This window comes from Rhipicephalus microplus, chromosome 7 (assembly GCF_043290135.1).
Source record: "Rhipicephalus microplus isolate Deutch F79 chromosome 7, USDA_Rmic, whole genome shotgun sequence".
Lineage (NCBI taxonomy): Eukaryota > Metazoa > Arthropoda > Arachnida > Ixodida > Ixodidae > Rhipicephalus > Rhipicephalus microplus.
Genome location: NC_134706.1, coordinates 126,868,490 through 127,012,668, shown reverse-complemented (window position 1 = coordinate 127,012,668; position 144,179 = coordinate 126,868,490). Strand labels below are relative to the sequence as shown.

The 144,179-nt window shown below is 45.3% G+C and overlaps 3 protein-coding genes across 30 annotated transcripts; all 3 read right to left on the bottom strand.

The window, feature by feature from the left end:
* Window positions 1-14,232: 14,232 nt before the first annotated feature.
* Window positions 14,233-21,173, bottom strand: LOC142767071 (uncharacterized). Its single transcript, XM_075868287.1, has 3 exons — window positions 20,854-21,173; window positions 18,593-18,826; window positions 14,233-14,554 (listed from the first exon to the last, which is right to left on the bottom strand). The coding sequence occupies exons 1-3, from the start codon at window positions 21,091-21,093 to the stop codon at window positions 14,546-14,548; spliced, it is 483 nt and encodes a 160-aa protein (XP_075724402.1). The 5' UTR covers window positions 21,094-21,173; the 3' UTR covers window positions 14,233-14,545.
* A 12,381-nt stretch (window positions 21,174-33,554) lies between these two features.
* Window positions 33,555-57,195, bottom strand: LOC142767859 (uncharacterized). The gene is made up of 4 exons (XM_075870106.1): window positions 56,995-57,195; window positions 45,819-45,958; window positions 41,552-41,712; window positions 33,555-33,866 (listed from the first exon to the last, which is right to left on the bottom strand). The coding sequence occupies exons 1-4, from the start codon at window positions 57,193-57,195 to the stop codon at window positions 33,727-33,729; spliced, it is 642 nt and encodes a 213-aa protein (XP_075726221.1). The 3' UTR covers window positions 33,555-33,726.
* Window positions 57,196-62,625: 5,430 nt separating this feature from the next.
* On the bottom strand, window positions 62,626-108,046 carry LOC119184754 (myosin heavy chain, muscle). Of its 28 annotated transcripts, none has more exons than XM_075869684.1 (32): window positions 107,941-108,046; window positions 104,665-104,921; window positions 101,767-101,907; window positions 97,917-98,073; window positions 96,189-96,216; window positions 95,503-95,602; window positions 92,814-92,906; window positions 92,662-92,725; window positions 91,845-91,943; window positions 88,997-89,100; window positions 88,055-88,312; window positions 87,137-87,286; window positions 86,242-86,412; window positions 84,015-84,194; window positions 83,430-83,583; window positions 83,093-83,142; window positions 81,540-81,627; window positions 78,129-78,246; window positions 75,340-75,460; window positions 74,461-74,597; window positions 74,107-74,188; window positions 73,096-73,926; window positions 70,798-70,854; window positions 69,889-70,142; window positions 68,699-68,777; window positions 67,427-67,672; window positions 66,736-66,932; window positions 66,093-66,276; window positions 65,684-66,001; window positions 64,465-65,007; window positions 63,674-64,018; window positions 62,626-63,037 (listed from the first exon to the last, which is right to left on the bottom strand). In XM_075869684.1, exons 2-32 carry the CDS (start codon window positions 104,848-104,850, stop codon window positions 62,756-62,758), a joined length of 5,817 nt encoding a protein of 1,938 aa, XP_075725799.1. In that variant the 5' UTR covers window positions 104,851-104,921; window positions 107,941-108,046; the 3' UTR covers window positions 62,626-62,755. The 28 variants fall into 28 exon arrangements, with proteins under 28 accessions (XP_075725799.1, XP_075725796.1, XP_075725797.1 ...); XM_075869681.1 differs by lacking the exons at window positions 75,340-75,460; window positions 81,540-81,627; window positions 86,242-86,412 and adding exons at window positions 77,062-77,182; window positions 78,921-79,008; window positions 85,590-85,760; XM_075869682.1 differs by lacking the exons at window positions 75,340-75,460; window positions 86,242-86,412; window positions 95,503-95,602 and adding exons at window positions 77,062-77,182; window positions 85,590-85,760; window positions 94,559-94,670.
* Window positions 108,047-144,179: the final 36,133 nt, after the last annotated feature.

The window sequence follows — 144,179 nt, the reverse complement described above, 5'->3', positions numbered from 1 at the left end:
AACTGGTATGGCATTACATGGTTGCGTGGCAAACACAAGCGACAGACCCTAACATGAAAATCATGACATGCGTGTCATGTAACAACATTACTACATGCCAAGCTCATGATGCGCTCGCGAGCGTTTCGCTAGCATGACATATACTAAATTTGGTATTACGGTTCGGGAATGGTGGATGAAGGTATGTGACTTGTGCAAACATGATAAGGCTGAGAAGCGTGTCACATAACAACAGGACTACATGCTACGCTACATGATTCGCTGGCAGCCGTTTCGCTAGCTTCACTTTTACCGAATTTGTTATTACGGGACGTGAATGGATGACGAAGGTATGATACTGGTGCAAACATGATAAAGATGAGATGCGTGTCATGTAACATGAATATATATTACCCCCATGATGCACTCGCAGCCGTTTCGATAGCTTCACATGCAACCAACTTGGTATTACGCGACGCGAACAGACGACATAGGTAAATGACACATACAAACATGGTAATCACGACATGCGTGTCATTTAACAACATTACTACATGCCACTCTCATTATAGATTTGTGACCGTTTCGCTAGATTTACATATGGCAAATTTGGTATTACGTATTGTCAATGGATGACAAAGGTATGTGACTGGTGCAAACTTGATAATCCTGACATGCGTGTCATGTGAGAAAATGACTACATGCCACAGTCAAGGTGCCAATAAACTTAACGTGACGCGGTGCACGTGCTCAACGGCGTTCATTTGGTCTGGTCACGTCGGCGTTGCCACACAAGGCACCGGTCCTGCCCTATACGCGCACGCGTGCGCCGCGCTGCGTTGCTTTGACGCATGCGCGTTTAAGCGCGTCCGGCGTTCCTCTGTCACGATAAGAGGGAGACGCAGTGTTGTCAAGGTAACGCATCGGCGCGAAATGCGACATGTCGCATTTCGCGCCGGTTGCCATCGGTCTGCGCTGACGGACGCTGATTGCACTGGTCGCGCCTGGGGTTAGACTAAGTGCTCCCGTTTTGCTGACGTAGTGTGGCTGTTCCCAGCGTGCGCGCGCGTCTACGCTACATTGGAGTATATGGGGCCCTTCATGATGCGTTCGCGGCCGTTTTGCTAGCTCCACATATACCAAATTTGGTGTTACGTGACGTCAATGCATGACGAAAGTAAATGACTGGTGAAAACATGATAATCCTTACACGTGTGTCATGTAAGAACATGTCAACATACCACGCTCATAGCGTGCACGCGGTCGTTTCGCTAGCTCCATATATACTAAAGTTCTTATCACGCGACGTCAATAGATGACTAAGGTAAACGACACATTCAAACAAGATAATCATGATGCGGAAGTCATGTACGGCATCATTTACATCCACCTCGTAACGTTGTGCTGATTTTGAGGTGACATATCAACCTTTCTTATTCGTGCTTCGCATATCGTCGATACCCACTGTACGTGGGATCTGCCAATTTTTTTCTAATACCTGTTTGGCTATTTGTATTTCGTTTTTGATTGATTTTTCCTCTTTCTAGATCTTTCTTTCTTTTTCATATATTTCTCGTCTCTATGCCTGTAGCTTTATCTTTATTTCTATTTCTTCCTCTCTCTGTTTCTCTTTTCCCCTTTTCTCTCTATATTCTTTGTTTCTCACTTTGTACGATAGCAGTTCGTGAACGGGACAGACTATTCGGCATACTCTCATTTCGCAGTAGAAAGAATATCTTTCGAATACTTTTCAAGCCTGCTGCCACCGGATCTGCCATAGGAAGGTGTGATCAGCCAGTGCTGCTGCTCTACACGTGGCAGCGCGACCTACATCACCTATTTAAGCCACTGTAACATTGACCGTCGACTTTGTTCGGCTGCAGTGCGTGAACAGTGCACAGACTAATCGGCATAATCTGATTTCACAGGTAAGCACAATTTATCAAGAACAAGAAGAACCCCAGCAACTACGGCAGTTACGTTAATAAGCCCGACGATGGACTAAAATGACATCGCAAGCTAATTTGCGGCTTAAGGATGATCGTAAAAAAAGACACCAACTAAAGGAAAGTCAAGTTCTGAGCCGTCTTCGAAGAAAAAAAAACGTCAAGAATGTCTTCTGCACACGATATCAAGGCATCGCATACAATCCTACCAACTTAAACACCACAGAAAACTAAAAAAAAAACAGACTGAACACTACCATTTGTTCAACGCAGGAATACCGACGTCGTATCATCAACTTCGGTTCTCGCTCGCAAAGGCTGGAAGCACTGCTTCTGTCTCAGCCACGACACAGAATACAGGACCTACGACAAAGAATTCGGCACCTACGACGTCCGACCTTCAAACGCTACAAGCCCCGCCGCGGTGGTCTAGTGGCTAAGGTACTCGGCTGCGGACCCGCAGGTCGCGGGTTCGAATCCCGGCTGCAGCGCCTGCAATTCCGATGGAGGCGAAAATGTTGCAGGCCCGTGTACTTAGATTTGGGTGCACGTTAAAGAACCCCAGGCGGTTGAAATTTCCGGAGCCCTCCACTAAGGCGTCTCTCATAATCATATGGTGGTTTTGGGATGTTAAACCCCACAAATCATTAAAATGCTACAAGGACTTCCAAGCTTGTTCGTTCCTCGCAGCTGCTCAAGTGGTGTCACGGTCAGTGTATTTGTGCAGGACGCAGTTATCATCTCCAGAACGCCACAGTCACCCTCGCCCAGAAGAGATCCCCAAAATATGACCGGACTGCTTCTCTCTGGTGTAATTTTTTTTATGCAAGTTAAGGAACTTTCATCTGAAGTGGAACTAGAGTGCACATTTGGACATTTTTCGTCTTAACTCTCCGCTTTTTGTTGTTTTGTTGATTGTAGCTAGCGGATTTTTTCGAGGAAGGGGGAATCCTGTGACGTAAGAAGGTATTGATGGTTGGTAGTGGCCGTTGAGGAAGAAGTGAATAAACGTGAAGTATGGGCCAAGCCACGTCTCTCCCAGTCATCGTAGCGTCTCTCTCTTTCACACACACATACACACACCTAAATATATATATATATATATATATATGTGTGTGTGTGTGTGTGTGTGTGTGTGTGTGTAGTTTTCGAGCAAATTTAATAAAAGCAATGGCGTGGCTTTGTTGTAAAACAACTGCTTGATACGTGGATAGCATGGGCAAGATTATTTTTCAGACTGAAAATCTTGATTCTTGTTGTTTTGAATCCTTCTTGAATTTTTGTTCGGGACCAGTCCTTGATTATGAGCCGAGAAGAAAAGACGCCACCACCAATGCTGGCGCCAGAATTCTGCAAAACCAGTAATGCTGTTGCCATAATATTCGACGGGTTGGCCAACCTTTTCAATTCATGCTCGATAGTAGTCATCTTGATTTGATTTGATTTGTAGGGTTTAACGTCCCAAAACCACCATATGATTATGAGAGACGCCGTAGTGGAGGGCTCCAGAAATTTTTACCACCGGGGGTTCTTTAACGTGCACTCAAATCTGAGCACACGGGCCTACAACATTTCCGCCTCCATCGGAAATGCAGCCGCCGCAGCCGGGATTCGAACCCGCGACCTGCGGGTCAGCAGCCGAGTACCTTAGCCACTAGACCACCGCGGCGGGGCGATAGTAGTCATCTTAATCTGAATAATCTCACCGATATTTGTCCCTGCATTGAATTTTGAGCCACGATTTTCTTCTATGAGGTAATTAAAAACTGGTGGTAATTAAGAAAAAAGTATACTGGCACGCATAAATTTCACTTCACTGCTCTTTTAAAATTTAGTGCACTAGTTTTTTCTTAAACCTTATGAGTACCGCGAAACTTCACTAAGAAGAACTTGAAGGAACCCAGAAAAGTGCTTGTTAAAACGAAGGTTTGATGAAATGCTGCAATTTATATGATGAGCTAATTAAATTGTGTTGTCAAAATGAAATAAAAAATTATTTGCGATGCTGCTTGTATGGATATAAATTTCCGCTCATTGAGCACGTTTCGAAGAATGTAGTCCCTTTTGTTGCACTTGTGTACCTAAAGTGGCCATGACACCCAACTTTAGACTATAATCTGTGTTACGTGGGTTAAACCTTGTGCATTCACAAACAAGCTGGCGAAATGTGAGCGCACTTGGTCTAACACCTAATTTAAAATTGAACATCTTTAAAAACATGTGGGCTGCCTGAGAGTCGGACTTTACGGTGCACTCGTGAACAGTGACGTAACGAGCGACTAGCATTGCGCGTGTCTTTATTTCAGCAAACGATTTTGGTCCGTAGTCAGCCATGCGTCGAATCGAGATGACTTGGCTTTGTCCAGCTTGGTAGCAAAATTGGACCGTTTGCAGCGGCTGAAATTTGTTAGAAGACTGCAGCTGCGATCATTCTAGCTGATGACGACACACGCGCCAATGCAAAATGGTGGTCACCGGTGGTCAGCGGAGTTTACGGCCAGTGACGACTTATTTTGCACAAAAATGTTCTTTTACGGCGCACTTTTCATAATTCTACAGGCATAATAAACCCCCTACTTCTAGTGTCTGCTTTAAACCCCGAATAGTTGCGTGACCTTGTCTTGGCCCCTTCAAGGCCGCAGGGATCATAAATTCAGTCACTGTGTCTGAGATTTCATAAATCACGTCCGGCACAGCATTTTGCTGGGCAACCAAACATTTCACTTTCTCCAAAAACATCAGTGCTTCTAAGCTGCAATTTACAGTGATCTTTTGAAAAATCTTTCATCCTAATCCTCCTTTACTTCCTGTAGCCGGAAGCACGCTACGATTGCTTCTGTAGACAAAGTGCCGTATGCATAAACACGGCAGTCACAGGTGACGTAGTGCTCGGAAAGCCAATTGCTGCGTATATTCAGCCTTTTAATGTTTCTTTCGTATGACGTTAGAGGCATTGAACATCACGAGAACTTTTGGTAGAACTGAAATGCGCCCTGCACTAGGTTTATTAAACCGAAATGTGTTGGCGCTGGGTCCAATAGCACTTCAATGAGTGAAAATTACTCCGTCTAAATAGTACATATTTGTCTCAACAGGTTTCGAACATTGCAATGTTTAGGCTGCTTTGAAAATATTTACATACCTGCTCCTAAACTTTCCGAGCAGTATTCGCTTGGTCGTTACAACCACTGGAATAGCTATTCGCTTCCCTACTAATAACACACCTCCGGGTGAAAATACGTGATAAACATGAACTAAGCCACTCACCAAGAGTGTTATTCATACATTGCCGCAGCTAAGGATGACTTACTGATCGCAATGAGAGTACTTTGTACTACCAGTTTTGTGCTACAACACGATTAGGAAAAAATTCACATTTCAGTTTTGTGAAACTAAATTTCATGAATACTGTGCGTCGGACGCGACGCACGAAAAACGCAGGGCACGGTGCTCAAGCGCTGGCCGAGAAGAAGTACACAGCAGCCGGTATATAGCGAAGCAGGAACTCCCTTTATATAAAACAAGCCTCGCTATATGGATGGATGGATGGATGGATGGATGGATGGATATGGCTCTACCCTTTAGATCGGGCGGTGGCTAGCGCCACCAAGTCGCAATACCAAATGAACCAAAAACTAGATTTATTTTTTTCCCTTAAATAGTGAGGTTGAGGATTCGTACTTTGCAGCGAAGGGTTCAGTTTTCACTCGTGCCTTGACTTTAGCCACCAATCAGTTATCCTCCTTCTAGTTAATTCTACCCGCCTAAAGTCTATTTTGCCCTGACTATCCCTAAACCCAAGTGCTTTGAAAAACTCTGCGCCATTAACCTGAACTACGGGGTGAAGCCCTTTACAGAACATTATCAAGTGTTCGGCAGTTTCTTCTTCCTCTCCACACGCACTGCATACCGTGTCTACCCTTTCGTATTTGGCCCAATATGTCTTTGTTCGCAATACTCTCGTCCGGGCCTGAAACCGTAGAGAACTACCGCGAGTATTATCGTAGATCCTTTCCTTGGCTATTTCCTGCTTAAAAGTTTGATAGATCTCTAGTGCGGACTTCTTAATCATGCCGATTCTCCACACGTCGGTCTCAGCTTCCTTCACCTTCTTCTTAACCGATAATTCTTTTTGGTTTGGCCCCCTGCTGCTTTCTAAGTATTTACCAGTCAATTTTCTGGTTCGCTTCCTCCATTTTGTATCGACATTCATGTACTAGTAGCTGAATACCTTCCTAGCTTAACGATCCTCCCCCATTTCTCTCAATCGCTTCTCAAATTTTATCTTGCTGCTAGCTTCCCTGTCCTCAAATGATGTCCATCCCATATCACCTTGTACTCCTTGATTTGGTGCATTCCCGTGAGCTGCTAAGGCAAGCCTACCTATTCGACGTTGCTTTATTTCTAATCTTGCTTGAACTTCTGATCTCATGCACAAGACCGCATTGCCGAACGTCAGACCAGGAACCATGACCCCTTTCCATATTCCTCTCACAACATCATGCCTAGTGTAATTCCACAGTGCCCTGTATTTCATTACCGCTGCATTCCTGTTACCTTTAGTCGACACGTATATTTCGTGTTCCCTTAGGTACTCGGCCCCATCGTTTATCCATACGCCCAAATATTTGTATTTATCTGTTATCTCTAGCGTGACTTCCTGTATTCTAAGCTCACTACCTTCATTGTCATTAAAAATAATGACTGCTGATTTTTCCTTACTGAATATAAAATCTAACCTATCTCCCTCATTACCGCTGATGTCTACCAATCTCTGCAAATCTTCCTTGTTGTCGGCCATTAGCACTATATCATCTGCGTACATCAATGCTGGTAGTGCCTGTTCAATGAGTTTTCCTTGTTTGACGAAAGAGATGTTGAAGCCCAGTCCACTTCCCTTTATTTTGGCCTCTAATCCTTGTAGGTACATCATGAATAATAAGGGTGACAGGAGACACCCCTGCCTAAGCCCCCGTTTTACCTCTGCAGGCTTGGATACCTGTTTTTCCCACTTTATAACTACCTTGTTACTTTTATCGGTATTCTTTAAAAAATTAGTGACTACATCTTCCACGCCTAGTGTGTCCAGTATTCCCCACAATTCCTCTTGGACAACAATATCGTACGCTCTCTTGATATCCGAAAATGCTAGCCATAGGGGCCTGTGTTCCTTTTCTGCTATTTCGATGCACTGCATCAGTGAGAAAAGATTGTCTTCCAACCTCCTGTGTTTCCGAAACCCATTCTGCAGTTCCCCCAGCACCCCCTCATCCTCTATCCATGCCTGCAGTCTTTCCTTTATAATCTGCATCGCCAGTCTGTAGACCACTGATTTCACTGTTATAGGACGATAGTTGTTCATGTCAGCTTTGTCCCCCTTTCCTTTATAGATCGTGCTCATCCTGCTAAGTTTCCATTCATCGGGAACTTCTCCATCAATTATTATTTTGCTCACTGCCTCTCTCAAAGCCTGCTTAGACTTCGGACCTATTGTCTTTATCAGCATAATTGGAATGCCATCTGGGCCTGTTGATGTACTACTAGGAACCCTTTTCTCAGCCCTTTCCCACTCTTGTTGTGAAAATGGAGCCATTGCACCACTTGATTCATCCTTGTCTATTGTGGTGCATGAAGCACTTCTGTGTTGAAATTTTTCTGTCACCCTTGTTCTTATATATTAAATAGCTTCTTCCTCTTCTAGCCTAGCACCTTGAGCTGTAGTTATAATCTCTGCTCCAGGCTCGTCTCATTTCTTAGGGAGTTTGGATGGTTCCAAAATATCGTAGCTGCTTTTCTATCTTTTGTATGTACTTCTGCCAGCCACTGGGCTCCCTTTCTCCTAATCTTTTCATTGATAAGAAGGGATGCATCGCTTCTACAACTTAGAAAGGTTTCCCATTTTCTTTCAACATCATCTGTTGGTTCAGCCCGCTGCTTAGCATGTCTGTGTTCCCTTGAGGCTTCCTGACGTTTTGCTATGGCTCTCTTAACTTCATCATCCCACCAACTTTTGTGTTTGTGTCTTCTTTTCCGGGGTGACTTGTCACGTGCCTTAGTAAGCTCTCGCTCAAACAGTCTAACTAGATTCGTGTATGTCCACACTGTTTTATTGTCCTCAGTCATTACTTTCTCAATTTGTTTAGTGGCTATTTCAATTTGCCTTTCCAAATAAAAATTTACCTGTAGTCTCATCTTGTCTCCTTCCCACTTTCACTGCTCTTCCGAAACTTAGCTTGATACGTTTGTGATCACTTCCCAGCCTTTTGGAGCCACCTTCATCTATGTGCATTCCTCTGAGCTTATCATACATCCTATGTGACATCAGTGCGTAATCTATCGTCGACTGCAGCCTTCCTACCTCACACGTTATTTGCCCTTCACACTTCTCGCTACTGTTGCAAATGATCAAATCCAGCCTTTCACACATATCCATGATCATTTTGCCTGTCGGGTCGGTATATCCATCCATATCTTCTATGTGTGCATTCATATCTCCTAGCATAATTATCTCGCACTCTCCTCCTAACTCCTGCCCCGCCGTGGTGGTCTAGTGGCTAAGGTACTCGGCTGCTGACCCGCAGGTCGCGGGTTCGAATCCCGGCTGCGGCGGCTGCATTTCCGATGGAGGCGGAAATGTTGTAGGCCCGTGTGCTCAGATTTGGGTTCACGTTAAAGAACCCCAGGTGGTCGAAATTTCCGGAGCCCTCCACTACGGCGTCTCTCATAATCATATGGTGGTTTTGGGACGTTAAACCCCACAAATTAATTATTCCCCCTAACTCCTGAATATTCTTTGATATACACTCTACCATTGCCTGGTTTTCCTCTCTGGCCTTTGCTGCCATCTACAAGTACACGAAACCAAGGAATGTCATTTGCCCTGCCACTTTCCTTTTTAGCCATAAACGTTCCTTGCACTCCTGCTTGCCCCTTTCCAGTCTGTACTTTTATGAATGAATTCCCCAATACCACCCCCTTTTCTGCTGCCTTCTGTTCTATTACAATATTCCCACGCGTAGTCCACATTGTTAGGAGGTTGTTCCATGTTCCTGAGATGTGTTTCTACAAACCCGTATACCATCGGCCTTTCCTCCCTTAGCTGTTCTTCTATAGCTTCCCACTTCAGCCTGTTCCTACCGCCATGTATGTTAATATACCCTATGTCTAAAATGGCTCGGCGCTCGTGGCTACGTTTATTTTTGCCCCGGACTCTACCTATCTTAGATACTGGTGCCACTCTGGAATCGTATTTGTCCATACCACCTGTCAAAGAGTCTTTCTGGTTGTTTTCCTCGGTACTAGCTATCCTGCACACCAAAGGGCCTGCTTTCGCCCCAATTAAGCTACTGCGCGTCCTGCAAGTCGCCAACCCACCTCATGACCTAGCCGCCCATCGAAGTAAATTCTGTCTCGTTGAAAACCACCCCACCTATGCACCTCTCTGTTTATTTCTACCACCTCAAAGCCTTTCTCTCGACTCATCCGCCATATTTCTTGGTTTGCGTTGACAACCGCTCTTTGCAGGTTGCTATCACTTACCGGTACTTCCGGTATTGTGCATATCACTACCTGTACCTGAGGAGAAGTGGCATGCATGTCATCGACGCCTTTCGCCAGTGTGGTTGCTAAACCTGCTGTATCTTCATTTAAGACTTCGTTTAAACCACCTGAAATCATTACGAGGTTTTGTCTATCAGCTGTAGTTTTGAGTTTCGCGCTCGCTTGCCTCATGACTACTTCCAGCTTGCGTCCTGGGAACGCCCCTACTGCAACCCTCTTGTCACCTATGACCCTCTCTTTGATGGCTTCTGTGCATCGATTTAAACTCGAGTCCCCGGCGATGATCACATGCTGTGACTTTTCAGCTGGAGCGTCCTGCACCTGGGGGTTTCTTGCACCTGTGACGCCGGCTGCTTTGTCCCCTCCCAGCCCCACCACTACTTCGCTGAAGCTGGGCCTTGCGACAAATGAACCGGCTGAACCTGTTTTTTCCAAACTTGCTTGCTCTTTCTTCTCCGCATTTCTGGTTTGCGGTTCCCTACTTTTCTCTCCGTAGGCCGCTCCTCTGTTTACCTTGGCTAGTGCTTTCTCAGCGGACTTCAGCTTTTCTCCCATAGCCCTCGTTTTCTCTGGCTCTGTCGCCAACGAAGTCTCGAGCTCGGCGATTCTCATCAGCTTGTCACTCTGGGTAACCATCATTTTCTCCATTTTTTCCTCGACCTCGCATTGCCTACACTTCGCGTCAGCCTCTTCTCCTTCCGCTTCTACACTTGGGTCCACTTGAAGACCAATCCCACATTCTGAACAGTTCAGTCTTTTTAACCATGTCTTTCCGACACCAATTGTTCTATGACTTGTCTCACTCGATAATTACAAAACTGGAGCCCTGCCCTACGAAAGAAAGTCCAAGCTCTACTACAAAAAATTGCGTGTTCAACGTACGTGCACCTCCCACACGGGGTGGCAAATACATAGGATGGATGGATGGATGGATGGATGGATGGATGGATGGATGGATGGATGGATGGATGGATGGATATGGCTGTATTCTTTAGATCAGGCGGTGGCTAGCGCCACCAAGCCGTAATACCTAATGAACCAAAAACTAGATTTATTTTTTTTTCTTTAAAAAGTGAGTTTGAGGATTCGTACTTTGCAGTGAAGAGTTTAATTTTCACTCGTGCCTTGACTTTAGCCACCAATCAGATAACCTCCTTCTAGTTAAGTCTACCCGCCTAAAGTCTAATTTGCCCTCCCGGTCCCTAAACCCCAGTGCTTTGAAAAACTCTGCGCCATCATCCTGAACTATAGGGTGAAGCCCTTTACAGACTATTTTCAAGTGTTCGGCAGTTTCTTCTTCCTCTCCACACGCACTGCATACTGTGTCTACCCCTTCGTATTTGGCCCGATATGTCTTGGTTCGCAGTACTACCATCCTGGCCTCAAACAGTAGAGAACTACCCCGAGTATTATCATAAATCCTTTCCTTGGCAATTTCCTGCTTAAATGTTCGATAGATCTCTAGTGCGAACTTCTTAATATATATATATATATATATATATATATATATATATATATATATATATATATATATATATAGCCCTCTAGTGGGCAAAACAACACGTTCCTAAACCGGAACCAAAACCCCGATACCGCATCTCCCCCTCTGAAAATGAAGATGATGTGGGGTTCTCCATGCAACCAATGCACAATACAATTAAAATGTACATAATATGCAGAAACATATTTAATGAACAACATAACAGCGTGAACAATAACACTGCAAACAAACAAATACAAAGGCAATGCACACTTGAGAAAGAATAACACATAAGACAAACACACACTGCACGTAGCACAACTAATGATGAAGTATTGAAATTGTATAGAATGCAGAGCAACAATACAACAACAAGTCACATTGCCAAATCACCACCCTATTATCGCATCACCCGAGAGAGGATGTCCACATAATCACTGTCCTGTTTGTGTCTACCGTGACTACGCCGGTGCCGGTGCCATTTCTACAGGTGGCGGCTGGACTGTCGCCGCCCGCAGCAATCCGGTGGAGCGAGAGAATAGGCCCATGAACTCTCTTTCCAGTGCACTTCCAGCACAGTAGGGGCCGAAACAAGCGGGTAATGGATGGAGCCTGACTCGGCGCCACCGATGCAGAAGCCACGCAGAGAGCAGGAACGGGCACGGTCAGCGTAGACGCGACCAGCGGAAGCGTTCGACAGCACACAGACTAGGGGCTGGCTCTGGAATCCCGGCTGTTACGCTCAGCAAACAGAAACAGTATCCCAGAAATTATCACCAATCAGTAGAAGCACAGCCGGAGTGGACGCAGCAGCAGTCAAATTGGGAGCAGTAGACACCGCCGAAGTATGGAAAGCTGAGACGGAAGAACCTAACGTATGGTCAGCAGCAGTAGACTCGACCGGAACTGCTGTCCTCGCAGTAGAAGTACTCCCGGTCGAAGTAAGTAGAGTCCGCGTTTGCTAAACCGTAGGAAACAAGACAGGAGCAGGCACATCAGGAGTACGGGGAGCTGAGACGCCGACAGGTCCAGCACATGTCGACATGCTCTCAGTCTGGGCCGAAATCGTCGTAGTACGGGAAGTTGAAGTATGGCTCGATCTATTAGTAGGTACATACATATCTTGTGGATCGGCCGACGCTTCCGTAGTGTCATCTCCTTCCGCAACGCACACAGGTGGGGGTCCTTGTGGGGCAAGCGGCAGCGTCGGCCCTGTGCTGCAACGAACCGCAGCGGAAGCACGCTCCCACGCGAGTTGACGGCGTCGCCGGAGAACCAGTGTCAAACGCGCCGGTAGCCCAGGGAGCAGTCGCAGTCGGTGAGAAGACGGCGCTGGCTTGCGAAGCAGCTGGAGAAGGAGGAACACTCTGAAGGGTCGAAGGGAGGTCATCAAGTAGCGTCTGACACGACGAAATAGCGTCGCTTGAAAGGGCATCGAGCTGTTGTAACGCGTGGTCGACGCACTTTTTTTTATGGCAAGATCTCGGACTTTCAGAATGGGGAATTCCGCTTCCATCTTCAGAATTTTTCTCCGCAGATTTGGGGACGCGATTCCTGCTACAATTTGGTCGATTGCCAGTGTGTCGGTACTCGCACGAAGAGAACACAGTCGAACAAGCCATTTAACCAGCCACTGCGGTCTCGGCTGGTTGTTGCCGTAGGGTCTTTATAGTGAGGCACGAAGGTACATCGGATCGACTTGCTCCTTGAAAATCGCGTCCAGCTGCTGGAGTGTTGCAGCATACGCGTCTTGCACAGCATTCGCCGGGCTTGCGTGGTCTACTGTGAATATAGGTTCATCCTCAACAGCAAGCAGGTAGGAGTTCAAACCCTCAACGACCACCGCGTTCAGTAGCAACGCCCTCTTGTGCTCCGGCGTGGCGTCCCTGGTGGCGGCATTGATGTAAACTTTAAGAACGGGACGCCATTGTCGCCATGAAATAGGAGGCCTACCGGGGCACTGCAGGAACACAGGCGGCGGTATCGCAGCGCACATCCCTGTGGAGGAAGGTAGCCGAACCGGAGGACCGAGTCAGATGCGTAGCCCAGTATGTATGGTCTCGGTGTTCACGAACTGGTGATCCACAGAAGTGGAGTATCACTGGGCTGTGTTCAGGGTGCTGAACATGGTAGCACTAGTAGCAAATAGTCATATGCCCACCTTGGCGGGATGCACGCTGACCTCCTCCTCGTCGCCAACCTGTAGTATCGTGCATCGGACGTGACGCACGGAGAACACAAGGCACGGCGCTGAAGCGATGGCTGACAAGAGCATGCCGCAGCCGGTAGCCAAGCAGGAACTGTTTTATTATATAAAACGCCGTGCATATATACACAGGGTAACGCCCCCTTAAGGATCAAAACACTTTACATGAAATTGAAACTAGCGTTGCATAAAACCGAAACCGAAACACACCACAAATACATTCTAACTATATATCATAGATCTATTTTTAAACTAGAAACCTCAAGTGGGCACTCAGAAGTTTGTTTTAGCAATGCCTTATGAAAATATGGAAGGTAAGGACGTGATAGGTTTCATTACAGAAATATGTACCAGCGTGCCAAAGCAGCAATTATGGCTACACTGCATGTTGTTATTCCCTGCGGTTTGCTATAACACCTATATTTGATGTCCACCTTGCTTCATAAAACAAGAATAAAACTAGATTACCTATATCCACAAATTTTTGCATGACAAAGAAACATTGCAGTGAACATGAATAAAACAAAAAACTGAGATGTGGACGACAAATCACTTTTATTGTGCCCTAAAAGGCTCTAATAAATCTAAGTGCTTTGAAAGCTTGGACCACACCATACCACCCCAAAGTGTAAATGTTTGCTTGATCACTAAAGGCTGAGAACATAAGGCACACAAAGTGCAAGCTGCAGCTCGAACGTGACAAATATATCGTATGTCTCATTATAAATTATGCGCTGCTGAAATCGTTCACCAGTAACTATTTTATATTATCATGCGATGAGCAAGTCGCTGCAAGAGAATTAAGTGAATGTTGCGAGGCATCAAAATGAAAAAATATTGTTGTATTTCGTATTTTATAAATAAAGTAAGACTACATTTTTCACCGTCCAATGAAATCCAGCGTTAGCCTCGCATAGATCGTTACATAAAAGTGAACATATGCCAGAAATACACTCACAAGAGGAATGTTGAAAAATCCATGCTTCTGCTCGCATACATGCACTGAAACAACAAAACGCGTCACAATGATTGGGTAACGTGGAAATAATAAAAAGAAAATTGAATTGACGCTGAATTGTTTTATACGAGCCTATCGGCGCAGGAACACGATGATTCCTCGATTCGGCTCGTATGAGCACAGGTGCCTGGATTGCTCTGCCTGTCGAATTTCGACTTGGCGCAAACTCTTGGCAGCTTACATCTCGGACACATCCGTTCGCCTGAGGACGGCATGGGGCTGTCTTTTGTCTGTAATTGTGTGAATCACTAAATTTGGAAAATCGGTACCATCCATGAAGTGGTTCACCTTATGCGAACGTGGTTGCGGAAATTTGAAAATGCGGCGAAGGCGGCGGCGAGTCTGGCTTGTCCCGTTCACGGAACCTGCATGAAACGCCGAAAGAGCTGCGTCTGTTATACGTTGTAACAAGCGCTTTCAACTTGAAGTCACAGAAACTTATCAACCGCGATATGGCGAAGTAGTTTGAAGGGAACAGAATCGAAAGTTGGGCTAGCTCCATATGCATGGTATACTGTCAGTTCAAGCGCACGAATAAACAGAAAGGAAGACAGGACCAGCGCTTTCTCGCAACTAAACTATCTATTAGAAAGGGAAGAATATATATCTTCCTTTCTGTTTATTCGTGCGCTTAAACTGACAGTTTAAAGAGACCCAGTAACACATTTTCGAGTTGTAGTGAAGTAAGCTTGCAATGTTTGCGCATGACAGCTCGTGGATCACATGAGGCAAACATATTTAGAATCCGTCAAGTAGGAGTGCAGTTACAAGAATGCGACGCTTACTTCAACTGCTTTCTCTCTTTTCTCGTACTACAGAGCATGCTGAAAACTACGCAGGAAGGGGCAAGAAAATGCACCCCTTCGTCAGTGCGTGTAAGGACCTGCAGTGCTTTCCTTTTTGTTCGGTCGAGCACGCGGCTTACTATCAGTGCAGCCGCGAGCGTGCGAACACGTGGCAGAATTCAGCGGCGGCCCCCGTAACTGTTCATCTCACGATGCTCCACCAGTTCACGAATCAAGCCAAGCTGATTTTATGAAGAAAGCCCAACGTACCCTTCCTCAGCTGCAGCAAGATATGTAGGGGACTACCCTCAGGACATTCGAAAATCCACTCATCGGAACCAGGCTGAATACGTGGTGCGGTGCCTTGCGCGCGATGGCTATTCCCTGCCCAGCCCTACCAAGCTCACTAGTTTGAGATCATCTGTCTTTTTTAAATGCGAAGCCTTTCTTAGCGAACTTTGGTGACTTTGAGCGTATCTATCTATCTATCTATCTATCTATCTATCTATCTATCTATCTATCTATCTATCTATCTATCTATCTATCTATCTATCTATCTTATCTATCTATCTATCTATCTATCTATCTATCTATCTATCTATCTATCTATCTATCTATCTATCTATCTATCTATCTATCTATCTATCTATCTATCTATCTATCTATCTATCTATCTATCTATCTGCCTATGAGTTTTAGCTCTCCTGGCCGTTTTAATTATTGTATCGATACCAAAATTAGAATAGCATATTATGACTGTATTACGAGCATAATTGGCTGGACATAACATGAAAATAAAGATATGTCTGTCATAAATGTAATGATTTACATTTCATGGTCCTGCAGATCTTGTGGTGGTTTCATTCACATCGCATGTTGCAAAATTGGTATGGTTTGACATGATTGCATGCCGAACACAAGCGGCAGACCCTAACATGAAAATCATGACATGCGTGTGATGTAACAACATAACTACATGACAGGCTCATGATGCGCTCGCGGCCGTTTCGCTTGCTTCACATATACCAAACTTGGTATTGTGGTACGTGAATGGACGATGAAGGTATATGAGTGGTGCAAACTTGATAATCATAAGATGCGTGCCATGTAAGAACATGAGAACATACCACGCTCATAGCGTGCTCGTGGCCGTTTCGGTAGCTTCACATATACTAAATTTGTATCATGTGACGTGAATAGATGACGAAGGTAAGCGAAACATTCAAACATGATTATCATGACACGGAAGTCATGTACCGCTTCATTTACCTCCACCTCGTCATGTTGTGCTGATTTTAATGTTGCATAACAACCTTCCTCCTCCGTGCTTGGCATATCTTGATTCCCACTGTGCGTGGGATCCGCCAATTTTTCTTCTCCTTACAGCACCGAGGTACTGAAGCCAATAAGCGAGAACACATTGTACATAGTCCAATAAAGTATTCATTCAATCAATCAATCGATCAATCAATCAATAAATCAATCAATTGATTGTATAATCAATCAATCAACCAATCCACCCTTGACTGAAGCAAGGCGTCTGAAGTAATATTTTCCTTCGCTCTTCAAATCAGCCAAAGCCGTTGCCATTTGGCACATGCATCAATATTTGGGGTGTATGGCATCACTTGTAGAGATATGAAGGAGCGTTTTCCAGCTGACTTTAAATATTGATGGCGAATCCCAGATACCGTACTGCGCTGTAATGTTTGCTGGCATGTTGACGTAGTCCTCCAATACCGATTGGCAGCGTTTTCTGGGCATGCTTAGAAAGTGTTGTGGGGCCCCACTTTAGACACGGAGTTTTTTTAGTCGACGATGTGCTCTTCGCCTACGTAAATTTCTATAGCGAGTAATCATCGCAGAGGGGGATATCAGCCAATCGTTACGACGTATGGATTCATAGCGAAGGCGAAGGAGGCTGTGATAACCTAATTTCGAAATAATGACTGTGAATATGGAAGAAAGTGAATAGCTTGAAATATCTACGCTTGTATGCTCATGCTTGCTACAACCATTTCATTTCTACGCAGCATTTTTTAAAATTGCGCGTGTCTAGATACTGCCCACCCCCGAAAACAAAGAAGCCATGTCGCTAAGTACATCAGTCAATACTTCGTTCCTCTACAGAGTTTGCCAGCTGGGGCCTAACATCTTGATGAAGCAACAGTTTTTTTTTGTTCCAATAACTTGAGTGACATGCCCGGAAACCCTATGCTGTTGTGACAATTCATATTCTCACCTCCCCTGAACACGTTACGCCTCGAAACATCCTAGATAGCTTCAGTTTGAAGTATTGAAAGCTGCATTTGCAAAACTTGTAGTGTGCTGTGTAGTTCATCGTTTGAGATGTCTCTCACAATGTCATTTCATTGTATACTCAAAGTTTTCAAAGTACATTGCGTTTAGGTACATGTTTCTTCCCGTTTTTTAGTCACAAAACATTGGTATATCGCAGTAGGAATGGATTAACACAAGCCAAGGTCTTTAAGATGTGACAAAAAGCATTTATATATCAAAAATTCTGCGTTACGCCACCAAAAGAGAACCTTAACGTAGCACTTCAATGGTGAATGAATACTTCGCAAACAGGTGGGAGGTGGAGCTGGCGTCTCTACAAGCAGACCTATCTCCTTCAGGGCCTCAGCGCGACTGTGTATATAGGAATAAAAGGCACAAGCAAAAATAATTGTTGGAGCAGAAGGAGGAGCCGGCCAGCTTGGTTGAGTAAGTCAAAAGAGAAGAGGAACAGTCCCACAGGAAGAAGGAAAGCGGGGGCTGGGTAGCAGTATACGTTTTGCTTAATTGTGGTTCTCAAGGGAGAAAAATATTGACGACCGCGAAGGGGCGTGGCGAAAGGTAATATCTACCCCTCCCCCCCCCCTAGTGCCACAGACAAAACCCTGACATTCACCGAATAGAGATACTTACAGAATGCCACACTAAACTGTGCAACTGAAATTGCCCGGCCATGTGACGTCATCAGTGACGTTTCTGCCCACGTCCTGTCTCTCTTGAGCTGCTTGTGAGCATATAGACTGTCCGGTAATGTTAAAGTGTTCATCAACTTGATTTTTTGCTTCGTTAGTTATTGCCCAGCTACTAGAAAAGCTAGCTGGTACGCGGTGTCATCGGAAGAAATGATGCGGCATTACGCATAGAACAGCCGCACACCATGGCCAGAAACCTTGTGCAAGTATCTATAGCTTGAGCAACCACACGCAACGTCCATTACTCAAGCGCATGCAGTCTCACTAGCGCAGGTGCTTTGTCCACTTAGGGTGGTTGCGTGTAATTGTATAAAAGAGTTAAATAGAAAAGAGAAGGTATTAAGCTTTTCAAGGCTTCACGGAGCGAGTTGCAAGAAATTTAATCTCGCCCTATAGCTTCATAGTTTCGCTCTGGTTCAAGATACTGGTTTTGGCAGCTTGTGACAAACCAGTTTGAAATATTACTGTCACATAATGACCGTTGTTTGGCACGCAACAACTTCCAGCGTCTAAATACAAGTCACTGTATGACTAGGTGATGGGTCCTATAAAGCTATCCAATATGAGCGATAGTACAAGCCATGCTTAAGACAGCCAACGCCTAGCATTCGCTATTGCGTGCACCCGCCTGATAGTAAACTCGAGGCTGGTGCACCCTAGGCGTGTGAAGACCCTCGAACTTGGGCATCCGTATCGCCTCCTCGTACGTGGGCGGGCGCTCTGCCCACCACGGAGTCTGGGTGGACGGGAAGGACGCCATCAGGCCTCCTTCTTCGGCCAACTCCGGGCTGGACGGCGGGCTCGGCTCACGCTGCATGGGCGGCGGCCGACGCCGGCGAGCCGCTGGCCGGAGCGTCGCATCCTGCAGACCCAATCCCAGCTTTACTTTCAGCTAAAACTGCTGCTTTGGTGAATTGGCTCAGTTTTAAATAATTTACTGAAGCGAAAAAAAAACAATTAGTCCTGAGGAGTCCTGCGGAAAACACATAAATAGTCCTGAGGAGTCCTGCGGAAATCTGCAATGAGGTGGAAGGATTAAGAAAGGGAAAGAAGACAACCACCCGTTTGTAGCACGTAGCCACAAATAAGTGCTTATTGCTGCCGTGTTTTTTTCGTGATATCGCTCTGTTTCAACAATGACAAATGACACTTAAAAAGTGGCCATGTTATTGAACCACTTGCTTTTGATTGAGTACTCACATACATTTTCAGCATTGACAATCTTTTGAACAGTTTTCCAAGCCTCCATGCTGTCATATCATTCATCTGAGGGCACTCTGAAGAGCGAGTTGTCTTTACATTGCAGTGCTGGCCTTTGCAAACATATCTCTAGTACCAACTCACCAGCGTATTCTTTGTTATAGTGATGACCAGTCTACAAAAGCACACACTAAAAGAGGACTCTGCAGTGTACTAAAATATGTAGAACTGAAATCCTTCTTCGTGCCAGCAGTGTTGTATGCGATCGAATTTTTTTCACCATGGAATTTCTTCAAGCCGGGACCCACCAAGAGCTCACTAACGTACTTAATTACGGATATCGTGTAAAATATACGCTAACTGATGACAAACACAAAAATACATTAAAAGTTCCATCACCGGGAACCAATCTCTTGACCCGTCACTGGGAGTCGCAGGTCAGTTAACTCGGCCACAGAGTGTACGTTCTTAACAGTATTCTACCGGCCAGATATTTTTAGTCGAAATTTACTGCAGGTGGGTGCACCTCGAACGAGCTGCAGCTTGTTCTCGTCAACTTCCATGCAATGGCACGAAGGGTGCATATGGTGCGCCTTAAAGGTCGTGACCACGCTGTTTGCGATGCGCGTACGCTTCCTACCTCTACCACCAGCGCTTTGTCCTACAGGCTACAAGGCTCGAACGTGTGTTTGTCTCGTGGCAGTGGTTTGCACGCCTTGTACTTTCACCGGAAAGTTCGCGTTGAAGTTATAGAGCGCACGAAACTCACTTTACTCACTTCAGCGGCCACGTTCTTGAAAGAAGCGCGCTGCTCAAACACAAAAAAAAAAGTAGCAACTGTGACCATTGTTCACTCTCGTCCTGAATATACTTGAGCGTTCGTTTCACACGTCATTCTTCGTGTGTGTGCAGCACGCTTAAAAGGTCGAGCTGTGAGATTTTTTTAGTCCATGCTCGTCGTCTCTGTGTTTTTTTAGTGTTTGCTTTGCGGGTGGGCAGAGCATTGCAGGTATAGCGCTTCTCGCCATTCTTTGGTTGACATTGCTAATCGTTGCTATTGCATTCAATACTTCACCCCAGGGTCGAAACAGTCGTTTGTATGTGCTTCGTCATGTCATCATGACGCGGAGTCTATGACGTGATGTGTCCAGTTATATGTTAATTTCAGCTATTACAGTCGTTAAGTCTTCACCATAAGGGTTAGTCGTCTGTATTGAGTTGTAACACCACAAACGTCAGAGCTTTGTGCCTCCATGTCAAATCGTGCTACAGTTGCCAAGCACCCACACACATTTAGAACTGCCGATACAATAACGCAGAATAAATGCTGAACAAGCAATACTAGATATGTGAAGACACGATAAATTTGATAAATTTTTGCTTTTTACCAATTTCTATGACAGAGGCGTCATCCATGTTTTCCCAGTAATTGCCTATCATGAAAGACATACAAGCAGCATGCGTGAGCACTTTTCTAAAAAGAAGCCTCGCCATTGAGAACTGTGGTGGCTTGCGAAAAGATATACTGACCTATAACGCTAACTATTGGGACTTGAATGATAATGACACGTCGCCTGACAACAAAGCTTCACGTTGTCGACACGTTGCGCACAGACAGGTACACAACCATTGCCTTATAGATGCACATAAAATGGCCATATTTCATGGAACTGCGGCGTAATCACTGACCTGCGACGTCCTGGGCGCCCTCCGGCAGATGGCATCCATGAGGAAGAGCATCGGGGCCGGCAGGACGAAGAGGAGGCCGACCAGGAGTCCACCAGCGTGCTCAGCGGCGCTCGTCTTCTGACTGCCCGCGCTGAGCAGCGACGCCACCGTGAGCAGGAGCAGCCAGATGATGCCGGCGAGGAAGAGCACTTCCGCCATGAACGACAACCACCGGCGCAGCTGGAGGTGTGGGAGCGCCATGACCGCCGCCGCCCTGACGCTACGCCGCTGGCCGTACACCTCGTCTTCTACTGCTTGCTGCCTTGCTTGTTCCTCTGTTCTGGCTGTTACCCGCTAAGGGGCATTGGCTGCCAACGCGGCAAGGCCTGATTTCAACCGTTGTGAGGGCGTTGCCTGAGGTAATCATACTTGCGATATAGAGATATGCATCGTGATTTCTTCTCTTTACGACCTAAAACACTGCTAAGTATAAGAAAACTATGCTATGCTTGTTAATATTATACGCAAACAACCTGCATTTAAAAATACCACTGTTGTTTTCTTGATGCCTCACTTGTGGTAGGTAAAGCAGCTATTTAGAGACAACGTGCGCTGGGAAGCTACCGCTTTTTCCAGTTTATTTTAGACATTGTCGCATACCGAATTTCTCGAGGCATACTGAAGTGTAATTCAGTCAGTTACATACTCCTTTTTTAAGTTAGCACCATCAGAAATAGAATATCATCGTTGTTATTAACAGTCCACTCCTTGTTCCATAACAACCAACGCAAAACCTACTAGAAATTTTGATCAGCTGGAAAGTAACACTGTTCGCGAACTTCAAAGAGTCTCTTTTAAAGATGGAATTATACGTTAAGTATTAAGCGATAATAATGATAGAACTGTTTCATATAAGTGACTCGTAGTGAAGGAATATGAAGGAAGAAAAAAACTAAATCTGGTTGAAGTAGTAAATTTTAATCTTAAAACGGCCTTACCATCAGATATATTTATCGAAGAAGAAGCACTGGGTTGAAATAAACAGATATCACTAATATGTGTGCTTGATTAATTTTCATAACGGCATGTCAGGATTAGCTGTTGGGCCATTTGGTTCACATCAGACAAAAATTGGCAGCCATGTGCGGAAAGCGTAGCATAGTCACAGCGAAAGCTGGAAGAGTGGCATTTGTATAGATCCCGTTGCAAACGTTCACCAAATAGTACAAGCACTCTTGAAGGAAACCAACTACGCTATAAATAATAATTTTGGTTCAGTTGGGAAGCCCCCACTGGGCCATTATTTGCCATTCTGCGGAGAAGCGATGTACCCGCTACTCGTTTGCAAGGCATTCTGTGCACTATTGATGCGGTGGCTCATTGTCCATTTACCTCGAACCATAAGCGTCCAATGAGTTAGCACCGAAAAGCTGTTTCGCACCTTTATTACCAAATTTGAACGAACCCCTGAAATATATTGCAGTCACTTCGCCGTAACATGTGCTGAAGCGCTCCTTCATTCCTCTTGAAAGAACACCCTTCGTGCTGAAGAGGACAGGACAAGAGTGGTGGTTATCCCCTTACTACTTGCTGTGTCGCACAAGGTCAAGAAGACAGCTCCACGTGCCAGTGTAAGAGGTGGTGTTTACGGCAACGGTAAAGCTCGGTTCCTTGTGAAATAATGTGAATGCTCCGTGCTAAAGTCCCTCCACTTGCAAATATCATCTTGCAGCACAATTTGTGCCCTTGAAGACAGAAGTGGTATACGTGGTACCTACGTCCTGCAGAGGGCTTTACATTGCGCAGAGAGGTCGCCGTATCAATGACCGCCTGCGAGAGCGCAGCAACAGTCTCAAGCCCTGTATTAGAACCAGTTTCGCTATTCATTGTGGCGACTGGCGCCCAGTCTTCATTTTGATCTGGCGTGCTTCTTTCGCAGATATCGGGATAGCCGTGCCCGAGAAATCTTCGAGGAACTCGCAGTTCATTCCGTTGGGCCACCATGTGTAAGGGCGCCATCGACGTACTATCGGACAAGAAAAATGTCCGCGCATGATAATGACAGAATCATGGACTAGTTGGGACGCATTCATTGAGCTTTCTGTCGACCCCACCTCCCTATTTCTGTTCCTTCCGTTCCCAAAAAGTGTATATATATGTGCATCTACGAAATAAAAACTCGTGTTGTTAGCCAGTGCCAAGTACTCACAGTGTTTCTAGTCCAGTGTACCTGCACTGCTCCTTTCTATGAACCATAAACAATCACATCCTGAAAATACTTACTTCTTTGAGTAGATGAGGCCGGTCACATAGTGCATGCGAAGTATCAAAATGTCGTAGGCGCACATGTCACGACTATATTTCGTACGTCAACTGTGACAAGCTCCGTAGAAATGGCTTCCATTGTAAATTATTAAAAAACGTTGCTAAGCATGACGATAACTAAAATATTTTATGTCATCCGAATTCAATGAAACAACGCTGTTCATTACGATTCAACATGTGACGTTATATCTCCCTAACAGTTATATAAAGTGAGTGCATGTAGGAAATAGACTCGCGCAGAGAATATAAAAGGATTTGTTAATTCGAAGAAAAATGTACGCTGGAACTTGCAAAAGAGCATCACATTGGTTCAGTGACATAAACAGGATGATTCCTTGAGCCATCTTACAGACGATTTTACGGATTGGTTTCAGGGTCACCAGGTTGGGCTGTTAACCTTTGTGCTTTGTACCTTCTGCAACCAAACCGACAGTGTTACGGTAGACGCATGGGCACGAATACCATTGGGTAGTTTCATACGATGTTTCATGCCGTCATAATTCGCGTCGCGATGTACCAAACCAGAACTTTATTGGCTTAACAGCCCAAGATGGGGGCGCTCAGGTGTCTTACGGAAAATGGTTTATATGACCCCAGACGCCTGTCTGGTCGTAGGCGCCAATGTTCTGTTTTCCGGGGAACCACATAGAGGCCCCTATGTTTTCAACTGTATGAATGAGTGAATGTCGACAAACTGTACCCTCCCTGAACTGATTTACCTTATTCAGAGGTGGTCGAAGAAAATTCTAAAATGCGGCTGAGGCGGCGGCTAGTCCGGCTCGTTGCGTTCACGGAACCCGTACACTTTAAAAAAATGTACACCATAAGAGGTGAAAAACAGGTGTACGCATAAAAGCACCCATATGAACACCCTTTTACGCCCCATTTTTAATATTTGAGGTGTTCGTAATTGAAATACCCTCAGAACACCCCATTTACACCCTTATATTTGGGGTGTAATGAACAAGGCTACAAATAATTGATTGTTATGTAGGGTTTAACCCCCCAAAACCACCATACGATTATGAGAGACGCTGTAGTCGAGGGCGCCGGAAATTTCGACCACCTGGGGTTCTTTAACGTGCACCCAAATCTGAGTACACGTGCCTAGAAGGCTACAAAGGCACATTTTCGGGCCGTTTTGCTTATACTGTTGATATACGTTAACCATCTTGATGCCAGCAAGGCTCCCACTACTAGCTGCTTGCGAGTCTAGTAATGAATCGAAGTAGGAAGTAATGTGACCGAAACACAGTTTTCATCGATAAAGCACGCAAACTACTATAAGATGGAACATACAATAGGAGCGACGTTTCTTCAATAGAGTAAGGGCCAATGATCCTGTACCTGTTTCGTTCACCTGTGTCATTTGCGTGATTAGTCAACACTCACAAAATACACTGATTTGCCTGAACAAGGTAATGTTGTGCACATTGGTGTAGCCATGCATCGAACACTACCCCCCTCCCCCCCCGTTCTCATAAGATCGAAGCTTTCAAAGCTGGAGATAAAACCTCCACCACCTGCAAAAAAAAAAAACAACAGCACAGTTGTTTAGCCATAACCACCACGTCAGCAGGCCATCAGGTCTCTTAAAAACGAACATTGACGTCATGGATTTTTAGCAGGCACGTTTGATTGAATTACTAGAGCGAATGTTCCTCTGCATGTGTCCTTAAGGGTGCGTCATGGAAATTAAGAAAAGGACACTGACCGTAAAAAAAAAATGCAGAATAAAGACATTTCGGTGACCTTGACGCAGCCTTGCTCATAATGACGGGAGTCTTGTGGACTAAATTGCGAACAAAGCTCTCCTCAGGGGAGCCGAAACGCATTCTCAAGTTCTCTCTCTCTCTCTCCGTTTTTTTTTTTTTTTGTGAATCCCATTCTTTTAATCTATGTAACTTCCGCAGCAGACGTGCTTCGGTCAAAGCCTTGACTTTGTAGGTGGTGAGAAAACAGCATTGATGAAATATTCTCAGCCGTGGTCTTGTTCTAAGGACTGCAAGCTAAGTACAAATGTATTGCCGCAACGTGAAGACAGAAGTAGTAATTAACAGGTTGAGAAAGTAGCAGCAGGTCAGTATTTTTATTTACTGCATGCCAGGGCGTTCCTCTTCTTTCTTGTTATTGCTTGCTGTATAACAGCGTGCAGATGTGCGTATGCGCTGTCGTCTTCGTCTTCCTAGCAGTACGCACGTGGCAATATGTTCTCATCGAATAGTGTGGCGGCCGATGCATGCAATGTTGCAATGTCTTTACCGAAATGAAAGTGCTGATAGAATATCGCCTGCGTGACCTTGAATGTGCAGTCCCTAAAGACCCATAGAGCTAAGCAAAAAGCATCACCTTAGCTTTCTTACCAAAATTCACTACATTAGGTCGGTGAAGGTGCGCCAAACATTGCTCCTGAATATTACAAATGCGCGTTCTGACCAGTAGCTTGTGCTGGCCGCACTGCACCGTCACAAAGTTTTCTGCGATTCAGATGCACTGTTAAAGAACGAGTATAACGCAACAGATCGCTGCCGAAAAAAAAAAAAAAAAAGAAGCAGCGCCCGCACTATGAGTAGAGGGCCGAAGCTGGCGTTAAACCGCATCTAGCCGGTCTGAGAGCGCCACAAGGCGCCATCAGGTCTCGTCGCCTAGACAACCTTGGCTGCCCGGTATTGCTGCGCGCCGGGCGCACAGCGCGAGGAAGAGGTCGACATCGTCTTACATGTCACTGCGTGCGCTGGCGAAAAACCCTCTCGTGTGTGTGCGTGTGGTGCGCGTGGCTTCTAGATCGGTAGAGTTTATTAGTCGGTGTTTAGTTTGAAATGTGCCTGCGCTCTGTGCTCCACCAGTGTGTTCTGTCAGTGCTGATTATTGCGAAGGTGCACCATCCTGAAGACTGGACATGTGGATTCATATTGTGGAGCACTCGAATTGAAATAGTGAGTACCGCTCTCACGTCGTTACGTTCAGCGCTTTCTTAACTGCGTGATCACGAGAATAACGCCTTCAAATAATTTTCTTTTCAACTAGTTTATGACAAATCAGCATTTGTTTACTTAGCGAGAATATTTTTCCGAACTGTTTCACGGGGTTGATGGCGAAGTGTGATTGTGGGCAAGTTTTTTTGTTTGTTTGTTTAGATCGTTTGGAGTACAAAGCAGAGTGAGCGTGCGCCGCTGAGGTTCAGCGAAGAAATTGGACAGATTTTTGCGGTGCCCTTTGTTGGAAGCCGTTTTTAATGGGCCCGCTCGTGCTGCACATCAAGTTTAGTTTACTAATTAATACATGTGTGGGGACGGCACCTGTTAGCTCTAAGCATCAACCGTATGTAAGACGCATATGCTTGGCCATGTCGGTAGTTCATTTACTTTTTTTTTTCTTATTGCACAAAAAGCCCGAGAACGGAAAACAAGGGCGTGGTGTCCATGTCGTTCTTTTCGTTTCTTTTTTTCGTTTTGTGCGGTAACACTACCGTGACAACTCGAATTGATGCATCGGGTGACAACACAGCATATTGTTTCGCGTTAAGTGCGCCTCGCGAAGTTTGCCTACTTGCGAATACATTCAATTTCGTTAAATTTGTCTTCACCGGTATTTTCGTTCACCCGCAAAGTAGCATGACACTGCCGACAGCCGTGCCTGTGTAGCGGATCGAGCACTGAAGCTAGACTTTTGTTTGAACAGACCTTTAGTCTGTGTGTGTGGTCGAATTGCCTACTTGAACAGCGCAAACGCTTGTTTGAACATAACTGCTAACGTTCGAGCACATTTTATTCAGATTGTTTCTATCATGTGTAACTTTCAAAATATTATTGTTATTCAGAGTTTTATTGCCATCGCCTCGCTTTGGCGTTTAACTTCGCTAAGTGCTTCAAATGTTAAAGGTATTTTCGCTATGTGAAGCGTATTATTAGTTTTTTTGTTGTACAAGAACACTTTATTGTTATACGTACTGCACGGTATCTAAGCATGAGTTGCAGCCAAAATGTAAGACTGGGCAGCTTATCTATCTGGGAACACAGCACGCACAGCCACTGAACAGCCTACGCTGCATCGGGAAGGAGTTATGCTTTCTCACCCTGACAGCATGATTGAAACAAATGGCCCTAATTTAGCAGTATGCAATGGTCATTGAGTGAAGGTAACAGGGTCACTTTATTCGACATTTCCCAGCCAATTGTGTGGCTATGGCATATGTGTTTGAAAAGAAAAAAAATTTGCTGATTTAATGCACTGAAAACAGTGAGCTGCTTGAATATTTCGCAGAGAAAAAAGTTTTTGGTCACGTGGTTGCCTTTCAAACTTTCCAGACTGTTGTTTGAGTGTTGTTTGAGAAAAAAATATTTTACAGGTACCACACCTTTTTTCATACCAATTTTGGTACATGTTAAGTAAAGGAGCTTATGTAAGGTGTTTGAAACTCAGCAATATTAATACAAATTTTCGGCCACATACGTCTGCAAAAATTTAGCCAAAGTGTGTTATGTTTGCATTTTCTCATTGCTCTACTGCACTTTGTATGAATATCTGAGCTGTGACTACTTACTTCACAGAAAAGATATTTTGATGACAAATTATTTTTAGACATCTTAAGCTGTTAACCTCTGCGAGAAAAGATCACTCATTTCACAGAATTGCCATTTTTGTTCATATTGAGACGCCATTTGCACCATGTGGTGGTCCAATTAAAAATCACTTTTTACCTAAATTGAAAGCAAATAAACAGTTCTTTGTATGTGACAAGTTTCATTACACTTTCTATTTCAAGTAATAGAATATTTTTTTGAATTTTACCATCAACGGCAATGGGGAACTTCGAGGCGTCGGCTGCAGTATGACCAAATGGCGAATGGGGAACTTGGAACTTCAAAAATCATTTAGGGGCAAAGCTCTTGAGGCCTAGTCGTACTAGTATTATGTAGCCACTTGATGAGTTGCACAATAAATAGCGTTAGTGGTTTTCACAGCATATACACGGACAAAATGAGGATTCGTGGGGCGAATCGTTCGTCTGTACATTTGTGCTTTCGTCCGTTCGTCTGTGCATCCATCCGTCCGGGCTTCCGTGTGTCGGTCTTTCCGTGAGTCCGACTGTCTTTCTGTTCGTCCATACTGGCGTCAGACTATCTGTCCATCCGTATGTGCGTCCGGACGGACGAACGCTACGCCCCACTCATCATCATTCATTCCGTGGATATGCTGTGATTTTTTTCTCAAAACATAAATTCCTACGACAAAATTTGGCTCATGGAAAGAACTGTTTATTTGCTTCGATTTAGGTGCAACGTCTATTTTAATTCAACCACCACATAGTGCAAGTTGCGTTTCATTATAGAAAAAACAATTATTTTGTGAAATTTGCGATTTTTTTCTCGTAAAGTTTGGCAGCTTGAGAGGTCTAAAATATTTTTTCCTCCAACCATACCTTATGTGGATTAAGCATTCACTCCTCAGATAGACATTCAAAGTGCAGTATTGATACAGAAAAATTCAGATATAACACATTTCGGCTAAATTATTTGAGGCGTATGTGGTTGAAAAATGGTAATAATATTACTGAGCTTCAAACACTTTACGCAAGCCCTTGACTTAACTTGTAGACCAAATTTGGTACGGAAGAAGAGATACTTATAAAATAATTTTTTTCACAAACATCCAGACGAGATTCTGGGAAGTTCAGGAGGCAGCCACGTGATCAATAAATTATTTGTCTGGGAAATATTCTAGCAGTTACCTTTTTTAATGCAGTAAAATCAGTGCGATTTTTTTTCGAATACATTTGCGGTGGTCACCAAAATGGCTGGGACGTCTGATGTGGAATGACCCAAAGCCAATTCTTCCATTATATAATAGTGTAAATGTGAGCCAGTTCAAGAACACTAGTATCATTCGCATTTTAATACGTAACTGTACAGTACCTAATTTTACAAGTTACCTGCACTGAATACCTTCTCAATGCACATACCGTCATGTATGCTCTGTGGTATTGTGCTTTTGTGCAATACAGATTAAATATGTATATGTTGTTTCGGGTCGTACTGTATTCCGTTTAATAAACTAATCGAATGAGCACCATAGTAGATCTGCAGAAATACGCATGCACTCTGTTGATGCATACTTAGGCATAGAACTTGACATTCACTTAGATTGGTCGTTCCATGCAGCTAATTGAACATTATCAACTTGGAGCAGCACCTTTTTATTTGCCTGCACAAGCAAGCTGAAAGGGTAAAGTAAGGTTCATATCTACGGCACGAAAGGCATAATGATTCTGCCACAGCTCGCTTTTTATGGCGTTTATTGCTCAGCATACCTTTTGTAGCATTTCTCACAGCAGTGGAGCCCGATGCCACTGAATACGCTTGCTATGCACTCAATTTATACTTACACATAAGAAAGCAGTTAGTTATGCAAGGTGCACACTGTATGTTGCACTCTTTGTGAAATTTCAGTCATTGTTCCTTGTGTATTTATTTTAGGTTTCCGGGATTGAATTTCCTGTACAGAAAGAACAGCTTCGCCCCGCTTCTCTCGAAGGCGCCAGTCATCTCGATTGTGTAAGCAGCAGTGACGAGTGGTATTGCAGTTAGAATTATACCAACAGTGACATTAGATTAATACAGTCCCAGTTACACTGCCCTGTTGAATGTTCTCTTTTTTAATGTCGAAATTTATACTGCGAGATGTAATAGGTTGTAAATGCGACTCCAGAAACTTGCTTACTCTTTCTACGTGTTTTTTTTTTCTATTGTATAGGTGTCAATCAAACGACATACGTCTCAGTTGTTTGCCCGACTAGCGCAAATGTTTTGAAAGTTGTGGAGATTTATTGTATTGAAAACAATACATTTTTAGTATAGAGGGAAATAAACTTGGTCACGTGACCTATTTCGAAATTTTGCAGAATGCCACCAGAGTCCTGTTTGCCAGATTGCAGTTTTTCTATAATAAAGGCAGATGTTAAAATATAGGCTTAATTGTTTTTTCTTCAGCGTTATGTTCGGTTGGACCTTATGCTACAGGTTACTGCTTGCACTACTGTGGTGTAGTGTGTGTGTGTGTGTGTGTGTGTGTGTGTGTGTGTGTGTGTGTGTGTGTGTGTGTGTGTGTGTGTGTGTGCGCGCCTTCCACGTCTTTGTCGTTTACGGCCCAGTCTACGTACACCTGTATACACTGGTCTCATGTAGCTCATTCAAGACCATGGCACCTTATTTTATCAGCTGCATGCATACAGGTATAAGTGCAGTGGGTGACACCAGTATCTTTCTTCTTCCCTGTCAGCCGCAGAGAAGGTTCACATATGCTTCTCCCTGAGAACAATTGAGGCTTGGGCCAGTTGGTGATGCATATTCGATGGAATGAAGTGCTGTGAACGGCTCTCCTCAACACACAAGTCTAAGCGTGACCTCCTGTGTCTCTGCTTTTGTCGCTCGTTAATTGCGCTGCATTTGATCAAGTATGCTAATCCATATAACTGCCATCATTTCAAGGGGGTTTTCAGTGTACACCCCACTCGCATTGGTGTAGCTTCATCCAACACCCATAGTTTAAAGGTGTTTATAAACACCTATTAAAGTAGGGTGTAACGTTTCTTTACACCGTACGGTTTCAGGGTGTTTCTAAACATCTTATTGTTTAGAGTGTTTCTATACACCCTAAAAGGGAGTTGCCCATGGGACAAAACAAATGCACCCTCATGGGTGTAAAATTTTTTTAGAGTGTATGAGAAGCAGAAAAAGTGTGCCGGTTTAATAAGGGCAGGAAGAGCTTCTGACTCGGAGTCGGAGAGCCTTACGAAAAGTGTTAAACCAAAGTACCTCTGAAACACCTTTTTCAGTTATATAGAAATAACCTCATTATTTACGCATGTCACTAGAGAATCACTAGACGCAAAAATGTCGAGGCTCCGTCAATTACGAGTGCATTTGAAGGAATTTGTGGCATGCTTGAAGCGCTTTCGCTTTGCTATCGTGCAACCATATATGTACAGGTTTAGAATATATTTTGTTCACTTCCAATGTGCACTTGAACGCTCATTCTACCCCTCTAGACCCATCGCGCGCGCGTCCAATACTGACATAGCTCTATGGAAAGGATAGCGAAAGAGACAGGGACGTCACACCAGATCTGTAGTGACGCGAATGGCCTCCGTATTCCCGACACCTCCACAACGAACGTACCGGCAAAGCATCGGTTGCTACATCACTCGCTGCTTCTGCAGGTACCCATGGCAACTGTCGGTGGGTTTGTTTTGCTGGCGCTTTTGCGGCACGTCTGTGCAGAACAGACGATACTCAGCATGACATACGTAACAGTTTTGTATTGTCACGTGACCATCTCCCTTATACTGCTATGTTCCTGCCCAACTGGGTTCCCAGAAACCGAACCCAAATGTCCCCATAGATGGGGTAAGGTTAAACTATTTAGCGAAAATATATAAATATTGTTGTGTGTATTATGCTTCTTAGAGCTATAAAAATGCTTGCAGCAAAGAAAGCGTGAGCTACAATAAACGAGGCACCACTCATTGACAGTAAAATAAAGCTTCTAGTTTTACTTGAATACTAATGAGGTGTTTCCCCTGGATGTGCTCGACCCTGTATACTGTCATGACCGTTAGCCCTAAGGGGTGCTAAACAATCTCGGTTAGCATAAATGGGCGCTAAACAATCTGGAAAGACACTGGAAGTTGTAAAAGAATATGCCTACTTAGGACAGATAGTAGCCGCAGAGCTGAACCATGAGGGTGAAATAACTAGACGAATAAAGATGAAATGGATCACATTCAGCAAGCATTCTCAAATCAAGAATGGTAATCTGCCACTAACCCTCAAGAGGAAAATACATAACAGCTACATCTTGCCAGTACTTACCTATGTAGCAGATACCTGGAGGCTTAAAAATAGGGTTTAGCTTAAACTTTGAAGGACGTAGAGAGTGATGTAAAAGAAAATGATTGGTGTAACCTTAAAAGACAACAAGAAGACAGAATGGGTCAAGAAAGAAACCGGGGTAAAGGATATCATAATTGAAATCAAGAAGAAATTGAAATATACATGGGCCGGGCACGTAAAATGTGAGTATGATAACCTCTGGTCATTAAGGGTAACTGACTGGATTCCCAGAGAAGGTAAACACACGAAGGGGAGACAGAAAGTTAGGTGGGTCGATGAGATTAAAAAGTTTGCAGGTATGATGGGGCAACGTTAAGCGCAAGACCGGATTGATTGTTGGGTCATGGGAGACGCCTTTGCCTTCCAGTGGACGTAGTCAGGATAATTGCGATGATGATGAAACAATCTCGCGTTTGAAGATATAGGACGGAGAGACGACTGCGCACCTGTATGATGTGACCATGATATTGCAAGCACATCGCGAATAAGTGATGCAATAAGAAAGTTACACGATGTAGAACAATCCACTTCAACTTGGTTTCTGTTTCTCATTATAGGCGTTTACACTCTTCTCGGCCTCCAAAAGGATAGGCATAGCCCATTGTAAATAATGCTGATTGATTAATTGATATTGATTGATATGTGGCGTTTAACGTCCCAAAATCACCATATGATTATGAGAGATGCCGTAGTGAAGGGCTCCGGAAATTTCGACCACCTGGGGTTCTTTAATGTGCACCCAAATCTGAGCACACGGGCCTACAATTCAGCTTCCATCGGAAATGCAGCCGCCGCAGCCGGAATTCGATCCCGCGACCTGCGGGTGAGCAGCCGAGCACCTTAGCCACTAGACCACCGCGGCGGGGCTGTAAATAATGCATGCAAGATATGACCAGATATGGAACAGATGAATCACGGCGTTGTCTAGCAATGCCAATCAGTGTCTGGTAGAGTTATCTGAACGTTACTGCCTGCCATACGTGTGCATAAATAGTGTAGCTTACTGAGACCCCCTCATGGCATATAATTTGCGCTAAGGGATCACTCAAACTCACAATAACAAATATATTTCTGAGACCTGCGCAGAATCACGAAAATGTTCTTCAACTGGACTCACTTGGACTTACCTGACCAGAACGTTACTCACCTGGACTGATTTAAACTAGGATTCTTGGCTGACTATGAGTCAGAGTAATCCCAAATGAGTTGACCCATGAGTTGGCCGGCCTATGATGCCGGCTTTGATATCGTGATTCATGCCGCACACTCACAAGTGTATGCATTGATTTCAGAATATAAACAAGGTCTCATGTATGAATTCACGTCCACGCACAAATTTGCGGGCCAGAAGGTGGGTGATTCCAGCGTGAGCGAGCACTTTTGTTCTTCTTCGTCTCATAGTTGTTGCTCACTAAGTGAAAACAAACGCCTAACGTGCCCCGTACTCAACACGAATTGGTGTGGTTGCTTGTGCCCTTGATGAAATATAATTTATGCTGACTCGAGTTTCATACGTCTGAGTGCATTATTCTTTAAACCTACATGTTACGCTAGGGTCCTGTAAACAGCAGCAGTAGCGACAACAGATTAGAATGCACCCCTACTGATGTTTTGTGACAAACATGAGAAAGGCATCATGTTTGTTTCATGGCACTTGACTTTGTTGGAAATTCTTGGTTCAGGGTTTGGGCATAGGTTTTCGCGCCACGGCCCTCTGCAGTGCAGCACGGAACTCGGTGTTCAGGAAGGTCTCGGTGGATGCCCGCACAGTACCACGTCCGGACTCCATGAGCTGGCGGAGTTCCTCTTCGTCCACCGCTGCAATGAGCAACAATACAGACATACAAGTTGTGCCACTCGGCATTGTGGCTTTGTGTCCATGGTGTTCTGCAGTTGGATTTGGTCTATTAGAGGTGAACATGCGCTTGAGCGAGACAAGTAAAATATCTGCAATGTGAACGCTTAAAATTACTGGTGGTACGTTTCTGATAGTGTGGACTTGGGAGGAAAAAGAAGAAAAAAATTGGCGGATTCCACGCACAGTGAAAATCGATGATATGCGAAGCATGAATGCGAAAGGTTCATGTGTAACTTTAAAATCTGCACAACGTTACGAGGTGAAGGGAAATGATGGCGTACATGACTTCCGTGTCATAATTATCATGTTGGGATGTGTCGTTTACCTTGGTGTTCTATTCACGTCACGTTACACCAAATTTAGTTTATGTGAAGCTACCGAAATGGTCGCGACCATGCTATGAGCGTGGTATGTTGTCATGTTTTTACATGACACGCATGTCAGGAGTATCATGTTTGCACCAGTCATATAATTCGTCATCCATTGACGTCACGTAACACCAAATTTGGTATATGCCGAGCCAGCAAAACGGGCGCAAGCACATCATGAAAGGTCCAATATACTTCAACGTGGCGTTGACTCGTGCGCACGAAGAAAGAAAAGTGGGTGAAAAGATAACTTGCCGTGGGCAGGTTCCGAACCTGCGGCCTTCGAATGACGCCTTCAATCTTTTCACCCACTTTTCTTTCATTTACATTACAATTGGCCTAATAACTTCCTTTATACTTTCCTTGGCATTATTGCTTTATTGTCTGTTAGATCTCATTATATATATATATATATATATATATATATATATATATATATATATATCACAGTGAGAATCAATATACTACAGTTATAAAAGAACACTTCATCGAACTAAACTAATTGATTGTTTCAGTGTAGTCTCCTTTGACAAGATTCACTCAAAACTACCTACCAAAAATGCCTGAGACAATACTGAGATCCACGAGCCGTGGGTATTGATTGATATGTGAGGGTTAACGTCCCAAAGCCACCATATGATTATGAGAGACGCCTAGTGGAGGGCTCCGGAAACTTTGACCACCTGGAGGTCTTTAATGTGCACCCAAATCTGAGCACATGGGTGCACAGCATTTCTGCGACCATCGGAAATGCAGCCACCGCAGCCGGTATTCGATCTCATGATCTGCGGGTCCGCAGCCGAGTACCTTTGCCCATAGACCACCACGGCAGGGCTCGCGACGAAGGTAAGGGTGCGAATCAAGAAAACGCAATTCTGACCTTTAGTATCTCTGTCAATACTAACGCAAGACCTTGCACTGACCAACAACGAATTTACGATGAAATAAAGTGTAAGAGAATGCGGTTTCATGCGTCCCTCAATTTTGTGACTATATGTCAAGGCAAAAACCTCAGCTTTTTCATCGAACGGCAGATTTGACCGTTGGCGGCGACCATCCCACCGCGTATGGGACGAGTGTTGCAAAAAAGATCACGTGATGACGTGACGATTTGACGTCGTTATGGTCTTACAAATCGCAAAAGTTAGACCCGTTATGACGTCACAAACTCTGCTAAGACGTCGTGTGACGTAATGCCACGCTTGAGGCCGTTACACCGCCCTCCTCTGCAAAACGAACAAAACCAGAGATGGGCGTGACCTCGAGAGAAGAAAACAAAGACGGCGGCAGGCAGTGATACTTCAAGCCATGGTGCGTGTTCCTGCTTCCTTATACATCGACGATTGAGAATAAGAGTAAGATGGCTTTCGAATTTCAGTCATCTGAGGTGAATACACATCGCACCTTGTGTGTTCGTCATTTCGGCGGAAAGCAGCTTTCGAATTCACCCGAGAACCGTCAACCGCCAAGTGGCGATGCACTAGCCATACCAGGATGCATTCTGGACCCACCGCGGGGTGCATTACATTATGGTGCTCGAATGAAGGCCCGAGGGCTGCGGGGAGGAATACCGCGGCGGCTTCTATTCGACGAAGGCAATAGGTACCGCCAAATTTTCCGGAGCCCTTCCGCTGCAGAATTCCTCACGACCGTGTCGTAGTTTCGGGCGTAAAAACATAAAAGTCATTATTATTGGACAGATGCTTTGCTGCACTATGTGAACGGCTTCGGTTTTTATTTTCCATTTATAGAGACTGCGCGCTGAAGCACTGTCTTCGCCCTTCGCTTTTTCCCGCTGACCATGAAATACCATACACATAACAGAAGAAAAAAAAACTTACCCCTGCGGTGGTGGTGGTAGTGACTAAGGTATACTGGGCTTCTGACCCACAGGTCGCGGGATCGAATCCCGGCTGTGGTGGCTGCATTTTCGATGGAGGCGAAAATGCTCTCGGCCCACGTGCTCAAATTTGGGTGCACGTTAAAGAACCCCTGGTGGTCAAAATTTCCGGAGCCCTTTACTACGGCATCTCTCATAATCATACGGTGGTTTTGGGACGTTAAACCCCCCATATCAAACTTACCGTGCTCCTAGTAGAACGAAGGTGCACCAGATCTCACCACAAGCGCTGTTTCATCTGTGCCGTTTCGCTATACCTTTGTAATACTGTGCACCACTAAGTCCTGTGCGTTCTGGCTGAAGCCTGCCGTTTAAAAATAACGCCGCCGTCAGTAGCGACAGAGAAAGTCTTGCTATATGAAAGAACATCAAAAAGAAGCTTTCAACCTCCATCTGAAGTAGGATCTTTTATGCCCCGGTGATGTGCACGTAGCGAAATAACGGTTATTTTAGGTCTCGGCTTCATCTCCATGCCAAAGCCCTTGACACGCGGCGCCTAATGACGAAAATGCAGCCCAGTAGACCAGCTAAAATTTGCTTCTCCACTTCGCGTAGGAAGTCACCGGTACTTGAAAACCGTTGCTCTTCTCAAAACGACATCCGCGTCATCTTTATAACCGGCTCGGCACTAATGAATGTTTACGTTTGTCTCTGCGCGATCGCTTTTTTTTTCTTTAATGATGTCGGCGTAAGATAAAATATCCAGGGGAACCTCGAAAATATATGCTATATCTTAGTAGCGCACATGTTGGTTGGAACTCCGCCAAACTGCACCCGCAAGTCGCATCGGTACCCCAATGCAGCAGCAACTAAAGACACGGCTGCGAGTAGCCGTCTCCGGTGTAACGCCCATGAAAGTCTCCCATTTTATTGCTCAAGTGAATCATGAAAGAAAGCAAAACTTCGCCAGCAAAGTACGCTATTCATGCAAGTCCCATGATTAGTTTCTTGTGCCTCAGCGTGCTTTGACACGAAAGGAAGAAATACTTTGATTAAGCCTGACCCTTTCTGACGTCATCATTGAAGAACCATGTGCAAGTGCTTTATGTTGAGGCGTCATTTAAAGGCGATATTGTTTGAGACCAATAAATCTTAATACTTTAATTAGGCAAACTTTTTCTTGGGCTAGCTTGTTCATAACTTCTTGAAGTCATAATCAACTGCGTTGCTGTAAATATTCTGGGTTAAATTTTAATGAAATATTTATTATTTTCAAGTTAGTCGTGCTGTGTTATTGCGAAAATAGAATCACATGTCAGACTAAAAACTTGGTGTATATTTGTTGGCGGTTATGCTCATCTTCACCAATGAAAAATTATGCCAGTGGCTTGCCGGAAGCAGCTCGTTGACTTGTCTAAAAGGCAGATGAATGAATGGAAGAGTTTATGGCAGCTGACATTGTCTATTTTATAATATTGAACAGTATAAGCGTAACCTGTAGAATTAAGGTAAATGAACGCGCATTTGTTATTCATTCAAAAGTATTTGCGTTTTGTTAGCCCCTAGTTGACACAAATAGCAAGAACATGTGGTGTGCAGAATGGCGTTGAAGGTGTTTCGAAGGATTTACTTCGTCGTGAAGGAGGGAGAACGCGGTGCCATTATCGAAGTGTGGCTGGTTGGGCTAGTTGGTACGGCATGGCGATAGTTATATCACGAGAAGAGAACGATGACAAAGAGATAAACGTGAAGGACACGAGCGTTTCCTTCGTGCCCTTCTTGTCTCTTTGTCGTCATTCCATTCTCGCGCTATACCTATCGCCATTATCGAGCCCTGTTCGCATTACTTTCCAGTTCCCTTGGCATACTTCTACTCTCAATAAACGCTTAATTACTGCCACGCAGATAGGCAAATGCCACTGTGCGTGTGACATTTGCTATTGCGAAGCTTCGCAGGGCACCTTCTGCAATTACAACTACGATGTGCCCATTAGGCCATGGTTTACTATTTTCGAAATAAACTACCTGTTAAGCATATCTAAGGTAATGAAATTTTCAACAGAATCCTCGAACGGCCACGCCGACTGGCGTTCGGCATTTTGCTGATTAGTGTAATTGAGGCAGCATGTGAAAGTTGAGGGCCAGAAAGCTGGACTAGAGCGACAAAGCACACTTCTCTGGGTAGTCAAGTTTTTTTGGTCCTTAACTTTGAAGCGCAGACTTTACCTATAGGTACGCAGCAAAGACTTTAGCAAGAACTCTCTTTCAGCTGAGACCAATGTGAAATAGTCTGCTTGAGTTCAGATTATAGTCGTGCTCACGAGGGGAAAGCGAGGAGGGTGTGGGAGCACTGTTATCATCTGATGGAGGCGCCATGTCTATCCATACTTTTATTCAGTCGGATCTTTCCCCTAATTATTTAAAGTGCAAGTTCATAAATTGTGTGATTCTACACGCATTGGTAAGACATTTTCAATATTTTATTAACGGTGAAACCAGCGCGCACGTGCGCGCGCTCGTATTACCCACCATTTTGAGGAAGGTAGCCCAACTCACCATTTTGAGGGAGATGTACATTACCCACCATGTTGAGGAAAAAGCTCCCGCGAGTTCACGAACCACTTTTATGTTTGCGCTTCAGCATGAGGAGTGTGTCATTAAAAAGTTTGGTTACACCCACATGACCAACAATGAGCTGGAAGTTCCTGCCGCAGAACCGCTCAATAGAGCTCAGCTGGGGAGACCACGTGTTCGTCGTCCGAAGGAGATGCTTGTGGAGAACGAGTGGCTTGTCTGCGTCATTGTGTGAGATCATAATGACATCACAAGTACAGAAAAATGTGACGTCATCATGATGTGATGAATTGATGTCACTGCCTAGGCGTTATTTCGAGACGTCATCACACGACATGGTCACTCGGTCAACGAGGGACCGATCGCGGTGTTAGCGGAACAGCACGTGAGAGACCGGAGTCTCATGAAGGCAGACTATAACAAGGACGTGCCGTGTACGTGAAAACGAACTGTGACAATTTCAGTATGCGCATACGTGTCATCATCGCCATTCATGAATTCCCATGAATACAACCTCTTAACGGTGGCAGAGTTCAGAGCACAATTTTTATTGCGCAACTAATATTTTATCATATTTTAAAGCTGTGCTATAAATAGGAAAGCGGTGTCGCAAATGTCCGACGCGACTTGCAAAGGTCCTGTCACGGTAAGACACTCTGATTTTAATGTACTTTATGATCAGACTGAAGTCGCCCCGCCTAGTGGATAAGGTACTCAGCTGCTGACCCGCAGGTCGCAGGATCAAATCCTAGCTGCGGCGGCTGCATTTTCGATGGAGGTGAAAAAGATGTTGGCCCGTGTGCTCATGTTTTGGATGAAAGCTTAAGAACACCAGGTGATCGAAATTTGTGGATCCCTCTTATACGCCATTTCTCATAATCATATGGTGGTTTCGGGACGTTAAACCCCTTATATCTATCTATCTATCTATCTATCTATCTATCTATCTATCTATCTATCTATCTATCTATCTATCTATCTATCTATCTATCTATCTATCTATCTATCTATCTATCTATCTATCTATCTATCTATCTATCTATCTGTCTGTCTGTCTGTCTGTCTATCTATCTATCTATCTATCTATCTATCTATCTATCTATCTATCTATCTATCTATCTATCTATCTATCTATCTATCTATCTATCTATCTATCTATCTATCTATCTATCTATCTATCTATCTATCGAAGGAGTGGGAATACATAACACGATATGCCTTCTACAATAAATATCAATACGGTGTGAAATAATAGTTAAAAATGTTCATTTCTCTATTAAGTGGATGCCTGAGATGACTTGAAGACAAAAGCTGCCCCTTGTCGTTTGTTTCTCAATCGATTGTATTTACCTTTATACCCCGCCCTTTCGTGCACATTGGTTGTTCATGGATTATTTGTCTTGATCTCTTATGCAAGGAACTGAGCTGATTGACTTCGATAATGCGCCTGTCTTGAGCTCATAAAGAAAACAGCAAGGTCTTGAAAAAATGCTTCGTAGACAGCATATACAGACATTGTATTTCCTTTCTTCTTTATTGCCGATCAGTTGTTTAACAAGAGCGTGAAGAATAGGCAGAACACTGAGTATCAAAATGATTTAAACTTTGAGTAACACAAAGGAGTGTTGCCATGGGAGGAACGGGAGAAAATTTAGTATCTCGGGTTTTCCGTGCGAGAACCACTATGTGGTTATCAGGTACAGCGTGCTTACTGGAGGGCCCCGGAAATTCCATCATGTGGCCTTGTTTAATCCGGACTCACATAACCCAGTACACGGACCTCTCGCGCTTCACCTACACTGAAATTCAAACGCCGTTGCTGGGACAAAACCCACGGCCTTCGGGCCAAAAGATGAGCACCGCAAGCACTTCACGACCGCGAGGGACAGACCTGTAGAGTATATATCAATGCGATATCGTTAAATAGCTCGTCTCGCAGAACTGCCAAACTGGGCGTGGTTGTCTGTGAGCGAATAATCATCTTTGCGTGACTGAAAAATGGGGAGATGCAAATAAAATAAACAATAAAGAACATCTGGCTCTGAATGGGCATCGAAACCGGGTTGTTTGCGTGGCAAGCAGGTGTTCTACATCACAGCCACGGCAATGCCGGTGAATGCAGTCGAAATAAGTTTCCTTGCTTGGAAATTTAGTCGAGGTAACTTCCATGCTTTACAACTACACGCGTACTACATGCTTCACAATACAACTTAAAACTTGAAATATTGCCATTATTGTGCGTGCTTCAAGTGTATATTGCCATCGGGTGTCACTACATGGGTGATGATGATGATGATGATGATGATGATGATGATTCCCGGAAAAAAGACACTACCCGCCATGGGGTATCAGCCCAAGCCGTGTGGTAGTAGAATTTGTGAAAAAATAAGAAAAATACATAAAAATACTAAAAAAAAGAAGGAGGGAGAAAAAGAGAAAGAAAGTATGCAAAAAGATCATCTAAACAGGGATAAAATATTTGTTATATCTTTGATGTCTTTCAATTGAATGCTACTTAACGTTAAAGATATGAACTAAAAATGGTATAATTAAGGTGACAGGATAGATAAAACACATTGTTTTAGACGTACTGATAAATTTAGGTTGGCATTAGCTTTGATTCTTTCGAATAATGAAATGTAGCCTCGTAAATGACCCAGTCGCAGTGCCCTAGTGCCGATGACCCCAGGGAGAGCAAGGATTATCATAATGACTTCATAATTTAAAGCCAGTCACCCGCTACAAAAGGCACACACGCTACTGCACTCTTAAGACAATGTAGAGGGTGCATAACCTTCATTATACGCGTGTGCCAGTCCAACAATTTTATGACACAATATCAATAGAGAGTTTGCATACGCACCAAGTGGTCTGTCGGGGCTGACAGCGGTCAGATTTACGCCGCCTGACGCGAACTGGAAGGTGAGCAAATTGGGCCTGTCCCCAGGGAAACCCATCACTTCGACTAACGCCACGGTGAACTTGAGAAGCAGTTGCAAGTCCACGAACTGAGCCTGGAAAGCGCTGCGCATACAGGGAAGCACGGTTACCGGTCGCATTGCAAAGCAGCTTCGATGTGCCGTGAGCAATGTTTCAAAATGACTTATGCAAAGAAAAAAGGAAGTTTATCATGCGTTTCCACGTGTCATCGCTTTCACAGTAGGAGTGCAAAGCCGTCATGAAGGCTGATTGCTACAAAATTAAACTATCACTAAAGTTGGTATGAGTGAGCACTATAAAGTGTGTTTCTAGTTATATGTCTCAAAATGCTCAATAATGAAGGAAAAGAGCTATTTGCCTTCATACATTACTTTTAATGCAGCAGCCGACATTTTGAGATGGCTAAAAGACGAAAATTGCGATATCTAAGAAAGCCATTCAAATAATTAGCTTTTGAATTATTAGACATGGCGATGGCAGCTATAGCCAAATAGTGATATTGTGACTTTGAGGAGTCAGATTTTGCAAGTACCTCCTCCTCCTCCCTTCCTTCTATCTTTCACTCTTTCACCAATTCTTAAACTGGCCTGTGTCTTACTCCAGCAAAGCACGGTAGCATACCATGTTTTGTAAACTGGTAATCTTCGCTTTTTTCTATATCTCCTGTTCATTCCTCTCTCCCACAAAAATTTCGCTACTAATTTGAGCAGAACGATCAAGTTGTTGCTGTTATGTGGCGTTTAACGTCTCAAAACCAACATATGATTATGAAAGACGCGGTAGTGGAGGGCTCCAGAAATTTTGACCACCTGGGGTTCTTTAACGTGCCCCCAAGAACGATGAAGTCTGAACAATAATGTTGAGGAAATTAAAATGAAGGCGCAAAAAATAGCCACACTTCATATTTTGTCCGAACAATGAAACTGCAGCATTATTCGCCCGAACACTTATATCTAGATATTGTTTGAAGAGAAATGTCCAAAGTACTAAAAAAATTCAGGAAATGACAACATTTACTTGCTCCTTCGCAAGTGCTTTAACTGTAGCGGCAGGCGTTTTTGTATGGTGTTGGACCATAATTTCGGTCCATAATTAGCAATGTTGACTTCATGAACATGCTAACTAGTTTAGTCCGGCCATTATGCCTAATGGGAGAATTATGTCAAGTGTGAAAACGGTATCGCTGCATTGAGATATCGAAAAATTCGTCTCTAGTAAATATTGCAGCGTAATGAAATTCAACCGAATTCAGCGGTAAAACCAGAACCGAGGCACCAACCAGAGCGAAAATTTGGTCACCAGATTGATGTCACTGTAGGCAATAATCGTGCAGGTGCAGTTCTCCCACGTTGCCTAACGGAGGATAGCCGTTGGTACACTTGAAAAGGAAACAAAACTCAAGCTAAATGTAACCAAAGTAGTCACGCTATTTATTTCACCGCCAGATTTAGGCCAAAATAAAAAAACGGATTGTATGTATAGAGCTATTTGTATATTAAAAGTAAATAATATGATTTTATAGGCAACAGTGCTGTAAAATCAGCCTAATACTTTTATTTCTTGCTTTTTCTCCTTATTTTTTGGACAAACTGTGTGTGCCCGCGCACAGTTTGTCTGCAAAAGCTTGTAATTTAAAAAAAATAATTTCGGGTGAGCAACTCAGCAGGACCATAAAACGTCGTAGGAAGGAAGGAAAATTATTTGTTCCCAACGCATGTGAAGCAGATTTTTTCTTGAAGCCGTTTTCCGAGATGTAGTTAAGGTACACTATTATCAGACCAGCTTCAAGGAGCGATATCTGATCGAAGATAAACAGTTCGTACTTAAGGTATAGTATTATCAGACCAGCTTTAGGTAGCAATATCTGATCGAACATGAACAGTTTAGCTCCATTTTCTAGCGAATATCTCTTAGACGTACTGTGTTTTAGCATGTAGAGAATCTGGCGGGATTACTGTACTAAGTAGCCATGCGCTTCCTTACGTGAGCGCGTCCCTCGGTCTGAGAAGACGAAGGAAGGCTGCTTGGGTGCTTCTATATGTGCATGGGTCTGCTGGGCGGGGGGGGGGGGGGGAGAGGCAAGGATGTGAGCGCACGTAGGCCAACATGAAAGAAAAATTCCTGCGAATAATGTTTATTGTTTAGACTTGTCGGTATTTGTATTGTCAAATAGCGAGAGAAACGGCCAGTAAAAGCGCGAAAATATAAACCCGATTTCGCTTGCAAGTATACCATGGCACGTACCTCAAACATTTTTCTTCGGACAGAGTCGGAAAGTTGCCAATTGCGTGCAAATTTGCTACCAACAGAAGTCCTACATTAACGTACGAACGCGAGCGCTATATATATAATCGTAAAAGCAACCCGAACACCCAATCAGTGACGTTGATTGATGGTAGATATAACGAAGCCCACTCATTGTGAACGTCCCAGAAGAATATGACGGTAGCGCTGTGGCGCGTTTCGGCTGCGCCGATGAATTCGGCTGAAATTCATTGCTTCGTAATTATCACAGCAGACCGCTTTTCCGGCATCTCAATGCTGGAATGGTTTCTTCGCATCAATCTTCCATTCTGCAGTCTGACATAAGCGCTTGACTCCACTAATGAAAATTTTAATATTTAAGATTTTTAATTGGTGTACCAAGAGCCGTCTGAAGATGCCTGTGCACGTTACAGAAGTGATTCTGATGACACCGAACATATACCGTATTTCCTGTGTATTAAAGATATTGGACACATTTTTAGAGGCCCAATATATAATCTTGCTGAGATTTACGCCTCTTTAGAAAGATATGGGCAGCTTGATGAACTGTTGCTGCACTTTAATATACTTATTTTGTCAACAATTAAGGGGTGTCATAAACACTTCGACATTTGTATGTAGTCATAACAGCGCATCACGCGGTGTGATGCTGGCCTTTTGGAGCATCTGTTTAATGAAGGGCACCACCTTGACTTCAGTAACGTTAACAATGTTGTTATAGGTAAATTAGTACTCACTGCTTAATGCTCTTGTATTGCGTCATTGTGAATGACATGGTACTGATGTCTTTCTAAATATGTGAAAACTGAATGTATAGCTCTGCGTGCAGTAAATATCTGTGTTTTATTGTCTTAGACTGCATCCTTTATTCGAAATCACGCTTACCAAATTCACGGCACCTTGAAGCCCCCTGTGTTTCACAAGAAAAAAAAAAGAATAGTTGGTAAGGTTGCCAAGCGTAAGGTCGCTATGCAATTAAACTACTCGCTCTTTCTCAGTCCGTGAAGTTGGATGAACAGCGAAGCTGTGTAGCACAGAATATATTTATTTAATATTTATTTACACAGTTTTTACCTTGATTTGTTATTTACTTTTTCATTTACGTATCTATTACTTTTTCGCAGTCTGTTTAATTTTTGTGGTTCAGTGAGGAGTCGTAATGAGAGCACAGAAACAATGATCCATCGTTGTCTGTTACTTACAAATAGCATTCTGTCAAACACACACAAAAAAACAAAGCCTTGAATTTTTAACTTCCTTCAGTGGTGAATATTGCGGTGTGAAATTCATGCGACCGATTTTCGCGACGTGTTTTCTCTTGACAACGTAATTGTTGACTTGTTAACACTTCGCGAAGCTATATTATGCCATGTCTGTCGATTCACTCAGTTTGCCGGCGCCCCTTTGAGCTCACTCTGGGTGGCCAGCATCCCTTTGTTTTATTATAAAGGCAAAGACCCTGAATGAGGATCACAAAGCCCTCTAGAATAGGTATAACTGTTCGCAGGATTGTGAATGGTCTGGTTGTATAAACGCCAGAACGGCATTCACTGGAGCTAGTTCGTTCGTAGATAACAGTGGTTTGAGCAGTGAATCTTAAAACGAGAGTTCAACGGAAGATAGAGAAGGGCAGCTACGTTCTTGTCTCCCTTACTTTCGTTCTTCATTTTAAGTTAGGCTGCTCAAACTGGTTTTGGCGTAGTTATTTACAGCTTTTGAGTAGAACCCCTTTGCGTTTTTGTTGGTCTGCGTGATTCGATAAAGAAGTCATGCGAAGCGTACACAAGTGTAATGCTTTGCATAGACGAGCGGCGAGTAAGCGTTCTGTGTACCTGTAAGAACCAAGAGAGAGCGGGCGTTTAAATCCCTGTGATGTCTTGAGATATCGTAACTGTGTCGCATGACAACGACTCAAGACAGCTCACCTGTGTATGCGCACGTGTCCAGCGCACTGCACGGACGCATCCTCGAAGCGCACGTATGAGCCCGTAGTCAAGTTGCCGCGGAGGTATCCCGGTGGGCTCGCATCACCGTACCGCTTGACGCCACCCGACAGCCCTGTTACCTGTGATGCACTCGCACTTCTGAAGAAGAACATTCGCACGAACGCGTGTGTCTTTTGTCTGTACTACTATAAAGTTTGAAGCCTTATATAGCGGTTGGTTCGACATATTGACCATTTCTGTAATAGTGTTTCTGTTTTTATTGTTATTTTTAACTTCTTTATAAACGTGTTTGCTGTTGTACCATTTTTATTGCCCTCACTGTTTGAGCCTTGTGCTTTTTGTATTTTATATAAAAATAAATAAACAAACAACAAATAAATGAGTAAGTAAATAAATAAATAATTAAAGAAGAATAATTACATGAAGCATACCGGAATAGCAAAGGCGTAGTCGGTGTACGAAAGTAACAGCTAAGAGAACATCGGCAACTTCGTCGTGTAGCACGTTGTTCAAATCCGTATTCATTAAAGGTGTCTTAGCGCTCCTTGGATAGCAAATATCATAAAAAGACAGAGACAGCGTTAGAAAGGTAAATTGAGATTATGCTGTCCGTGCATATGCAAGCCGTCTATCAGGCACAGTGCAGGGTATACCAACAGGAAAGAAAAAGATAACACGCATATTTAGTTGAATAACTGCATACATAATATTGTCGAGAAGGCAATGTCTTGTGGAAAGCTTTTTTTTATTGTTTTTCAGCTACAGCTGGAGTTCTTTCTTTGCCAGATGCTCTTGTTAAAGCCACTATTTAACAACTTTTCTCGAGGAGGGAGCCTCGAGAAAGAATGAGAGTCTGAGGAGAAAAAGCTGCATCCGGTCGGTCACTGTGCGCCCCGCGCCCCAAACCAGGCACTGCGCCGTGCGCCTGATCAAGGCTGCAGAAATTAGGTTCCGTTTTCTTCTTCTCACCACTACCACCACCCACCACTAGCACCCGTGGATGCTGGAAGACCCTATTTAAGCAACGGCTAGGGCCCTTTTTGGAAGGGGGACTCGCTCGCTGGATTCTGTGCTGGCCGGTTGTGCCCTCGCGATCTCCGACGTCAGCATAGCTCTGGCCGACTGGGCTTGCCCTACGTCATCTCCTGACGCCGATTTCTGACGATAGCGTAGCTCTGACCGACTGGCCTTGCCCTACGCTATCTCCTGACGCCGACAAGAGCTCTCGCAAGTGGTGCCCCGTCCTCGGACTCCAGTGATCGTGTTTCCATCTTTCCTATCTCTCCTATCCCCTCGATAGGTCGTCGCTCTCACGCTTACCTCATCTCTTTTTCTCTCTCTCTACACCTCTATCCCTATCCCTCTTAATCTCTCCTCACCCCCATCCCTTGTGAGGTACTGTTGAGGTGTCGCTTCCTGAAGCAGACAGTTACAGGGCTCACTTTTCTTTTTTTATAACATAACCACTCCCCCCCCCCCCCCCCCTTTTTTTTTTTGGAGAGAGCGGACTCGGGGTAAACAGTGCATCTCACCACTGGAGACCAGCCATGCAAGCGGAGTGGTATGCCATCATTTTCGTGTTTTGTAGTTGCGACTTAATGCATTGTGTAAGTTTAAGTTGTACTAGATAAATAAACCCCCAATGATTGCTCCCCGAAAACATCGTGTCGACTTGTGATCTCTCGCCTGTGCGGAATTGCTTCCACACCTCTTCGTCTCGACGGTCTTCAGATGTGTCTAGCATAAAAACAACCCGGAAGTTTCGCTACAATATATACAGAAATTTTGGGACGAGTTTAAAGAGCGAAATATATTAAATGATAACATCTGGCGTTTTACGTCCCAAAACCACTACACGATTATGAGAGACTCCGAGGAGAAGGGCTCCGGAAATGTCGACCACCTGGTGCTCTTTACCGTGCATTGACATCGCCCAGTACACGGGTGTCTACCGTAGCGCCTCCATCGACAAGCGACCGCCGCGGCCGAGATCAAAACCATCCCTTTGTGTTCAGCCGCCGAGCCTCCTACCCACTAATCCTGCGCGTGGGTTACCGAGATATTTTCAAAACTATATTTTTGTTAATTTAGTATTTGTGGGTCTGTATGAAAGTACATAATCACAGTTGCGTATTTCGTCTTCAAACCGCAACGTTGTGACTGCGGCATGACGTCAAACTACAAAGCGGTCTTTTTTTCTCGCTTTAATCGCATTCTTGTCAGCTCGATCGGGGCACGCTTCCGTATAGAGGATGTGTCGAAGCGGTGCAGGAGTGCTACCTTGTTTGATCACTTGACCATAACCGAGTTTTTTTCAGCCAGTTTTTCCCGCCATAGGGCAGGTGAAGCGGCCGTGGGCGTAAGCGCCAGTAGCAAGGCCATAGCAAGGCTTATAAAAGCGAACAAGACAGCGCACATGTAGACACGACGGTCCGCTTCGATCCGAGCTCGCGCTTGCTGCCGATCCATTGTCTTCACAGCCATAAATAAAAGGTGAAATCAGCTGTCGCTTCCAGTCATCTCACGCTGGGGACAAAGCATCCGGTATGTTTTGTATTCATTGCTCAGATTAGTGGTGTTTGTTTAGCCATACCTACTAAGCCTTATCTATGACGATTTGAGAAGGAATCTTGAAAACGCGGCAAAATACCGACGAGTAGATTGCTTCCGAAGCTTCAGGATGTAAATATAAGACAAATAAACGCGTGCGTACTGTGGGCCGCACAGTGCAGGAATACATAGAAGTAAAATAGAAGTAAAATAGAAGTAAAATAGAAGTAAAACAGCATCTGCAAGTGACCCCATGTTGGCTTTTCCGGCGCTTCCCCTTGCGTGCTTTTTTTTTCTTTATTCAAGAATTACCTCGCATGCCCCTTAGGCATTACAGCAGGGGGATGTACAATAGAGATACACATATATCTTCATTTATACAACAGACTTGTACTTCAGAGAGCTTGTTCCATTCGGCTCCACACATCAAAAAAAAAAAAAAAAGAATTCGCAAACATGCACGTTCAGGGCCGGTATATCAACGGATTTTGTGTTTGTGATTATTACGCACAGCAACATAAAAAGGTGTATTTAAATAATTATCTTTGTTTATGCCCGCCTTGTTTATATATGTCTGAAACAAAAAACAGTTTTAGCCTTAACTTTCATCTTTGTGCAGACAACAATTCCCAATTCAATTCTTTTTTCATCATTGTGACACTGTCCATTATACGGTACCTGCCCAGTACGTACCTGGCTGATCTGCTTTGACTACCATATATTTGAGAGATGAGACTGGCTTCCGATAGATCCCATAGTTGGCAGGCGTGCTCTAATATGGCTCTAACACATGTAGCAAATGCACTCCGCTTTAATTCAAATTCGTGACATCTTAGGTTTCTGTGAACAAAGTTCAGCGCCCATCCAGCCTTACCAACTCTCTCGCTGATGTGCTCATTCTATGAGCAGTCAGCAGGAAACATGACGCGTAGCCACTTAGAGACATTACCTGGGGTAAGAACTTCCTTATTTATTAAATAGTTATTTATCAGTGGTTTTTCCTTTCTAGTAAAATACATATGGATGCGTTTTTTCGCGTTTGAACACATGTTCCACTGTTTACACCAATCATATAATCCGTTCAAGTTTCCCTGTAACGCTGTCGCATCTTCGGCGTAAGATATACTTCGGTACACAACGCAGCCGTCTGCGAACAGTCGCTAGGAGGACGTGATACCCAAATTTATATCGTTTATGTATATAAAAAATCATATAGGTCCCAATACAGAGCCCTGAGGGAATCCTGAGGTGACGTTCACGTAACTCGAGTTTTTGCCATTAAAAACAACACACTGCCGGCGCTCCGATAAGAAATTTTCTATCCATTTGACAACATCTCTATGGATACCTATTTGCCGTAGTTTGTAAGCAAGAAGCGAATGCGTAACCTCTCATGTACAGACGATGTGGTATATGAGACCCCCGTGTTGCGATGATGCTATCTATAATTTGTATTAAACAGACCCGCGAAGGAAAATCGTCGATACGTTTGCCGATTAACAGTTTACGAGACGCTATAGGCAAAACGAGCCCTAAAATATATTTACGTTATGGTAGAGATGAAGCAATCTCCACCACAGGAGTAGCTACAGGTAGCCATGAGTTGGTCTTAACCCTTTCCTAGCTATGTCTTTTATCGCGGTAAATGTGGTGTTTTCAGCACTGTAGCAAGGTATATAGTTTGCCGGCAGATGTAAAATGTGATTTCATGATTTGGCTCCTAAGTTTAAGTGGAAGTCCAAAAATGCAGCTTTAGTAGTGTTGAACGTTTACTCTTTGGGCCTTCCAGAGTATGGCATAACTTCAACACCAAATTACGTATGTGTAGTAAAATTCGTCCATTCTCACACAGTGAAGTATTTGCTTGCCCAGTAATTTCTTTCCAACTTTTATGAGTGCCCATAAAGTATGAATTTTTCTGCCCTCAGTGACGAGTATTGCAGCCTCGCCTTAGTTGGGTATTTCAAGGCCCAATATCGGTAATGGAATGCGTCATATTCCGCTGGCTCGGAGTTCTTAGAGCAGAGCAGGAAAAAGTGCTACTCGAAACGTCAACTTCCTTGAATACGTGCAATTGTTACCCGTAATGAGTGGTGCGGGAAAAAAAGTAACTATATCTTGGTGCTTTGTGCTAGTGCATATGCCCGCAAATGATAAAGTTGCATACCACCGCACGTGTTACAGCTAATCCATTGCCGGCAAAATGGAATCAAGTAAGCCGTCAGCTGCTAAGTGCATTGTCAAGTTCTTTAGCCTATAATGTGGTGTTGCAAATTATTCACTCGTGTCATTATGCATTCGCTTCCGAAAACCATCATCATCTGTTTTTTCCCAGTCTATTGTAATGATCCCGCATCTGCTCTCTTACACCCATGTAGGAAGAAAATAAATGAGATAGAATGACGTCATGGTGACAGCCTTTGCAAGCCGATCCAGTTTGAAGCCAGCAGTATCGGCTCAGTACGTTAACATATTAATCAACATCGCGAGAGCAACGAGACTTTTCGAGACATCACAGTGTGACCCCTGGTAGGTGTTAATTGGAACGCGCCTGTTCGGCGAGACAGGCCGGCTGACGCAGGAGGTTTAAAAGAAAACAGAACGCCACCGAGAATATTGACAGCTACTGCACGCTCTGACGTTTTAGGCCGACACGGTGGGCTTCACTTGGCTTCACTCGTGTGACGTTATGCACCCTCCTTTCTTTTTCCTCCCTCCATCGCCGCATCCATGGAAATCTCGATTCAGCCTACGTGGTTTTGTGTTGCCTTCAAGATTTGGCTACCTTTCATCAATCGATGACGCTTTGAGATGACGCCTTCAGGTGGCATCAATTATCAGTAGAGGCATACAAAAGCCTCGGTGATTTCACAGATTTTGAATATCTGCGACGTCATGTTCAACACGTTATATTGATCAATAGGTGACGTGATCACGTGATGATGACCTACAGCAGCATACCTGCTAACGCTTCGCGTCACGGTCACTTTTTACGTTAGATGCGATATCGAAGGCTTTCGTCTTGATAAAGCATCGCAATGTCAAGCTTTGTTCCACAGAAAACCCATTGGAATACACTTATATGTACTCACAAACAAGCAAACAGCCAAACAATACATGTAACTAAAATCCACCCGATTGATGACTGTAAATAGAGATCACATGCGTACAGAAAACAATGCCACATGCCAATCGCAAACGTTTTATATACAAGCAAAGAGCAATAGTCGTTATTTCTAATTATTAATTGATCTGTGGGGCTTAACATCTCCAAACCACCATACGATTATAAGAGGCGCTTTAGTGGAGGGGTCCAAAAATTTTGATCACCTCGGGTTCTTTGACATGCATTCAAATCTGAGCATATGGGCCTACAGCATTTTCGTCTCCATCGAAAATGCAGCCGCCACTGCTGGGATCCAATCCCGCAACCTGCTGTTTCATAGCCGAGAACCTTGGCCACTAGACCACCATGGTGGGGCGCTATCTCTAATTATCTACGCCAATGTGCAGTCCCTTTCACCAAGCATTCCCTCGTAGTGAAACACCTTGCATTCGCGAAATAGTTCACAAGCGCATCATGAAGACGAGCAGAGAATTGGCAACAGTGCTCGAGCGTGAGCTGAAACCGCTTGCATACCGGGTGAACCCACCAGCCCAGCGCACTCTCTCGTTTCCCTAAATAAACGCCCCGTAGAAATATATAGGCATGGGAGGTAAGGAGTCGAGTGAAAGCCGACGTCGTGAGAGTACAGAGAACCGGAGCAACGCTGTCCGCGGGACGGCAAACTACGTGGCCGGCTTGGCGCTGCAAGACGAGTTCTTCTGAAACAAATTGTTTCAAGATTACGTTTCGGCTCTAACCTAAATAGTAACTACTGTCAAAGCAACACAAGCGAACGTTGCGGAGGAAGTGGCCAGGTTTAGCCGAACCGAACATTAAAACCGTTCTGTGTGGCTCTAAAACTACCATTACTGGGCAAGAACATGATAGGCATCTCTCGAAATATCACCAAACTACCCCGAAAAGCGGGAATTTGCAGAAATAATCTGGGTACCACGTCATTTTAAAAACACTGGAAACGAGGCTGTTAACGATTTCATATGAGAATATGACAGGCCCGAGACACACAACGCACTATAGAAGGTGTCATTAGTTTGGAGGAAATGACCCATCACTTTAAAATAACTACACAGACGCTACCGCCCACTCGCATAAGCCGTACCAAGCCTGAGGAGGTCAGACGCGCACCACTCCAAAACAGACTCTCAGGAATGCAGTCAGAATTAACTGCATCTGATTGCTCAAGTTTTGGACAGATAGTCACAATGAAATACATGTGTTGCAATTATAGTATACATGGCAGATGCACCGTCAAGTGGTGTGAGAGTGGGAAGGGGTGTAACATTAACCTTTCCCACCTGATCAAACTTAGCCACACACAAATATGCATAACGTTTGGTTGAGCCCAGTCCCCCCTCCAACAAGGAATATTCCTGACTACGTGGCTCCAGAAGCTTCAGAATGCGGAGTCATGTAGGTTCGTATTCGTAGATGGGCAACATGTAGACCCTGTTGCCCATCTCTGCTCCCGATCTACAAATGCGGGTCACAGCAAGAGCCCAAGAGATCGCCATCATCCCTGACTGAGGGTACCGATGTTAAAGCTTTCTAATTAACTTCATGACAACACCAACTTCCAAGTTGACGCAAATTTGTGAAAGCATATGACGGGTCATAGGATATCGCACTTAGCAGCAAGTGTGGCCTGCATTTCCGAAAACGGGTTCTAAAGAAGGCGAGCACCAGAAACTTATTCAATTGATATTTTTTTTCTTTCAGATAAAGTAAAAAAAAACCTAATGCATTGCGCTTCTGTCAATTAACTTGGTAATGTCTCATGGATGAAACTGTTACACGGGAGTGGGCATACCGGGAATAGCTGTCACCAGAGAATGGTATACCGGCTAATTGTTGTGTTACTCTAATTACAGCTCGATTGTATGAAATCTATGTGAAAATTTTTTGACGCAAGTTTTTTCGCGACGCTGAGAGACTTCCGCATGGCCACAATCATTAGACAAATTTAGTGGCGCGTTTGCAGCAGCCGTACGGACGCAGCCTCCGATTGCGAATAGAGGAGGAGGAGAAAAACTTTATTTATCCCAAGAGGGAAAGGTGCGGTCAACGATGGCGGCCTGCGTCCATGCGGCTGCTGCATAAGCGGAAGTAAATCTGTCTAATAAGGAACACCAGTAACTTCACTTTACATACGAGTTGCCCTTAAAGTACGCTCCACGCTCATAAATCCTTATCCAGCACTTCAGCGAAACAACGAAATAACAACGAGCACCGTGAAAAACGACGGTTAAAGCCCTTGTTGTAACTTTTCCTCTACGTGCCTGGATGTATTTTTTTTTCTGCTTTTGTTTCTCGTGCTCCCTAATTAGAGGACCACTGCTAATCATAGGAGCAAGTATAACGCATTCACTGTGCGCTTCATTCAATTATGTGATAGGCAGTACGCAATGCGAACTGAAAAAGTCTCTGAATGCTCGAGAAAGAAACAATGAGTTATTACTTCTAGGGACTGCGCAACTTGATGTGCCGGAGCATTTCAGGTCATGTGGTGGTCCTCCCATTGTTAACAAAATCACCGTCATTTTTAAACCCACGAACGAACTGGCAAGGTAAACTGCTGATGCCTGAAATATATTTAAATAGGCACGAGACTTGCATCAGTGAATCATCAGTCGCTTTTCATGAGAAGAAATTTGGTTACGTGCGCCAATACTAGCTACGTATACGTCAATAAAATATCAGTTAAGATTGAGCGCTGCGTTTGTTTCCGTCTTATTTTTACATGCTTGTCTAGTGTTACGCTGTAATACAGCTCAAGATCATTTCGTCTCTACCTGTTCAGCGCGCATTCGAATAATCGCCTTTGCCCGCCCCTTCCACCCCCCTCCCCCAGACACACAGACGCACGCCAGTACGTACACGCGTTCACGCACCTTTCATCAGTGAACCCGCTCTACGTTACACGGCCAAACATGTGCTCGCGCCTCGTGGCTCGTGGCATGCTAACTGCAGCCTCCCTTCGTCTGTGCGTCATCCAGATGCTTATAGCCGCATACGAAAAGTCTGCAGCATCTTTTGCTCAAAGGCTGATGCCCACAAGCTTGCACGAACCGCCGGGTGCGCACTCCGGAGTGACGTCATGAGCCGGAAGGCTTGTCACCACGCCTTTGGAGAACGTTGGCGAGGATATGAGCGGGACTATTTCTTCAGTCGCGGATGCGATCGGTTGAAGTGTTTCGCTCGTCTGGGCATGCCCTCTGCGGGCTATTTCTAGTTGGGCTAATTAGGCTATCTCTAAATACGCAAAATTACGAAATAGCGGCATTCTGGTGTTAATAAATGCATCGTCAAATAGCCACGTAGGAAGGCTATGTCCTTTCAAGCATCTTAAGCGAATGAATAAAGGACCCTGGAAGTTTTTATTTATTTATTAAAGCGATAGCGTTTAGGTGCTCGTTTTGTAGAAATGCAGGTTCCGCATCAGGGTTGTTAGATGTGAACGAAAAGTAAGTGTTGTCCGCGATAGATTGTCGTAGGGCCGCCCCTCTACTTGAGTGACCGGGAGGAGGGGGCGGGGAAGCACTCTGGCTCCGCCCTCCCCCTTCCAAGCGTACGTCTACCCTAGCGGCTATGGTGCTAGACTGCTGGCTCGCTGATTGCGGGATGAAATTCTGGTCACGACGGCCGTATTTTCGATGGAGGCGGAAGTGCTTCAAGACCATGTAGCTAATTTTACTGCACGTCAAAGAACAACATGCAGTGGAAATTTCCGTAGCTTTCCTCTAAGTCACCTCTCATAATCAAACCATGGTTACGGGACACTAAATCCAAAAATTATTATTATATTATTATTCTTATTATTCTTATTAATATTATTATTATTATGTTGAAACGTGCCACTCTTACATGCGCAAACGTTTGTTTCCTTGCGGTATGCCATTGAGGCATTCAGAGAGAGCCTGAGGCACTCTAGTAATTGACAATGCGACAAGCAAGAGGCCCGATTTACACTTTCGCGTTCGGTCATGAAGGCGAAGGTCATGTGTATTCCAAGTTATACCTGCATTGGCTTTTTTCAGTAATAAAATTACCCTATTTATTCATTTATATTTGTCGCGATAACTGACCGTTCTATCACCCCCTTAATGGAGCACACGTTGGCCTCATACAACCAAGGTGGCGGGAGTTTCACACTTTGAAGGTGAGGGAGTGGTTTTTTCATCGCCTCCGCTATTCTTCTCACAGGCGCTATCTTCTCACAGCCACCAATTTCTCAAGAGCACGTGTACGAAGTCCGCACTAAACGTTGAGCCGATCAAAAATTCGCCTTTTTCGGCTACACGTCATGGTCGCCGCCTGCGCAGTCGCACAAAATTAGGTGGAATCCGTTCATCGCGCACGATAATCTTGAGAGACGAGAAAAAAAAAGGATGGCGGCTGCGTGTCGAAGCAGTGCAGGAGGCTTGTCATATCTGGTATTGTAAATGAACAAGTTGAGAGTATGTACCCTTTAGACATCCCAGAGTGCATACTGTTCCATGCTTCGCGAAGTGCGCCAGAAAGACAAGAAATGGCAGGAGCATATATTGCGCTCATTGTGCGTATTGGTTGCGAAGCATTTCTTAGCGAACTTTGGCCACTTTGACCACTTTGGCCACTTCTATCTATCTATCTATCTATCTATCTATCTATCTATCTATATATCTATCTATCTATCTATCTATCTATCTATCTATCTATCTATCTATCTATCTATCTATCTATCTATCTATCTATCTATCTATCTATCTATCTATCTATCTATCTATCTATCTATCTATCTATCTATCTATCTATCTATCTATCTATCTATCTATCTATCTATCTATCTATCTATCTATCTATCTATCTATCTATCTATCTATCTATCTATCTATCTATCTATCTATCTATCTATCTATCTATCTATCTATCTATCTATCTATCTATCTATCTATCTATCTATCTATCTATCTATCTATCTATCTATCTAGCCGCTTACGTTTGGGTGCCCTTGTGGTCACCCCCTTAACTTGGCGTGAACCAAAATTAGCATGGGAGGGTACGATGGCTTGGCGAATATGACGCGCTGGTCAAGACATGAATAATGTCACAATCCCGCCGCGTACATCGTCGAACACTTCCCGTCAGACACTGGAACATACTGACGGGCGGGTATGTGCCACTGGTAAGCATATCAGCATATTAGCTTCTGGTGTTGCTAAAACCCATTTCCAGCTGACATCGTTGTGCAAGTGGAAAACTGGTTCTATAAACATCTGCAACTCTTCAACATATGTCTCTGCGTGCAACATTTGTACATATACTTAGCGTCATTTCATGACGCCATGACGCGTCGCTCAAAAAAAAAAAAAAAAAACGCGACACGGCCAACTTCCCTCCGCGTGATTCGCATAAAGTTGATTCCCGGGCACGTGGGATCTGCCGAATTTTTTTTTAGAGGAAGGTGAGGGGCCCCCTTTAGGCAGGAACAATAGTCTATACCTTGATGCGCGTGAAGTTGGCCACGTGATTTTGCAATCGTCCAAAGGTGAAAGCGAACGCAGGAAGCGGTCGTGTGTCCAAGCCTGCCGTCTCTTCCTTCAGCGCTACGGCCATCAGCTCGTCGAAGTACAGGTTGGCGCGCTTCACAGGATCGTCGTAAGCACTCAATCCAGTCACTGGATCCGCACCGGCTTGAGACATTGGCAGTCCTGCGTTTGAATGCGGTTGTCACCATAACCGAGGCTATGCGCGCTGTGATGTCGTGTGTGGCATCACAGCATGCATATATCCCTGCCGCGGTAGTGGAATTTAGATGGAGTCAGGGTGATAGAGGTCCATGTGCTGTGCGACTTTAGTGCATGGTAATGAACACGAGGTTATCACGATTTCCGGAGTGCTCCACTACGCCGTGTCTCATAATCATCATCTGGTTTTGGGACATAGAACCCCACATAATAATAATAATAATAATAATAATAATAATAATAATAATAATAATAATAATAATAATAATAATAATAATAATAATAATAATAATAATAATAATAATAATAATAATAATAATAATAATAATATTAATAATAATAATAATAATAATAATAATAAAAACTGTGTCTATAGCCACTGTGATGGTGTGATTGCGTGTAGCTGTTTGATGGGTTGCCAACACGGATCATCTCAAATTACGATTCTTAATAGTGTAACCTGAGAATTTCAACGCAGATGCGGCTTGTAGTCAGAGAGCCATCCATGATTTTCTTTTACTTCACTTTGTAGTATTAACCTTGTCTACCTCATGCACACAAGCACAATGACGCGTTGCGGGTGTTGCGCCTACTGTGCCACTTAAAAATGACGCCATACTGCATAAAAATTTATGACAAAGTACACCGTGAGTGGCAAACCATAATTTACTCACCAGAACAGCAGATTTGTAGGAGAAGCTGAAGCTGTAGAAGCACCATGATTTGTTGATCATGCTACAGTTTCGCCTCATAGATAAACATCAGTGCGGCAATAGGCTCGATTCAAAGGCAGCTTTCAGTCAAACGGCTACCACGAATGCACAACTTTTAGCGAAGCTATCACTGAGCAGGGCAGTAACGAAGTATTGCCGCCCTGTCGCAATAATGAAGCGTGCATCTGCATTGCGACGCCCGAAGGATTTGCTCTCGCTGTGTCGAAACACAAAAAAAAAACAAAAACAATCACTACGCGTTCAAAAGTGGACGGGAGCCAGCCAGTCTGAGCGCAGTCTGATCGACGCCGCAGCCTGAATGCTCCTGCCTATACACCAACTCTGCCCCTCAGCTGAAGAAACAAGAGCAACGGCCAAGGGGGCGTAGTGCGTGGAAATCACCGTGCAAGGTTGATTTCCTCTGCTACGACAAAAGCAGAGACAAGTGCGCTTGCGAAAATTCGTACTAACTGCGTTGCGTGTGGTTCAAACGTGCACGTGCGTGCACTATAGCCACACGGAGCGGAGCACATTGCCCCAATGTGGCGCTAGCCTCCGTCTTGATCACTGCTTGCTCGGTGTTTTCTCATGAGCCAGGTGTCACAGCTGCCGCTTCCTTCCTTTTTGTTTCACGTTTTCCTTTCTTTCTTTCTTTCTTTCTTTCTTTCTTTCTTTCTTTCTTTCTTTCTTTCTTTCTTTCTTTCCTCCCTTCCTTCCTTCCTTCTTTCTTTCTTTCTTTTTTCCTTTACTTATTTCTTCTTTTCTCTCTCTCTCTCTTTCTTTATTTTTTTGTCGCTATTTCCTTTTACTTTCCCCCTTCCTTCTTTCCTTCTTTCCCTCTTGCTTTCTTATTCGTATCGTTAGAAGGAGAACGTATTCATAAAAATTCTGCTCGAAAAACCACAAACTTTTTTTCGGCACCGTCGTGGTTTCATTCAGAATTCAGTTGTTGCGCAAAGGAAGTGATAAAAGCTATTTAGCGAGTAAAAAAAAAACCGCCACGCGAGCGCAAATGATCAGCTTTTCACAACATTTCTCGCATAGTTTATATATCCGCTTGCAACAGTATTTTCGCTGAGGGAGCGGTCATATGCGTATTCCCATGCCTTTACTCGTTCCCAAAAATTATCATCTCCATTAGCAGCCCCTATGTCTTCTCTTCTTAGTGCGAGCTAAACGTAATTATTCAGCAGGTACGTGTTCTGGGCGGCCTTTTCTTCATTATCTACTTTTTTCTTCATTTTGAGCCATGTTTTTCAGAGTAGCATGCAATAACTATGGTCGGCGAGAAGACGAGTACTGAGAGAGAGAAAGAGAGAGAGAGATCAACACAGAGATAGCAAGAAATGGACAGAGAGAAAAACAATGACAATAATAGAGTGAAAGGACAAAGAAGAGAAAGAGATAGGAAGAAAGAAAAATGAAGCAAAACGAAAAGGCAAGCAGGAAGCAACCCCAGCTATGACTGAACAGCTTATAAGCTGTTCAGTCATTGCAGTAGCGAAAAATGTTTTCTGGGGAGGGTGGCTGCTGAACGATACTTTAGGTACCTTCGGGTGTGCGTTTGTATGTGTGCATCAATATATATATATATATATATATATATATATATATATATATATATATATATATATATATATATATATATATATATATATATATATATATATATATATATATATATATATATATATATATATATATATATATATATATATATATATATATATACATACATACACATATATATATATATGATTGATTCACTCCGACGAAGGCAGGGCCACCTACCGAAACGTTTGTAAAACTAGTGTTTTTTCGCACGTTTGTCGACCTCTTTTTCTACCGTATATATATATATATATATATATATATATATATATATATATATATATATATATATATATATATATAATGTCCAGCGTAGAAATTTGAGTGAATCAGTTTCATGCAGTGAAAGTGTTCGTTATATTTGTGCGCCAACGTGTCCTTACGTTAGTTAAATTAAAATTTAAAAAGAAAGGCTTCCCGATACCGGTTTCGGCAAATTTCTTGTAAGGTAACTACATCCTGAAATCCAATAGATTCAAATGAGGTGTGAAACCGTAGCGCTTACACCTAGAATTGTTTTTTTTAGTTAGTGAATTAGGATAAAGAGACACACTAAAATGCAATACGGCTTCGGTGAAATCTTTACAAATTTATTTTCTGAGCCATTGGGTTGAGGAAAAGGGCGCAAACTGATGGTATTTCAGTTGTGTAACGCTCATGTTAAGCTGGGTGTGGTGTATGCCGCAAGGTTTGAGTGGGTACTTTTATCCATTTTAAAACACATATAAGTGTTTATTTGCTCAATTATGATCGGTCGTAAACAGCTGGTGTTAAACATTTTCGATTTCCGCAAAGAAATATGCTAGGTAAATCATTTATGTTACGTTAAGGGGGTTGCATTTTCTTCGTAATGCCTGGACTATGCTTAATCCGTGCCGATAAGCTTAGAACCTTCGTGGAAGACCTTAATAAATTCTTGAAAATACTGTCTATGCTGTCTTTTCATGGTAGATTTCTCCAATATAAGAAAATACACCAAACTGCAGAAATGGGGCTAGTGCGTGAGATGGCGCAAGCTTCTTTTTTTTTTCATTCTTAAAACGGATGATAAGTGCGTCGTTAAGCTGTCGTTAACCTTTTTAAAATACAGCTGTATTGTCTTGTTGCTCGCGTAAAATGACCACGTTGTGGAGGCATTAGGACCTTGCCACCCGTCGTCAGAACCGTTTTTTTTTTCTGAGTGGGGAGGGGGGTGTTTTTCCTTCTCACTCAGAATGGGTGAATTGTCAGTTAGCGCTCGTGTAGTCAGTTTTCTGTGCGCACATTTTCTACAAACGCTGCTTGCTTTCGTTTGAAATCAAAGGTGTAATATTGACTACGTGCAGGCAGAGTAGAAATATGGCTACTGACGCATGTCACAGTCGCCATTGGTGAATGACGGCTTTCGCAATAAAATAGGTACAGAAGCGCCACGGAGTGTTAATTAGGTGTGTGATTACAACACAGCGACCCGAAAGTTACCATCTTTTACTGGAATATCCACAAATCCCAGCTTCATTAAAAGTATGAATCATTGAGGCAAAGTCTGAATGTAAAGTTCAAGGTCTTAATTGAGAGCCACTGCATTTCCCGATTAATGCTTAAATTTCGAATTTCTTAGCCACAGTGGTGTTCTATAGATACGCACTCTAAAAAAAATCTACATTTGCGAAGGTTGGAGAATGGCCGCTAAGAAAATCAAACTGTGGCTGCGCCTTAAGGCATGCGAACCACCATGCGTAGCTACTTGTGGTGGACTTGAAAAAGGTTGTAAAAAAAAAAACAGGCAGAAGAAACGAGCACACAGAGAAGCCGAGAACACTCACGTTAGCTAAGCATATTAAAGTTTATGCAAAATCAATCGAGGCATGTATTGGAATGTTACGTGACGGCCTGTAACAAACAAGTATATAGGCGCAATGACGTATGCATCTAAGGCATGGCCGCTAGATTTATATCAACTTATTGCGTTGGTACCACTATAGCTGCGCGTATACAATTGTCCCCCGTCTTGTGCATGAGGAATGCTTCAGAGACGTCACGAGAAGTCCCATCTCTATAGCGCACCAGCATCCTATAGCACCAGCTACACGGTGAATGCACGAACACGTGTCCCAATGCAGCTCTCAATTTCACAATGGCTGTCTTTCGACGACGTCCCGTGGTCCATGAGATAAATAACGTTTACCTGCAAGTCAGTGCTCAGCGTATCGTCTTCCGCCTTGTGACATCCTTCTTTAATGCGTTGTTTTCATTATAACTTACTCGCTTCTCCCATAATATAGCTAGGCTTATGAACGCTGCTGTTCTACTGCAACTTCTAATAGGAATTCACGTGTGTCTATAGATTATGACAGTCAGCACGAATAGCGTAGTGACCTATCGGATACACTTTGTTCATTTTGAGATAACGTGCCAAGAATATTTATGCGCTGGCCCACGAAAACCATTACTGTCTCGCTAAACCCAGTAAGCCCCTAAATTGTAGCTAGCTCAGTCGCAGGGCATTGCTTAAGCAGGTCTATTGCGCTATATGAGGCAAGCGTATTTGGACTAGTGGTAGAGCACTAGGCTTTGGTGTTAAGGTATGCCGCGCATACAATTTTTAATTTTCACTTATCTTTTCTTGTCATTTCTACCAGAGTGCTCTGCTGACGTCTGTAACACGCGTTCTTTTGTTTATGTGTGAAAGGCGTGACCGGCCAGATGTGCTTTGAGGCGTTACGAGCATAGGTGTCGTGTTAGCTGTAGAAACGCTCATCGCTTTTCTGTGTTTCATTTACAGAACAGTACTTATTTACTGCCAGGTGGGTTGATGGGTTGGCTAGTTGGTGTAGACTGGTATACAGACGCGTCTTCCTTGTTGTATTTTACCCTATTTTTTGTGGCAAGAACTTTTGAGGCGAATAAATTGAAGTTCTAGTCCGCGCTTATTTGTTTGTGTCCTCCCCCTTCCCTGCTTCGTTGTGATGACGCGGCAAAGCTTTAATAGCGAGCATTCATTGTCTATTGGAACGCTTCAGCGTCTGCATGCACGGAGATCAGCAGATAGCTGAAAGCCAATGCACGAGGGCGATACAAAATCTTGGAAAGTGTCGTTTATTGTTCCGTCGTTTGCTCGCCTTCTGCGAGCGGCCTTATATAGTAATAGTGGTAGTGATATCGTTGTGGCAGGGATCAGAAGAAAGACAGGTAGAGAACGCGTCGTCGTGCTTAGGTCCTGAGGGGCGGGGCAGAGGTCAGACCGGGAGACATGGCGCGGCCGGCGGATGCGGAGCTGCGGTTCTTTGCACGGAGCTTGGCCAGCGTGTTCTCGGCCATGTCGGCGCGCTCCTCGGCGTCCTCGAGCTCTTGCTGCACCTTGCGGAACTTGGCCAGGTTGAGGGCGGCGATCTCCTCGGCCTCCTCGATCTGGCGCTTGTACGTCTTGATCTTCTGCTGGAGCTTGTCGACAAGGTCTTGCATCCGCTCGTGGTTCTTGCGGTCCTCCTCGGCCTGTGGAGAAGCGAGCATAAATCGGCTCAGTCAGGCATGCCAGTCAAGATATAAGGTATTCAATATAACACGCAGCCTCAGAGCTCTCTTGGATAATTTTCTTGGTGACTTCAACACTATAACTTTTCAAATTGGTAGAGGAAAGGGGGGGAAATGTTAGGCTGCCTACTTAAACCAGTATATGAATCTGAAGCAGGTCATCAACGTGTGACTCCAGGGTAATACTAACCACCTGACACAACTATATTTGCAGATACCGCTAATTAAACACGTGCTTTGCGTTTATACTCTATCATTTACGGTCACTGTGAGCCATATTGTTCCTACGAACTACGTTTATCTGTCTGCGTTGCGTTGGTAAGATCGCGATTGCAACTTTCGATGACTGTGAGATGCGCTGATGCTCGAGTCGGAATGTATCGAAATACAAGATTCATCGTTTGGGCTTTCGTGCTGCAATATATGGATACAATCTTTTGCGTTGCCATGTTATGCTGAACTAAGTAACATAGGGCCCGTGCAACTCACTAGTATTGAAACAATAAGACATGGCCTCACGCGAGAGGCGGCAGTCGACCCCTTGTGAAGAGCCTCTGTGTTGCGAAACAATGTTCGCTTTTGTGCTAGTTCACGTACCTGGAATTGGAGCTCCTTGATGCGGCGTTCGCTCTTGCGGAAGTTTTTGGCGGCGTCTCCGTGCCTGCGCTGCTCGTTCTCCAGTTCGTTCTCGAGCTCGCGCACCTTCTGTTCCAGCTTCTGGATGATCTTCTTGCCGCCCTTGAGCGCAGCGGCCTCGGCTTCATCCAGGCGCACCTGGAGTTCCTTCATCTGCTGCTCAAGCGCCTTGCGCAGCTTCTCCTGCTGCAGGGCATGGTCCTGCTCGGCACGGAGTTCGTCGGCGAGACGGGCGGCGTCCACCATCGCCTTCTTGGCCTTCTCCTCCGACTGCTTGGCTTCGTTTAGCACTTCGTCCAGATCGGCCTGAGGGAAACAATTGCGTAAGTACAATTTTATCGACATTATTGGTAATGTCAAACTGGCTTTATATTAACGTACTATAAAACCGATTTCTGTACTCAACCAAAATATTTTCTTTGATCTGTTTGATGCCTAATCATTATATCTTTAGGATAACAGTGACAAATTTTTATTTTAAATTTTTTTAATCTGAGACCCTTAGTGCACTATGAAATAACATGTTAAGTAAGGATAAACACTGATGAATTGCATAAACTGTATTCACTTTCATTTTTAACAAATTTTGGGTAGTGAATTAATTGGTGAACGTGGACACGCTATGGAAACACGCTACTTTCACTCCACCAGATTATATAGGGAGTAAGACGAGAATCAATCGGTATGTAAAGTTGAAGACCAGCACGAGAAAGATTCCTATATTTAATTCAATTGCTAAGCAGAATATTTACCTGAAGTGCCTGCATCTCTCCTTCGAGCTTCCTCTTGGCCACAGACAGGGAGGCGGTCTGCGCGGACAGTTCGTTGACTTGTTCGTGCATCTCGCTGAGTTCGGCTTCGCCGGCGCGGCGGGCGCGGTCTGACTGTTCCAGCAGCTGGCGGCTCTCCTCCAGTTCGCCATGAAGAGCGTTGCAGCGGCGTTCAGCCGAGGCGTACTGTTCACGGGCTTCGTCGCGGGCGCGCTGTTCCTCCTCGAGGGCGGTCTGCAAGTCCTTGACGTTCTGCTGGTACTTCTTGAGGTTCTTCTGCGCCTCAGCATTAGCCTTGTTGGCGTGGTCCAGGGCAATCTCGAGTTCGTTGATGTCGCTCTCCAGCTTCTTCTTCAGCCTGAGCGCCTCAGCCTTGCCCTTAGCTTCAGCCTCGAGGCTGGCCTGCATAGAGTCGAGCGCCCGCTGGTGGTTCTTGCGTGTGTTCTCAAACTCCTCCTCCTTCTCCTGGATTCGTCGGTCGATCTCTTGCCGCACCTGCGACAGCTCGAGCTGTGCACGCAGCACCTGAAACAGCAGTGAACAGAAACAAGTTAGCAAAATTGACACATGCAAGAAGGCATAGCACTGCGTTGAAATTTTGCCTGCATTGCCAATTTTATTGTACCCTCCTTGACCACGCCCTTGTTAATACGCATGCGACGTTCGTTCTTTTCATGATGTATTGAAGAGCGTGCGATTTTCACTACTATATAGCTTAGGCTGAGTAGTTCAAAACACAGTTAGCACATTCATTTGGATATGTAAGGCTACACAGCCCCGCCGCGATGCGCTAGTGGCTAATGTACTCGGTTGCTGACCTGTAGGTCGCGGGATCGAATCCCGGCCGCGGCGACTGCATTTTCGATGAAGGCGGAAATGTTGGGTGCACGTTAAACAACCCCAGGTGGCCCAAAGTTTCGGAGCCCTCCACTACGGCGTCTCTCATAATGATATGGTGGTTTCGGGACGTTAAACCCCACCTATCTATCAATGTAAGACTACAGAACACATTGAGCTGGTCAATTAGTTTCCCACAAACTGTGACAGTGGAACCTAACCATGCCAGGAACCACTGTGCGTTTGGCAAGCCTTACTGTGTGGCCACATTACTTTGTATAATCAAGTACTCTGGGCGTACTGTGATTAATACTGATGTTTCTGGAACAACAAGTCGGAGTAAAGCAAAGGAAACGATGCGCACCTTGTTCTCCTCCTGCTCAAGCGCGGCCTCGGCCTCCTCGAGCGCCGCCTGCAGCTCCTCCTTCTCCATCTCGAGCCTCTTGCGAGACTTCTCGAGCTCGTGAACGCTTCGGCCACCCTCACCAAGTTGGTCCATGAGGTCCTTGATCTCGTCCTGTAGGTTCTTGTTCTCGCGCTTGACGGCTTCGTAGTGCTCCTGACTCTCCTCGTAGGCGGCGCGCAGCTTGAACACCTCGGTGGAGTAGTTGCGGCACTCCTTCTGAGACGCGTCCAGCTCGGCGGCGAGGTCGTCCACCTTGGCCTTCCATTCGGCGATGACCTGCGCCGGAATCAGCAGCAAGCGCGAGTCAGTAAACGTGCTTCGCGCACCTTCCAAATTAAAAGCTCATATACGTTGTTTGACTATATACCTTGTCGAATGACTTCTGGCGCTTCTCGAGAGAGGCAGCGAGAGCGTTGGCCTTGTCCACCTCGATGGACATGTCCTCCAGCTCTCCCTGTAGATGTGCCTTGGTCTTCTCGAGTCCGCTGCACTTGGCGTTCAGCTGCTCCATGGCCTCTTCAGCCTCCTGTAGCTTGCCATGCAGCTTGCGCCTGCGTGAAGGTGAATGCACTGCTTGTACTTGAGAATATCACTCATACAGTTGACAAAAATCCAGGTGGGAAGCGAAATTACAGCTTGCAGCAGAATTTCTGAAAGGTGCCGTATCACCTTTTTTATTACCTAGGTTTATGCTCAATAACATCGAGTGAGTCATCTTATACTCATTAGTTTTTTTTTACCTATAAGGCGTTCTTAACTCCAAATAAGAAATAATTTGAGCCTCCTTTTCACAAACTTGGAGTAGTAGTGAGCAAAAACAAGTAGGTAAGCGGCAAATATTAAATAACTATCTTACCATGTGACCCAATCAATCACAACACGCTGACAATTTGCAGTTACTATATCGCATGCCACGTCACGTCACAATGAAATCAACAATAGCCGTCTTCGCTCGTTGATTTCACCCATTGTGTTATACGGTGAGAGGACAAGATAAATTGAAAACTCACTTGGCTTCCTCGAGTTCCTCCAGCCTTGCCAGACCCTCGCTTTCGTACTTGGAGCGCCAGAGCTGAGCCTCGGCGTTCGCCTTGCTGAGTTGGCGCTGGAAGTCCGCCTTAGCTTCCTGTTCTTCTTCGACGCTCTCGCGCAGGTTGTCCAGGTCGTGTTCCAAGTTGCGGTACTTGCCGAGGATAGCAGCGCGCTCCTGTAGTAATATTCGGGTAGGTGACTCAGCTAGTGCTTAGTGCGATATGAAACAATACGCTATTGCCATATAGCAGCGTGGCTTCATTGGGGGAAATCCTGACAGTGGTCACGGTTGATACCACTTGGGAAATGTTAATCATAAGCAGCGGTGAACCTACCAACGAAGGGGTTTCGAGCAACATACACCGATAATATCAGTGACCAGTTTTCGAGGGAAGCATGAGTCAAATGAGGGTCCGGAAGGCGCTCAGTGGCGCAACGTTAGCCTTAACATTCCGTAAAACAACTTTGTACTAGTAGTCGAAAATTTCGGGCATTGGCACTACAAGTACCAATAAAACCGACACAATAGTGAGACCGATCATGGTTGCGCTTCGCTGTCGCCTTTACACATATGCATCAGGATAATGAACTGGTCGGCTCGTAATGAAGCTTAGTGCAAACGCATGGAACACCCCTTCGCTGGTCATCGGCTGAACAGTGACCACTCACCCGAGCTTCCTCGTCGGCTTGCCGCTTGGCCTCCTCAAGCTGCGTGGCGAGTGACGCCTTGATCTTGTTCAGTTGTGCCACCTGCGACTCGGCCTCCTCCAGCTGTCGTTGTAACTCGCTGTTCTCAACACTCATCTTTTTCTTGCCGCCGTCCAGGTCATTGAGCGTACGGTTCGTTTCATCAAGCTTGAACTGGGCATCGGCGAGCTGAACCTCCAGTTGTTTGACCTGTTTCTCAGCGTTTGCCTTTTGGTGTTAGACACGAAGGAAAGAAAATGAAAAAGAAAATTAGCGCTTGGTACCCACAAAGCTGGATGGATATTGAAGGTGCATTGTTGCAAGTTAGAAAGTATGATGTCTACAGTGTGAGTGGCATATAAAGTGCAATTCTTTGAAGCAGTTGGTTGTTTGCGATTGGCGTGAAATCTTTAGTGCCTGTTTTAATAGTGACGTTGAGGAACTGCACGAATGATAATCGTAGGAGACACCTACGTGAGTGCGGGTTAAGCCTTTGTTTCAGGTGTTAGTAGACGGTGTAGTACTTGTTATGACGTGAACTTAAGCCGTGTAAGAATATGATGTTTTGCAGTTGTGTGCCTTCTGAAAAGAATACGTTACACACAAAACTTATTAGGTATGTGATCAAGGGTGCTGTTTTGTAACAAAACTTCAGTTGCAAAACAAGAATATTCATCAATAATGGGACGGGTATGCATGCGCTTGACAGAAAAGGTGTCATGCATGGTGGGTGAGGGGAGGAAGCTCTGGAGGATGCTTGACCGCAGCTTTACTACATAAACCAAGCTCAACACTTTCAAAACTTGCCCGCACACCGCGTCACCATGTCACAAGCTATAAAATTTTCAACTAGGTGATACGCGTCTCGTGGAGCCTCTGTTGTCATCGATAGCTTTCTTACTTTAGAATCATAGTAATATCTTGGTAATGTATTTAAGCTGAATTTGCAATTAACCCTAACACGAGCGCTTAAAAAGGTAGATTTGTATACAGACCTTCAGTTCCGACAGCTTCCTATTCAAACTAGCAGCCCAAATGTGGCTTAGAGGGGAGTGTGCATTAGAGGACACACGGCCTTATGCATAACGACTCAAATACGTCGCAGTAACAGGCTTCGAATACGCATGCAACACACTGACAAGGACGGCCTTGCATGTGACTGATATCAAGATAAGTGCAAGAAGCAGCTAATCAGTGGGTTCGCCGTGTGCGGACAAATTGGGCAGCGTTTACATTCTCAAAGTGAAGGGCTACCTGTGACTTGTTGCTGTGGTCCAGGAGGGATTGGAGGTCGGACACTTCGGCAGCCAGGGTAGCACGCTCCTTTTCAACTCTACGTGTGCATTCAGGTAAAGGGGGAAAATGAGGGAGGAAGGAGAGAAATGGTGGGGCTCAAAAGGGGGCTCACACACTTCAGGAAAGAACCCCTACGGAGCCGTGGGTAAGGCTCGCGTCTCTTTCATTTCTAACAGGCGGGATGACTCAGTGCGGGTTTCGGCTCGGTGTAGGTCATCTCGGACTGGGAAGGAGCTGATCGGGGCTTATCAGAAAGGTGCTTTTACCTTATCGCGGTTAAGGTGCTCTACATTGGCGCGCATGTCCTCCAGTTCACTTTTCATCTGTGACTTCTCTTTTTCCACCCTGCCAAGCCAAAGTTTCATTAGAAGAATCGATCTTCACGCCATCGAGATAGTTGGCGAAAAAAGTGGGCTCGAAGAGAATGCCTTCCGGCACAAAAGGCAAAACAAACACTCAAAATACTTGGTGTTTCAAATTGCATCAAGACAAGAAGACAGGTGAGAAGGGGCTTTCAAAAGAAAAAAGAAAGCTGCATGAAAAAGTGATGCCCTTGTACACGACTGCTTTGGCCAGTCGAAGAACTCGCACACAGTTTCTCGTGCCTGCAACTTCTCCAATAATAAAAAAGAGGTTGGGACTGTACGTTGATACACAAGTGAAGAAAACTAAGTAGTTGCTAATTCGCGTGTTCAAATCAAAATAGTCGAACTGCTCATTGATAGTTCAGACTTAGGGGTATTCTTCCCATTAAAACGAAGCTATGAAAGCGGGCTGAAGGTAGCGCTTCTTGGACTTTGCTTTGTCATGTCTTAAATGCCCAATGAAAAAAGCACGGTATTTCAATTCACTGTTCACTACATTGCACTATATTCGCTATTGAAGTAAAACTATACGACGTCTATGCAATAAATGAGCTCAGAAGGTAACCCATTGCTTATATAAAATTGTTTTCCCGGCAGATTACATAGTTGACAATGGCTGTAATGCTGCGCCCCAGAGCTGGACCACTGAATAAAGTCCATTCTTTACGAGCGTAAATATTTGCCAGATCAGAAGCCAAGGCTCCCATAGCTATTCTAGTAGACTACAATTACAGCGAACAGTGCTCTGGAGTATCTGCTCTTGTAGAAAATGCGCCAGCTTACTTGGCCTTGTGCTTGTTGAGCTGGTCGATCTGCTCAGACATCTCGGCAACCGAGTCGTTGTGCTTCTTGCGCAGGTTGGACATGGCCTGTTCATGCTGCAGGTTGGACTCCTCTAGGTCGCGCCTGAGCTTGGCTAGTTCGGCTTCGCGGCGCTTGTTGAGCTCCACTTGGGCCGACGTAGCGCCTCCGGATTCTTCGAGGCGCTCGCTCAGCTCCTCGATCTCACGTGCAAGGTCGGCGCGCTGCTTCTCGGCCTAGAAATAAATGAAGACCAAAGGTCGAAAAATTTTGCACTGGCGTCTTCGTAGGAATACGCTTTCGAGCGTTCGGTGGCTACTGGCAAACGGCGCTTTCAAGTTCACCATATTTACCAAAAGGCAGCCTTCTAGTTTAGAAGTTCTGTTAGGATAGACATGACGCTTGCTACACACGCACACATATGAGATATATTACATTTGTTTTAATTGCTTATCAACCGACTTCCGCGCCAGGTTATTAAGTCAACCAAGTTTAGAAATCAAGGAAACAGTAGTGCTAGGCCTGCCATAACAGCATGGTACGCGATTTTCTCATTGTTAAATCGCTGTGTCTGCTACTTTTTTTTTCAGCTGATCCTAGCGCTGGTGGCTGCATGTTTTTAAATACTTCGTGAAAGAGCAACTCGTCAAAATGTATTTAATATAGTAATGCTGATTTATAGAATCAATAAAACTCGCGAGCATAGGTACTGAAATATATTATTATGACAGGTACTAAGAGCTCCTCGTGCACTCGTCAGTACCGTGCCCTCTACAGCTAGAGTCGCACATTACCTGACAGTAGTCGACAAAGACAGCTCTGGAACGTTACTTTTCCTGTCCAGTTTGACCTCTTATAAAAGCCTGAGAGAATGTCAGTGCGTCAACTTACCTTGGCGCGGGCCTGGCGTTCAGCTTCCAGCTCCTCTTCCAGCTCCTCAATGCGGGCCTAAAAGAAAAGGCCACACCATTTGACACGTAATCCAAATAGAGTGGGGGACCCTCGCAGAAGCAACCACACTTGCGTAGCGCCGGACCAGGGGACGACGATGTCCCCGTCATTCCCCACAAATATTTCCCGTCTACAATCAGCAGCCAAAGCTCGCCACGTGTTCCCCAATGGGAACAAGCACTACGGCGCCCGAGGTGCCGAAGAAGCATGCTTTATGCAAAGCTGATGAAGAGCCACTCAAACCACGACAAAGCACACGGGCGTTGGGCCAGCCGTAAGCGCCGAACACGTGGTGTGGCGCTGGCTGCCCGGTAAATCCAGAGCGGTTAGCCAAGCGACGACGTACGAGACAAATCACAGACACATCCAGTAGTACAATCAGTAGCTACGACTGGTCTCGAGGCATACTTCATAGATGAGGTGCACTGTGGCGGGGCTGGACGCGAGCACAGGTTCCTGGGCCTGGCGCACGAGCCGCTTGCTCTCAGCGCTGAGTCGGTAGTTCGGCGAAATGTAAGGTCCCTTCTGGAGAGGGTAGAAGGAGTCCTCAAGCAGCGCATCGCCGGCCGTGACCACACCCTTGGGCTTCCTGGGGGGAGCCGATGCACCATTGACCAACGGCCCATTTTCACTGGCTACTCCGTTGGTCACGCCGTTCGTTAAGGCTCGGGCTGCTTCGAGTGCTGAAGAGCTCTCCATGTCGCAGGGTTGGTCGAGGAGTGAGGAGCAAGGAGCACCGCGGTTCGCTCGGGTCGGTACTGACGGCTCGAGACAGCTGCCGACGCGTTAAAAGGGTGGGAGGCCCCACCAGCTTCGGGAAACCCGAGCTAGTCTCCCTCGCCCCAGGCACCGTTCACTCACCAAAAATACCTATGGCCCGAAATATGTACACGTTCGCTCCCGCTTGGGCGCCTCTCCTGACTCACCGCCGGCAGCTAGCGCTCACAGGCCAGCGCCTTTTTTCGAGACTTTCTCACCCCGCAAACGTGTCTTCTTTTTGAAGCTTCAGGTCTGCAGCCCATCACTTCCCAGTCAACTTTTCACCTGGCGAAGGCGGGCCCGCTCGCGGTGCAACGGCCTGTGGTCACGAGGACGGGTGTAGCGTTCTCCCAGTTTGGCTGGCGAATAGCGAGCGCGGGCTGTTGCAGTCGCAGTGAGGTTCTCAAGGACGGAGTTCGAGCCCGAGCTGCCACTGACGGCGTGGTGTCTCGCTTACACACGGGGACAGGTGAGCCGGCTTTCTTTAGACACGGCAATCAGCTTTTCTTCTATTTTTTTTTGTCGGTCAGAAGCTCAGAAATTCCTCTCGCTGGTATTTTGGGCCAAATTTTTCGCATTCCTGACTAAATGTTTTACCATTATTCTTCACTACCCTCTGAACGTCTTTTTTTGTACTCTTTGCACTGAAGATTATTTGTGATTCTGACGTGGCTCACACGAGAATCGCCAAGGGGCCAGGTTTCTTCTCCAGCAGACAAAAAAAAACTACAGATTACTTTATTTAACAAAGCCGTGAATACACAAGCGCAGTATTTTTTAGATGTCTTACAGTTACACGTCAAAAAAAGGCAGCAATACTTTATTAACCAGAGTCAATTAAAATTGATCTCTCTAATATTATGGAGAAGTAGTTCTATTGGGCTTTATGCATTGCAGGTTTGTATGCTATCTTAATACGAGAACATTAGGTATCAACTAACATATCACTTACAGCTATGGCGAGTAGAATGTTACATTTCATCAACCTATATTTTCGCGCACAAACCCTTTTTATCTGGCGGAATCATCAGAAGAACACTGAACTGCAACATTAAAAGGCTCCGGAATATTTAAGAAAGCGTACTAACCATTCCATGGTCCTGCGGATAAAAATTGCAAGCGTTTTCACTCTACAGTTGTCATTCTCGTGCCATTACTTAAAGCCATCGTGATCGTCACTGATAATTAGAGCAAAGGGGTCATCCTGCTTCAATAGAAAAGTTGTAAAGTTGGAGCAAATTACAATCTATCGTTACCCACAGTCTACGCTCTGGTCTGATTCAACATGAGAAAAGTTTATATTTCATCAAGATAATAAAGTGAGTCAAAAACATCGACAGTCACATCAACAGTCACATCAACAAGCACATTAAAAAACTGTTCGCTCTCTACTCCCCTGGCAGTCAAGTGTGGTTGCCCATGCTTCAAAAAAGCCCAAAGAGAAAGATGGACAAGATGAATAAAATGTTCACTCCTTACCTGCAGTTCCTTGATCTGCTTCTGCAGCTTGGCAACCAGAGCCTGCTCATCCTCAAGCTTCGCCGCCAAGCTGGCCATCTCCTTCTCCTTGCGCTGAAGGTTCTGTTCCATCTCCTTCTTGTGTTTCTCAAGATCGGCAACTGCCTCCTGGGCGAGCTTGAGATCGCCTTCAACCTTGCGCTTGTTCTTCTCGAGGTCGGCACGCGCCTTCTTTTCGCGCTCGAGGGAGTCCTCAAGTTCATCGAGGGTCTGCTCAAGCTTGGCTTTGACCTTGTTGAGGTGGTTAACCTTGTCCTCGGTGGCCTGCAGGTCTTCAGCAGTCTTCTGATTCTGTTCCTGCAGCTGCTTCTTCTCCTTGTTGAGCTTGTTGATCAGCTCGTCCTGGTGCTGAATCTCGTCGTTGAGGTTCCGGATCTGGTGGTCCTTGGTGGCCTTGTCCTGCTCCGCCTTCTGCAGAGCAAGCTCCATATCCTCGATGTCCTTCTTGAGGCTAGAGACCTCACTTTCGAGCTTCTTCTTTGTCTGCGTGAGCTGAGCGTGCGCGTCTTCCTCGTGCGACAACCTGTCGTTCAGGTCTTGCAGTTGGGACTCGAGGTCACCCTTCTGGGTGAGAGCCTTGTTGAGACGCTCCTCAATGTCGCCAGCACCCATGCGCTCAGCCTCAAGCTGAAGGAAGAGGTCGTTCTTCTCCTGCAAGATCTTGACGTTCTGGCCTTCGAGGTCTTTGCGAAGCTTCTCCTCCTTCTCGAGGGCCTCCTGGGTCTTCTTGAGCTTCTCCTCAAGCTCCTTGAGCTCGTCTTCCACACGAGCCACAGAGAGCAGGGGCTTGACCTGCAGTGGAAAAGTGCCCGTGCGTTGTTGAACAGTGAATTATAACTATTATTATTTTTGTTAACTGATGGATAAGTTACATTAGGTGTAATACGCAATGCAAATTGATATTCGCGTGCCTGTGATTTGCTGGCATTTGGGAACACAGAACTACCATGTTGTTAATTGCATTTTCCATACCTTGCTGTACAGCTTCCACCACAGCCAGTTTCGAAGTTGGAGGAACTTCCGGAGGTTGCGCTGAATGACCAGCAGAGCAACCCTGAAGATAAAACAGATTCATTTGAAACATCTTACGAGAAAGCATGGAACTACAATTCTATATGCAAATAACTAATCTTGCTCTCTACAGGAAATTGCGTATTAAGGAAAGTTAAAGATAATGTAGGCAACTGATTTATTGGTAAAGCACACGCTGCCAAAATGGATACGTTTTGCTCAAAAGATGCCGTCAAGCGCTTATGCGATAACTTCCAGCATTGCATATACTATTGAGGTGGTAGAAACATCCAGCTAATAAAAATGAAATGTTACCTCTGTTCCTTGAGCTTCTGGAAGTGCTTCTTGGTAAGGTACCAGCGCACGGCTGCCTGGATCATGGTGATAATCTTGCCGAGGCGCTCATCGCGCATTTCTTCAAGGCGACCCAAGACGCCAGCTCTGAAGAAGATCTGTACGACAATTGAGATTGATTTAGTAAAGTTTAGTAGTTTGTTCGCTTTGTTATCTAAAACGACGGAGAACCTAGCTACATACTACGCTCACCTTATTCCTCTGACATTGAAGTAAACTCAGTTAAAGAAGCACTATTTAAGAAAACTGCTTAAGTAAAAACGTTATTGCAGAACATGGTTTGTTCGATGCGAATACGACTGACGTGCTCATTCAATCTCAGAAATTTAGCAATAGTGTAAAACAGCCAAAATTGGTGGAAGACTAGGAGTAATATATACCCCAATGTAGGAGTTTAGTAAATTAAAGAACATTACCAAAACAGTTCCCGAAAGCTTTCAGTCTCAACAAATGTAACCATGCATTTATTCCAGCTTTCCAGTTATATTTAGGACGTTGTAAATGTACTTGTTTTCTATTTGGGACACGCGCAACATGTAAAAGTTCGTCGCAGAAATCAGTCCACCAAGTGAATTTCTTTCAAATTGTGGCGTATTTATTGCGTCTTTATACTTCAGGTGAAGCTAACTCGCAGTATGTCCGCAAGGTTGTCCCTACCACGCAGCTAAAACATGCAGCTCGATTAACTCTACAAAAGAAAGCGTACTACTGTACATCACACAAAAATAAATCGGAGAGGTGCAAACAGGTCCGTCTAATGGGAACACAGGCGCAAGGGAAGAACAGAAGGGCAGTGGAGGAGGACGGGAAGGAACACCGAGGTACACTGAGCTCACGTACCTTGTTCAATCCGAGCCGATACTCGCCCTCATCCAGTTTGATGGCATCCATGAGCTTCTCCGTAGCACCACGTGCGTCCACGAAGCCTTTAGGGAGCACGTTAGGGGCGAGAATGGCGTATCTACAGGGAGGCAAGGGTGTGTACCAGGAGGAAGCAAGGGCTCAGGTCGAAGGGCACTACTGAGCGTGACAGGGATGCGCGCAGACTTAGCTCCGCATCTGATACTTCTATACCGGCAGTTGCCTGATCATGTTGATTGACAGTTGTTCGTCACTGTATGGGTACTTTAGCTCACTGCTACGTAATGCAGTTTTATCTACATATATCTGAGAGAAAGTTGCGAGACATGCAAGTCAGAAAAGGTTTGGAAGAACTGCAGGCGGGACATCTCAAGTATAGTATATTGCAAGAGAAAACAATTAGGATGTGTCCTCTGATACGTACGTTCTTTCTTGTAGCCGATACTGACTGTTTCAGCTACCCTGTAGAAGTTGTGATCGGAGCGAAGTCCGGCAATTATTCTAGTCAGGTCACCAAACGTTGTGTATCCACAGTTAGTAGGCGAGCCAAGAAGCACCGGGTACGGCGTTCGTAAGCAGGTTGAGATTCGTGGGCTTTAGGAATGGTGCGTGGCAGAGCGTAGGGTCTGCCTACGGGACAGCAGCAGGAACAACACGATAGCTGAGGAAAGAGTCGCTGCGCAGCATACCTTATCTTGTCCAAAGCGGTATTCAAGCTCGTCAATTTTGGTCTGTTTCATAATTATCTCCGTTGCTTGCCTCCCCTCGATGAAGGAGTCTGGAAGCTCACCGCAGGCAAGGATGCCGTATCTAGGACCACAAAAGGTCCAAGTGCACAATGACAGAAAGAGCTTGGGGTAAAGCTCCTTTTTTCAGCATCAACTACAGAATTACTTATCGTGCTACTCCCTAAATGTTGGCAAATTTTATGCTTAAGGGTACGTGCACACTGCATGGGCATCACGAACTCTTTGGCGTTATACAAATATTGAGAGCGGCAATTATCAATCACCTTGTCAATGCCTTGATATTATCTTTGGTGCAGTCACGTTCTTCTTGTGAATAGCGCTTGGGGGCAAGTGGGAACAAGGACCGTGCAAGAAGGGCGGACATGCCGAAAAAGTGGCATCTTCAAAAAAGCTGCACGATCTCCGAAGGCAGGGATCCATGAGGTCAGAGGAACGAAATTCCTCGCGTTGGATGGGGGAAGGGGGGATTGTGAATGCCTTCGAGAGGCGCCAAGAGTCAGAGGAAGGGTGTGCAAAAATGGGATAAAAAGTGGGCGTACAAAAACTAGATCTGGCTCACTTACCGCTTGCATCGGGAAAAAAAGTGCCAGACGTCTAGACATTCACGATATGAGTATAGGATTGGATATGGGGACAATAAAGTTTCGGGTGTTGCACGGCTATGGGGCAGGGTTTGAGAGTAGGTCTGATTCGGACACAGGCAGCCCTCTGTTGTGCAGCTCTCTTGAAGATTAAAAGAACAAAAATTTGCACTTGCATAGAGAGTTTGCGTTGTGTGAATGAACAGTGACTGTTGATTCACACATAAAGACTTGGGAGATAATTTCCTCCCGCTACCCGAGTTCACATCGGCCATTAGGCTTCACTAGCGCCAATAGTAGGACCGAGAGCTGCACGACAGAGTGCCCATTAGAGGACCATGGCAGGGAATCCTTCTTTCATGAGTACGTGCCTTGCTGTGTCCGAAGCGGAAATCGTTGGCATCGAGTTGAATGGCCTCGATGACCTTTTCGGAAGCGTTTTTCGCGTCAACGAAGCCCTTGGGAACGGCGCTGGCCGCCAAGATTGTGTATCTGTTCAAAAACACAATACCAGGGCAAGGATTGCAACTCAAGCAACTGCTGCTGCTGCCCCGATACATTTCACTAAAAAGAAACAATAAAGCCATTCCGTTATGTGCTCCGTAGAGGCCCTTTCTGACGCAGTTATTCTCTGACCAAATAATAAACTCCATGTGGCTTTCTTTTAAGCGGCCTCAGTGAAATAGAAACATGATGCATGTACATGGCAAATGGAAAAAAAACAATTCCATTACTAATACGATTTTGTAAGTGATGTTAATCCGTGCACGCACCCTGACGTATCGACACTAGACTGCAGTTGCCAGCAAGCGCTTATGTTACAATGCGCACCAAGTTAATAAAAAGAAAATAGATGCATCCATACAGATAGCTTTCATAGTATTTCCAAGCACTAAAGGAATGAGACACATCATTTCATTGTTCCGAGAAGCTATCTATCCCCTGCATCTATTTTCAATAAAAAATAAAAAAATGCTGGTGTCATTAGCGCAAGTGATTTCAAAAAATGGCATTGACAATATATGGTCGCCGTTTTCTTTCAGAGGAGAAATAATTGAATCCTAGTCAAGGAAAGCTCTAAACATCATTAGCCTAAATGAAGGGAGACTGCATTAAATTCATTTATTGAACTTGGCCTAAAGGTTACCACATCATTTGTCTTACGCTTTAGGACAAGCTATCTGACGATGACACATAATTTTTTTCTATTCTTATGTGCAAAGAGTGCACCTCTCAGATAGAGTGAGCTAAAACTGCTTTCATTATTGTTTAACTCCTATTCGTTCTGCGGACGTCATAAAATAACGGGACCAAACAGTATCTGAGAAACTAAGTACAGCACGTTATAACTGAAAAACATTTCTCATTGCCTTTCAGGCCATCATCCTGTAATTTAAACACACGGAATGGTCAGTACTCAATAGTGCATCCTGCTTACCGTTGCTTGAAGTCGGGGTAGATCATGCGGTTGGGGAAACCCTTACGGCAGATACGGATGCCTTCAAGTACGCCGTTGCAAGTGAGCTGATGCATGACAAGGTGAGAGTCGATGACACCTGCGGATGCGTGAGAAATGCTCGCGTGTTTGAAGTTCGAAACTGAAATGGCGTCTTTGTAAAAAAGTAAGATCACTTAGTTTTTTTTAGGCGTCTTGGCTGTACTAATCCTAGCCTCGTCAGAAATGACTCACGCAATGCTATCAAGGGCAGATGGCATTTTTTTGTGTGTTATAAACAGACTCCAGTCAATATGTGTTCAACTAAGAAAACTACTGTTTAACTTGATTCGCCCGTTTTAACATTATTATTTGTATTGCCACTTCTCGGGTTCTCATGAGCAATTTCAAAATTGCGATCTTAAACTCATCGAAGGAGGAACCTGATTGACGCTTTTAATAAACTTAGGCAAATACATCTTTACTTCTTCTTAAAGGCTGAAGACTAGAAACTACTGCTACCACATTAAAATCGGGATTGAAATAAAATGAGTAATTTAAAGCCTCTGTGACGAAAATTTTCTGCACTCTGCAAGACAAAATTACAATAACACGCCTGTTAGGCGAGCTCAATAACAAAGCTCTGATAGTTGGCATACAAGAAAATTACTCTAATAATTCGTTATTTTCCATACCTCTATTCACAAGTACGATTATTTAACAATGAGCGTACCGAATCCTGACTTTCAACTACAACACGAACAAGTAAAAAATATTCAGAGGGAATGAATGTACCTGGGGACTTGGTTTCGTTGGGAATGATACAGCGGACAAAGTGGGGGGCGGTGCTATTCAGGGTAGCCATCAGCTTGTTCAACTGTTCCTGTGGGTCACCAGTGCAGGGCGAAAGGGTTAGGCATGACGCAAGATAACATTGCGTTGTGCGTATGGTGGAGGCCGCACGAATGCCCTGGGAGGTGTACGTGGTGGTGGGTTCTGGGATGCTTCCGAGATTTAGGTGTGGGGATCATGTCACAGGTAAGGAGTCGCTGAACGGTGTGGACGTGGGTTCATTGTCAACGAGGCGGCGGTATGTTTATCGAGGGCGTGGGACTGGGCGAATAACGGGGGTGTGGGCACGGATGTTTTTGTTCATGTGGATCTGGGACTGGCCAACTGAAGTCGGCGTGGGCAGAAGTGCGTACGGTAGGTTCGGTTCATGCTTCGCAAAGAGCCGGTTTCAAAGATTGTGGTGGGTTATACCAGCGAGCCTGTGCACGTTTGTGAAATTCTGGACCAAATATAGGCCACCAATTGTGTCCTTCATGTGACAGTTTCTTTAGCAATGCTTTGGGTTGACTTTGACACTGCTCTTAGGGGTACTGCGACAAAGCGATGAATACTGTCTTGCTGTTGCCCGTTGAAAAAAGCAGGCTGTAAATTATCTGTGCATTTACGTATAGAGCCAGAAATTTGGAAAGATGCACTTTGTACGGTATTACTGCGTAACAAGGCGAAATAAAGAGAATGCACAAGTAGAGCATACTGGGGCCACCAATATAAAAAGTGAAACATAGTTTCTCTCGTCAAATTTCTTTAAGAATACACAATGAAACCGGCTGTTTTGTGTCTTTTCGGGGAAGGGGACTACGGGAATTCATTTCGTGCTCCAAATGGGCTGCTTGGTGTGGGCGTCACCGAACAGAGGGATCGGCGTTGATCGTGTCTTACGTGGCTGCTTGAACTCGTTGGGAATGATGCAGCGTACGAAGTGTGGATGGGTGCTGTGCAGTGTCGCCATCAGCTTGTTCAGTTGTTCCTTTGTGGCAGAAAAGTGAGCAAAGCAAGGGTTAGACGCCTGCTCGCGCGCGCACAGAAACACCACAGCGATGGTGTTTCTCACTGCAATTCAAGACTGATCTCAGCGATACGCACCTCAAGGCCCTGATAAAGCCACGCAACAGCATTAGTTGATGAGCATCGAATCAGTCTAACAATATAACGAGCACATCGTTACAGCTATGATCTCATTAGCGACAAGTACGGTGGCGTGCTTTGCAGATTGCATACTGTTTTGCAGTGTGGCCTCGCAGCACATATTGTAGATATCGCCCATGCAATCGTTAAATCAATGTCGCACCTTCGACAGCCTAAGCATCGATCAAGCGTTTGTGTTCTAGTTAACCTAAGCTAAGCAAGCAAACAGTATTAAATTTACTATAATCAGCTTCGCTATAGATACTCAAGCAGTTATCATACAAAGTTATCATAGATGTCAACGCAGAAGTGGCGGCAGCAAGTACAATCATCACACACTGCGGCGTTCGAAGCAAAAGCATTCGCAGCCGGTTGTGCGCATTCATACGTTCCCACTGGAAAAGTTGAGAAGTAGGGAAAAAATCATAGGGCAGCTAAGTACGGGCCTAGAAAGTGCAGAGGGAAGTAGACCGTGCTTGGTTCTAGATGTGGAGGCTTCCGAGTCGGGGGGTGGTGAAAAATGACAAAATTTGGGGGGGGGGGGTGGGGGGTGGCAGTGAATTGTGTCAAGGGATTATTGTATCATTATAGAGTGACAGATTGTTTGAAGGAAGTCGAGTCGTGCTTCAAGGGAATAACGTAGATTTATTGGGCAACGGACAGTTTGAGGGTAGTTGAATCATGCTTATTGGAAGATGCATAGATATACATATTTTAAAAGAAGGCTATGCGCGAATATGGGAAGATGATTACGTCGTCATATGCAGGGTGCATTTTCAGAGGAAAATAAAAAGTCACAAGAAGGCGTTTCTTTGGAATAGGATTCGAGGAAGTACATTCGTAGTAGAGTGGAACTCAGTTCAGTAAACGATAGATAGTGGAACACTGTAAGGACCACACTTAGTATGGGTGGCTAGGGTAGATTCTACACTAAAGGAGGTATATGGAAAAGGAATTCGGAAGAAATAAATTGTAGGCTAAGGAATAGAAGAAAGAAAGGTTTGGTATCTAACCAGCATGCAAGGTAACACATAGGAACACCTACAGCACGCAGTCGATATTCAGTTTTAAGTGAGCACTTCTGTAATGGGCGTAGTATAATGCTTTGTCGATTTGAAAACAGCACGTTAATATTTGACTGCAAAGTGCTTCTTGTATTCTAAATGTTCTTGCAAGTTATCGCACATATCGCACCTGTTATCGCACATATCATTCGAAATTACCACATGAGGTTACTGCCTATATGAATTTTTTTTGCTGTGATACATATGTGCAGACACAGGTTGTATGAATCGTTTGCTTCGAGTTCACAGTCCACCTGTGAAGTTTTGGTAAGAAGATTGCCCATCACCTCCTCAACAAAAAAATAAGATAATTTTTTTGCTGTTCAGTATTTAAACTGCGTGCTACAGGGTGGTTGTCAAGGTAACAAAGTACCTGGGGATTTGGTTTCGTTGGGGATGATGCATCGGACAAAGTGGGGCTGCGTGGAGCGCAGGGTGGTCATGAGCTTGTTCAGTTGCTCCTACGAAGAGAGACAGAGGTTCAAGTCATGCCGTTCATGCCATGGTCCTGGGTTCGGGTGTGCGTGCATGTGACCCAGTATACGCTAACATTATGAACGTGTTATCTAAAGCCTAAAGTATTTCCGAAAGCTGATGTTCGCTCTATGTTACGAGGGCGTTTCCGTACGATTAGCTTTATGCGTGACTCGACACAACACCGCCTCTTGCATGAGTATGCGGCAAAGGAAAGGCGAAACAGATTGATTGTGCAAACCACAAAGACAGTCGATTGTGCCGAATTTATTATAGAACACGGGAAGGTGCTCAAACTACTTCGTTACTTCACACTGCTCTACTCACAGAACCTCTCAGGTCGCACCATATGGCGTAGTTTTTAAGCGGAGATAATTGAAGGTCCTGTCATTTGTGATTTAAATATTTGAAACGCATTCATATACTTTCTAAACGGCGATGAAAGTGCTAGGTCAATCAGAAAACAATTTTCATCTCTCGATATATTTGAAATTGTTATCTCACTCTATTAAGCGTACGTCACAAACTGCTCAGATGATTGCACCCTTTCACGATACCTTGGGTCACATGCACGCCCGACCGTGCTTTTTTAGGGACCTGGAAAATGGCTTCAAAAGTAATTAGTGAAAATGATCTTGACGAATGCATTCTTCTAAGAAAATTCACGTGCATTCGTAGGGAAAGTGCAGGTTTCATTCAACTGAAATTATCTACAGAAACATACAAATAAGAACGGTTAGCGAATTCGAGGAAGACGACTGTCTCTGATCATAATGAATTATCACTTATATGACATTACCAATGCCTATTGTGGAAGACTCGCCAAAGTTGCAGCGGATTTCACTTTGCAGCTCAAAGACAGTCTTCTCCATTGTGCTTGCAAACAAAATGCAGCGAGTCGCTGTGCGCAAAGCGGCAGCATCAGATACTGTGGAAGCGCAGCATCGCTTACTGAATTCTCACAGCCGTTTCGTACGTTTACAGTGTGACAATGCGTGTTGAGTGGTGAGCGGCGAACCTGCCACCATAGCGCACTATAAACAACAAAACACGAGCTGTAAACGCACTATGCTTCTATAAATAAAATACTTCTATGACTAAAAAGATGGTCAGTGTCTTACACTGATTATATGTCGGGAAAAAGAGAAGAATAGTGCAATCATCTATTGCTAGCACTTGTCCTACTAAACAGGACCTTATATAGTGATTGTAAAAACAGCATGCATAATCTGAGACACTGCGTCACTTGCAATATTTTCACACTAGACGTGCCATAATGCTAGCCTCCTTCTAGTGTACGAAGCTTCACTTTTACTTGGTGAACTACATTTTCACACACGATACGTAAGGCACCATAAAAGCAAGGTGTTTCTTTGTCGCTTCATAATTCTAAACAACAAAGCACCGGTGCTTCGAAGTACCAACTGAAGTAACGTGGTTGAACGAACTTACCCTGTACAGACCAGACACAGTCTGGAAGCCGGAACCCTTCTTGCGACCGCCTGAAACGAGATATATAAACACATGAGGTGTCAATGACGCTGCAGGCCACTATAATAAATTCTGCGATTCTAAACACTGCTTGCGAATCTAAAGAAATACGTCGGCTCCACAACAACAGATGATCCAATTACAATCGCGCCTCAGTTTTTAGGTTAATTCAAACTACTTTGAAGCCATAGATGGCAACATAACCAGTCTGTAAAGATATAGCCTTCTTTTTACAAAGCAGGGCAATAAGTATTCACTGCGATGTAGTATGATGTATTCAAACACTTTAAAGGCTTACCCTTTCCACCCTTTTCTTCAGCGCTGCCCAGGCCAGGGTGGTCCTCAAAGATGGCTTGCAGGAGCGTGTTGGATCCCTTCTTGAACTGGTCAACGACGCAGTCGTTCAGGGGGTCCTTGTTCTTCTCCAGCCAGCCGGTGAGGTTGTATGGCACCTGTGCATCAAGAGGCCGCGCAGTTGGGCTTAAGCTATTGCTGGGAATTCAGGTCTGCAGGTTTGTCCTAGCACGTTTCTCCGTGTCTAAAACGTAAACTGCTCTCCGATACTGATTAGTGCACCCACATAAGCATACACCAGTGTAAATTCTCAGGTGAAGTCATATTGGAATATGAGAGAAAGATGGAAGATCCTCGCCATTCGATGAGCACAATCGTTGGTAGTAAAGTCAAGCAATTAATGAGCCATACGCGATCACGACGCAAAGAAAGACGCAGAAGCTTTTGAATAATGCTGTACTGGCATTTTCGCTACTTTTTGTGCTACCTTGGCGTATATGTTTTGAAGTCTGTTGGGAATTGTGTTATGAGAGTAAAAAAAAACTGAGTGCGATAGCAATTGTATCCAATAAGTGTTCGATAAGCTTACAGTGCCGGCGTAGTGGACGATGGCGAAGTGGGCCTCAGCCTGGCCAGGCTTGGGAGGCTTAGGCTTGATGAAGTTCGGTGACTTGCCAAGGTGGTTGGTCTTCAGCTTCTCCTCGAAGGTCTTGTCCGAAGCCTTGGGGAACATAGACTCTTCTTCCAGGATGGAGAGCACACCCATAGGCTGGTGGGCGAAGAAGACGAAGAGGCACTCAGAGAATGGGATGTCTTTTAATCATGATCACCATTTCAGAAACAAAACCAACAGCGAATACATTTAATGATAACTGTAGTCGCGGCTCCTGTACAACGGAAATTCCGAAATGACATGTTCTTAGACAAAAGTTTGTTTCAATGATTCACTGCAAGCTAAGAGCTGCGATGTGAAATGCTGTTTACTTTTTTGTCAGCAGTTCGCTGCAAAGCTTGACATACTACCTAAACATATTAATCCAAAGTAGAATTCCTATTGAACATATTCGGAAGCATTTCGTGTAATGTGAAGAAAATTTTAGGAGACGTCACAAGCAATGCTTACGACTGATCGTAGCGTCCTATTTATGTATATAATCAGCAGTTAAGACACACTGGTAAAATACTTGAATGCGCAATTCCTGCTGGCTATCGAGAATATATTATTCTGACCATAGTTGACCAGGGCTATCTAAATTTATATACCTATACCATTGTATTATTCACTTCAAGAAAATAGCCATGCATATATAAACAGTGCTGATAATTATGTAGTGTTCACAATAGTGCATTTTCGAGCAGAAAAAAAAAACGTTGAAAATTGGACTAATATAGCCCAATCATGCACCCATAAACAAAAATCCAAGCATTCAATGGCAGATAGCATGTCCTGTAGAAGCATGATAAAATGCGCATCACTTCGAAATAAAAAAATTGTAAAGCCACACAGATAGCTAATAAAATCAAAACAATAATGTAGAACAGACATTTCCAAATGGCACAGCCATAAAAATTGTTAACAATAAATTTTATCAGAGAGGTAGGTCGCATGCATTTTGTAAAAGAGGCATTGGTAAGAGTGGTAGATGTAGCACATGCTTCATTACAAGCGTGTGTTGTTTGAATATTGAATGTGTTACACGTTGATCTGCTGTAGTTGGTGGCCATGCGTAACCTTGGAGAAAAGGAAAAATTGATTTACCTCGGGGCATTTCGGGGCGATTGGAGGGAATATCATGAACAGGCTACAAAGAATTTCGGAGGTCTGCAATAGTTATCACTGGAAAATCTACTTCGCATACATCTAAATGATGCGCATGCATTTATTTTTGCTTCATTCGTGAAACACACACGGAACAAAGCAAAATGAGGCATCTGACTTTACGGCTCTCTATCACATTGCTAGCCTCTTTTCGCTTCGACCCTTTTGCGTTACACGGTGTCTAGTTAGCTCGGGGAATATTCAATCAAGGGGTGTCCACCATTGTGGCTGATATGAGCTACGGTGAAAGGAGATTGTGCGGAGGAGGGGGGGGGGCACGGACTCGCTACGGGGAAGTCCTATTACTGGGGCTAGGCATGAGCGGTTGGTGGGAGGTGGCTTTACCTTCTCAATAAGCTCGATACAAGCTTGGAGGTCAAGACCGAAGTCAATGAAGACCCAGTCGATGCCCTCACGCTTGTACTCTTCTTGTTCCAGAACGAACATGTGGTGGTTGAAGAACTGCTGCAGCTTTTCATTGGTGAAGTTGATGCAAATTTGCTCGAAGCCGTTGAACTGTTCGCGACCGGATTCAATTTGGGGGGAACAGTTGACATGGTGGGTGTTGTGTACGGTAGGAAAGGACACAAAAAGAAAAATAGTGCAGTGGTGGCAGCGGCGGTTGTGTGAGGGCGGGTGAGACAGAAATGAAAAAAAAGCAGAACATCCGCATGTTAACAGCTTGAAGCCACAGTTTCACTAGAATCGGCAACTGTAAGCCAACCAAGGCACTGAAGAGCGCCATCACTCTTGAAAAGTTCCCTGAGTGGAGTATTTAGGCATACTGTACAACTCGTGCTCAGCTTCAGCTTACGAAAGTCAGAGAGTTACAGCAGGAATATGAAAACAAGAGCTCTCAATGCCTTGGTGTGCTTTGACAGCCGTCGCTTTGCTCATGACAGACGTGTTACGCGGTGGCCCTCCCTGTGGTAGCGGCTACAGTTGCGTTTGCGAGCGCACACGCATAACTCGGGCGGGTCTCTTGGCGGCTAGTTACCTTCTCAATGAGCTCGATACATGCTTGCAGGTCGAGGCCAAAGTCGATGAATTCCCATTCGATTCCCTCGCGCTTGTACTCTTCTTGTTCAAGAACGAACATATGGTGGTTGAAGAACTGCTGCAGCTTTTCGTTGGTGAAGTTGATGCACAGCTGCTCAAAGCTATTGAACTGCGAGGGAGGAGGGGACGGGAAAGGAAGGAAGAAGGTCTAGATCGGGAAGACAGAGGTGGCACACTAGAGGAACGCTCCGCGGTAGCGGGCGCAAGGAGTCTAGAGTGTGTTGTGGCTTTGGTGGATACTGAAGGAATTGGTGCCGGAGAAAGTCAGGCAAAGAGGTTCCTATCGTTCACTTGCCTGCTAATATACTTAAGGCAGATATCTTGGTTTGAGGGCACTTTCTATAAGCAAGGGGGGATGTATAGGTACTAGTCTAGAAAGGATAAGGCAGGACTTGGAAAGGTCTTAGGGGAACGGAGGGTATCCAATTGTCAGCTGGATTTTGAAGCTATTTTAGTTATTTAAAGCCAGGTCCAAGACGCCTCGGGTATTCAATTTCAGCTCCACGATAACTGATATACAGCCATTCCTGTCACTAACTCAAACTCCTTTTCTTCCCACTAATGCCATCTAGAATGATATGTATACTGCTAAATATACACTGACCGACATTTTAACATGCTTTATCCTATTTAATGAAACGAAGATCTTCCTGAGGGCTTTTGTATCGGAAAAAAACATACCAATCACCAACTACGACGCGTCATATCTGAATACGTCTATTCACTTATCGAGAGTACTAACACTGCAACGAGATAGAGATTCCGCGTTACTGTATCCGCGTTACTGTTTTCTCAATCAAATACACAAAGAATGCCAGTGGTGTCCGACTCACGTCGAAGATCTCAAAACCGGCAATATCCAGCACACCAATGAAGTGCTGGCGCTTCTGCTTGGTGTCAAGAGTCTCGTTGACACGCTTCACCAGCCACTTGAAGAGCCTGTCGAAGATGGCCTTGGACAGGGCGCCCACGGAGGCCGTCACCTGTGCGGGAATAAATGTTTAGCAAAGTTTCAAAGTCACCTACGCATTTCAAAAGCCCTGCCAGCATTCAGCAAGTGCATATACCCTATCGGGTATCCACAAGAGCTCCCTCTTTTCTGCCACAACAATGTTCGCATTCTCCACGCTAAACTGATTTCGAATGCAGATCAATAAAGTGACACGCGCTTTAAAATGTCGACCTAAAGCGTCCCGACACGTGTGCAGGCTTTTGTGTAATAACTTAGAAAGGCATGTTTACGTCAGTCGACTTTTGTGGCAACTGAAATGCCGTAAATGCCAGCATGACGTTGCATCTCTAATGCTCAATAAACAGTTGTTGGTCAATTCAAGTGGTCGCACACTTAGTGTCATTTTCCAGTGGCCATTACTAGTCGTTTCAGCAAAGGACCGACATATGAACTCCCGAGCACTGAACATGGCGTTAGCGTGGTGATCGCTCACTTGAAAGCAAATTTTGCAAATGAGTTCTGCGTAATCCTGCAAGGAGGTAGAACAATTCAAGAAAGGATAGTTAACACAAATCCATTTGAAAGCACGTGTAAATCAAGATATATTTCTCAAAAAAGGAAATCTATATATTTGAAAAATTCATCCTGCCCCGAGGATTAAAGTCTGCATCCAAACCTTCCACCCTGGCTCTCGCCCTAATTAAGCTATCCCTGCAATCAGGCTGATTCGAACTACAAAGGTGTGGTCGTCAATCGTTCCTTGCTTACAAAGAAGTTGACAGTGACTGGACGGGCGTACCTGGGTGATGTTCCTGCCCTGGGTGACGAATTCAGTGCCGACCTTGATGCGCGGCTTGAGCAAATTCTTGTAGAGGTCGGCGGCGTTCAGACCCAGCAAGTGGGCGACGCGCTCGCCTTCCTCGGTGCCATCGGCCTCGGCCTGCTCTTCTCGGGGCCTCTGCTTGAACTTCAGGCAGCCGAAGTGCATCACGGCCGCCGTAACCTTGTAGATGTTCTCTTTCTCCTCATCCGTGAAGCCCAGCACGTCGAAGGCAGTCTGCGGTTCGCGCGTTGACAGAAGCGTTAAAATGGGGCGCACGCTGCATTCGTTCACTTAGGAGCTCTTCTGGCCAATTGAAAGGAAACATTTAGCTTCTGACCAACGATAATTACGAAAGTTAGGCTAACCTTCCCCGAGTGCTCCTTGGGTTCACCAGAAGCGGAAGTTTTTATACACTCCTCTCTGAGATAAAGTTAGCAACAGCCGTTGCGATCAGAGCTCTCACGCAAAAGCAGCTTCCGAAGTGAGTCTTCTGTAGTTGAGAATCACGAAAGAATATGCAAATGTGAAATTGTATGCATAATCTGAAGAATACGTGTAGAGACTATAGTAAATGCAGTTTAGAGACTACTTATTCCTAACAGAGAATACTCATAGAGACTTGATAGAGACTACTTATTAGAGACTTGATAGAGACTTACCTATTAGATAGCTAATAGAACCTAATAGAGACTGCGTAATTCGAGGCGTTCAAGTTTTTGCTCTACAGCTATAGAAGCATATCCTGGGTAGCTGAAGGTAGCGCAAGAAACAATCAAATCTACAGGTTTTGCTTCACACATAATCACTATACCTTCAGGATGAGAAAATAATGAAGAAATAAAAAAGTACTGATGATTGTGACATGATGGAAGGAAAGGGAGGCGGGACGTAAAGGAGGGAAGGAAAAGAGTTACTCACGTCGGTAACCATAAACTCTTCGCCGTCGTCAACACCGGGGATGCTAGTCTTACCCTGGGACACGAAATGGTAGTCGTTGACGTTGTTGCTAAGGAGCAGTTTCTCTGCAACGGCAAGGAACAGGAACGGGAAGGTCGCAACGTCGCACTCTGGCCACGACCTTCCCTATTGCCCACTGCGGTACTGCACCTTTAACGCAAGCCTAAAGCAGCCGGCCTGTATTATGTAGCTTTTAACATTAGTTCGTGACAAGACAGCAAGCTGAACAAATTTAGACTCCGTTCTAACGGTGTTTTTATTTCGCTTCTGTTTAAAGGTTCAGCTGTATTGCACTCAAAACGAAATAATTACTATGGCATTGCACCTTCTTAAAAAAAATCTGTTTTAGGAAAAACATATAGGTGCATCAATTCCTAGGCCAACAACAATTGCACCGAAAATATAGAAACTGTTAGACTGTATTTGCTGTGCCGCAGCGCGTGTGATGCAAGTATGACCGAGCAAGATTTTTGTATTTCATGCGAATTACGGAAGCGTTTGTTAAGCCTTGCACCCACCTGCACAAACTTAATTATGGAAGAAGTGTTGAAAACCTCGCTGTAGGCTGCGATCCGCGTAGCAAAATTACCCTTATTCAACTTTGACATGGTAATGCTTTCCCGAAGAAATCCGTGGCGTTTAACGAAATGCGGTAACTTCTGTCGGCTGGCTTCCTCTAGCGAAACGGGTGACAGCGAACGAGTGCCTACGACAAAGCTTCCTGGGAAAACACAAATGCCGGTGAGCGTATTATTCTCGGGGGTATGTTTGCTTTGGCTATCACAGTAGGTGCAGTGGTTCGTCGGTGGTAAACAGGAGGCTTTAAACGAAGGTTTACCAGAAAAAAAGTGGATTGTGAGGGTTTGTCAAGGAGCATGACCGCGAAGATCGGGTAGTTGTGGAACGAAAAGGTCATTAGAGAGTGGTGGACAAGAGTGGCGGTACAGATTGGCGGTGGAGAATAGTGGTAAAGAGTGGTGGCGTAGAAGTGGCCGGATATAGATGATGGGGGGCATATAAAAGTGGTGGTAGATAGGTAACGTGCTCAAAAAAGGGAGACGGGACCCATGGTCGTGAGGCGTAGTGTCTCTCGAGTGACCGTGCTACTCACGTCCGTGGCAATCAGCTCTTCGCCGTCGTCGACGCCGGCAATCTCAGTTTTACCCTGAGCGACGAAGTGATACTCGGAGATGTCATTGCTGAGCAGCAGTTTCTCTGTGCGTTTGGAAGGAGGCGACAGGGGCACCGAAAGGCAAAGCTCATTAGACAAAGCAGCAGCTCAAGGCGCAGCACTCTGGCAAGCCACGCGGGTTAGCTCCAGCCCCGCGAGTCACAGCTCCCAACAAAATTAAGCAAATTCACGACTGGCTGAAATTTCTCCTCTCTCAATTAAGTGGGGCCAGCAAGTGACCGCATTGGCAGAGAAATTTATGGAGAAATTTACTGCTACCGAGGATAATATTGAATATTGTGAACTGATTACTTAGACACTATTTATAAACTTCATGACAAAGACATTACGTTCATTCAAAGTAGGAAGCATCGGCTGCCCTTGTACCTTTGTTTTCTATATATCAAGCGCGCCGTAACATATGCTTCCCTGTCACGAAACTTTTTTTTGTTTTCATGATCTGATTGCAAGCGCTGATTATCGCTCGTTAGTGCAAACATTTACGTAAACAGCAGACAAAAAGCACTGCAATGATAGGTGCAATGTGGCTGGCAGTTCTGCAGAAGTGCTGCTGTCCTGCATGCAATTTTCACCATAGAACGTTTCATGAAAACAGGTTTTTGATCAGTGCGAACTATGTATAATTTCTTGGTTGTTTTTCTTAGCGCAAAAAAAGCAAAGCATCACACGATAATTACAAAATAAATGTGTAAAAACACGAAAGCCCATTAAGATGGCATCAAAGGCATGCACCGTCAATGCACTCGTTTCGTCACACTTGTTATGGCTCAGCCCAAAACGGCAACTTCAAGCATTTGCATTATATTTTACTTGTAATAAGCAATGCGGCTGCGTAAAGCGTGCCTAAGCAGCACCAGTAATTTTATTTTCGTAGAAATCAAATTTTTTGGCGATGTTGCAACTTAAAATAGCTGTCAATCTTTCTGTGCGTATGTATTAACGCCTTGCTCAGATCACATCAACGAGTGTATCGATGTGTTTGTTTGTAAAAGATTGTTAGATGTGGTCTTACATGTAGGCAATGAGCTGGTATGCGCACCGATCTTACGTGGTCGTCACGCGGCAAGTTCAACCTGGATGGCTAGATATTTTACTCACACATGAGAAATGCGTATGGACACGTTCCAACTGAAGCTCTATGCATACCACTAGCCATTTTCACAGAAGATGCCCCCACAGTATTGTTTTAGGCTGGTTTTACTGTAATGCCACCATCGCAGTTAGTGTTTCTTTAGAGCACAATAGTAAATATTAAGGTGTAGCAAATAGCGCTAACCACCGCATCGACATTATCATCAATATGACCTCTTCTGTTAACCTAAGCGGCATAGGCACTTGAAAAGCTTTCTCTCGATTGCGATGCTTTCGAACGAGGATTGAAGCTAAGCGACGGAATACAGTACCATATTTCAGAAATATAAATCAGAATGTAAAACTTCTTCATAAACTAGAAATATTCTTCAGGGTTGCCTCAAGTTAGAAACAAAGGTGCTTTTTTTTAGATTTTCACAAATACCTCATTAGAGTCGTTCTTTTAAAATTTTTTTCACATTTGAACTAGTCTGGAAAGAGTATGAATATGAATCTGCTAACAAAAAGCAAGCATGCATGGCTTACCCTTCAGCCCAGGAATCTTTCCTGACATGAGCTGGTAGAAGATGTGGTACGAACGCTCAGCGGGTTGCTGAGAGATGACACGAGCCTTCTCCAGTAGATCTGGTAGCAAAAAAGAAAAAAAATTGTGCTTTCACCAAGGCCATTCTCTCCACTCTAAATTTTTACGATGCCGCAATTATCCGTGTATCAGAAGCAATAACCGTGTGTAGCGGGCGGTTTTAGCTGAATCAGCACAATTTCCAACATCACCTGCGATATGCTTTTCATTTAACAAACCTTACATAGCACGCACTATTCCGAAACACTGCCGAGGTATTTTACTAAAGTCATACAGATCTTAAGTTCGGAGAAGCTCCATCTAAACGGCCGAAGCTCGGCAGCCGATGGCGTCTGCAATTAAGGAAAGAGTCCCTATCATGCCCTGAATAGTGTTCTTCTAAGGCGAGACCACCAGCAGTTCCTATCACGACGTCAGTTTATAATGAACCCCCTTTGGCGCAGGCTCGGGTGCAGCTGCATTCGAGGTGTAGAGGTGGAAATGCGGCAGACTTCTCAAGTGGTATAACACTATATGAGTTATATGCCTGTTCGGCAAGCACGATGCACCATAACAACATATCAAGCACTTTAAGCTGTCATTTTATGATACACCGAACACACTCATAAACAAGACCTAGACACTTTAGCGCGAAGTAATAACATTCACACCAACACAAACACATCAGAGGAACAATGTCTAGCATAAGGATTTGAAAAGCCGTAAAGAGGGGCATCTTGGTTTACAGGCAAGAAAGCAATAGCTATCTTCCGAACTCACATGTTTCAATGTCAGCACCGGCTAGCTTGCCCATCGGACCGAAGTGGATACGGATGAATTTACCCTGTGTTGAGACAACAGAACAAGATGACCCCATGAGTGGACGTGAATAGACTACTTGCATATCATAGAGTGGTTTGAGGTATACTCACGAATCGTGAAGAGTTGTCGTTACGCACGGTCTTGGCGTTACCGAAGGACTCGAGAACGGGGTTGGTCTGCACAACCTGATCTTCCAAGTTGCCCTACGCGTCGTGGGAAACTGTTAGAAGACCTGGACCATAAACATTCGTGGGCAACCATCGTGGACCTTACACTGCACCGCTGCTCTTGCAGCCACTGTGAATGTCTACAAAATGGAAGCTTACGCATTCCTGCCTTCTGCCTGTCTATTACGTTATCGGTATTGCGGCTGATAAGACCGTTCGAAGTCTCTCATTCGCGCTTACAAGAGCTTCACAGCACGCACAATACAGGCGTTTGTAACCTTGCTCTTAGGGTCAAAACCTCCTCGTAGTTGCTCGACTTCAATACTATGGCATACTCGATCCGTGTAACATGTCTTTATTAAATAATTAATGCCCCTGTGACTCTGAACGTCAGCATATGTTCGTGCATGCAGCTCGCGCCTGAAACACTGCTTGTGGAAGCGTCTTGTTCTATTTATTTACTTAATCACAAGAAGTTAGAAGCTTAACAGTAATGTCCGTCTAAAATGAAGGCAGGGTATGTATCAGTTACAGAACTAGAGTATCATTTGTTTTTAAACGTCCACACGGGACATTTACCGCGTAGGAAAACCATTCTGTAGGTCTAGCAATGGTTGCAGAGTTAAACACTACTCTTTGTAAAAATGCATATTATTGACCAGCCGGGTAATTAGTAATCGAAGGAGAAAAGCTTAATGACAGTCGCATTTTACGTGGTGAAGGTGTACAGTGTCTCATGTGGAGACCGATTAGTTGTTCAGCAGTCTTGAGAAAGCAGCAACTGAAGCCATGCTATTATGTCAGCCAAGAATAACAATCAAGAGAAATGAAAGAAAGGTTTTTGCGAGGATCAAGGCCACTACAAAATGAAGTATAGCCACGATAGCGTGCAGTTCTTGAAAACGTGCCTGCAGTCCGCGAAAGAGGCGTTTACAGGACAAGATGTGCGGTACCGGATGGTGCAAAGGCAGAGCTCGGAGGGCTACATTGCCAGGACAACTATTGGTCGGCTAACGCGTGCTTTTACCGTTAGTGGGATACTTGGGATGACCCGTTTTCCTTTAGAAAACTCTTGCAATTGCTTTTTGCTCCATCTAGAATCAACCATCAGGACAAAGGCATAGAAAGCCTACCCGAAACCTAACGAATGACTTAAGGTCCACTCCGAAATTTACAGTGTTGCATGTGCTGTGCAGAGTTAAAGACGGATATTTAAGCCTGAAAACCAACAAGAACTATTCCGATGGCTCACTTGATTGGGAAGTGTACTGTCGCACATTAAAAAAAAGATATTTGGTAGATCTAAGAGTTATGCTCGCTTACCGGTTAAAGGTAAAAAGTGTTTTGCTGTGATCAATGACACTGATTCTACAGCCTTCTTTGCATAGCTGTGTGATTACCGCATTGCGTAATTGGAAACTGCGAGCGTTTTATACCAGTAAATTTCAGCCATTGAAGTTATTCCTAAACCAAATGTACCAAATACGTAAGACATTGTGTGGGCTGATTTTAAAGGGACACTAACATGATAACCCGGGTTGCTTCGCCGTGTTGTCCCAATGCTTGATGGAGCAAAGCACGCAACCATGCTTCTGAAACGAATTGTGGGACGGCTACAAGGAAATCACGGGATGTAAACAGCGGGCGGGCGGGGGCGGAAAGGGTTTTTGCACGACAGGTGTGGATACCTTCTTGGAGTCCTTCTTTGCGGCCTCCTCTTTCTTGCTCGTGGCGCCGACGTGCGCGAAATAGGCTATGACCTTTTTCGTGTTCTCAGTCTTACCGGCACCAGACTCGCCGCTAGGGGCAGCCGGAGGAGAAAAATTGAGGGTGGGCGGGAAAGAAAGAGAGAGAAAGAGAACAGTTGACGCAACGCGGTTACACCGAGGCATCGATCGGGTTATTAACGGACGTTCCGGAGGTTGGTGAGGTGTTCGGGTGCGGAATCCAGTCTGGGATTGGACTGGGTTGTTACGTCCTGGAGATGTTCTTTAGTACTGGTTTTCGCGGGGATTTCAGGTGGGAGTCGGTAAGGAGGTCGTGGCATCTAAAGGAGTGGGGTCCTTCTACCTAAAGCAGAGACCATTTTTCCCGAAGGAGAATACTTCCTTGAAGATAAAAGTAGCTCACTCCTAAGGCCAACGCATGCCTTTTGCCTAGAAAAGATCATTGAAACACTGAATACTTATGGCCTAACTTCTGGACGTCACGTTTAGCGGTAAAGATGTCGTTGAAATTCAAGTGCAACAAAGAAGCGAGGCCCCGGTCAACTCTACCATGCCAGACCGCCGCAATACGCTTATTGCGTTGACAATCGCTTGAAATACGTAAAGGCGTATCTGACATCTCGGTTCCTTTAAAAAGCTCTCCTCCTGCATGTTCCCGCGAAATGAAACGCCGCGCTGAAACATCGAGCCCAGTGCACCTATCTTGACGTGTGACGTTAACTCATCCAGATGGGTGCCCTGCCAACGACTACGCTGCCCCGAGGACACAAGGCTGTGACCTTTAGACGCAGCGACAGCGTACACAAGAGGCGGCAACATCTGCATGCGAGTTAGGGCTTGAGCATCGGCTGCTGCTGCAGTCGCCGATGTGGCAGCCAAGAATATTGTTTGTTCTTTCCACTTACTCCGCTGGAAAACTGCTGCTTAAAACCCGAGGCGGCGATAAGGGCGAAATACTGTATGACTTTTTTGGTGTTCTCAGTTTTTCCCGCTCCTGATTCGCCACTGGGAGGTAAGAGGGAAAGGAGGAAAGAGAGGGTTACCAGGCAGGGGTCAACAAGACAAGAGAAAACACTCACACGCTGTGGAACAAGATTCCACCACAATTTTAAAATTTATCTAGCGTTCTATCTTTAATTACCACAAAACCAATAACTGGGTGCAATTTCTTCAGATTAACCTGAAATTGTGATGATTGGTGAATAGACAAGTGTAAATGTAGTAACAACGTCACACAAGGCCTGAAAGGCATAGAGCTGCTCCTTTTTTCTATACCACTTTTTGTCAAAAGCAGTCAGTTTGGCTGCAGGAGATCCAGTTGGCTAGCGAACATCTGCTACAAATTTTAGCCTCCAATATTTTCTCATGCAAAGGAATCAAGGACACAAGACTATTTGGTGTTTGGTAGATGAGACCAAAAACGCGGCAATATGAAGACAGGTGGAAGAAATTTTCCTCCAGGATTGCCTCTTGCAGATCTCACACCACTGTACACAAGTAGCCTAAACGTCTGCTCTTATATTTATAGAATTATATCAGGAAATCAGAAAATACAAGATGTTGAAAAATCTTCAGGGTCAATGTGACTTACGTGATAAGCATAGACTGGTTCTCACGGTCTGTAATAAAAGAGAAAGAAAATGCCGTTACAATGTTGTCCCCAACGGTACCCTAGTACTGAAGTAGTGATTAAGAAAATGTTAACCGTGAAGGCAACGTATCACATGAGTTGATCCATTTGGAAAGTTGGTTTCTTACAAACATCAGCTTGCCACAACTTCATCTAGGGTTTAGTGAAAAGCTTGGGCGTTGCCTGCTGCTAAGTAATATGCAGCCGTTAAAAAAATACTAGGTTGTGCAAAAAGAAGAAATAATATTGGTACACGTAAATAATTCTGAAGCACCTAAATGAGAATATAAATTGTTGATGCAAGTACTAGATCATGATATGTACAACATACTCCCAACAGCGAAAATCAGCAGGCATATTGACGCCGCTGATCACTCGACGAATATAATACTAAAAAAAGCCGAGCTTTTCGATGGCCGTATCTTCGAACTATTCATTCCATTATTCAATATTTCGCGCTATATGGTACGTTCCCGCAATTCTTCTACGCCTGATGCTGGTTTTGGGAGTGAATGAGTTGCAAAAACTACAAGACATCTTTTCTGCACAGCAAGAGCTGATGCACACAGAAAGTGCCTCCCATCTTTTCTCCAACTGTTGCGTGCAGTGCAACATCGCCAGTGTTCGTCCGTGGCTATGCATGCCAAATAGAACGCACGTCGTGTCAGCGTGTGGTACAGCCATGGTTGAAACGCTGCACTGTACGTAATAACTGTAGCTAGTACGGAACGTACAACCACCGTGCACCTAGGGAGGTTCCGTAACTCATCCACGTTCTAATTGATAAGAAAGCGCGAATGTTTAGACGAGAACACTGCTGGAGCCAAAAACAGATCAAAGAAGTTTATTTCAGCTGAGTGTGGCTAAACTAAAAGCAGACACAGGCGGGATTTCCTGGGAGCAACGAGAGACGCCGCTGTTGTTACGAATAGGTGCAAGTGGTGTTAAGCTGCTCCAAATAAGCCTAACAACGCTATCCTAAGCGGTATACCCTGGAGGTTAGTGAGTGGTAGAGTTGACATCGGTTTCGAACGCAACGATACGCACCGCAACGCTATCTATGCCCACAAGAACCGCAAGCTTTGAGAATGCTGTTAGAGAGCTTTCGAATAGAGTACTCAATGCTTTGCGTACACTATTCGTAGTGGCCACTACCATTGCGCATGCGTCATAACGCTGACCGCCGTTAGCGTTCGCGGTCCACACGCAGAAAGTCCAAAACATGGTGCAGGGCGAGAGGCCCACAACGCCCGTTTGCGAGCAGCGAGGGTGCTGCGAGTGTGCGTTAGCGTTTGCGGGGGATACACAAACGCTGAGACTTCAACGCCCGCTAACTAAGGGTATGGCAATCGAAAACTCCCTATTCTAAAAGTGAATTACCATACGCCATACAGACTCGCGTTTTAACGCTAGCGTTTCTCGAAAACTACCGCGGAAAAGCCCTCAATTTAAACTAAGCAAGCAAGCTCTGGCACGAGTTCTAATCTCACTTCCTTTTTCGGTAAAGTTTGTCACGGATTGCGAACCAGTATGTTGAATCGGTACGTGCCATCAATATACCAACACATTACGAAACCTGTTCACTGCATGAACTCCGCGTACGGTAGTCGTGACCGTCTTGATCACGTCACAAGTAAAAAAAAAAAAAACATTCGGAGACACATGCGAATGTCGGAATGCAATACTCACTGGCCAACATGTCCATGTAGGCTCCATCTGAGACGGCGAACACGTGGGGAGGCACCTCAGTACGCCTGCGGCCCTTGTAGATCTCCACGACGCGCTTGGTGTAGATGGGGAAGCGTTTGTAGGGGTTGATGGCCACGCAGAACAGGCCCGAGTACGTCTGTTGTGCGCCGCAGTCGAAGAAAAGAAGGACGCGAACAGAGACGCTGCGTTAGCCACGTCGTGACCCATGCCACGAAACGACATACGGCGTCTGGTGCGATTTGTCAACAGACGCGCAACATTTAACAGCTTCCGAAACGGCACGGAACGCAGCTGCTCCTAAGACTCTAGGCAATCACGTGACCCACAGCGTCCGCCGCTTTACGGCTCCTGTATATTTTTTGTTGTTCTTTTTTGTAAGAGCCGCGCGTCTTACCAGATGTGCGCCTGAGCTGCGGAGCCTTTCGCGCAATTGATTTCGTGACTGCGGTTGCTAGCACGAGCTCTTTGCATTTAGTTCGCGAGCTAAAACAAATATACAAAGAAAGCATTCCTAATAAAAAAATATGGCTGTTTCTACGCGTCGGGGGAATTTTTCCGAGGTTTTAAATAACAGGATGTTTTTGACGTCGTGTAAGCAAATGTTTCGCGCGTCTGCGAATTCTTGGCGACGCCCTGAAACCCCGACAACCGCGTACGAAGCCCCAGAGAGATTTAAAGGTCTAAGTTTGAGGCCGCATCTAGGTCTTAATACCTACAACCGCAGCAGAGTATGCTACGGGCAGTCTACGGAGACAGAATGCACACGCGATAACAAAGTTTTTGAACACGAGTTTGCAAAGCAGGCAGTAACCGTAACAGCGATTTCACAAATTTACACGACTTGTGGGCTATGACAATAAGTACGAAACTTTCTTGGTAAAACACAGCTTCACGCCTCGTCAAGGAATCCTATAGGATGTCAATCGACTGTTTCATGTACACATAAACAAAAATGTGACTTTTTTCATTTCTTTTTCATAGGAGATGGTGCAGATGTTCCAAAACCAAGAGAAGAGAATTTAGCGGGAAGGTGGATTCCCTGCAAAGGCGTATGCTGAGGGGTGCAATAAAAACAACTGAATGAAACACAAAGACAATCAAAATACAAGCATCAAAAGGGGGGAAAGTCGATGGAATCATGCCGTCGTGCATATCATGCAGGGGATGACACCCAAGCTGCAGGGGAGCCATGCTGGCTTTCGGCGTCCTTCGTAGCCTACCGTTCAGCGGTAGGTGGAGCTTGATGGCTGTTTCGTGGCAGGATCCACTGCAACAGATTTCTACGTTCCCGGATCAAAGGTGTGGTGGGTTCTACGGGTAGGCTCTGTCCTTTAAGAAGGAGTATTGAACGATGCTTTGGTGGAATAATGAACATTCCAAGTGTCGTGCAACGTTTTTACTTCTAGGAGAAAACGTTCTATGGGGGCCTGGCGTTATTTACCATTACACTGCATTACGCAAAGAACTTTCAAGTACAATTTAGTAGAGAATAAAATGCATTCAAACTCGAATTCATGTGTACAGATAATTTAGAAGTAAACAGGGCCCCATAGGCAATTCGTGAATCTCATGCCACTATGGGTACAAGGGGTGGTGTTTGGGGTCGTTCTGTGGTGTGTTGAACGCATGAACTGGGATAAGGATCGTGACTGGGCGTCGAAATCAAGGGTTGCTTTTGTAACTTGGTGTCTTACTTTCAACAAAATATTGTACTTATGATCGCAGCTGTTGTCAACATGGAGGCCACAAATAGTCAGAGGTTTCATTTTAATGAGTGGTGCCTGTTTTGAGAACTACGAGGTATGCCCACTGACTGCGAATGTGTTCATATGTAAGCATGGCCTCTTCTTACGAAGTGCCATTTTGTGGTCTTGTGGTCAAACTGAAGTAGAAGGAATACTGAATTGCGATTTTCACTTGCGGTGATATAATTTGGACTGATCGAGAGAAATTTCTAATAAACATCAGGGCCAGGCAAATATTTGGGCAGCACAAATAAGTGCACCTGGATTTTGTGCTCCCAGTTGACGAAACAATACTCTAAGCCTAAATGAACGCAAACTGTCAAAATAACATAACCAGAACATCTGACCACATCTTTTATCGCTGGGTCTACGTTATTAAATAGAAGGGAAACAATACACCTGCCTTACACACATGATATGAACTTTTGTTTACAAGAGATAACAAGAAAGCTTATTTTTTTCTTCCTCTATGGGAAAGCTAGAAGATTGACTACAGTGCGAAATTCATTGGCGACTGCTTGAGAACGCTTCAATTTCCTTTTTCTTCGTGCGGGCTCCACTTAACTTCGACGCTGACCAGTGCACGCGAGTGGCCGGAGCGTAGAGGAAGTGGTTTCATGAACCGGTGTGCGTGCGGGTTGTGTCACTATAGACTATATTCATTCTGGTGCAGTAAGACTATTTGTTTCGTGTCGCGTCTTGCTGCTCGAGCGTTTTCCGTACTCACGTAGATGAGATTAACGTAGTAACGCTCTTTGAGGTTGTGCAGCACCGAGGCGTCGTTGAGGTACGTCATGTTGGACATGTCTTCGCACTTCTCATACTTTGGCGGGTTCACCTGCTGCAGCAGGTCCTTCTTCACAGGGCGCTATACGATGCGTGCAAGCGTGTGAGCGTGGGGGCAGAGAAAAAAAGAGAGAAAAGAAAGAAGCAGTGGTAAGCGCCAAAGGCCAAGTCTGAAGCAGCAGAAATAGTTACAGTGCGGTAACTCTAATACCGCTGCAGCAGGATAAGGCGAAAGCAAATCGCCGTCGCTGAAGCACGCTGTCTTCGCTGGCGGTGCGTGGCGCTCTGCGATGAAGATCACACGGAAGTTAGTTCGAGCAGCAACGCTGGCAGAGCGCAGTGGTTTTTAGGGCGGCGGGATTTCTACTAACTACTTTGGTCGTGAAGGGTAGTCCACCACAGGGGCGTGGGGTTGGCATATCCGGTGGGACATGGGTTTGTCAATTCCGATGGGGTTGGCTTTGGGGGCTTGATGATAGGACTTGTAGGCGTTATGGATTACACTACCGGGTACGAGAGGAGTGGGAATCTCTAAGTTTGGGGCATGAGGCGTACGCCTCGAGTACGGTGCGGTGTGAAGGATTGGAAGGAAGAAACTTGAAGGAAAAGAGGTTGACACCTCCAGGTGCATGAGGAATGCCAATTTGGGGATGGTGGGTTTCTAATTTGGGAGTGCGGGTTCTACGCATCCGTAGGGGTTCGGTGCGTTGTGGTACACACGGGGATTGGACGGGGCTGTGCGGCGGGGTTTTTCCGCACTTACGTAGATGAGATTAACGTAGTATCGTTCTTTCAGGTTGTGCAACACCGATGCATCGTTGAGGTAGGTGAGGGACGACATGTCTTCGCACTTCTCATACTTTGGCGGGTTCACCTGCTGCAGCAGGTCCTTCTTGACGGTTTGCTATAAGAGCGGACAGGCATGCGTTTAAGCGTGGGCACAAAATAAACATAAATCACACAACTCCGAAACCAAAATAAAAATAAAAAGCCGTAATGAGCGCTGAAAACTCAGCCGAGCGATAGCCGTCCGGAAGGGTACATGGCTGGACCACTTCCGTAGTAAAGTGCAGCCAAAGGCCGCGCGAGCGGTGGATGCCAATGTTGGCAACACTGGGCTTCCACCTCGGTTTCCGCGAAGATTGCAGGCGCAGACAAAACAAACGTGGTTAGTGTAGCGCTGTTGCGGCACAGCACCACCAGGCCGGCTGGCTTGAGAACGAAACGCACGCTGCATCCACGCGAGTGCCGATGAGGCACGGCAAGGCACGCCGCGGTGCGGGTGGTCCCGCACTTACGTAGATGAGGTGAATGTAGTATCGCTCTTTGAGGTTGTGCAACACCGAGGCGTCGTTGAGGTAGGTGAGAGAAGCCATGTCGTCACACTTCTCGAACTTTGGCGGGTTCACCTGCTGCAGTAGCTCTTTCTTCATGGTGCGCTGTGGGAGGGGAAAAGCGCGGGTCTCCCGGGTCAACACGTGCGCGTGACAGGTTGTGTTATAGATAACCCGTTATGTGTCCTGTATTCGAAGCATTACGTTTAATTTACGGGGGGGGGGGTGGGAATAAGGGCGCAATGAACAAACTACCGCAAGAAAACAATAAAGGTTCAACCGGTGACCAAAAGTTGTGTGATTCTTTTAAGTGTCCAGTGAAAATTTGTGTGGTATGCTACCGATACTGTTGTTCGGTAAGGGAGCGGGACGGGGAGTCAGTCAAACATTGCAAATATTTGCATTTGGGCAACAACTCCTGTTTGAGAAGAGAACGCTGTACACCTTCAAGGCGTCTTTAATATGACCGACCTGACTATTACGGCGGGACTGAATCGGTGGCATCTTGATTTTTGTGACTCAACCACTGGACAATATGTAATATAGAGGCTAACAGGAGTTTTATACGCTCTATCAGAGCCTATCATGTTATTCATTAGTATGTGATACCTGCTATAGGAGAAACGCTTATAAATCTTTAAAATGTGACTGCAAATTTCAAGCCTTCCAGCCGCGAATCTGCTTACAATAGTCTGGTTTAATGGTGCCTTCTGGGAGCACTAACATTCTGTTCTCGCTTTCCCAATATAATCCGTGCACTACCACTACTACTGGCACCGATTCTGCACTTCCAAAAGCTTTGGTTTATTTACTATTTTCATTTTATTCTTTTTTATTATCTTTCAAGGCATGTATGTAGCTACGTGAGTAGCCACCGCAAGCCGCTCCTTCCGCGGCTCAGTTTGGTCTAGCTCGAGCGAAGGTAGCACAGCCAACGAGCCGAGCCAAAAGCTGGCTGCCCAACTACAAGCCAAGTTTTTCTTTTTTTTCTACATCTTTGTTTTTTCTCATCGCACTGGGACGGCAGTGCAGGCAAGCGGCTCGCCCGCCGTCTCGCGCGTGGTTGGGTGGCGGGCGGGCAGCCGTGGAATGGGCCGACCGGTGCCCGAAATACGCGCGCTCCGCTGGCTCACCCCGAAATAGGGCGCCCCGCAGCTCGATGACGTCACGGGGTTCGTGCGGGCTAGGGTTCCGGCAGGCCCATTTAAAGCCGCATCTGAGCCGGCCACTTGGGCTTAAGCTCCCTCTTCGGCCGCCAGTGTGTGGCGCGACCACGGAGGAGGTGGCTGACTAATGCACGCAAGAATGGCTCCGCTGCTACCCGAGCTGACAGAGGTCGCGCGATCTTGCTAAGGTCTGGTGGCTCATTGCATACAAGGCACAACCATCGTGCATGGAGACTATCTGGTGGTTATAGTAAGGAGGCGCTGGACTGCATCGCTAGCATATCACACATGTGCATTTTGAAGCACCATGGTCGACGCTACGCTGGCTAAGTTTCTTTGACATCTTTTAATAAACCTAGTGTAATACGTATACCGGTTGATTACCAACAAATGATAGCTTGCTTTCTTCACACCTCGGCCGTTTACGTGAAAGCCTTTGCGAGTAAAAAGACACGATTCTCAAAGTTTGGTCAATAATTGCTGGCCTATTGCCCTGTGGAGTTCCTTTGGCTTTCTATAGTGGTGTTAGCAAGTTTGTAATTAGTGGTCGTAATGGATGAAAAAAGAAACAACAACAGTGCGATCCCCTGTTATAGTGTGTTGAAGTATCTTACTGTTTTGTAGTTTCCCGCAAGATGTTTAGTGAACATCGTTTCGTGTGCCGCCCCCGTCTAAGATGGAACTATTAAAACTATTTTAAACATGGCAGAAAAACAGTCAACACAAGCACAACAACAGAACAAAAACACATAAACAAAAATTCAAAAGCCACATGAAATGACCATACATCTAAAACGAAGACGCAAAGTAAATTATTTCTCACGCTTTTGACATGCTCTCCAAGCTCTTCAGATTTCGTTTCTTCTTTTCTTACTTTTACTAAAAGATTATCTGTAATAATAAACTATACGCTAAAAATAGGCAAATAGAAAAAAAATGCCGCGTGTGCTTACTTTACGGACGATTCGATCCACCAGTGACTTCGTACAGTTACGAACAGAATTTAGCATTCCGTACCCTTCCTCTTTGTGAATAACTAAGCAGTGATAATTGCTCCAAATACAAAATCATCTATTCATGCACATGTAGGTATTTTTGCCCGTATATCACTGCCATAATCGTGTGGTACCAGAACTTTACGTTACCATAAACTCCTCCCTGAATTTTTCAACATTTTGATTTCACGAGGTCTCACCGCGTGCTTTTCACAGAATATGTCGCGTTACCAAATTTTCGGCAAACATTAGCGGCATCTTTATGCCTCCGCAGAAATCATAAGTTTAGGTTATATTCATCACGAAATGTGTTTTTTCACCTTTTTTTGTTGTTGGCTATGCAGCCGTCCTACGAATTTCGAGTCATAAATTTAATGCTCTTCTGTTCTGCTTCTGAACGTGCTTGAGCACTTTCAGTTTTGCCGAGAGCTCAACAACTCTACATTTTTTTCTTCAAAGTACCCACTAGCATAATTTCCCGCTTGCAATGTTACGCCTTCTTTACCTACTAAGCTATGTTTGCTGTCCTGTCTCATGGCAGGAAAGCTCTCAGAGTGCACTGCAAAGTTTGTTTTTGTTTGCACCTCGTAAAACGACCTAATAAAGGCTGGTATCTAGTGTCCATTTCGAAGACTTGGTCATGGCTTATGTGGCAACATGCGGAAGCAAAACAGAGAACGGGCGTGGTGGTCGGCGCCTACCTCTCCGCCGGGACAGTCGACGGTGACCATGTCGCCCTTTGTAGAGACGATGTTGCCCAGGACGAAACCTTCCTTCTCGTCGGGCACCCAGACCATCTTCTTGCCATCGTAAGGCTTGGTCTGGTCCTTGCGCTTGGTCTCGAGAGAGACGAACAGGTACTCGGTGGGATCGGGGTCCTCGGCCATCGCTTCTTTCGTGGGGGGCTTCTTTCGGAGAGGAGTCGGCCGGCGTGTGCCGCTTCAGCAAGCCTTCCTGCCTGCAGTCAACAAACAGCAACACATCAACCTGTGTTCACGACGTCAGCCGAGCAGCGCGACTGGCAATATTCGAAAGCCCTAAGGCAACAAGACATGACGATAAATAATGAGATGTGGTCTTGAGGATGAGATTAAGCACTTCCTAACTGCAAATCGGTTACATTTGTAACTTTGGCTTTGTTTTGTCGGAAAACAGTGTGTACTCTTTGTATAAGGAATTAAGCTCTAATTTATACCATAATGGAGCAGGTTATGCTTTTAAAACGTGAATTGCTTCCCTTTTATGCAATTCACGATGAAAAATATGCAGTTCCGTGATTTTATGGGAAAGGTCTGACAGAAGAATTATTTATTGTCCAGTCATCACATCGAAAGACGTTTTTACTACGCAACGGTACCATTGAAACGTCGAGGCTTTACTGAAATTCCAATATCCGAACAACAAGCGCCGCCGTCCTGGAAGATATTCTCCTCGTGGCTTAGATGTCTTCAAATATTGCATGATGCATCATTCTTTAATGAATCGTTAGTTGATATATCGCTCCTTGGCGCCTGTTATGTTACTCTATACAACAGAACTCGATGGTAACGTGAGAAGGTGGAGGTGTACAGATTAAGAATTGCTTTCGAATATCCGCAATGTTTGAATGCATTGAACCCCGCTTGCCCTTTCTCCCAATTGCTCGGAGTAGAAGAAATTAGTTAAGTATGTTCCTTCGTTTTTAGGTCATTGTAAGGAACACAAGCATAGTTGCGCGCAGTTTTGCAATTATAACACACATCGTCAGTACTAATTTTGAAACTGAGCCTCAAGGCTCATTATAGACTTTGCTGTCACCTCCAAATGTGCACACCAGTACATTTAAATAAATATGTCACTGCCAATGAAACCTTTTTGATATGCAAACACCGTTTGAAATCGTTTATATTAGTTGCACCAATTCAGACTGTCCCACATGATATACATATGTGCAATCACATGCACAGCAAGAGTAGATATGTATTGGTTTACTGTATGTCGTGCTATAAAGAGCATCATTTGTCAAATAAATGACGGCCCACTTGCTGCCAATTGCGGCCGCTATTAGTTTTCACCGCGCTAAATTGCCAGTTGCTGTTTGCTAAGTAACAGTGTAATAACACTTCGTGCGATACGTTTCACTGAGTGCAATGACAATTACACTTTGTGTAGGAACAAATCACACTATAAACACTTAAAAAATAGGCAATATGCACCGAGGTCTCCAGGAAATTCAGGATGGCCACGCCCCGTCGCAATTAATGGTGCCGCAGGCTTTGTCCTTATTGACAATACGACAATGATATAATACTTGATCGTAAATTACGTCATATGCAGTTAATTAGGCATACAATTATATGTTAGCCTCATTCCTACGTGTCACAAGAGCTAATCCAAATCATTGTGGCAGCTGTATTAGGGTAAAATTTGTCCAGTGCTCTTGAGCGTAGTTGGCTTTTATACAGTCTGTACGAAGAAATGCTATTTTTTTTCGTCGCTGTGTTGCGCTAGCAATATTGGTTACAGCGAAATGCAATATGAACATGGCGCATAATAGCGCGAAATCAGTTTGAAGACTAAATTAACAATAATAAAGAACGGAGACTGCCATTAACAAATATTATTCTATTTCATGCATCACAGCTAGTGCACGTGTTGTTGTCCTGGCTGTATACTATAAACTACGAAGAGGCACTGAATTAGGCACAGATAAAGCTTACCGACGATGCAGCCCCTCGTAGTCAACAAACTACAGGTAAATTTCAAGAACTAACCTAAACTCGGATTCCGCTCAGTGCATTGAGCGATAATACTTTATTGTGGTTTTAGAGATGAATTTTGTCGTTGCTCATGCGAAAACGTTCCTGATAGAGAAAACAGACTCTTATAATTACATACTTTGGTGAAACATAGCTGTCTATAGCACAAACGATAGACCTCAGGATAGAGTTTTTGGACCACCATTGTGACAGAAAGGCCTTACGATCTTTCAAAGCCTCCCCCATTCTTAGCCACCTCTTTGGGAGCCCATTAGAATTCTTGTCTATGAATAAGCACCGCAGTTTGATTTAGCCTGTGTCTTTCAGCTGTACCATAAAATATTTCGAATGGTTCTCTAAAGCATAAGAATCACTGCACTATACTTCCATGAAGTTCAACGAAGGGCAAGTGAGTGACATTGATATTGCCCCTGGAACGACAACCGCGAGAGTGAAATCGTGCTCAGTTGCGCATCGTGAAATCATGTCTGCATCGTCAATTAAGTACGTGATGTGACCTATTTAAAAATAAGCAGCACTTAACCTGAGCTCTACACCTACGCTTCGTGGACAGCACAGTGGAAATCTGCGCTTCTGCTTAGAAGTAAAATAATTGCCAATGATAAAGGATTTCGCTTTCTAGGCATTCCATCACTTGCTTAACAAGGCTGTAGCTCCTGTTTTCTCGGCTAAACTACAAATCAAGCGCACTTTCACGAGAATCTTGCTTATTGCGAAAAAGTTGCAAAAAAAAAAAAAAAACTCTGCACAGCATCGAAGGTCGCTTGAAAGTCACCTCCCTTAGAGCACCAATGTAACGGCAGAAACGAAATTAGCTAGCGGTAAATCTGGAAAGTGATGCCGTATTGGGGTGCTGTCGCTTTACCATAATAATATGAGCACTTCCTCCTTGCACGTTTAATTACGGCCACAAGACGCTTCCGATGTTGCCAGGCCTAAAAGGTATCTGATGGTTAAGATCTGCATTATTCACCAACGGCTTACGTACGATACAAGGTAGTCGATATCCTCAAGCAGCAGCTCTATCTTGCACTATAGCGTAATCCGTATCGAAGTGGATGGCGCTGGCGGACGTTGAAGCCTGCGGACACCAGTGGAGGCGAGGCCTTACCTGGCCCCGGTGAGGGGGGGTGGCAAAAATCCCGAATCTCACGAGAGTAGCCCTCGGCGACGTCGTATCCAGATGCGCGAAGTTGCGTGAGGCACAGGGGCACTTACGTTGGAAAAGCTCAGCTGTGGGGGCCGTTCCGGACGGCGGGCTGCTTTTAAGCGAGCCCGCTGCACGCGCCAGCCCCCGAAACCAGAGAGGGGCGCGCCATTGGACGCCGCCATTTCCCCCTCGGCACCCCCCTCCCCATACAAAGCCTGGAGCGCCCTGGGCACGGAGCCTCCATTTTTGGACCAGGGAGTCGCAGGCGCTTCGCCAAAATAGCCGGTGCCGTCGGCGGCGGCAGAAGCGGCGGGGCAAGGCCGCCAGGCTGTCAACCCGGCGGTCGAAACCTTTGGACTCTATTGGAATGCCTCGACTGGACACTGACCGGTGTTGAATGAAAGACTGGTAGCGGTCATGCCTTCAAACGAAGCCTATCTGCAATCTTGAAACTATTCTTATCTGCAAGGTGATAAGACGCTATAAAACATTCAAGTAATGCCGCTGTACAGGCTTAAACAAATCTGGAAGACTCTTCACGGAGCGTGTGATTGTTATGCTGCCTCTCTCCATTTTACGTGCACAGCTTAAGCGTTGATTAACACATTGGCACGTTTGACGCATAATAAATTCGCAGTACTGCGGGGCCGAAATCTTTGGCAGCATTCCAACAGGTAGCGATGAGCGGTTTATAGTAATGTAAATAACTGTTTCAACCGTGGCCGAATTTTTTCAGCCCTAGAGCGTAAAAGAGGCTCAATTTCCCCTTACGGTTCTAGTGTAAAAGATCCATGTGGTATCGCTGCCAGAACGGCACCTAATTATTGGCTGTGTTAGCGTGGAGGAGTATCGCCCAGCTTCACTGTTTTGACTGCCGCACCTTCACAATTCTTCGCGGCGTGCATAATGACCTAGGTGCTCTCGCATCGGCAGGGCAGGGTCGACGCCCTGAGCTGGCTCGAACGAGATGGCACAGTTGGCCCTCTCCGGGCGCCCTTTGGCACGAGCTTTTCAGAGACGACGTTGCGGCACCCCCTCCTGTAAGTGGGACCTGTGCTACGGGAACCATTTCAAATATCGTGATCCCAATACAGCGGTTAGCAGTTTCTTGTTTCGTGCTGACGCCCATTGGCCTGACTTTTTTTGCTGATGTCAGTGAGAAGTGTATACAGCAGTAAATTGTATTCAGAAGGGGGGAATGCATGTAGTAAAAAATTTATTAAGGCAAAAATTTAGGATGGCTGATCAAACGCGAAAATTATCCGTCGGTGTCTTTCATCAGCAGCGTCAGAAGGAGTCTTGAAAAAAAAAAAAAACAAGAACACGGCATATCTAGAAAGAGAATGAGGATGAGTGGGTGAAGCAGAGATATCGTTCTGTGTTAGCGTAAATCACCCGTGACATTGGCCAGTCACGCTTGCAAATGAGTGACAATGCTGTGTGCAGTTTTATACAAGGTTTATTGGTCATAACTGGTATGCTGTGGTGAGTTCTGAATTTCATTTTGCCTTCAACATCACTGTTTTCTGTTATCGGATTCAGACCGAAGTTTGCGAAAACGAGGTGTGTGCATGGTCCCCTGCTTGTTGGCTCTTTTCGGTCATACGAAATGCGTCGTAGAGCCTATATTGAGACGTTAAACACTGCATAAACCAGTCGTGGTCCAAGATCATCATCATGATCATATACATAGCCATCCGCGTCATCGTCATCATTGCCACAGCGCACACCAACGGACAAGCTTCGACCTTAAGGAGCTTATACCCTAATTGTAGTTATCACGTGATCGCATCACTAAGAAACCACGTTATCACAAATTGCTAAAGCCTGTGCTGGTAGAGGATCAGTACGTCGACTGAGGAAAAAAAACTAAAAAAAGATGGCTCTCGCATTTGAGTTGTCTTGCACTGAATGTGCAGAAGAGGTCGCCGCAGACAACCGGCCACATCTGATTCCATGATTTTTTTTTTAATGAGGTTGTGTCCTGCTCCTGCATAAGGTACCCCAGGATCTCAAAGCAGAAAGATCTTAAAATAGCGCTGATTCTGATTCACTCTTGTCATTGTAAACAAAACTAATCAACTACACTTCAACACAAATCAAATTTCAGGAATCTCTCACGCCACATGCCTATGAATGTAAATACAGACCGGTTGCTGTACGATTACCAGCCGCGTATATTTCGCAAATAGTAGCACCTGCAAGCGGTTAACGTCCCATTTCTAAAATAAAATTATAAGCGTGCCTTGAGCATTTGTGTATTGCAATTTTTGGCTCCCTAAATATCGTTTGCACTGTACACAATAACCATAATGCCGAAGAAGCATGCAGTAATTATCTTTCGATGTTTATTATTCAAAAGTCCGTAACGTTTCTTCGAACTTGAAAGTGCTGTTGTGGACGAACAAGTTAAGACTATTGAAGCATGTGATTCTGGAACGGAACGAGATTTTTTTTTTTTTTTGCAAAGCTAAAAACGCCCAACTGCTTTTCTGTGGTAAGAAGTCCACAATCACAGACCCACGTTCAAAGGGACACGTTCAGCAAGTTAAGTAGAGTAGGATGCACAAACACATATGATACAAAACTTTAAAGGCCACCCTTACTGTGGACTTGGGGTGCCGTAGTGGCACTTGCTCGTCGCCATTCAGGTGAATAGGTGCATTCCTTGAGGTAACTCAGCGTATTGTGCACTGCTAAAGCGAATCTCACAGTTCACGGTCATAGAAGTGCTCCGTAGAAATCCATTCTGCTGGGTGGCACAGTTATTCCATCTGGAAACAACCTTTTAATGAACCCAATAAATTTATTCTCATTCTTTTTCAGAGAGTGAATTGGCCGTTATCAGAATAAGAGTAAAATTTTATTATTACAATAAAATCAAGCTAGAGCCTTTCAGTGTACAGAAGGCATAAGGGAGCATATATTTCTAAAGAAAAAAACTAGAAGGTGCAGCAGCCGATGAGAAACTTCTTGCTTATAAAACCTTTAAAAGGCCAGTTCTTGAGTATGTGTTGGTGGTATAGAGCCCTCATTATTATTATTTAAAGAAACAACTAGAAAAAATTCAAAGGGACGCAGTGAGATTTATATGCTCCCGGTATCGATGGACGGAATAAGTTACAGAAATGCTCCTTTCATCTGGCCTCCATTTCTTAGAAACGCGCTGGTAGAAAAATTGTCTGAAACTATTATTTCAAATTCTAAGTGGCCAAATCAATATTAGTAAAGAAGTCTACTTACTGCCGCCAGGTGAACAGAGCTCAAGAAGCAACCAAAGCAGGGCCATTCAAGCGTACAGCACTCATGCCGATACTTTAAAATACTCCTTTTTTCTAACACAATTGAAAAGTGGCATGAATTGCCGAAGTGCTGTTGACCAGAACGATTTGCCAAATTTGAACAGACCTTGGATGACTATCTGTACAAATGTGGCATGTAGTGTTTCATCTTAATCTAACCTGTACTTGTGTATTTGCTAATTTTGTTTGTTTGACTTTATTATTTTGTTATGTTATCCTCTCTGATAGGACTCTCGCATGAGAGTTGACAGTGTTGCCAAATAAATAAATAGATAAATAAATAAATAAATAAATAAATAAATAAATAGAAGGAGGTACCGTCGTCCTAAATTAGGTGACGCTGATTTTATCCGATATGTGGGCTTTAACGTCCCAAAACCACCATATGATTATGAGAGACGCCGTAGTGAGAGGCTCCGGAAATTTCGACCACCTGGGATTCTTTAACGTCCACCCAAATCTGAGCACACAGGCCCACAACATTTCCGCCTCCATCGGAAATGCAGCTGCCGCAGCTGAATACAAAGTGACGCTATGATATAACTTCGAGCCACTGTAGCCGTCGACTTGAACCAGAACTATATAATTGAGCTTGAGTTGACGTTTTTCTGAGTATGCGTAAAGCTTTCAAGTCTCGACCGGATTTGTGTTGAAAATAAACAAGGCTGTCACTCAGCGCGCTTGCTACTAAAATGGCTGAGCGTACACGTGTAGCACCATTTTTTCTTTTGCTCAGGTGCTGATTTCTTCATGAATGCCCATACCATTAGGCTGCACCAGTTGTACACACTTGACTCATGTAGATTAACAGGCTCTCACAGAATAACTGAATATAGAAGCATAAAGGCAACCACGGCGATCACGCTGCATAACGACGTCATCACCGATTGGCTCTTCCTGCATTCTGCCAAAAGTTCACAGTGCGTCAATTTGTGAAACCAGTATAACTCACCTCTGCAGAAGGTTTTGCGGCATTACAAGGCTAGGGCCTAATTTGCACTGAGCACTAGAAAAAGCCAGAGCAGAGTGTGTCCAGAAAAGGTCAAACAAGACGTTGAAGTCACCATTCCAGATTCTGATGAAATTTGCTGCGTGCCTCAGTATTAGAGCCAGAATAATGACTTCGAAGTTAGTTGTATGGAAAAAAATTGCTGGCCCGAAAAAAAAGTATATTACTTTTTGCGGCAAAAAATGCTGTTCTGTCAATTGCGCGATATCTAAAATTTGACCACGTGAAAAATAGGGCGCGTCTGTATCGCAGTAGTTATTCTTCTTAATTATTAGGTTACGTAGAATCTTGTTAGTTATTAGCTTTTTATGAGCTTAAATGCTTCAGACAAAAAAAGCCACATACAATGCCAAACGAACAAATTATCTATATTGTCACGAAGGTATTGCGACAAACTATATGTTAGGATGATATATATCTCTATATGAAGATGCCTACAAATAAACCATATGCGAAGATAATGAATCCTGGCGCACATTACCATGGTACTTTTATTTTTCCTGCTGTTTAAATAACATTCAAAGATTTATAGAACTTTGTTTTACTTTATAATTGAGACAAAACGTGAATGGTGCACCAAAAAAATTGCCCGCAGCTTCCCTCGGGGGAACACTGAGGAGGATGCGGAGCATATAATTGGTTAACGGTGTGTTAAAGTGCGACTTAGTTGGGTCGATGGCTAAATTGGTTAACGTGGTTGTGAAATGGGGTGTTAAATTGTGACTTACTTGGGTCGATGGCTAAATTGGTTAACGTGGTTGTAGGAGGGGATGTTAAATGAGTGAACACGTACACACGTATGCGAAAGGGCGGCGCTGGTCGAAGGGACGTCGATCATTGTGTTTGTGGATTCGTTGGAATTCATTTCACCGCGACCTTGGACGTCGACGCGCCGTACAAACCAACCGACGAGCGGCAACTGAGCGAGCGAGCGCCGACCTTGAGTATATATACAGCGCGACGGTGCATGCACTGTCAGCTGTTGAATGTTCTCGAAGCGCGACGCCACATGCGCGTCCACTGTAGAATCAGGAGAATTGTAGATGTCGAACGCGGTGTGTAGAGGAGGAAGGGTGCACAGATGGTGGAGGAGTGAAGCGCGCGCGGTGTGTAGAGGAGGAAGGGATGCACAGATGGTGGAAGAGTGGGCGACGGCGCGACGGCGCATGCGCGCGCGTCAGCTGTCGAATGTTCGAGAAGCGGTGCGGACGGCGCACTACAAGGCGCGAGTATAAGATGCTTCCGCATTTAAAACACCAAAGCTTCAAAATACTTTTCTTAAAAAGGTCGTTTTCAGTTTTTTTTTCTTACATTACAGCCAACCCTGAACAACAAAGGCGCACCCAGGTTGCAGGGCACAGAAAGCTTTATCTTGCAACCAGCTGCTTGACAAAGCCGTGGCAGCAGCCAGTTGATGCTGCCGGCACCGACATTACACGACTGATTCTTGGACGGCACTTAGAAGTGTGCCCTTTCCATCTGCTGTAACCCCCGATAGCTGGGGAGATATTGCAGGCCACTGTGAGGTGTATGTACGTCGCCATGTTATCTTCCTGTTCACTGTTGCGTCTACTACGAAGCCGTTTTCCGCAATCACCCAGGGAAAGAGGAAGGGGGGGGGGTGCTGTGGTCAAATAGGTTCCTATAATGAAAAACCCTGAGCATGCGTGCGGCTTTGAGGGTGTTTTGCAAGTGTCAGAAATTACGATCACTGGGTGAAAATGTGGTTATGTGCTTTCATGAGGAAGTGCATGCGTTGCAGGTGATAACGACACGTGTGGAAACGCATAGAATAGCATTGTCAAGTTTTTCTATCAGAAAAAAATTGACCCCGTATCTACATGTTACACTGCAAATGTCGTCGAACGACGACATTTGCAGTGTAACGTTTGCGTTGGGAGAGAGTGAACAAAACGTTTATTTGATGTTCTGCCCAAGAAAAGCGGTGAATGGTATTCTGGAGGCGCTTAGAGTGCCTAGAGTGTGCAGCGGAGGCGAACGAGCGCATCAAGTCATGTCACATGTGAAACATGAGCGCTATCTGCCAGTTATCTTGGAAAACGAAGCGCGCGACGTGCGTGCCCGTCTCGGTGGCGACAAGGTGTAGAACCCAAAGGGATGGGCAGGTGCCATCACCGTGTCACCTTAGCAAAGTGTTGAAAACACTTGCCTTATCTCGGAAGCGTTGCATCCTCAGCGCAGCGTGATAATCGCCATGGTCCTTAGAATTACGTATGTATGCCTTTTCTAGTAAAAATACACACACACAGAATATTGACGTGTTGTTATAGTGCCTCAGATATGCGTAATAATTGCTTTTTATTTGACAATCGCACAAGTAAAAACGATAAACCTTGAGCAATATTGGTGGGTGCTGCGAACAGGGTCGACCCTTTAGAGTATCGTTTGGGGCCGTTTGAGGTATCGTTAAGGGCGGACAGACAACAGACCAAAATTATTGCGTCGAAGGTCCCCAAGAAAGACTATCGTTTTTAAGGCTATCACAAATCAAAACCAGATGATTATGACCACGGGGTTGTGGAGGTCACTGTGAATTTGGCTATGTTGTGTTAGTTAGCGTGCAGTGACGTCAAAAACTACACGTATATGTCTAGAATTTCATTTTCAACAAACTGCGACATCCGTACCTGCAATCTGACGCGCGACAAAATTTTTCCTAATATACGCGTCGAAAATTTGTGGGTGGGAGGCCATGTATGGAGTGTGATGTAGAAAAAAACGTTGTTCCACTCTCGTTAAGGCTGTTCAATCAATTTCAAGAACATTGTCTGAGCAGCCTGACTTGTATGACTGTTACGTAGTTTTAGATTCAGCACGCGTCGGTTATGCTTGAGCCAGGTTGATGGAGCTTCATTTCTTTTTGTGCTGATGGATATGCAACCGGGCACAAAATAAGCGCGAATATGAAATTAGGAAGTAGTACAGGGCTCGCGATTGCGAACTTCTGATAACTACCCCTCACAGCTAGTTACGTTAACCTCAAATGATAAGCCAGCTCTTCTAAAACCGGTCTCACGCTGCCATTAAGTGTATTGGGGAAAACAAAAAAACGAAGCGGGGGAGGAGGAGCTTTCGCTAAGTCACGTATGGCTTGCAACAGGGAAACTAAACTATTGTGAAAAAAAGAAAAAAAACCTTCAGCTTGTTTGTAGCCAAGGATACCATCGTGATTAAAGCTCGCATTCAGCCAGCTAATGCTTGATTGTTCCAACATTCTTTCTTAGTGCAGAGAGCGTCGAGTTAAAGCCTATGCTGTAACAGACGCGACGTAGATTTCTGAACTACACAGACAGGAACTCGCGCTAAAACCAAGCGTTTACATTCCTCATAGATCTGCGGGGACGTCATAATTAGCGCAGGATTTTCATCGCTTCGGGGTCTTCTAGTACCCTGCGCTTCTTTTCCCGTTTCTTGGTTTTCTTTTGCGGTACGCACTTTTAGTCTTCGTCTTGCTAGCATCTCTTCGTAACGATTTCTTGTTTAGTTGCCGCCTTCTTCCTTTTTAGTGAACCAAAGGCGAGTGTGGCGTTTTAGCCAACATCTGTGGCACGTTTGATAAGTTAACTGCGGCAGTATTCACTCTTGGCAACCTTAGTGTATCGGGATTTACCCAAACTTGGTCGCACGTACCCGTTGCGATGCCGATAATCTTTTTTTTTTAGTTTTCGAAAGAAAAATTGCTAGACAGGTTAGCTGTTAAAAGAAAGAGCGTGTTTGAGCTCACCCTTAAGTGTTGTGTGCATCCTTTGAGTTGTGCATAACCGAATTATGCGCAAAAAACGCGAGCAGGCATGTTATTAGTAACTAACTCAGGACCCAAAAATAGGTGGAGCCTCCTCGTGAGGAACAAGGAACATCGTAACATCATATCTCCAACGATTCGTTTTTTCGCAGATTTTTATGATTTCCTACAAAACTTTTTATTGAACGAAAATAGCCATTTATGTGTATTATGGCCAAAGCTTATGTTCACTGCACAGAGCAGTGTTACATTGTTTAAAACACCTTTCTAGAGTACACTCGTATTACGTTGTGAGGTGACATGTGCATTTTTCATGTAACATAACTTTTTCTGCCTTCTTGTCAACGAAGGGGGATAATACTCTGTTGCTATTCGTTCATGCCTCGCACTATTACCAAATACAATGGGTACCAAATACAATGGGTTGGGCGTTGGCAATCTGTTTTGGGACTTTCAGTCCACGGCGCGCAACGTATGTATTTTTTTCTGACCTTGTCACAAAATAGTTTTGATACTGATTCTGACACTGTAATGTGGTGCATTTAGGAATGCACTTAAGCGGGGGGTGCACAGTATCGTTATTGCACGGGCGATACAAATTACGTTACATTGAGTCACAGTGGAACGTTTCAATGTTCATGGTGATCGTAAAATTGAGGGATTCACTTTTGCTTAACAACCTAGGCCGGCAATATCAGCACCCAGTGAACGGGGATGTTCCCCATGTAAAGCGAATAATTTCTATACATCTATTTTTTGCGTGGATGGTTTCAACAATTACGAAAGGCAAGTTGAATATTTATCGCGTGCAGTAAAAAATCTACGTTATGTCTGTGGCAGAAATGTGCCACGAAGAAAATTCTGGTGTTGCCGTCACGCAGGCTTTTTTGATTATAAATCAGGAAGCGTATAAATTGACCAATTCATCGTTTCAAACGCGTTTCCGTTTTTTCATGTGGTTTGTGAGACGAAGAGAGCTAAAATCCGCAAACAGCAGCTTAACTAAACTACCGTCCCTTAAGAATTGCAGATGCAAGCATGTTAGAGTATGGTTCTCAATAATCCATGGAAAAGCCAAGAGAGTGTATTACTTAGGTTCGGGACTAGTGTCCAAAGAAATAACAGCGAACACAAATATGTGAATACTCAATGAAAATGAATAAGAATACCTGCCATGGGGCTCAAGGGTGATGGTAGACGACTGCCGACCACAACATCGCCAAAACGAATCATGTGTGCGGCGGCCGCTATTGGGGTGGAGGCGAAAGTAGGGCTTGGGGCCTGGGGTACGTTTCAGCCACGTTAAAGAGTCAAAAGTGGTCTGATTCCCAGAGTCTTCCACTAATATATACCTTATAGGCATATTGTGGTCTCCATTCTTACTCATTAAAAAAAGGAGTTGTAGTGTGAAACGTCCAAATGCGCAAAGAGCCGATGTAAGAAGCATTTAGGTAATTAGGAGCGTTTCACTATCGATGGTGTGACTTATTAAAAAGAAATTGCTGTTTACCATACATCAAGGAAGAGTAAAATATAAAAAAAAGTCAGCAGCACACCATAATATCAGCTTTTCCATCACATGTGAAGTGAAAATGTCTGAGATTTCCAACAGATCATATCTGAAAAGAAAGCGTCTTCTAAACGATTCGCCGTCAAGTGTCTCGCTTAATATAAGCAAACAAATATTCTAAATCGATGAACACAAAAGAAGAGGAAGATAAAATCATTCTGAAGCATGTCGCAGTCTCGGATCCACTGGAACTCGCTTCAGGTGCGTGCGTGTTTCAAAAAACAAAAAAAGAAAGGAAAGGGTGAGGGGAGAAGAAAAAAGCAGTCGCTTGTTTATCGAGTGAGCCACACGGGAAGCAGCACGAGGTGTTCTCGTTTTCAACGAACGGGGCACCCATTTGCGTCGGCATCGCTTCGGAGGTCCGTGCCGAAAATATTTACCCCAGCTCCTCCACTTACCTCCCTCTCACTGCCATTTTTTATAGCCTTGGACGTCAGGGCGCTTTAAAAAGCGAAGCGTCCAAGAGCCCCGGCCCACAGAGTCGCTGCCGGCGGAAGCGCTTTGGTGGTCGGAGTCGATGCTTACACTCCTTGAACTTTTCGAGCGGAGCTCAAGGCACGGAGCAGTACTCGCAGTAATGCTTCACGTGGCTGCCATCAAGCCGCATAACTCGTACAGGCTAAAGTAATAGGCTGTGCTGTCGAGAAAGCTGATATTAGACAAGTAAGACTTCCAGAGTGGAAGGCGCTTTGTAGATAGGGACGTGTTATAGGCCACCTGTAGAAATGCTGTAGAAATAACTTCTCTTGCGCGTTGCGCAAGAAAACTTGTCTCACGCAAAAGTTCTCTTGGGAAAAGTTTTCTTGTGTGTTTCGCAGGTACGCGTTGCAGGGGTACGGAAGCGGCAGGCGGGAACGAAGGCAAAACGATACAGCAGGTATTGAATTATTTAATGGTTTAGTTGCAGGTGATTACGAGAAACCGAAGGAGGTTGTGACGCAAGCCGTGTGAAGGTTAAAACACGACGGCAATTTTCGAGAGACGCTTGTCGTTTGTCTGTGGGTATATAGTAAAATCCTGGCATTAGATGGTATATCTCCATCAGAAACGTCATCCTGATCATTAGCATTAATATTGGGAGCTTATAGTACGCCAACTGCAGGATCAACGACTCCCCAAGCGATATTTAATCAATCCTTGCTTGTTCCAGCTGTTTACCATTTATGCCTGCCAATTGCTTCATTTATTTCCCCCATGCACCTAACTTACTGACACAGCCGGTTAAGTTTCCCGCGTCTTGGTTGTCACTTCGTTATTCTAGATGACCACCGGTTGTCTGTTCTGTGCGTAGCGTGGCTTGTCCTGGTCATTTTGCAGCGAAAGCTGTTACAAGACCAACACTTAAGTCACGCGCGGCGCCGTAGTTGTCCGCCACCGCTGCTGGTGTCCGTAACCAATATTACAAAAAACAAGGAAAGAAACTCAGTAAGTGTAAAAAAACGGCACAATGAGATTCGAACCCGGGTCCACTGCGTGCAAGCCCAGTCTCCTATCACTAGGCCACGCCGTTGCTTGGAACTCGTTTCTAAACTGGTATTAGACTAATAAAGTTTTTTGGAACAATTAAGAAACAACCAGGCGTAACACAATGCAAATTGCGTAAAGAGTGGGTCGTTCAATGCTGATGCTGATGTTGATGCTGATGACCTCAGATGAACGGCGCATACCCACAGAGGGGGATGACCCAAGAACCGGGCGGCAGGATACCTAAATGAAACTAAAATGAAGTAAAGCCAATCTGAAAAAAATAGTTTAGAGATAAAACTGCTCGAATGCTCCAACCCATTAAAAAACTTCTTATTGACCACCTATTAACTGGGGCGCATACCACTTCAGGCATCGTGGTATCCGCTGCACACTTGCTGAAATTTTGGGCAATTTTCTCATGCAGTGGCTGACGACGAAGAACTTCTTTGTCGTCAGCCACTGCATGAAAAAATTGCCCCTAATTTCAGCAAGTGTGCAGCGAATAGCACGATTCTCCGAAGAATGACGAAGCATAGCATATTGAATGCTGGCGCACTACACAAGCGTTTTGAGTATTTATGGCGTGGTGGGTGCACGGTAAGTGTGCTTGCAGCAGTTACCCAAGTAATGTTTAGAAAATGCTGTGCAAGGCCGCTCTTGTAGCTTTCGCTGTGACGGTGCTGCGCGCTCCGCACAGGCCTCGAGTTTTTTTTCTTCGGTGAATGTTAACTAGCACAGTGGTAACTGATGTTTTTTGTAATTTCTCTCTCTCTTCGCAACATTTCTTTTTAACATCTTTCATTCCCCTCACCCAGTTCCCCAGCACAAGGTAGCCAGCCGGTCTAAGAACTGGCTAACCTCCCTGTCTTTCCGCTTAAACTTTCTTCCTCCTCTTCCTCCTGTTTCTTGCTTCACCACTTCAGCAGTCTTGGAGGTACTACGTCTTAAGGCGCACTTAAAACAAACACATGACTGCTTTAGCCAACATGGACAAGGACTCAGCCTTGCTTCTTCACTAGAAAACGATTAGAACTGCTTTCGAGAACTGGGCCAGACAAGCGATGCGATCTTTCCATAACGTAGGCTCAGGTATGTTGATAATACATAATACTTTCTGAACCCACTGTTGAACAACACAAAAGAACGGAGGAGTGCTGCATTTATGTCCTTCTTCAGCTTGCGTTCTAGTTTCACACAGTGCTAAAATTTAAACTTGATTTTCTCAGTGTTGTTCCCTGCAAGCCCAAAAACATTAAAGTGTTGGCATTCGGAGAAAAAAAAAGCGAAACCCTTAAGCCACATGTACCTCAAAAAGTTGGATGCTATAGCGATATTCTGCCACTAGCGTGCACAATGATTTCATCATCATCATCATCATCATCATCATCATCATCATCATCATCATCATCATCAACATCATCATCATCATCATCATCATCATCATCAGCCTGACTACGTACACTGCAGGACAAAGGCCTCTCCCATGTTCCGCCAGTTAACCCGGTCCTGTGCTTGCTGCTGCCAATTTATACCCGCAAACTTCCTAATCTCATCTGCCCACCTAACCTTCTGTCTCCCGATAACCCGCTTGCCTTCTCTGGGAATCCAGTTAGTTACCCTTAATGACCAGCGGTTATCATGTCTACGCACTACATGCCCGGCCCATGTCCATTTCTTCTTCTTGAGTTCAGCTATGATATCCTTGACCCCCGTTTGTTCCCTAATCTACTCTGCTCTCTTCTTGTCTCTTAAGGTTACACCTACCATTTTTCTTTCCATTGCTCGCTGCGTCGTCCTCAATTTAAGATGAACCCTCTTTGTAAGTCTCCAGGTTTCTGCTCCATAGCTAAGTACCGGCAAGATACAGCTGTTATATACCTTCCTTTTGAGGAATAGTGGCAATCTACTAGTCATAACTTGAGAGTGCTTGCCAAATGTGCTCCACCCAATTTTTATTCTTGTAGTTACTTCAGTCTCGTGGTTAGGCTCCGCGGTTATTACCTGCCCTAAGTAGACATAGTCTTTACAACTTGAAGTGCACTGTTACCTATCTCGAAGCGCTGCTATTTTCCGAGGTTGTTGTACATTACTTTCGTTTTCTGCAGATCAATTTTAAGACCCACCTTTCTGCTCTCCTTGTCTAACTCCGTAATCATGAGTAGCAATTCGTCCCCTGAGTTACTCAGCGATGCAATGTCATCGGCGAAGCGCAGGTTACTAAGGTATTCTCCATTAACTCTTATCCCTAACTGTTCCTATTCTAGGCTTCTGAAAACCTCCTGTAAGCACGCGGTAAATAGCATTGGAGAAATTGTGTCCCCCTGCCTAACACCCTTCTTGATTGGTATTCTGTTGCTTTCTTTATGAATAACTATGGTAGCAGTTGATCCCCTGTAGATTTCTTCCAGGATGTTTATATATGCTTCCTCGACACCCTGATTCCGCAGTGTCTGCATGACGGCTGATATTTCTACTGAATCAAACGCCTTCTCGTAATCTATGAAGGCTATGTATAGTGGGTGGTTATATTCTGAGCATTTCTCTCTTACCTGATTGATAGTATGAATGTGGTCGATTGTTGAGTAGCCGGTTCGAAATCGTGCTTGTTCCTTTGGTTGATTGAATTCTAATGTTTTCTTTACTCTGTTAGCAATTACTTTTGTAAATAGCTTGTATACTACAGAGAGCAAGCTAATCGGCCTGTAATTCTTCAAGTCCTTGTCATCGTCTTTCTTATGTATAAAGATAATGTTAGCGTTCTTCCAAGACTCTGGCACTCTTACCGTCAGGAGACACCTCGTAAACAGGGTGGCTAGTTTTTCTAACACAATCTGTCCGCCATCTTTCAGCAGATCTGATGTTACCTGATCCTCACCAGCAGCTTTGCCTCTTTACATGCTCTATAAAGCTTTTCTGACTTCTTCTATCATTACTGGTGGGGTGTCATCTGGGTTACTGCTAGTTCTTATAGTATTAATGTCGTGGTTGTCCCGGCTACTGTACAGATCTCTGCAGAACTCCTCCGCTATTTTAACTATCCTTTCCATATTGGTAGTTATTTTGCCTTCTTTGTCCCTTAGTGCATACATCCGATTTTTGCCTGTCCCAAGTTTCCTCTTCACTGTTTTGACACTTCCTCCGTTTTTCAGAGCGTGTTCAGTTCTCTCCATGTTATACCTTCTTACATCAGATACCTTACGCCTATTAATCACCTTCGAAAGCTCTGCCAGTTCTATTTTGTCTGTTGTACTTGAGACTCAAGATTGAACGCTTCTTAATGAGATTATTCGTTTCCTGGGAAAGCTTGCCAGTGTCCTGTCTAACTATTCTGCCTCCAACTTCCACTGCACACTCCGTAACGATACTCGTCAGATTATCATTCATTGTATCTACGCTAAGGTTGGTTTCCTCACTAAGAGCCGATTACTTGTTCTGAAGCGAGACTCTGAATTCATGTGCTTTCCCTCTCAGTGCTAGCTCATTGATTGGCTTCTTGCGTATCAGTTTCTGTCGTTCCTTTTTCAAGTCTAGGTGAATTCGAGACCGTACCATTCTATGGTCACTGCATCGTACCTTGCCAACCACTTCCACATCCTGCACGATGCCCTGGTGTGCACTCATTACAAAATCTATTTGGTTCTTATTTTCGTCATTAGGGCTCCTCTATGTCCACTTGCGGTTTCCTCGTTTTCGGTAGAAGGTATTCAAAATCCGTAAATTATTGCGTTCTGCGAATTCAATCATTTAGCGCACACTATTTTTTGTATTCATTATGTTAGTCAAAAAGTTGAAATTGTGTATTATCACACTGTCATTGATAAAGTTGAAGGTGGCTTGCGTCGGTGAAGCTTTCGCATATGGCCGCATTCTGTGCTATCGGTAGCATTCTTCAAATCACAAGCGAGAATAAAATCTTTTCGAACTTACTATGCACCCAACTACGTGGTCTTGAGGCAGTGAGTGCAGTAACTTGTGTGCCTTTTGTAAATGGTTGCCGGCTTTAACACACGAACTTGTTGTAGTGTTGACGCCCGATGGCATTGTAAACTTGTACACGCAATATTGCTTCGATATTACACGCTGTATTCTGGAGGCTGTATGCAGGATGCATGTGTTTGTAAAATATGAGCGTTATTTTCAGTACATTTTGATTGATATGTGGGGTTTAACGTCCCAAAACCACCATATGATTATGAGAGACGCCATAGTGGAGGGCTCCAGAAATTTCGACCACCTGGGGTTCTTTAACGTGCACCCAAATCTGAGCACACGGGTTTTTAGTACATTTTGAAGTAGAGGAAGGTATTTTAACTGTACTTGCAAGCTGAGGTCGGGCTGTGTGGTAGAAGACTTGCTTGCTACGGAAGCAGCGTTGGTTCGATCCTCACTCATATGCAAAATGTTTTAAATTTTATTTTATTTTTATCTTTTTCTGATTTTCAATCACGCATAAGATGAGTATCTTTTGCTGAAATATAACGCCACTGACACTGACACTGACGCCAACCCCGTAATTTATGCCAAACGAGCTCATTTACTCTTCAAACTAATAGTGGCATGCGTGTTTCAGAGGTTGATGAAGGCAGCAGTTGATCTATGCAAGATCAAACTTTTTACATCGCTGAAGTTGCGGTCGTGAAACAGAAACTCGGATTACAGCAAGCAATGCACTCTGTACACTGATACCGGCGAAAAGAGTGTCGCTTGTTGATAAACTAATCAGCGGTGGAACACGCCTTATTTTGTGACATCCCACGTCGGACTTTCCAGCCTTAGCACTGGTGGGCGCGCAGCTCACATTACAATACTCTTCACGACTTGCGCACAATCTTAAGAAAATGATCTACTACCATAGTAAACCTTTTCGAACACTGAGGCTTGGTCGGCGTCAATCATCAGTGTGGGGATTTTAGGGAGTAAACAAGATATAGCAAAATTTATACAATAGTAGAACTCGCTGTTGGGCTTGTTTCTGCATGTCTTATCAAATATTCAACGTTGCGCTGGAAGAACAACCACACACAGAAAGAAGCACCCGTGGTGTCAATATTTGTTTGTTTCTGTGTGTTGTTGTTTTTTCGGAACGACGTTGAATATTTATACAAAAAACGCGCGGGGTAATCCAAACGTGCGTGGTGAACGCACGTCCAAGTCCTGCGAACCCTTCTGGTTTCACACGTCACATAAACAGGCAAATTTTTGGTCATCTGGCATTGAGTCACGTAATCTCTTCTGTGAGCATGACGACAATTATGTTGGGTACCGAGCAATGAAGCGGCAGTATTCTTTCGGACGATGCTCTTGAACGTGTTCACAAATGCACTACGGAAGAGATCCCAGGGTCGAGGTCGAGGCTCCTTATTCTCGAACCAGGTCCTTGCCACGTCTTCGTGGTAGTAGTAGGCGTGGCACCGCTGGTCTTTTATTGTTAAAGGTGGAGAGTCGGCCATACATTTCAAGCCAGGTTTCCGGATTGTCCAGCGATGAACAACGGAAAGCGGACAGCTCCATGGGCGGCAGGAGCCCAATTGATGAATGTGGTGCAGGAGCTGCCATCGTCACTATTGTGGAAGTTTTTGTTTCCCTGATTTTTACAGCAGTAGTCCGTGCTCTAGTTCATTGTTATAAGGGGCTTCGGTGTCTTCCTTAAGATGAAAGCTGATTTAACGGATTAACGAATCCTCCGAATCATGAACGAGCAGCATCTCCACCAGATGTCATAAGGTCGTGGCGTTGACCAAAACAGCCGTCGACGTATGCAAGCAGAAACTCATTATTTATCTGATGTTGAGGCTGCGAAACGGAAACTGCGATAGAGCTCTTAATGTGCGCTGCACAAGTAACACTGAGCAGGTAGCCGCGTAGGGTGCCTCGATGTGCACAACACTCCAATTCCAGGGAGGAGACATCTTCTGAAAGACTCCGCGCCGCCTGGCGGCCATATTGTTTTAAAAGTATCGGATGATGCGCAGAGTCTATAGTGCTGGAACGGTGCTGCAAACAGGTAGTTCTTGACATATTGAGACCCGTTCTTTGGTCGCTATGACAGGTTGCTGTGTGCCCCTGTGTACTAGTTCACACGCAAAAAAGGCTAGGAGATATTTAGACCACTTCGTAACAACGAGCGAAGAAACAAATGGGAAGCACAAGTGAAACGCGACCGCTGGCATCCAACCGACAGCACCAAGATATGCGAGACGAATTGTTAACTTGTCCAGCATGTGGCTGTAAATTTTTTAATTGCTGGCAGTGAGCATGCTGCAGAACAAATCTTTGCATGTCTAGCTATGGCATAATCAATGCGTGAAACTGCTTTTACAGAGGAGATGTTAAGATTTGCGTTAAGCTGTGCGGAGAGAATAGATGCTTAGGCTACCTTGCTGATAAGGTTAGATAAGCTTGGTCAAACTAAGTAATCATAGCTGGTGTTAAAGATGCATAATCAAAACAATCGATAGTAATGAAAACAAATCAACACTGATTAATATTCACTGACAAAAATTAAGCCACTGGAATAAACCAGGTATGCTTCGAAGAAGACCTCTTAAGCCAGCATATCGCAGCCTGATAGAGTTTGCGCCAGCTAATTTAACGCTACTTTATACGAATCTATACTAAGAGATACCTATCAAGCGAGATTAAGGATGATTAGAGGATATTATACCGGATCACGCTGAAATGAGATGGCATAGCTTTAAGGTAGATTAGATACGGCTATAGGCTGATATTCTTTCGAAGCAACTCTTTCGTTACCATACGAAAATGGTTTTTTTCATATGTCTCACGAAGATCGTCTTTGCCATTTCGTACAATACTGCAGCACGCATTCCAGCGTACCAAATTTTGTGCAATAAATTGCTCTTTGAAAGAATATTTGTTATGGAGCAGCACAAGTATTTTGGCATTAACAAAAGAATGTGAAAACTGTGTAATTTTTGGTTGCCAGCTGAGACACAGTGCAATATTATATATATATATATATATATATATATATATATATATATATATTGTCGCGGGCAAAAACAAGATCTGCAACCAGGAGTTCACCCGAACCGGAGCAACGAAAACGTTCTCTTCTTCTTCGTAGCCCAAAACGGGTATGAGCCACAGCGGCTCGTTCATCAATGGTGGCATTAACCCCTCTCCCAAGAAGCATCGTCTCGATGCTGTACATGAAGGCAAAAAAAAGAAAATGATATGAAAATTACCATGCAAGCAAAATGAATGGCGTAAGGCGGAATAACATAGTTGGTTGTGGAGTCAAGAGGTAAATGAGAAATAAGAAAAATAAGAAAGAATGTAAGGGAGAGACGAATAAAGTCAGTCACTCTCTGGCGATTCACAGAGCGAAAAGTATGATTTCAGCCGTGAAACGTGAACGACTTCAGTTCGCGGGGTGAAACGGGAACGTCTCGAAGTGCCTTCTGGGAGAACCTCATATGTGACGTCGCTGAGACGTCGTACGACCTTGTAAGGGCCGAAGTAGCGGCGAAGAAGCTTTTCTGAACGGCCACGTTGTTGGATAGGGGTCCACACCCAGACTTCATCACCGGGCTTGAAAATAACTTCACGGTGACGAAGATTGTAGCGGCGTGCGTCTGCGCTTTGGTGATGTTGAATACGGTGACGAGCAATTTGACGGGCCTCTTCTGCACACTGCGCGAATTTGGCGGCATCGGTGCAGTATGTTCCTAAGTTGTCGGGCAGGAGCATGGCGTCGAGCATCGTCGTGACCTCGCGACCATGGACTAAGCGAAAAGGTGTAAAACCGGTACTTTCTTGAACAGCAGTATTATACGCAAAAGTTACGTAGGGAAGTATGGCGTCCCAGTTCTTGTGATTGATGTCCACATACATTGACAGCATGTCTGCAATTGTCTTATTGAGTCGTTCAGTCAGCCCGTTTGCTTGCGGGTGGTAAGCCGTTGTTTTGCGATGTTCCGTGCCACTTAATCGCAAGACTTCCTGCAGTATCTCTGCGGTGAAAGCTGTCCCACGATCAGTTATGACGACAGCTGGAGCACCGTGACGTAAGACGATGCTGTTCACGAAAAATTGGGCGACATCTGCTGCGGTTGCTTTTGGAAGCGCCTTCGTTTCACAGTAGCGTGTTAAGTAGTCGGTAGCGACCACGATCCACCGGTTTCCAGACGAAGACGTGGGGAATGACCCCAGCAAGTCCATGCTAATCTGATGAAAGGGCGCCTTTGGTGGGCCTATTGGTTGCAGTAGTCCCGCTGGTCGTAAAGGTGGAACCTTACGTCGCTGACAGTCGCGACATGTGCGAACGTAGTGCTTCACAGTCTTTGCGAGACGTGGCCAGTAGTAGGAGCGTTGAATCCGTTGCAGCGTGCGCGTATAGTCGAGGTGTCCGGACGATGGCTCATCATGACACGCACGTAAAATGTCACCACGAAGCGTAGTTGGCGCAACAAGCAGATACATAGCTTGTGTAGGATGAAAGTTCTTTTTGTAAAGCACTCCATCGCGGAAACAAAAGGAGGATAGCGAGCGTGCAAAGCTTCGAGGAGGGTGGGAGTTGCGTCCTTCCAGGTAGTCAATGAGCGGAATGAGCTCCGAGTCGTGACGCTGTTGCTCAGCTAAGCGGGTTGCTGATACGACAGAAAGAAAAGTGTCGTCGTCTTCAAGGTCAGTGTTGGCATTTTCGACCGGCGCACGTGAGAGACAGTCGGCGTCGGTGTGTTTCCGCCCAGATTTGTGGACGATGGTGACATCGAAATCTTGTAGCCGAAGGCTCCATCGTGCTAGACGACCTGAGGGATCTTTGAGATTTGCGAGCCAACAAAGGGAATGGTGGTCGCTAACTACCCTGAATGGGCGGCCATACAAGTATGGGCGGAACTTTGTTATGGCCCAGACAACAGCGAGGCATTCCTTCTCGGTTGCAGAATAGTTTTTCTCCGCTCGGGATAACGTTCTGCTCGCATAAGCGATCACGCGCTCTACGCCATTATGCCACTGAACTAATACCGCTCCTAGTCCAACGTTGCTGGCGTCAGTGTGTAATTCCGTGTCAGCGCTTTCGGCAAAATGACCCAGTACAGGCGGAGCCTGGAGGAGGTTTCGGAGCGTGTCGAACGCATGACACTGATCGGGACCCCATACAAACGAGACTCCGTCTTTTGTAAGCTTGTTGGGGGGTTCAGCAATCTTCGAAAAGTTTTTGACAAAGCGCCTGTAATACGCACAGAGCCCCAGAAATCGGCGTAGGTCACGCTTATTTGTGGGCACGGGAAAGGCGGCAACAGCACGGGTTTTCTCCGGGTCTGGGCGGATGCCGGCATGGCTCACAACGTGACCAAGGAACTTCAGTTCTTCATATCCAAAATGACATTTCTCGGGTTTGAGAGAAAGCCCCGCTGTTCTTATTGCCTGAAGTACTGCCTGAAGGCGTTGGACGTGTTGTTAAAACGTGTCTGCAAAGACCACGACGTCATCAAGGTAAACAAGCCATGATTGCCATTTGAGCCCTGTTAGAACCGTATCCATCATTCTTTGGAAAGTAGCTGGCGCTGAGCATAGACCGAAAGGCAACACTTTAAAATCGTACAGGCCGCCGGGAGTAATAAACGCCGTCTTTTCGCGGTCGCGCTCATCTACTGCGATTTGCCAGTAGCCGCTACGTAAATCCATGGAAGAAAAATATTTAGCGTTGCGTATACGGTCCAACGAGTCATCTATCCGGGGTAGAGGATAAACGTCCTTTTTGGTGACCTTGTTCAGTTTACGGTAATCAACGCGAAAACGCAACGTACCGTCCTTCTTCTTTACTAGCACAACTGGCGAAGCCCAGGGACTGGTTGATGGCTGGATGACGTCGTCCTGAAGCATCTGCTGGACTTGGTCACGTATAGCGTCTTGCTCTTTTTGCGACACCCTATAGGCGTGTTGTCGGATGGGTCTCTCGGTGGGTTCCGTGATGATACGGTGCTGAGCAAGTGGTGTCTGTTTAACCCTTGACGTAGTGGCAAAGCAGTCTTGAAATGAGCCGTGTAAACGCAAAAGGCTTTCTCGTTGAGACGAAGGTAGTCTCTCGTTTACGTCGAGAGTGCTCGTGAACGCCTTGTCAGGGTGGCCATTCGATGAAAATAAAGCTAACGCAGGCGAACCATCGGCATCGGCAAGTTACGCTCATTACGGAATAGTCGGCCCCGGTGTCGACGAGAGCGTTGACAGCATGATTGTCGACGAAGACGGCGATTTCGGCAGAAACGATATTTCTGCTGTCAGAGAACACTGCAGAACCGAAATGGTCCTTGTCTGGTCGTTGCGTCGAATGAGGGTCTTTTACAGTTCACCGGGCGGCGACTTCACCCCCAGAAGTCGCCGTTCCTAGTTTACCCTGCGGGGACTTGGTGACCGGCTCCTGAAAGGAGCGGAAGACGATGTGGGCAAACTGGGTGACGTAGACCGGCGAGGCGACGGTGATCTCGACTGGTGGTGCTGAACAGTCGAAGGTGTTCGCTGGCCCATGAGATAGGCTTCAATTTCGCGGGGGCGCTCACCGTAGCGCGGGCATCGAGCTTCAGGATGGAAGCCGCGGAGACTTGGTTGCCGGTATTGACAGTTCCTGTGTACGTGACCCGCTTCGCCGCAGTGATAGCAGAGCGGACGGTTATCCGAAGTGCGCCAAGTGCTTGCCTTGCTACCACTTTGTCTTGAGGTAGACTGCAGATAGGTGGGTGTGCTCGGGAACCTTGAGCCGTGAGGCGGGCTCGAAGCAGTGGTGTGGAATGACTGCATAGCATGGTACCTGGACCGCATAGCAGGATCTGTAGCCGGTGGCGCAGGGGATCGCAATGCCGCTGCGTATGTCAGGACTGGCACCTCGGGAATCAGTGGTGTGATTGGGGTCAGGGGTGTGACGGCCTGCCGGACTTCTTGTCTGATTACATCCGCGAGGGCAGACACAGGTTGATGGGATCCCACCGCCTGAAGCTGTCGCAGTTCGTCCCGAACAATACTTCGAATGAAGTCTGCGAGGGCCTGTCTCTCGCTGTCAGAGCCGATAGAGCATGCGGTGGCCGGGATCTGGCGTTCGTATTGTGATGAGCGCTGCTGCAGCGTACGTTCCATTGTGTTCACCTCACTGATGAACTGGGCGACTGTCGTTGGTGGGTTGCGCACGAGCCCAGCGAAAATCTGTTCTTTTACTCCACGCATCAAATGCCTCACCTTCTTTTCCTCGGGCATGGCGGGGTCCGCGCGCTTGAAGAGCCGAAGCATGTCCTCGATAAACATGGATACTCGTTCGTTCGGCCGCTGGTTTCTGCAGGATATGGCTTGTTCGGCCCTCTCCTTCCTCTCGGTGTTCCGAAAGGCGTCACGGAGCTGACGGCTAAACTCTTGCCAGGTTGCAAAGGAGCCCTCGTGGTTCTCGTACCATGTCTTCGCAGAATCCTCCAAGTAAAAGTAAACTCTGCGAAGCTTGCGAACATCGTCCCATTCGTTGATACAGGCAACCGAGCCAGTCATCAACATCCTCGAAGATATCTCTATGGAACGGCTTTGGTGTCTGTGGCGCATGAAAAACATGGGCGAGAAGAGAACCATGGGCATCGCTGGTTTGGACCGCCTGGCTTGTCATCGAAGTTGCCATCTTTCTGGGTGTCGATGTCAAGGGACCAAATTCAGAGGGTAACCCACGCAGGCGGTGGCTGCTTCTTGCTCTGGGAGATGTAGCTGTCTCCACGATGGCCGACACAGCCGAAGTACACGTACCCAGCACCTCCACCAGTAATGTCGCGGGCAAAAACAAGATCTGCAGCCAGGAGTTCACCCGAACCGGAGCAACCAAAACGTTCTCTTCTTCTTCGTAGCCCAAATCGGGTATGAGCCACAGCGGCTCGTTCATCAATGGTGGCAATATATATATATATATATATATATATATATATATATATATATATATATATATATATATATTGTGAGGAACGTGAGGAACCGGTTTATTCAGCCGGGCTCAAGCTAAATCACGCTGGTGATGATATTTACAGATGAAGAAGATGTACAGGTGATGATGATATCAAAGAGAATAAAGAGTTATTCGCTTGTCGCGCTCACACTAATTCCCCCGCGTGGTGAAAGCGGCCGCTTGGTCGCTTGACAGTATTATGAAATGCGTCGCGCATAAGGCTTTAAACGAGATACGTGCACCCAAGAAAGCTGCGCAGGTCCTTTTGACGTAGTGGACGAGGAAAATCAAGGACGGCGGCAAGCTTCTCGGGGGCGGGCCGAATTTCTTCTTTGCTGACAAGGTGGCCGAGAACCTTGATTGCCTCTCTAGCAAATGTACATTTCTTGGTGTTAAGCTGCAGACCGGCTTTTGCAAGGCATGTGAGGACTTCGTCAAGACCTTTTAGATGCTGCGAGAACGTGGATGAAAACACTACTATGTCATCGAGATAGCACGGACATGTTTTCCATTTCAAACCACACAATACGCCGTCTATCATGCGTTCGAAGGTGGCGGGCGCATTACAGAGTCCAAAAGGCATCACGTCAAACTCGTACAATACATCTGGCGTTGAAAAGGCGGTCTTCTTTTTATCAGACTCCGACATAGGTATCTGCCAGTAGCCTGACCTAAGGTCGAGGCTAGAAAAATACTCTGCGCCCTGTAATGAATCCAGTGCATCGTCGATGCGAGGGAGGGGATAAACATCCTTGCGCGTTATTTTGTTTAGCGCACGGTAATCAACGCAGAAACGCACTGTCCCATCTTTCTTTTGAACGAGAACAACTGGGGATGACCATGGACTCAAGGAAGGACGTATGATGTTGCGTCGTAGCATGTCTGAGACGTTTTCCTCGATGATCTTGCGTTCTGCCTGAGACACACGATATGGACGCCGATGTACAATACGAGAGCCGTCAGTCTGGATGCTGGGAGTAGTGGTGGTAGTCATGCTGAGGGCAGGCGAGTTCACGTCAAATAGAGAACGGTGTCTATTTAACAGGGTGAGCAAATCTTCGGTTTGATCAGGTGTTAAGTCAGTGCTTATTGTTGTCGACACAGGTGTGTCAGAGGCATTGAACGGCAGTGATTGTGACTTTGGGACATTGTTGTGGTAGTTGTTCGGAAGAGTAACAGTCGCAACAGGCTCACTGTCGACCGCGCAAGAGACTGTTGAGCCACAGGGGAACAGTACACACTCGGGCGTTTGATTTATGGCGGTTAGGTACGTAGACCCATCGATGAAGTCAATAAGCCCTGGTGTGATCACAATGCCCCTACGTAGGGCATGGCCGTAAGGAAGAAGTAGTACGTCCCCATCCACAATGTTGGTGCAATTAACACATAATTTCTTCGATGTATGGCCGAAGTACATATTCTGACGTGGTGACAAGGCGGATGCGTCCATCTTGTTCAAGCGGAGAACAGTCAGTGGCATTTAGATGCAGGAGGCGCTGATGACATGGTATGAAAGCGGACGCAGTGGACAAGAAATCCCACCCTAGAATGAGAGCGTGGGTGCACTCACGAAATACTGCGAAAACAATGTGATGACGAATGCCTTCTATGCAGACACGAACGGTACACTGTGCAAGTGGACGAATGAGAGCGTTGGTCGCCACACGTAGAGGTGGGCCGCCATAAGGCGTGGTGACTTTTCGAAGGCGGGAACAAAAATCATCTCGAATAATCGAAACGGCAGCGCCAGTGTCTACAAGAGCCTCAACGCGTACACCTTCTACAAATACTACCATGAAATTCGATGGCCCCTCTGGAGGAATTGTCAGCTGTCCGGTGGATGCAGTTTCCCCTCCTAAAACTGCATTGGGGAGTTTTCCGCGTGGGCGTTCGTGGAATGGGAGGCGGGCCGCAGAGGCGACACTGAACGGCAACCTGGCGAAGGCGACCTGCGGCGAGACGTACGGGAATTCCCAGGCATGTCCGTGTGGTAGGTACGAGACGGTGAATGGTAATAGGACGATCAGGAGAGTGGTCGTAGGTAGTTCATGGTCGGACGGAAGCTTCGATGTTCTTTAGGAGCGTAGCGGCGTTGCTCGTCTTGTTGGCACCTTCGACAAAACCGAGCGATATGTCCTCGATAGCCGCAGTAGTAACAGATTGATGGAGGTGGGCGCTGAGGTGCGTAGTAAGGTGGTGCACGCACTGGTGGTGATAACGAAGCCACAGGCGTATGGTCTGCTGTTGTAGGCACAGAAACAGTGGGTGCGGCAGAGAGCGCGGCAACTTCGGTGTACGTGCGCGTCTGGCGCACGCAGGGACCGTTGGAACACGCCGGACGCGATGCGGAGGCGATCTCTTGTTTAATCAGGTCTCGCAAGCTATCTTTTTTTTACGGGAAACTAACTTCCACAGTACAGGAAGAGCAGCGCCCGTGAAGCTCTTCACGAACAATGTCGCGAATAAGCGCACGCAAGTCGAGGGGTGCAGGCAAACGAATGTCGGTGGCATCGTCGCAAAGGCGAAGAGACTGAAGCTCGTCAAGTCGCTGACAGATGGTTATCACGTCCAGGGTGGTGGCAGGATTTTGTTTGGCGAGGGCGATAAAGGCGACGGTGTTAATGCCTTAATTAATGTGGCGTATTTGGTCGTTCTGAGACATGCCGGTGTTAACGCGCTTGCACAGTGCAAGGACATCCTCAATATAAGAAGTGTAAGATTCACCCGGCTGCTGCGTGCGTTCTGCGAGCATCTTCTTTGCTGACTCAGTGCGAACTGCAGGAGCACCTAATATCTGACAAATTTGCTGCTCGAAAGTGTCCCAGTCGGGAAGATCCGGGTGGTGGTTCCAGAACCAAGTTTTCGCAACATCGGACAAGTAAAATGGGACGCTGCGCAACTTCTGTGGATTGTCCCACCTGTTCAAATCGCTGACGAGGTTGTAGTTCTTGATCCAGTCTTCGACATCATCGCCTCGGAGACCGGAAAACACAGGTGGGTCACGCAGGCAAATGTTGTTGGGCGGAGCGGGTGGCGGTGGCTGCAGTAGGACGGCGACGTTGGATGGGCCAGGGTTTTCTTGGGCCGCCATGGCAGGGGGTTGTATGCGACGACCCGAGCGGAGCTCCAGCGAGAACGGCCGAGAGGACTTGAGGGAACAAAAAGCACCGTCCACCACTTGTGAGGAACCGATTTATTCAGCCAGGCTCGAGGTAAATCACGCTGGTGATGATATTTACAGATGAAGAAGATGTACAGATGATGATGATATCAAAGAGAATAAAGAGTCATTCGCTTGTCGTGCTCACAATATATATATATATATAATGCACATGTAAATATACGCACATGTATCACTCATGCCATACACTGTATTCTGATGAAGGCCGGACCCGCAGCCGAAACATGAATAAAATTACTTCGTACGTGCGTCTTATGCACTGCGGATATATATATTGTCGTGACAGGAGACGATAGCCAGGAACTCGAAGTGGAGGACTGTTTACTCAGCCACAGCTGCCATTCACTTCTTCGCTCTCGTCTTCTGCCACCAACACAGCGTGGCATTACCCTCCCCCACCCCATAAAAAAAGAAGAAGCATCGCATGAATGCCACGGCTCCGAAAAACAACGAAAGGTAGTCAGAAATGTCTGTGTCTTCTGAAAAGAAAAAGAACGAGACGAAAAATAAAGAAGCAAGAAAGTAATTAAAGCACAATTGTCTTGAAGGCTATTGCCACATGACAAAGTTTTTGACTTGCAGTCAACGCGAATAGTACGGCTTCATCCTGGATCCATCTTGCTAGTAAGGGCAGCCACTATTTCAAAGAACACACAACACAAGCGCTTGTGTTGTGTGTTCTTTGAAATAGTGGCTGCCCTTCCTAGCAAGATGGATCCTTACCAACTGGCCCGATACAATTGTTTATTGACAATTGTTCATCCTGGAGACGTGAACCACATCCGAGGAGCGTGGTCTGCGAGAACGGTGTGACGTGTCAGCTTGGACAACATCGTAGTTCACTTCACCGAGGCGATGAAGAACTCGGTAGGGTCCGAAGTACCCGACATAACAATTTTTCTGAGCGTCCCCGTTGACGTATAGGAGTCGAAACCCAGACTAGGTCACCGGGTTCGTATATTACTGCTCTGTGGTGGGTGTTGTATCGACGAGCATCTTGATTTTGCCGCGATAAAATGCGAAAGCAGCCAGCTGCCGGGCGTCTTCGGCACGCTGAACAAATACATCTGCGTGCGGGGTAATCGTGTCCGCCAGAGTTGGTTGAAGCATGGTGTCAAGCATTGTGGTGTCGTCGCGGCCGTAAACCAGACGAAAGGGAGCAAAGCCGGTGGTTTCCTGCAAAGCCGTATTGTAGGCAAATGTTATATACGGGAGGATTTCATCCCAATTCTTCTGATCCTTGGCGACATACATCGAAAGCATATCTGCAATCGTTTTGTTAAGGCGTTCGGTCAACCCGTTAGTCTGCGGGTGGTACGCAGTTGCTGTTCGGTGCGTCGTGCCGCTCAGCAACAGGATCTGTCGGAGCAACTGTGCCGTAAAAGAAGTACCACGATCTGTGATGACGACAGCGGGAGCACCGTGGCGGAGAACGATGTTCTTAATGAAAAAGTAAGCCCCCTCGGAAGCAGTTGCTCGCTGGGCGGCTTGTGTTTCGCAGTATCTGGTCAAGTAGTCGGTGGCAACCACAATCCAGCGGTTACCAGCCGTAGACTTCGGAAATGGGCCGAGTAAATCCATCCCGACCTTTTCAAAAGGTGCGTGAGGGGATCGCAAAGGCTGAAGCAGACCGGCTGGTTTCGTCGTTGGAGTTTTGCGGCGCTGACAGGCTGTTCATGTCTTGACGTGCTGCCGAACAGTTTTCGTAAGTTTCCGCCAGTAGTATTTGTTTTTGAGCCGCGCCAGAGTACGCGCGAAGCCAAGATGTCCTGACGATGGCTCATCGTGACAAGCACGCAAAATATAATCGCGGAGAGCATCAAGAACGACGAGGAGGTAAACAGTTTTCGTTGAATGAAAGTTACGCTTGTAGAGGATGCCTTGGCGTAGACAGAAAGATGACAAATCACGCACGAACTGACGTGGGGGTTGTGGGCGACGTCCCTCAAGGTATTCGATCAGTGGTTGTAATTCTAAGTCTTCGCGTTGCTGGTCAGCCACGTTTAATGATGCGAGAATAGCAAGGCAGCTAAAGTCTTCATCATTGTGTTCTTCAGGGACCTCGACGGGTGCGCGGGAAAGACAGTCAGCGTCGGTGTGTTTTTGACCAGACTTGTAAACCATCATTATATCGAATTCTTGTAACCGAAGGCTCCATCTTGCGAGACGGCCCGAAGGATCTTTCAGATTCGCTAGCCAGCAGAGAGAGTGGTGGTCACTGACGATTCGGAAGGGGCGTCTGTACAAGTAGGACCTGAATTTCGTTATGGCCCATACAACCGCCAGACATTCTTTTTCAGTCATCGAGTAGTTCTTCTCCGCAGATGACAACGTGCGGCTAGCGTAGGCGATGACGCGTTTTACGCCATCTTGATATTACACGAGAATAGCTCCGAGGCCAAGGTTGCTCGCGTCAGTGCGGACTTCTGTGTCTGCTTCGGTGTCAAAGTAACCTAGGATCGGTGGCGTTTTTAGGCGTTGTTGAAGGTTGTGGAAAGCGCCGGATTGTTTGGGGCCCCAGACGAAGGCGACGTCATCCTTGACGAGTTGTTGTAGAGGGTCGGCGATTTTCGAAAAGTTCGGCACGATGCGGCGGTAATAAGCACAAAGTCGTAGAAAGCGGCGTACATCATGCTTTGTTTTCGGTATCAGGAACAAAGCAACTGCCATAGCCTTGTCAGAATCGGGGCGAACACCACTGCTGCTGACAATGTGGCCAAGGAATTTCAGTTCCTCATTTCCAAAATAACACTTTTCTGGTTTCAGAGAGAGGCTGGCAGTGCGAATAGCCAGAAGAACTGCCTCAAGCCGCTCAATGTGCTGTTCAAAAGTCGTAGAAAAAACGACTACGTCATCTAAATACACTAAACAAGAGTACCACTTCAAGCCACATAGAACTGTATCCATTATTCGTTGGAACGGGGCTGGAGCGGAGCACAGGCCAAAAGGGATAACTTTAAATTCATAGAGACCGTCCAGTGTAATAAACGCTGTTTTTTCTCGGTCCCGTTCATAGAGACCGTCCGGTGTAATAAACGCTGTTTTTTCTCGGTCCCGTTCATCAACTTCAATCTGCCAATATCCGCTACGGAGATCCATGGAAGAAAAGTAACGGGCGTGTCACAGGCGATCCAAGGAGTCATCAATACGAGGAAGAGGATATACGTCTGTTTTCGTTATCTTGTTCAGTTTGCGGTAGTCGACGCAGAATCGTAATGAACCATCTTTCTTTTCAACCAGAACAACTGGTGACTCCCAAGGACTAGTCGATGGTTGAATTACGTCGTCGTCGAGCATTTGTTTCACTTGATGACGGATAGCATCTTGCTCCTTCTGCGACACGCGGTAAGCATGTTGGCGCACGGGTTGAACGTTGGGCTCAGTGATAATTCTGTGCTTCATTAGAGGAGTCTGCCGGACTTTCGAGGTAGTGGCAAAACAGCACTAAAGGATGAGAGGAGACTGAGGAGCCTTGCCCTCTTAGGTTCTTCCAACTGGCGATTGACGTCGAGGCAACTAGTCACGTCAGTATCGCAGCTGTTCTCAGTCGAGATCGTCGTAATCAAAGGGAAGGCGTCCAAATCATCCAATGTCTCCAAGTAAGCTATGGTTGTGCGTTTCGCAAAATGCCTGTGTTCGCCACCGAAGTTCGTAACTAAAACCGTGGTCTGGCCATTTCGCAGTTGAACGAGGCTTCGAGCAATTGCCACTTCCCGATCAAGAAATAACGTCAGGTTACTTTCGGCGATGCCCGTAGTCGACTGCTCCCGTGGACACTCAACAAGCACGAAGATACTACTGCGAGGTGGCAACGTGACGCAATCATCGACTATGCGTAAGGCCACGCCACGATGTTTGTTCTTGATGTCGGAATCTGGAGAAACACAGTTAACAAAACTGACGAACAAATCACGCAGATCAATTATCGCTCCATACTCTTGCAGAAAATCCATGGCCAAAATGACCAGCCGAGAACAATTGGGCAGTACAAGGAATGATGCTACAAAAGCCGACACCCAAATCTCAAGCCTGGCGGTGCACCTTCCTATAGGGGATACGAGGTGTCCTCTAGCGGTGATTAGTTGAGGGCTGTTCCACGCAGTCAGCACCTTGTGTAGACGGGTGGCCAATGAAGCACTCATCACTGAGTAATCAGCTCCCGTGTCGACAAGCGCCGTCACCGGATAACAGTCGACGGAAATGGTAATGGCAGCGGGCGTTCTGTTGGCGGTTTCACAAACAGGCTTTAACGGCACGTCGTAAGGCAGCGGCGGAGGGTATTTGTCGGTTCGCGTCACAGCGGCCTCACCTCCGGAGGTCGCCGTTTTCAGTTTCCCCTGCGTGAGTTGGCGCCACTGACACCAGGGGACCCAAAGGCGGGTCGGGCGCCGTGCGTTGATGTGGACGAGCGGGGTGATGGTGACCATGACTGTCGTCGCTGCGGGACAGGAGCATGATGACTACCTTCCAAGTAATCCGCAATTTCTTGTAGGCACTCACCATAGCGTGGACAACGTGCATCTGGGTGGAATCCGCGTAGGCCTATTCGTCAGTTGTAACAGTCACGGTACATGTGTCCAACTTCGCCACAATGGTAGCACAAAGGACGATTGTCGGGTGCACGCCAGACGGTGGACTTCCGCGGGCAAGGACGAAAATCGGCCTGAGAAGGCAGGCGATGGGCTGGACTTGAAAAGCATCTGGGGGTCCCAGTAGGTGGATGAGCAAAATGTACCGTCGACGCCGTAGAGACGCGTAGGGCATCCGCGTAGGAAAGCGTGGGAGGTTCGACTTGCGATGGTGGTGAGGAGTGAACGAACTGCCTGATTTCGTTACGAACGACGTCCGTAAGAGCAGCGCTACTGGGAGGGGACGCTGCATAAAACTTCCGAAGTTCTTCGCGTACAACTTGCCGTATGAGTTCTGTGAGGACCTCCCTGTTATCACCTCCTGGTACAAGCGAGCACGCAGTGGACATGGCCGTCTGACACTCATACTGCGACACCCGCTGCCGAAGCATGCGCTCCATAATTGTGGCCTCACGAATGAACTCGGACATGGTCGTAGGAGGGTTGCGCACAAGGCCCGCGAAAACTTGCTCCTTTACGCCTCGCATTAGCAGGCGCACTTTCTTGTTTTCTGGCATGTGGGGGTCAGCCCGCTGAAACAATCGCGACATTTCTTCAACAAACATGGTGACGCTCTCGTTCGGCATTTGAAATCGCGAAGAAAGTGCCTGCTCCACTCTCTCTTTCCGTTCGGGGTTACTGAACGCCTCGCGAAGCTGCCGATGGAATTCCTGCCAACTTGTAAATGAAGTTTTGTGGTTCTCATACCACACTCTTGCCGCGTCTAAGAGGGAGATATACACGTTCTTCAATTTGCAGCGATTGTCCCAGTCGTTGATGGCAGCGACCCGGTCGAAATGGTCAAGCCAGTCTTCGGCATCCTCACCGGCATCACCGTGGAATGGGTTGGGTGTGCGAGGCGTGTTGATGACACAGGGTACGCTAGCGAGTGGGTCATGCTCGGTTTGGGTTGCGAATGTGGCAAACATTGTCCTCAGGGTGCTTGCCAAGGGGCCGTACTGTGGTGGTAGTCCTTGAAGGCGGCGGCTGCTTCGATAGATGTCAGCAGACCCTGGTGCACTGGCGGTGGTTGCTTCTGATTCAGGAGCAGCAGGCATAAGACGTTGCAATACAGTACCCAGCACCTCCACCAGTCTGTCGCGAGAGGAAACGATAGACAGGAACTCGAAGTGGAGGACTGCTTACTTAGCCACAGCTGCCATTCACTTCTTCGCTCTCATCTTCTGCCACCAACACAGCGTGGCAATTTATATATATATATATATATATATATATATATATATATATATATATATATATATATATATATATATATATATATATATATATATATATATATATATGTATATATATATATATATGTGTGTGTGTGTGTGTGTGTGTGACGCTTCACAGGTGAATTTGGGAAAGGAAGATGAGGAAGACGAAGGGTCAGAATAAACTGGTGTTCTGACTGACGCCATGTCTCATCCGTTACACTAAGTCGACAGGATCTACCGCAGCAACATCACGAGCCCACCAAAGAAGATGATCAGCCTGCCGAAATACACTGGAGCTGAAGACGACGTCGCTGTTGACAAGTGGTTGCACCTCTTCGAAACAAAGACGAGCAACGTCAGCTGGTCCGAACGAGATCGCATCGACTGCATCAGCGAGTACCTGGAAGGTGAGGCATTCCGCTGGTACCTCACCGAGATTTTCGACGCAGAAGATACGTGGGAAGGCATCAAAACAAGCATGATATCACGATTTTCTGCACCTGTTAGCGACCCTTTCCGCCAATTCATACACTGCAGGCTCAAAAGAGAACAGCGCATTAGGCACTACTACGAAGAGAAGACACACCTTGGTCGCCTCGCAGACTTAAAAGACGTTCACATAGTATCAGGGTTGACTGATGGTGTACCTGAAGATATCGAAAGGTGCCTCGCTGGATTGACGCTCACCACCCCAGCCAAGTAGCTTGCAGCTGCACTTCAAGCGGAAGACTCTATCCACAGAGATGCTTCCCAAGACTCGTCAAAACGGCAGCACATGCGTCGAGAGCCTCATTCTACGCGACCATGGCTCCCTGCAGGATTGATGCGCACCCCTCCCAGTGAGTGCCGACATTGTGCATCTGCTGGTTTGCCCAATAAGTTTCACTGGCACAGTGAGTGCCCTCGTCGTGAAATGGTACCTGCTCTAACTGACAACCAGAGAAACGAAGAGGGCGGCCCAAAGGCTCATTGATACGTTTCGGTGCACTTGTGAACGGACACATGGTGAATGCAACTCTGGATACAGGAGTGACTATTACCTGTATCAATGAAGTTATGTTCAAAAAACTCAAGCTGCAGTTGCTCAAGTATTCATGCATTAGTGTCCAACAAGTCACCTCAACCACAAAAACTTTGGGCCGCGTACAGATACAGTTGGAAATAGGGAAGTTAAAGCGGGCAGTCCAAGCACACTTTCTACCAGGCATGAAGACTTAATTCTTGCTAGGCCTGGACAACGCCTCCTTTTTCAACCTGTCACTGTATTTAAACACGATGACTTTGTTTCAAGACAACAAAGCTTTGCAGAATTTCTTTCAAACACAAAAGTGTGTCTTCAGCGCCAATACAACCCCTCTCCAAGCCGTTGATGTCACGCACCTTCCACCATCGCAAACAGCTGCTTTGAGAGAGGTGCTTCACAATTACGAAGGCATTTTCTCAAAGTCTCAGATGAACTTCAGATGTATCACGGAGGAACGACACTGCATTGCCCTCAGCAACAACGTGCCTATCCACAGACCACCGTATCGATGCTCCCTGGCAGACAAAGAGGAAATTGTCAAGCAAGTGGACTTACTTCTCAAGCAAAGTGTAGTGCGTCCATCTTTTTCCCCATATGCGGCTCCAGTCATTCTTGCAGAGAAAAAAGGTGAAGGACGCACACGTTTATGCATTGATTATCGAAAGCTTAACTCTGTCACTGTGTCTGACTACCAACCTATTCGGCGTATAGACGATGTTCTAGACTACCTGGGAAAATCGAAATATTTTTCGACATTGGATATCACATGAGGCTATTGGCATGTCAAAATGAACCCAGAGGACATCCCAAAAACAGCTTTTGTCACGCCGAATGGCCATTATGAGTGGTTTGTTATGCCTTTCGGTTTGAGAAATGCTCCTGCTACATTCGAAAGAGCTGTGAAATCAGTTATCAGAAAACATAACTTAAAGAATGTCGTTAATTATTTTGATGATATTGTAGTCTTCTCCGACACATTTACTGAGCACCTACAGCACCTCCAAGCTCTATTGCATGCCCTAAAAATGGAGAATATAAAACTTAAATTGAAGAAATGCCATTTTGCCCAAAATTCAATTGAATATCTGGGTCACAGAGTGTCGCACGGTACAGTGTCGCCTATACGAAGAAAGATAGAAGCTGTATTGCGATTCCCAAGACCGAAACCCCTGAAAGAGCTTCAGCGTTTTTAGGCACCACCAACGTTTACCGCTAGTTTATACCGCACTTCAGTGACATAGTTTTCCCACTTACGAAGCTGTTGAAGAAGGACACACCATGGGAATGGGATTCCTCATGTGAACAAGCCTTTGAGAACATGAAATACTGTCTGACCAAAGAACCCATTTTACGAATTTTTTCTTGCGAGAAACCATGCATTCTTTATTGCGACGCATCTAACGTAGGCGTAGGTGCAGTTCTGAAGCGAAGAGATCATGATGGTAAAGAACACACCGTTGCCTATCACTCGCGTAAGCTACTCACGCACGAATTAAATTATGCCATTACAGAGCTCGACTGCCTCGCTCTAATTGACGCTGTTGTCAAGTGGCATTGCTACCTACATTGATGACCATTCACTGTTGTCACCGATCATGTTGCTTTACAATGGCTCAGAAACATAAAAAACCCACATGGCCGGCTCTTTCGAAGGTCTTTGAAGCTGTCGATGTATGACGTTAACATTCGACATCAAAAATGCAGCGAAAACATCGAGGCGGACGCATTTTCGCGAAGCCCTATGGTTCAACTCCTTTCATTACCATAACTTCAAACTTACCAGGATGAGCGCCCTCGCTGCAAGTACACAACGGAAAACGGGGTCACTATCGTGACACGTAAAGGAATTCCCAAAGTGTACGTTCCTCTCAAGCTTCGACTGGGCCTTCTGCAGAAAGCACACTGTCAGTTCGGACACGTCGGAGTAAAGAAAACTCTGGGCTTGTTGTCATAATCCTACTATTGGCCGGAAATCATCACAGACGTTTCATCCTACGTCCGCCACTGTGACATATGTCAGCGTTGCAAGAAGCCGAAAACCAAGAGATTCGGATCTCTCGAGTCACTACCATCTGCAGAACAACCCTTTGATCTTTTAGCAATGGACACTATAGGTGGCTTTTCAGGATATGGCTCGACAAAGAAGTTTATTCACTTGGCGATCGACCACGCTATGCGGTATGTCTGGGCGTTTCCCCACAAGAACGAAACATGTGACGCATACATTTGGTGCATCACCGCCATCTTTGCAGCAGGAAAACCCAAGAAGTTCCTATCTGATCGTGGACCAGCTTTCACAGCTGGAAAATTCAAGCAGTTTCTAAAACGCAATGGTGTTCACCAATTGTTCACATCCTCCCAACACCCTCAATGTAATGGCATGAACGAACGTACAAATCAGACTATTGTAACCCGGCTAAAGTGCAAAATGAATGAGCAACCACAGAAGTCTTGGGTCAAATCTCTTTCGGATGTTGTCGATGAATACAACAGAACCCCACATGAAGTAACACGATATCTACCACCGTACCTAATGTATGTAATTCCTTCATACGACACAATTTTAGACGCACCAATGGAGAGTGTGCACGAAGCAAGGATAAGTGCAATCAAGAACACGCTTGCCTATCATGAGAAGAACAAGATCTACGACAAAAAATCCTATCACAAGATCTCCAACCTGGTGAATTGGTCCTCTACGAAACACCTTGGCACCCGAATAAAGGAAAGCTCAGTTCAGTCATGGAAGGACCTTACACAATTCTTCGCAGAGTCTCTCCTGTGAACTATGAGATCGACCGATGCGTAGCTCCGTTAAGCAGAACTACTAACATTGTGCACGTCAACAAACTGCGTCGCTACTATTGTCCCAATAAGTTGACGCTCTCTCGGGGGAGGGGGAAACGTGTGACGCTTCACAGGTGAATGTAGGAAAGGAAGATGAGGAAGACGAAGGGTCAGAATAAACTGGTGTTTATTCTGACCCTTCGTCTTCCTCATCTTCCTCATATATATATATATATATATATATATATATATATATATATATATATATATATATATATATATATATATATATATATATATATATATGACGCCATGATGACTGGGCGACGTGGCCTGGCACATACCCCATGTTTATTTCATTCTGCACTTCTTCCTTCTCAGCTTCTAGCAATCATCGCTTCATACGTCACACGAGTCCCCC

Excerpts from the sequence above, each read along its gene's own strand:
- LOC142767071 (XM_075868287.1), bottom strand. The coding sequence starts at position 21,093 with ATGGCGCTCCCACACCTCCAGCTGCGCCGGTGGTTGTCGTTCATGGCG. Across the intron at positions 18,827-20,853 it reads GGGCGCCCAGGACGTCGCAG|GATGCGACGCTCCGGCCAGC; the intron begins GTCAGTGATTAC and ends TTGGGTCTGCAG.
- LOC142767859 (XM_075870106.1), bottom strand. The coding sequence starts at position 57,195 with ATGTCTCAAGCCGGTGCGGATCCAGTGACTGGATTGAGTGCTTACGAC. Across the intron at positions 41,713-45,818 it reads GGACACGTGCGCATACACAG|CGCTTTCCAGGCTCAGTTCG; the intron begins GTGAGCTGTCTT and ends CTGTATGCGCAG. Across the intron at positions 33,867-41,551 it reads CAGCCCCGACAGACCACTTG|CGGTGGACGAAGAGGAACTC; the intron begins GTGCGTATGCAA and ends TGCTCATTGCAG.
- LOC119184754 (XM_075869682.1), bottom strand. The coding sequence starts at position 104,850 with ATGGCCGAGGACCCCGATCCCACCGAGTACCTGTTCGTCTCTCTCGAG. Across the intron at positions 83,584-84,014 it reads TCGTCCACTACGCCGGCACT|GTGCCATACAACCTCACCGG; the intron begins GTAAGCTTATCG and ends CTTGATGCACAG. Across the intron at positions 70,143-70,797 it reads AACGCCAGGCCCGCGCCAAG|GCCGAGAAGCAGCGCGCCGA; the intron begins GTAAGTTGACGC and ends ATTTATTTCTAG.